We start from the raw sequence: 144,179 nt of genomic DNA, 5'->3' as shown, positions 1-144,179 counted from the left end.
ATTCTGTTGGAAAACTGTTAAACTCTGTGGCCGCTGACAGCAAAGCATCATATTGTGCTGTACAAGCAATAGGTTTTAATAACAACGAATTTCTTGGGAGATGTACCTAGCACTTTAGAGGTTAGACCTATCTATCTATCTATCTGTCTATCTGTCTATCTATCTGTCTGTCTGTCTGTCTGTCTGTCTGTCTGTCTGTCTGTCTGTCTGTCTGTCTGTCTGTCTGTCTGTCTGTCTGAACATAATCCGTAAGTGTATATTTTTCAATTATTTGTCAGAGTAGAATGTCTGCTACATTGTATTGATTTTGTTTTGATTAGGCTGCGATCTTGTTCAGATTGATGTTTTTATGGATAACGCTGCACCTGCAGGTCCAGGAGCTGAGATTCTGGCCTTAGGACTGCGCTATTTTTTTATTTTTAATTTCAGCTAGGGTCTGTGTTTTTCACTTATTTGTGGTTGTTCTGATAGTTGTTGCTTGTAAACATTAAAGTGAAGTCACTCAGAAACTTAGAAAATGTTGGAGTTAGAAACACAGATCAATAATCACCTGTCTGTGTAGCTGTAAATATATTCATTGTGATGGAACGATAGAGCAGTATTTGTAGCAAATATTCGTATCCAACGTCGAGCGGACTGCTCATCGCAACATGTTCAATTTATTAACATTAAATGATCATCACTCTGTCATATTGCCAATTGGAATTCCAAGCACAATACAGAGCTGTATTACCAATTAGGTAAAGTAACTTTGTACAGCAGTTTGTTATTGATATTTTTTGCTTTTTTTGACCACATGATTTTGCTTTAATAATATTTTTTGTTCTTTTTGTGCTATATCTATATAGTTATTGTTAATGCTATGCATGTGGATGTATTACACGTATACTAATTTTTAATTGACAAACTCTGCTAATATTGGTTTATATATATTTATTTTGTTTGTTCTTATATTTATTATATATCTTATAAACTTTATGGTTATTTATTTTGTGTATTGCTGTGACTATATCACTTAATGGGGTGGTTAGATACCTTTAGCACCCTTTCTTGATATACATGTTGTACAATTTTGGTTATATTTTTCTAGGAACATTGATTATTTTTGAGAAACTTTCAATTTTATCTGCTTGAGCAGCCATGTTGGTCCCATAACAGTAGAGTCTGACTCAACATGGCTGCCCAGGCTGATAATAAAAAAGTAGAATTTTATTCAAAAAATCAGTAAATTATTTAAAAAAAATATCATTAAGTTTCCTTAAATATAATAAACTTTAAAAAGAAAATGAGAAGTGAAAAGCTGATGACAGATGCCCTTTACATATTTATATATAGATCTAAAGGATATAATGGTTACCTCTACATGCATTAACTTTAATTTACCAATTAAAACAGAGACGTGGAGAAAGTTTCTCGTCCAGTTTGACTTAAAATTGAATCTTTGAATTCTCTGCCCAACAGTTTATACTTTATTGAATTACACTGCTGGTGTTCATTGTGTTCATAGCTATTGATTGACCGCTCTCCACAAAATAAGAATCCAAATGATAAAATGAAAGCAGACAACGTTGTGTGGGAAACATTGTCAGAGTTATTTACTAACGTGATAATTTAAAGTGAATATCAGATTTACTGTCAATATAGCTAAACTGGAAAAATCTTCAAAGTCAGCTGTGATCACAGTTCAGATACTCTCTGGCCTTAAATTTGAAATTCACTTTTAAACTCCCTTTAAATTCTCATTTTAGTAAGTGTACATGTACATGTGATATTATTATATTATATTATTATTACATTTTATATAGCATTATAATACAATGTATCTAAGGCTCCAACCAGCACACTGTTGAATCTATAGGAACAAGATGGCCGACTTGAGGAGAAAGGGTCTCTTGCTATAGGAGCAGCATGGAGCCAATACAGTAGCCCATTAGTCATTTGCCCTATCTGCCTGATCTGCTATCTAGACATTAAGAAAAATGAATAGGGTTTGAAACTATCCTAATAAAGTTCTCACTCCAACTAAATGTCATTCACAGGTTACACACTTATAGTGTTATTTGCTGAAGTGAGTATTGTCGGGAATTTCAAGTAAAGTCAAAGTGAAGTTCAAATGTAAGACCCAGGTAGCAGAAACTGAAGCATAGCTGACTTAGAGACTTTATCCAGTTTGGCTACTTTGGCCCTAACTCTGAAATTCATTTTAAATTATCTTTGGATTTCCAACAATTGTCAATTTAGTAAATTTAGTAGATGTCCTCTAGTAATGCTCTTCAATGGAGATAAAGGTAAGCAGAGCTTACCGGGCTAAATTTAGCACATGTATACACAGAGTTGGGAGGGTAGAGGTTATCCTTGTTATCTGTTTGAGAGGAGAAATTGGAGACACCTTTACAGGGGCTTTGACATGAGTCCTTGCTGGTTGAGAGGTAGATCTTTCCTGTTTTTTTAGCCTTGTTAGCATGAAGATCTGAGCTTGCTAAAACAGGAATCTGCTCACTGCTGTGTTTCATAGAAAAAGACCGTAGACGAAGGTGTAAGAGATATCAATCACTCGAATCAGCTACGCAGACTGAAAGGGAAGAGATACCCATCAGTCAATGCCGTCAGAGTTAATTTAAATGGAATAAATGAGCAAAGGAATATTGGTAACATGCGGCTTGACACAACTTATCAATAAGTTACATGTATTGAGGAAACGATTCAGCAAGGATTCATTTTATTACAACTGGGGACATTTTTAAATGCTTTCAGTATATTTTGTATATTGTTTTTATCTGTCTTAAACACATTTTTTGTTTTTTATTTTATTTTTATTCATGTTTACATTTGGTTGAAATTATTTTCCTCAATAACAATCAATTTTAGACCAGAATATCCAATTGTGATATTTTCTCTGTTCCATCAATTTAAATATTGATCGTTGTTTCAAGTTGCTGTATAGCGGATGAAGACTCTGGTGATTTTATATTCTGTTCTTACACGTGTCAATGTATCATGATGTATTATAGGTCTACAAAGGATCATACTGTACTAGCAACAAAGAAAAGTCGAAATACTTATACACACAGGTGTGGAATAAAAATAGATTTGGTTTACTATGTTATTTGGCTTGATTTATGATGTCTTAAAATGATACATTACTTTATTAAGTGCTTAATTAACAAAATACGAGTGCAAGGTGGTTTTATAAAGAGATCTGCATTTGTCTGCAGTTTTAAAGTAAACATTTAGACTGCGAAAAGTACATCAGAACATGGAAAATATGCAAAAACTGCATTGTCTAAAAAGCCAACATATTTATTAGTTATGTGCGATACAATGAATCTCGTCCCGGGAAAACAGGTGCAGAACGGGACATAACGAACATCAATTTTCTTTTTTAAGTTTAAAGAAGGCCTGTCCTCAGAGCAATAAATATAATATTCATTAATCAAAAGATCTTGCAAAACTTGCTGTAAAGTAGATTAAAATTGTAAAACTGGTTCAAAAGTTAGCACAACCTGTGAATAAGTACAAAATAAAGAACCAATGAGAATTAGTTTGGATGCCTTCTGATAAAATATATTTGAATGCCAGACCATTGCCCCTGTGTAGTTATTGCATACCCCCAAGTGTCCCTATTTAGGAGGGACAGTCCCTATTTTGGGCCATAATCCCTTGGTCCCTCTTGTCTATTCTAATGTTCCTCTTTTCTAGGAGCTCCATATTGTTGGTGTGTCTGGGTGTACAACAATAATACTCCCACTAATGTGTCTAAAATTTCTCACAACAGCCCCACCCCTGGCCACACCCTAGCTCACACCCCTAAAATGAAAGTGTACGTACATGTACCCTAGGCTCACTGACCATACAAGGGTCTATTCCTTCCCAACTCTCATGGTGTCAACCAACACACAGGATTCAGGACAGCAAGGAACAAAACAAGAAAATAACGTCTAACCGGGCCTTAGATTGGCCGGACTAAACTAGACAGAGAAATAGCCTAGTCAGTAATGAGCCGAGGTCAGAATAACAGAGAGACAGCAAACATGAGAACTAGCCAGAGTCGGTTACACAGTTATCAGTCAGACAGGCAAACAACACAGGAAAGGGTTAAAGATAAACGCAGTCAGGACAAAGCCCAGGTCAATACCAGAATAATATTCAATAGTTTAAGGAACGCACTGAGGGGTACTGGGACAGAAACCACAATAGGGCACAGTATACAGGACTAGGGATGTTTAAATATCTTATCAGTTACTTGTGATTGGTCCACGTCATACCTGCGCTCCAAAAACGTCCATCCCTTGGGGTGCAGGAATGACGTGGACCAATGGGAGCCTGAAACTACCTGGGTCTCTCATTGCCCCTTTTTTTAGCATGTTTGCGCTGATAGCAGCTCTCTTAATTACACCTCCGCTCGACCGTTTGTTACAGTCGACACTTGTGGCCTGCTCAGGATGTGTAGAGCTCGAGCCTCGTATGGTTTGAGCGGAAGACCCCAAGTGGCTTGTGGTTCGAATAAGTACCGCTACACATGGTCCTTCTACATCCAATGACCAATAGGATGAATTCCTGGAGTTCCATGCCCTATAAGTCGGGCAATAAGCACTTGTACCACATGCTCAGCCAGTAGATTTCTCGAGGGCTCAGTCTGCTCATTAAGATTTATATTTTATGCTTTAAATGACCAGTTTATAAGTGGTCAGACACAAGCTATAGATACAAGACACCTGAAACGCAAAGTCAAATTTCATAAACAGGAGCACCGTAAATTTAAACTCCAGATATTTGTATTGAGGGTATGTAATCACATCAATAATGATAATCGCTTGGGAAACAGAATGTGTGTATCTAAGTATGTATAAATGATAATAGACAGTTTAATGGAAAAAGTGTGGTCTTGTGTTAGACGAACTGAATTAATTATTGCTAGAACTGCTGAGAGGGCAGCACTAATTAGGTAATTCTGGTGAGTTCAGATAAGACCTAATTAGAGCATTAATCTGTCTTTTCATGCTGACCTTTTATGGAATGAAGAAAGTGTGTTTTCTGGAATGTCAATTTTCTGCTTATTTCCTTGTGGTTTATTTTTTGTTAATAAACATAATTCCTGATTGTGTTTTCACCTCATTATTATTTCCAAAGTAAAAGTAGAACATATCAAAATCGAAGAGGGTCAAGAACCCTCAGAGATTTCAACAACTGGGGACATTATAAAGTGACCTTTGATATGGGGTTCACTTGGTCCAATGTGGAGAACAGGCAATCAGCATCTCCCCGCTCTGCATGAAGTCTCTGAACATCCCCATAGATGTGCACTGGTTCAACGCATCTCTATAAGACAATGTAGCAAAAGGATGGTGTAGAATGTTTAAAACACCATAAAGTGCGCAAATATATAATGCACTCACAGGATGGGATAAAAATGCAGACAGAAAAAGGTTTCTTTAAAATTCAATGAAGGTCAAAATCTTCTTTTTAAACCTTAAATATAAAGGAGAGACACAAGGACATAGTGCACCAGTCTGAAAGATGACACAATAATTTATTCAAGTTTCCACTTACAAGATACGAGGTAAAATGCCAGCATATCACAAAACTCCTGGAAGTTCAGCTCCAAAGGCGACCTCCTGGATGAGCAGATTGGATGCAGCAGTAAAAATTAATTAAATGAGAAGTAATAAAATGATAAGAATAAAAGAACATACAAATAAAACAAAAATAGAAAAATATAATTAAAAGTTAAAGTCTTGATCTCTCCACCTGACGCGTTTCGTCCTAAATAAGGACTTCCTCAGGGGCAAAATAAAGTGTACTGTATCCTCTCCTCCGTCAGCTTTTTAAATGGTGAAGAAGAAAATGATTCCCGTCATAAACGGACGCCAATCTTGTCGGATCTCCGACATCTGTGTTCATTCGTTGATTACTTCCGGGTTCCAAGCCTCGTTTTCGGATTTGCGTTCCGGCGGTAAAAGAGTTCCGGTATTGTGTGGAACGCACATTTGCGTTCCACAGGTATAAATGATCAAAATCCCAGTCCATATGAAAATAAAAGAGCAAAAAAACATATAATTAAGAGAAAAACTGGTCACAATAATTATAAAGGCTGTTGTAAAACAACACTATTAGCACAATATATAAAATGAAAATAAAAGAACCCATAGGACTCTTGTGGCAAATCTTAAAACACCTTCGTGAAAAAACAGTAAAAAGACAACCATAGATGAGCCCCAAAAGACAAAAAATTGACATGGATATGGGGTATGAAAATGTATATATATACAAATAGTTTATAAAAAGGTAAAAAAGGTAAAAAAATTATTATATAAATCTCCTTCAAAAAACACACCATATCAAAATCAATGTTAAGTCCAGATGGGCTAAAAGTTTTTAAATTAAAAATCCATAATCCTTCTCTTTGTCTAAGTTTCTTGATCGCATCACCACCTCTATCATCTAGAGTAACTTTCTCTAGACCTGTACATAAAAAAGTTTCTAGACTAAAGTGTGGGTAGTTGTTACAATGAATCGGCACAGAATGGGTGGTTAACTTTTTCTTAATGTTATTGCAATGTTCCATAAATCTAGTTTTTAGTGCTCTGCTAGTCCTCCCCACATACTGAATTCCACAGCCACAGGTTAAAAGGTAGACTACATTGGTTGTATCACAACCAATGTAATCTTTAATTGTAAATGATTTGCCTGTTTTATAGCTGGTAAAATGCTGTGTTCTTTTTGGTAAAAATCTACAACCTTTACATCTCCCACATTTATAAAAACCTTTTAAATTGTCATTTTTTCTTTTTTAGTCCTAAAGGTACTTGGGGCTAGATGATTTTTTTAATTTTTGTTTTTTTTTTAAAAATCATTTTAGGTATTGGTGGGATTTGTTTTTTTAGGAATTCATCTGCAAGTAAAAGAGGCCAATGTTTCTTTAAAATGTTTTGGATCTTAAAAGCATGAGCATTATATTGTGTTACAAAGGAAAGAGTAAAAACATTGTTTGTATTATTTTTATTTTTATTGATAAGAAGATCATTTCTATTAACATTCCGACACCTAGAAATTTCCTGATCTAAAAGTTCGGATGAATACCCCTTTTCCATAAATTTCTTTTTAAAAATTTTCGATTGATCTAAAAATTTTTTATCTTCAGTGCAATTTCTTCTTATTCTTGTAAATTGGCTTCTGGGTACCCCCCGAAGCCAATTTGGATGATGTGCACTGTTGGTATTAATAAAAGAATTGGAATCAGTGGGCTTAAAAAAAGTCTTTGTCTTTATTACTGAATTTTCAATATAAATTGTTAAATCTAAAAAGGTAATACTTGAAGAATCAAACTGGGGAGTAAAAACTAATGATTGGTTATTCCTATTTACAAAATTAAAAAATTCTTGTAATGAGCTCAAAGAGCCTTTCCAAATTATTAAAATGTCATCTATGTATCTCCGCCATAGTACCAAGTTCGCGCCGAAAGGATTGTTGTTCCAAATATTAGAGGTTTCCCAACTATCCATGAAAATATTCGCATAACTCGGCGCAAACTTGGTCCCCATGGCAGTGCCTTTAACTTGCAAATAAAAATCACCATTAAAACTAAAGAAATTGTGAGTTAAAATAAACTGAATGCTTTCCAAGATAAATTGTCTATATGGGGAGGATACTTCAATGTCCTTGCCCAAAGCACAGTTCACAGCCTCTAGGCCAAGAGAGTGGTCAATAACCGTGTACAAAGAAGTGACATCCAAGGTTGCCCACATGTAGTCCCCACTCCATTCGATGCAATCCAATTCCTGGATAAGATGTTTCATATCCTTAAGATAGGATCTAGTGCCTTGAGCATATTTTTGGAGGGCGCAGTCCACATATTCGGACAACCTGGAAGTCAATGAATCTACCCCACTAATAATGGGGCGTCCCGGAGGTTGCGAAATGGACTTGTGTACCTTGGGCAGGAAATAAAAAGTAGGAATCCTAGGAAATTCTAAATACAAAAATAAAAACAATTTATCATCTAGGAAATTAATACTCTTATAATGAGAAAGAAATTCCTTTAATTTCCTATTAAAATTTATATTGGGATTAGCATTTAGCTTAACATACGTTTCTTCATCTCCCAATATACGGAAAGATTATTTTAAATAATAGTTAGTGGACATAACCACTGTACCCCCACCCCCCCCCCCCCCCCTTATCAGCACTTTTAATCACAATATCCTCTCTTTTTTTTTTAAACATTATTTTCCTCAATAGTCATATTATACTCTCTCATTTTTGGGTTCATTTTTCTAAATCATTGGTTACCATTTTGGCAAATGCTTCAATTTGACTCCCTTTTTCAGTGGGGCAAAAAGTTGATTTAGGTTTGTCCCAATTCTTTTTTGTTGGGAAGTGTTAAAGGTCTATCATTCTCTTTTTTGGCGAAAAACCTTTTAAGTGATAGTTTACGGATAAATCTATTCACATCTATAAAGAGATTAAAAGGTTTAGCAGGAGCACTTGGGGCAAATTTTAAACCTTTATCGAGGATTTTTATTTCATCTACAGTAAAATTTGCATTGTCGATGATAAAAATGCCTCTGCTTGAAGCTAGTTCTTTCAGTCCCCCTCTGAACGTTCCACTCTCCCAAAGGCGCAAATCGGTTGGTAAGATTTTTTTGCGGTAATTTTGGGGAGAAGAATTTGGTTAATCCTTTCTTTTTTCTTAGGCTCTGATCTTGCTCTAAAAAAATCATTTGAAGATTCTTGATTTAAATTATGTTTAGGGACATACTCCCTAGGTTTATATTGTTCTTTATTTGCCTCTTGGGTGCGGTTATATGTTCTCTTTTGATAACTCTTGGTAGATGAGTGAGGTTTTGAAGATACAAACCCTCATTTTCTACGTTCAAATGTTTTATTTGGGGAAAAATGGGTTGAGGACCTCCTAGGGTTCATATTATATGAACTTTTGGATCTAAAATGTACTTTGTATGTAATTTTAGTAATAGAGTGTATATCGTTCTCTCTATCCTTTTTATCTCTTAAATATTTTTTGTTTTTGGTTTCTGCTATTTTTTCATCAATTTTATTCACTCTCTCTAACACAATACTTTCTTTCTTTTTATATTCTTCATTATTTTTATCAACACAGAAGACCGAGGGGATCTTCTTACAATCTTATTTGGGTAAATTTTATTTTAGATTTGTTTACCCACTGGGGCGCACGTGTGTTATATATATATATCTTTTCTTGTATTGCATCTCTATAAGAAGATGCTAATTGGCACAGCACATCATTTTGCTGCGCATGCGCAATAGCCTCATGATGCTTTTCTTTGAAAAGGACTGGATTAGGTGAGGAGATCAGCCATACAGGTGGCACCAGCCACTGTGAGACCGGCGCAGCGTGGGTGAAAATATTATTAAATTCATCTTTTCAAGGAAATCGGAGCAGGGCCACACCATCTGTGCTAAACAGCCTCACCAGCCAACACCAGCACCAGTGCTCCCTTAAGTTACAAACTCCCATGTATTCTGTGATCCATGTGGCGTGCTGAGTATTGACCCTTGCAGGAATGTAGGTATAATGCCAGGAAAGGCAACGAGCAGAGAAAGTCACAGTAAAGAGCACTTTAGTGACACTGTTAACAGACATTAAAATAATTTGGTTTGGCTATGTAATCTCTGTCGAGACAGAAAAACCTAGAAAAGTAAGTGCGACCAAACCCAAGTTGAGAAACTTGAAGTACTCTAAATCAATTCACTAGCCAAGTCAGAAAAACACGGTCAAGGTAGTCATACAAGCCAAGGCAAAAATCAGAAAGGAACATGGGAGAATTTATTTTATAAAGCTGCACATTAGCTGAGAGAGACACGAGGAGAAACCAGGACCAACGCAGATAATTCTCATTAGCATAGCAGATGGAATTTCCTTAAAGTCATGGTAAACAAATAAGATAGCAGTACACAGAAAAAAAAAGAAGAAGAAAAAAATAGCCACACTCATGGGATGTTCCGTATATTTTCTTCGGGGATTTTCAATAAAAATTCTCTTTGTTGATTTGTTTGTTCACACGGTAAAACAGACCACGTAAATACAGAACAATCTATTAACACACAGTTAAAATAAAACAGGTCTACAAACTGAAATAATATAGGGGTAACAGAAAAATAAACAAAAGAAAAACGATATAAATACTGGATGCATTATGCAGTCTTCCTCTGCAATTTGACAGCGACCATTTAAATACAGCCATTTACGGTAACTAATTGGTCTTATACAACAGAAAATATTCTATTATATTAATCAAAGGCACTCTCTACAAAATATAACTGTTCAAATGACAGAGATAAAAAGTATTTTTCTAAATTTAAAAAAACAAGCAAGCAAGTTTGCAGCTTTTGCAATCTGTTTTTAGATGTACCCCCGGACGAAAAAGGCCTTATTAAATAAATACATGTTTGTATTGGGGCATATCTATTAAACAGTGTTTTGTTTCTTATTTTTTTTTTTTTTTTTTATTTCAGCAGTGGTGTGTTCCTTTAATGTTGCTACATATTGTATGTAATGTAGTAGATAACTCTAATTTATCACAGTTTATATGGGTAGACGTCCTGCACATCCGCTATTAACTTTAGCTACTTTATAACCATCAGATTATTACAAATTCACAGTCTCTCTATGGTTAACCCCTTAAGGACACATGACGTGTGTGACACGTCATGATTCCCTTTTATTCCAGAAGTTTGGTCCTTAAGGGGTTAATGAACTAACAATCCAATAAAGGCTTTTATACCGCTTAAAGGCATTCCCACCATATGCTAGTATTAATAACATACCCACTCTGTGATTTGGAACAGCAGCCTTAATATTAATTACATATAAAGGTTTATAACTGGTGCTAATCTATCACTGCGTGATTCAACATATGCTCCTTTTTTATCTCTTTCGATGCTCAGAATTTATATTTACCATTTATTACACGGTGTGGGAATTATGGGGCTGGATGAATTATGGCAACTATTTACATTTTCTTTATGACAATATTTATCAGATTTATCTTTCCCAAAGCTGTAAATGAGAATCTTATCTCTCGTGGCAATCAGCACACCGCGACCAGCGTAAAATTTTATATATGAACGTTTAAAGCTGCAATTTGAAAATTATTTTCTGGTTAAATTAAAGGAGATTTGAAAGAGTTGTGAAGTTTCATTTACAAATATTGTAAATAATTATTTTGTCATTGATTTATAATTTCTGTTCAGATGATGAACTTTGTTCTGGTGTATTGTAGTTATTTTTGTTACATTATTTATGAGAAATGCACGGGGTGACCTTTAATCGACCAACTCTCCTTGAAACAACGTAGGTAAACTTTTTTTTCTAGTTTTTATCCACTAACCTGCTCGGTCTGTAATTTCCATTATTTGATAGCGTTTCTATTGACATTGCTCTATGTGCATTAAAGTGTGGAGTCTATATTCCTATTATCTTAATTCATGGTGATCTAATTTTCGAAATTTCCGTTTGTGTATAACATTGATTGGAGTTCTTTATTAAAGAATGATAACCATTTCCCGTTAATTTGAACCGCTTCTAGATGCATTACATATTAGACTTGGAGATTCGTTTCAGGCTGAACTGCAATTCGGCGGAATTTCGGCCAATCAGGTGATTGGTTGAAATCCCAAATTCCGAGCTGAAATATACCGAAAGGCTCAATGGATGAACATGTTTGGGTCAGTTTGGGATCAGGATCTCTGCCTGTGGTACCAAAAAAACATGATTGACGATAAAAAGGATGCTTGAGGGCTAGTAGATGTTAGGATATTTATGGATAGGCTGTGACCATATGACATAACTAAATATAATTATATATAAATAAATTCCCTGTTCCAAAATGTATTCTCACATAGTAAGCCATGTTGAACATAAGAAGAAAATGGAACAAATACATAGAGAATGGAATTTGTTGTGGAAAACACTCTCTCTCTCTCTCTCTCTCTCTCTCTCTCTCCATATTTACTAGCATTGTGGAAAAAAAACTGAGGATAAACATTACATGCCCCCTTTTACTTAAAGTACCAACCATGACATCAGCTTTCTCCCAAGTATGTATCTCTTGAAACAGCATTAGAACCGGCCAGATGGAACCATTTACATAGAACCTTTGAATAAAAAGACAATGAAAATCCAGCATTCCCTCATATCAGCAAAGATTTATTAGTAAATGTCCATGATGATATAATGTTTGGTTTGTTCCATGCAAATTCTATAAGAGAATGAAAATGCATTTGATTAATGTGATTGAAGAAAATAGTAATCTGTAATATGTCTAGATGGTAATTAAGGAAGGGCATTCCTAAACTAAAAATGGTTAATTGTTTAATGTTAATTTATGAGATTTTTATATGAATGATCATTGTTTTGACCCAAGGAGAAATAATCATGATAAATAATAGAACTTTATTAAGCATTATATCATTACGAGTCCTTACAACCATGAGAGGTATGGAGATAATGTCTAGATATAAATCAGATAATAACCAATAAACTAAGGTTGAACTGACGAGTATAAATTGGTCAAGGCACATTAGGGTATTAATATATCCAAAGATTCCTTTAGAAATATTACAATATGAAATATAACTGAAAACTCCCGACTGGGAATCCCTGGAGACCGAGAGTCATCTGCCGGACAGGTACCAACAATACATAAAGAAAACTGGGATAATGTGTAAAAAGGTCTACCAATCAAATGTGGGTAAACAACTTTAAAATACACTTTATTTTAACCAGCCCTTAGATAAAGAAAGAAGGGATAAAAGGCTGGAGGAATCTCTGTCTCAGGTCGGCTCAGTGTTCATTTGTACCATCCTATGGGCAGAGATCATTAACCCCTTAAGGACACATGACATGTGTGACATGTCATGATTCCCTTTTATTCCAGAAGTTTGGTCCTTAAGGGGTTAAAGAACCAATACCCCAGCCCTAACTCTAGCAACCATTTATGGAATCTCACCAGACGCGGTCTTCACACATAGCACATATTGGTGGTAACACATGAATCTAGATTATTAACTCCTGAGATATAACAAGAGACTTGTAAAATTTTATTCCAAAATAATAAAAACAAATGCCCCTTTTCCTTAATTTAAACATACATGGCTTATTTCGGCTTAAACATTGCAACGTTGTACACTTTCCAAATCTTTTGACGTGCACTGTGCAATCTCAATTCTGCCTTCAACAGCTTGAATAACAGTAAAAAAAAAAAAAAAAAAAAAAAACTAAAAACAAACAAATAAAAAAACCTGCTAAAACCAACAAACTGGAACAAACGCTCAATTTCTACCTGCACTGAAGCATCCCTTTCGGAATGCCTGAACCAACCAAATATACTACTGGCTCAGAGACGATAACTACTGAAGCTGTAAAAATGTAATTGTAGTTCTGGTTTTGATTTGTTCTTCATACAAAATTGCTTGTATGGCTTTTACATACAGAGCGACTGGCTGATGGAGAATGGAATTTAACCTACGGATTTTTGCACACACTCTCTGCTTTTACATGGCATTTCAGTGTGAGCAACATTGACATTTTACAACTTTTGGCCGTTTGGGAGGCGATCTAAACCTTTTCTGTACATTTACGGCAGAAAACGTTTCCTTGTCAATATAAGCACAAACTGAGAATCATTTATTTTTTTACTGCAATAAAAATGTCCTTGTAAAACAATAGTACAATTTTATTTTTTATCATCTCCCAATAAGCTTTGAATTAATATTATTTTCGTGGAAAAATCTACTGTGACCAACGACTACTGAAGATTCTATAAGTAACAGAACACATTTAGGTTATCTAATAAATATGCAGAACAATAGAGGTTGATTCATCACATCATTCTTATAAGATAGCACTATTATTTGGCCAGTTATTTACCAAGAAAACATTTTTCAGTCATATTCCAACCAATCTAATCTGTAAAATAAACAGAAAAATGTTTTCTTATCATTCAACAGTCAAGGGTTTTATTTATTATACAGAATAATATGCCTTACAGCAACAATTTTATTAATTCATCAAACAAGAGAACTATTCACCAGACAGTAGTATATCATTCATTCACAAGGCAGAAGAATATCAGAATATCATTCATTCAAAAGACAGAAGGAAATCATAAAATAATTATTTCAAAAGAAAGAAGAATATCTGAATATCACCAGACAGTAGAATATCCTTCAACTACCAGACAGCACAATATAATTCATTCACCAGGCTATACCTCATTCACTAAACAATATAATGTATCGCTTTCATCACACATTGTAACATTGTAATTCGCACACAGGATTATTTTGTTTGTTTAATAGGAAGGGGTGTGCTATTTATTTAGGAGACAGTGAAATGTAAGTGGCTAAAATAGATATGAGGCTAAAAATTCAACAGACATAATAATAATAATAATAATTATTATTCACTGGACTACTAACTGTCATTTATCACCAGGAAGGAAAATTATTCTTATCAAACAGAAAAATATAATTCATTTACTTGATCGAAGAATATTAAGCAGAATATCCATAATTTACTTTTTGGGTGCTACCAAACAGAAACATATAATCCATTCAGTCAGATATCACCATTCCATTAATTTAGGAATTGTATGGAAGTTGTACTCATTCACCTTTTTGTTTCACCAGATAGCAGTATATCATTCAATCACCAAATAAGAGACTATTTCTCATTTACCAGACAGCTGAACATTTCTTATTCATTAGACAGTACAATATCATTCACTCACAAGACAGCCAGACATTATTCTTCCACCGGACAGGAAGCTATCACGCAGTTGCTATATTGGAAAATGTAATTTAATTTACCAGACAGGAAATGTCGCATTCACCAGACAACAGAATATCATTCATTCATTAGACTTGACACTGTACTTCATTCACCAAAAATATATAAACAAAATTCACTAAACAGACAAGAAAATATAATTTGCTGAGCTGTTATAAAAACAAATATAAAGAAACTAGTCCTGCGCTCAAACTCCCATTACTCCTGGGCGGCAGCAATGACTATAGTACACATCAGCCAAAATACATATAGTAAAAACCAAAGAAAAAAGTTACCTGCGCTCTTTCCACATCCCTATGTATTTTTAAACAAATGGAGGTTTTTAGTTACCTCCAATGGCCATGAGAGGGTATGCCCACCTGCCACGTCAAGGCAGACCTCTTAGGTGGGGATGTATATAAAAAATACCCCTTTCTGTCTCATTAGAGATATTTTTGCCAGAAGCTCAAGGAAGCAAGGCGAATGGTTAGCGTTAGGACCCACCTAAGAGGTCTGACGTGGCAGGTGGGCATACCCTCTCATGGCCATTGGAGGTAACTAAAGACCTCCATTTGTTTAAAAATACATAGGGATGTGGAACGAGCGCAGGTAACTTTTTTCTTTGGTTTTCAATTATAAAAACTCCCAATAGTTACTAAGAATATTACTAATTTATTTCTGATATTTCTCTCTTTGGCTCTGTATAATTAATGTTTTGACATTCTTTCTTGATATAGTTTATTTAATGCACACACTGTTTTGTCTTTTGAGATAAAGCCATAAATGCACAGTTTGTTAACTAGAAATTACCAAATAGTCTAATCTCATAATGTTATTGTAACTATATTTCACAGCTATATATATCAGGCCTCATCGCACACTCATACTCAGTGGAGCTCTGCATTTAACACCCAGCAGCAAATCCAACAACCCTCAGGTATTGACTGAAGCTTGGAAGATGCTCCACCTAATTTATTCTTGCATTGCTACCAGGCCCGGACTGGCCATCGGGCACACCGGGCAAATGCCCGGTTGGCCGCGATGGCCGTGGGGCCGAGGCCGGCAGGGGAGATCACAGGATCTCCCCTGCCAGTCTCTGCAGGGCCAGCGCTACCCGAGCGCCGGCCCTGCTGTGTGTCTCCATGGGCCGGTGGGGAGATCAAAGATCTCCCTCACCGGCCCACAGGCACTTCTAGCGGCCGCCGGCAGGAGAGGGAGGGAGGGAGGCAGGAGAGAGTACCGGCGGAGCCCTAGCCAGCAGCTCCGCCGGGTCCTCTCGCGAGGTCTGAGCGTTGCCGCGGTTACCGCGGCAACGCTCAGATCTCGCGAGAGTGAACTCTAGCCTGCAGGGGCTAGAGTTCACTCTCACCACTGGACCACCAGGGATGGCAGCACGGAACCCCTCCTCCCCCCAGGCAACACGGATCCCCCCAGGCAGAACGGAACCCCCCCTCCTCCCAGGCTAAAGGTAAGAGGGAGGGGGGATATATACATTTTTATTAATTAATAAGAAAAAATATTTAAATTTAAATAAAATATACATTCACACTCACATACACAGCACCCCCAGACACACACAGCACCCCCAAACACACACAGCACCCAGACACACATAGCACACCCAAACACACACAGCACCCCCAAACACACACAGCACCCCCAAGCACACACAGCACCCTCAGACACACACAGCACCCTCAGACACACACAGCACCCAAACACACACACAGCACCCCCAAACACACACACAGCACCCAGACACACACAGCACCCAGACACACACAGCACCCAGACACACACAGCACCCAGACACACATAGCACCCCCAAACACACACAGCACCCATACACACACAGCACCCCCAGACACACAGCACCCCCAAACACACAGCACCCCCAAACACACACAGCACCCAAACACACACACAGCACCCAAACACACACACAGCACCCCAAACACACACAGCACCCCCAAACACACACAGCACCCCCAAACACACACACAGCACCCAGACACACAACACCCAAACACACACAGCACCCCCAAACACACACAGCACCCAGACACACACAGCACCCAGACACACAAAGCACCCAGACACACACAGCACCCAGACACACACAGCACCCCCAAACACACACAGCACCCCCAAACACACACACAGCACCCTCAGACACACACAGCACCCAAACACACACACAGCACACCCAAACACACACAGCACCCAGACACACAGCACCCAAACACACACAGCACCCAAACACACACATCACCCTCAGACACACACAGCACCCCCAAACACACACAGCACCCCCAAACACACACAGCACCCATACACACACAGCACCCTCAGACACACACAGCACCCTCAGACACACACAGCACCCAAACACACACACAGCACCCAAACACACACAGCACCCAAACACACACAGCACCCTCAGACACACACACAGCACCCTCAGACACACACACAGCACCCTCAGACACACACACAGCACCCTCGCTCACACATATACAGCACACTCCCACACATACATATATATATATATATATATATATATAATATATAAAATAACCCACAGTGAGTTAACAGACAAAGAAAATTAGAAACCTAGAATGTGACGGCACATAAAAACACCCTCACACACAGCACCCCTCTTACATACACACACACTGCGCCCCTCACACATACAATACGTCAATATATATATATATATATATACATACACACACACACACACACTACAGCACCCCTCACACTGCACCACTACACACATTACGCTCCAGATACACGCTAGATCCCTTACCCTATTTGCACTCTTAATCCTCTACACACACACACACACACACACACAATCTCCTATACACACTCTGGGTCCTTTACACTGTAGATCTCCTACACACACACACACACTGCACCACCTACACACACACACTACATTCCTTGTCAGCAAACACATACAACATTCTCTAAACACACTCTCTCTACAACCCCTACACACACTACATCACCTATACACACACACTACAGCCTGTATGCACACACTCGCTACATCCTCTGTAACACTATGCCCCCTATACACACACTCTCTACAGCCCCTAGCCACACATAATACACCACAAACTCAAATGAAATTGACCTATTTACACAATACCACACCACACTCTACACACACGCAATCCCACAAGCAGGCTCCAAACACATGCACCATACACTTTCCTGGCCTTTTGTCCTCTGGTATCCCACTTGTGGAGACACCAGAGACAATTTAAAAGCAAACTCAGCGCAAGCATGTTATTAAATTTGCTTGCGCTGCACAGAACGAATTCAGGGCCTTTTTCTAATGCCAGAGCTCTTCAGCGGGGCTCTGCGCATTGAACTAACATGCTCACTTTGAGAGGGGGCGTGCTTGTCATTAGTGATGACAAAACACACCCTCTCTGGCCCCGCCCCCTTCTTAGGGGGCCGCTCTGATTGAAAAATGCCCGGGCCTAATTTTTTTCCCAGTCCGACCCTGATTGCTACCATATTATCACATGTTACTGTAGATTTGTTACCATTTATACCTGTAGTTTGCCACTGTAATTTTCTGTGCATGTAGTTTGCCTTATTGTCATTTAATATTTCTGACCAATATTTCATGTACACAGTTATTAATATTTTGGGTGATAGAATTTGGTTTCTCAACTTTTCAATAGTATATAACACATGGCTACTCCACCTCCCCCCCCCTCCAGGCCCTCCCCCTCCCCCCGCCTTTCCTATTCTCCTCCCAAGTGTAAATACCTTCATATAACTGTTCCATCTCTGTCCATCAGGTCTCATCTCACACTCATACTCAGTGGAGCTCTGCATTTAACATCCTGCAGCAAATCCAACAATCTTCACCACTTCCCACCCATGTCCTCCCTAAATATATAGCATGCTCCTCCAGCTGTTTGAGATTTTACCTCAATTACCTCTCTCTGTTCCCTTTATATTTTACCAATAGCTGCTTCTCTCTATTAACTCTTTTAGCCATCACCTCTAAATTTCCCAGGCTACCTCTTGTCTCAATCCCCCTTTGTATCCTTTAGATTGTAAGCTCATGGGTTATCTTGCTAAGCACTTTGTATAAAAGAGCTCCAGTGGCTAGTTATCAGCTTACGGGCAGGGCTCTCTCGACCTCTTGTATTTGTCTGAGTATATTGTACGTTCTGCACTAATTGTACAGCGCTGAGGAATCTGTTGGCTCTTTATAAATACCAGTAATAAATAAATTATAACAATGTCTTTATCTTGTTTTTATCTTGGCGTAATCAAGTGCAATTTTGGAGCAATCACTAAATATTAAATAATAACCTATAGAATACCACTAAGGATTTGGAACTTTACCCCAGAATAACACTAGTTTTGATTGATGCATATAACCCTTTGGACTTATGATTGAATGACCTTTTTTTTGCTCACAGGAGTCAAGTGAACTAGTCACAAATCTAAAGTTGTGTTCTTCTCCCAGGTCATTGGCTGACACCTAATACCAAGTCTAATAGTATTTGTCCTTTTGAGTTTGTTGTGTGTGTTGCAGGACGGCTGTATATCCCAGGGCATACAATAGCCTTTTTCATTTCCTAAAGGAATTTGACAACTTATCCACAATGTGTACGAGTGTTGAACATAATCAGAAGACACTGGGATTTAACCTTTACAATGTATGCCGTGATAAAATATATATAAAAGAAAATAACAATCTTTAAAGGGGCACGTTTTATTCATTTGCATTAAATGTAAATTATGTCAAATTCCATTATATTTGTCATGTCTATTTTTGGTTTTGGTTTTGGTTCTGCATGTTTTAAATATTTTTAGATGACTGGACTTTATGGGGAATGTAGTTTACAAGTCACAGGGTGTACCATGATATTAGACTTGTGCATGGTGGAAATTATCGGTTTGAGTAAATTCAAACAAAAATAAATTTTGTTTTGTCCAAATGAATTTCGCTGATTGGTAGATCTGTTTTGTATTGATCCCATATTTTAATTTCAGATTTTTCAATCGGATGAGTGGAATGCTGCAATCTTCCAAGGGTTTAGAAATAGAGCCTTATCTGGGATTGCCATATTTAACCCCTTAAGGACTGAGCCAAATGTACACAAAACATAAACAAAAACCTGGCATTTGCGCTATATGTCTGTTCAGGCGTAATTCGCCTCTTTCATATTATGTGCACCCACACTTATTATATATCATTTTATTCAGGGGAAACAGGGCTTTCATTTAACATCAAATATTTAGGTATGAAACACAATTTAATATGAAAAAAATATAAAAAAACGTGAGAAAATTATTTTTCAAACATTTTTAGTTCTGCATGACATTTTAACTGTGAATGTCATAATACTGCTTGCTTTTACTGCAATAAAATACACATATTTGTATTCAGCAATGTCTCCCGTGTAAAACAGTACCCCCTATGTACAGGTTTTATGGTGTGTTGAGAAGTTACAGAGTCAAATACAGCACGTTACATTTTCAGTTTTTTCACATTGAAATTCGTCAGATTGGTTACGTTGCCTTTGAGACCGTATGGTAGCCCAGGAATGAGAATTGCCCCCATGATGGCATACCATTTGCATAAGTAGACAACCCAAGGTATTGCAAATGGGGTATGTCCAGTCTTTTTCCGTAGCCACTTGGTCACAAACGCTGGCCAAAGTTAGTGTTAATATTTGTTTGTGTGTGAAAAATGCCACAAACTAATTTGAATGCCAATTTTGGGCAGTTTCGTCCTATGTTGTAGACTAACTCCAGGTTCCTTTTTGGAAATTCCTGACAAAGGATACCTGCACAGTCTGTTCTCACACACCTGGTAATGAAAAGGTTATTTTCTATTGATTCCAACTGATTTGTCATATGGCTGCACTAAAACACAGTCTACATCTTGTGTTTTGGTAATTCTAGAAAAAAGTTTTAGTAACACATTTACTGAGAATTCTGTCCTATTCTCTAAAGACATCTTCCCAGTTCAAAAGAGTCATGGAACGATCGAGTATTCCATTAGGTTTTAAAGCCCGTCTTTAAAACCTAAGCAAATGTTAATTGTTTTATTATTATTATTATTATTATTATTATTATTGCAATTTATATAGCGCCAACAGATTCCGTAGCGCTTTACAATATTATGAGAGGGGATTTAACTATAAATAGGACAATTACAAAGAACTTACAGGAAAAATAGGTTGAAGAGGACCCTGCAGGATCGAGCTTACATTCTATAGGAGGTGGGGTGTAAAACACATTAGGACAGGAATTTGCAATCAAATAAGGTGGACTGCCCTTTAGGAGAGGGCAAGAGACAGGTATGTGAGGTATTGGTTAGTCTTGGAGGCCATAAGCTTTCCTAAAGAGATGGGTTTTAAGGCACTTCTTAAAAGATGCAAGACTAGGGGAGAGTCTGATGGCGGTAGGCAGGCTATTCCATAGGAAGGGAGCCGCCCGCGAGAAGTCCTGCAAGCGCGAGTTGGCCGTACGAGTGCGGCCAATGGACAGGAGGTGGTCACGGGCAGAACGGAGAGACCGAGAAGGGACATACCTATGGATCTGTGAGGAGATATAAGAGGGGCTAGAGTTGTTCAGTGCTTTATAGGTGTGAGTTAGTACCTTGAATTGACTCCTATAGCATATAGGAAGCCAATGTAAGGACTGGCAGAGGGGTGAGGTGTGAGAGAAACGACTAGAGAGGAAAATCAGTCTAGCAGCAGCGTTCATTACGGACTGTAGGGGTGCAGTACGGCTTTTGGGAAGACCAATCAGGAGAGGGTTACAGTAATCCATGCGGGAAATTACTAGAGCATGGACAAGCTCCTTGGTAGTATCTGGTGCAAGAAAGGGGCGGATGCGGGCTATGTTTTTAAGATGGAGTCTACAGGATTTGGCAACATGCTGGATGTGAGGCTCAAAGGTGAGACCAGAGTCAAGTATGACGCTAAGACAGCGCGCTTGCAAGGATGGACTGATGTTGGTACCACAAACTTGAAGGGAGAGCGAAAGAGGAGGATCAGTTTTAGGAGGAGGAAAGACAAGGAGCTCAGTTTTTGAGAGATTGAGTTACAGAAAGCGGGAGGACATCCAGTCAGAGATGGAAGAAAGGCAAGCAGGACACGTTGCAGGACGGCAGGGGAGAGGTCCGGGGAGGAGAGATATAGCTGGGTGTCATCAAAATACAGGTGTTAGTGGAATCCAAAAGAGGTAATACGTTTGCCAAGAGAGGCAGTATAAAGAGAAAATAGAAGGGGACCAAGGACGGAGCCTTGGGGGACTCCAACCGAGACAGGGCGAGGGGAGGAGGTATCATTAGAAAAGGAGACACTGAATGAGCGTTGGGAGAGATAAGAGGAAAAGCACGAGAGGACAGAGTCACAGAGACCAAGCGATTGAAGAGTTTGAAGAAGGAGAGCATGATCAACGGTGTCAAAGGCCGCTGAGAGGTCAAGAAGAATTAGTATGGAGTAGTGGCCTTTGGATTTAGCTGCGATTAGGTCGTTAGTGACTTTGATAAGGGCAGTCTCTGTAGAGTGGAGAGGGCGGAAGCCAGATTGAAGGGGGTCAAGGAGAGAGTTGGAATTGAGGAAATGAGACACACGGGTAAAGACAAGTCTTTCCAGAAGCTTTGAGGAAAAAGGGAGCAGGGATATGGAACGGTAGTTAGAGAGGGTGGATGGGTCGAGGGATGTTTTTTTTAGTATAGGTACTACAGTGGCATGTTTAAGGTCAGCAGGGACGATGCCAGAAGAGAGAGAGCAGTTGAAGATGTGTGTTAGAGAAGGCACGAGACAAGTGGAGAGAGATCTGATAAGGTGGGATGGGACAGGATCGAGCGGGCAAGTGGTGGGGCGAGAGGAGCAAAGAAGAGCAGCCACCTCTTGGTCAGTAGCTGGGGAGAATGTCTGAAGGGTAGGAAAGGCATGATCTATGGGTGATTGAGAAACAGAAAGGCAAGGAGGGGAGAATTATTTCCTTAGCTGTTCAATCTTGTCAGTGAAGTAACATGCAAAGTTATCAGAAGTAAGGTTAGTTTTGGGGGTGGCCACAGCAGGGCGAAGAAGAGAATTAAAGGTGTCAAAGAGACGCCTGGGGTTGCTGGAACATGAACTAATGAGAGAGGAAAAATAGGACTGTTTGGCAAGGACAAGGGCTGCACTGTATGAACACAATATGAATCTATAATGGAGAAAGTCTGATTGGGTACGAGACTTCCTCCAGGAGCGTTCAGCACAACGGGAGCATCTTTGCAGGTAGCGCGTTGATTTAGTATGTTTTAGTCTTATGCTCTCAACGTTTTTGCTCATTCCAGTTTATGGGTCTAATTATTAAACTAAAAAATTTGTACCAATAAAAAAAAAAAAAAAGTTCACCTTGCCCAAATATTGTCCATGCAAATATATTTAAGACAATGATTCGGATGAACCAGAAAAGACGCAAAGATTGGCCAAGTTGTTTTGGTGACTATAGTGTCCCTATAAATTATATTATTAATGGTTTTCACATAGACTGCAGGGAAAAAGATGCAGAGTCTAATTGTTCGGAATTATCTTTGCCAAGTCATAAGGGAAGAGTTAATTCTCAGGTCCAATGTTTCCATTCTGGTGTTTCAGGAAATGAAAAGAGACAAGATAAAATGTTACATTTCTCATTTTTTTCCCATTATGTTCAAGAATTGTGTGTATAATGGAATGAGCTAGCAATTTGCTCTCTTTTTATCTAAAATACCCAAAATAATGCTCCTGAAAGTAATTTAGCACAGAAATGGTGTTATTCTATGACTTTGTATAGTTTTTTCCCCCCCTGAAGTTTAAAGAAATGTTAAAGAAACGAAGAAACAAATACCAGCTTTGATATAGTTAAATTGAGCTTAAGCCACAGATTACCCGAGAGCTGGGCTGCTGAACTAACTAGAAATGAATAGCAGCCCAACAAAGTCCCTGATATGTTAGTGCAGGGCAGTTTATCAAAGACATGCAGGGCTGCCATCAGAAATTCTGGGGCCCCTGACAAAGCACAACGTCTGGGCCCCCTCCCCCTGGCCCGCCCACACCTTACCTAGTCCGCTGACAATGATGCAGGACTGAATGTGGTGTGTATAGTGGAAGTGAATTAGAATGTGTGTAATGGATGTAGTGTTTGTGTGTATTAGATACTGTTTGTGCAGTGAATGCAGAGTGTGTGTTTGTGTAGCGGATGCAGTGTGTATAGTGAACGCAGAGTGTGTTTGAGTAGTGGATGTAGTGTGTGTACAGTGATGTAGTGTTTGTGTGTACTTGATGCAATGTGTTTAGTGGATGCAGTGTGTGTATTAGACGCAGTATCTCTGTATTGTGAATGCAGAGTGTTTCAATGTGTGGTGGATGTAGTGTGTGTACTGTGAATACATGAGGTTTGTGTAGTGGATGCTGTGTGTATAGTTAATGCAGAGTGTATGTTAGTGTAGTGAATGCAAAATGTGTGTCAGTGTAGTTAATGCAGAGTGTGTTAATGTAGTGAATGCAGAGTGTGTGTTAGTGTGTAGTGAATGCAGAGTGTGTATCAGTGTAATGAATGTAGTGTGTGTGTTAGTGCAGTGAATGCAGTGTGTTAATGTGTAGTGAATGCAGAATGTGTGTTAGTGTAGTGAATGCAGAGAGTGTGTTAGTGTGTAGTGAATGCAGAGTGTGTGTTGTATTAGTGTATGCAGTGTGTGTTGTATTAGTGTATGCAGTGTGTGTGTTGTATTAGTGTATGCAGTGTGTGTTGTATTAGTGTATGCAGTGTGTGTGTTGTATTAGTGTATGCAGTGTGTGTGTGTGTAAATGTTATTCCATTCCCTGGTGGTCCGGTGGCATGGGGGGCCCCCGGCTCCCTGTAACTGCAGAGGGGGCCCAGCACACTGCGTCTACACATTCAGCTCCTCTCTTCCAAAAACTCTCGCGAGCGTGTGCCACGCGGAGCGTTGCCATGGTAACACGTGGCAATGCTCAGAAGGCCCGGGTCTCGCGAGAGTTATTAGAAGAGAAGAGTAGATGCAGTGTGCTGGGCCCCCTCCGCAGTTACAGGGAGCCGGGGGCCCGCAGCTGCACATATAGATAGCGATATTCGCAATCTATGTGTGCAGAGAGGGAATGTGGGGCCCCGGACAGCTAGAGCAGTCCAGGCCCCCCAGGACCGCTGGGCCTATGACAACCATCATGGTTGTCACCCCCTGATGGCGGCCCTGAAGACATGCCAACCCTAAATTACACATATAATGCTACATAAAATGAAAGCAAGAGAAGAAGATAAATGTAAAAGTAATGCAAAATAAAACTATACATTCTGTATGTAGCTGAGGGAGTTTGAGCAGACCCACAGGAGTTACAGTCCCATTTCAGCTGATGCCTTTTTGGGGTAGATCATATGCTTGCTTCGGCAATGTGGTCAGCTGGCACAAGGTCCCAGGTGGAGGCCACAGGAACATCAAGCTGGAGCATGGAGATAGGACTAGCTGTGGCATCAATGGCTCCACCGTCCATTTAGCCTCTCTGGGTGGACCTGGGCGATGATGGCTTTGAGATGGACCCATTGGTAAGTCGTGTCTGGTTTTCCTGATTTTCCAGTGGCCCGGGCATCTCCGCCTTAGTAGTGTGCACCTTATATCTGGGGCCGCTTTCCTCCACCTCAGGTGCAGCAGGTGGTTCCAATGTGATTGGGCTTGTAGCCGCTGTGAATCCTGGCGTTGTAGCTGCCTGCTGATCTTGCTCCAGATATCTGCGAAGAGCTTTTCAAGCTGGGAGATGGAGTCAGCGCCGAGCTGACATGTGGCGACCGCCATCTTGTTTGACATTCCGTGCTGGCTTGCTTCCTGTGGTACGCCCTGCAGTTTGCAGGAACACTGGGACCTCAAGGGTGTGGTTCGGGATCACCCCCACCGGTCCAGGGGTGAGGAAGTGGGACACCAAATGTGTTGTGCGTGGGTTAAAGGTGCTTCAGGCCCAGAGATTGGCCGCCTCTCCCGCCTGTTACACCTCCTAGGCCACACTGCATGTGCATCTAAAACAGTCAGGAATTCCACCTGCAGCTTCGTTATGGTGGATCAGCCTGATGAGAGTTGTGGTAGACTGAAAAATTTGGTTCAACTGAACCAATTTGTAAAAAAAAAAATTCTCCTCGCCCAAATATTGTCAATGCAAAATATTCAGGAAAATGATTTGGATAAACCATAAAGGGCGCAAAGATGGGCCAAGTTGTTTTGGTGACTATACTGTCCCGAAAAATTCTATTATTAATGGTTTTCACATAGACGGCAGGGAAAAAGATGCAGAGTATAATTGTTCGGAATTATCTTTGCCAGTTCATAAGGGAAGAGTTAATTCTCAGGTCCAATGTTGGAATTCTGGTGTTTCAGGAAATGAAAAGAGCAAGATAAAATGTTACATTTCTAATTTTGTTCCCATTATGTTCAAGAATTGTGTGTAGAATGGAATGAGTTAGCAATTTGCTCTCTTTTTATATAAAATACCCCCAAATAATGCTCCTGAAAGTAATTTAGCACAGAAATGGTATTATTCCATGACTTTGTATAGTTTTTTTTATCTGATGTTGAAGGTCGATAGTTTGTGTCAATATACAGAGCTAAGTTCCATTGAATAATTGATATCTATTCAGAGAATCATAGCCAATTCATTATTATTAAGCTGTGTGTATTATTTAAAATCTTTTTCATAACACGAACCCGGATTGATCTTTTGACAAATGTATTCATATATTCTCTTTCAGTGTAGGATGATGAAAATAGTTCAATAAATTGCATTATGAAAATGTGTCCAAATGGATGTTGTGTAAAATATTCACATCTTAATTTTTATCTCCACTTTTGAGAACCTGCCCTGATTACAAGTAGTTGTAACTTCAGTGACTGTCAGTCCGGGATAGGGACCCATTGCATTTCCATCAGCAGTGCTTTGTGTTTTTTGGCACATGAAGACGGCGACATGCATGCAAGGATGGAATTATAAAGTTAGTGTGGCTGAGAGATATATTGCTAACTGTAGTTTACGTTTAGCTACATGGTCAAATGCGGCAAAGGCAGTTCAAAGTAAGAGTGGAAATTCAGAGACTGCGGAATTCAGCGCTGCGGAATCTGTTGGCGCTTTATAAATATGAGTAATAATAAATAAATAGAGACACAAGCTTAATAAAAAAAAAAAACAGGACAATCATTAGGGATGTGCATGGGTAAAAAAATTGGTTAGGTTCAGCACTTCTGAAATTCGAGACTTCGGCAATTTGGCACTTTGGCACTTTGGTTCGGTTCAGACATCCGACATTCGGGACCTCTGCAATTCAGCACTTCGGTTCGGGACTTCGGCAATTCGGCACTTCTGGAATTCGAGACTGTGGAAATTCACGAACCCTGCCCCTAACCCTACCCCTTACCCTACCCCTAGCCCTACCCCTATTCCTAACCCTACTAGGGTTAGGGTTAGGGGTAGGCTTAGAGGTAGAGTTAGGGGTAGTGTTAGAGGAAGTCATCATTCCCTTAATTTTCCCTCCCTTTCCTGTTTTGCCACTTTTCAGAAATCCGAAGCACTTCGGCACTTGCGAAATTTGGCACTTAGGCAATTTGGAACTTTGGCAATTTGTGACTTCGGCAATTCGGTTCAGCACTTCCGAAATTAGGCAATTCGGCACTTCAGCAATTCGGACATCGGAAGCATTTGAATGTCCGAATGGCCAAAATTCATCCAAATTTAAATTCGGAATGAAACAATTATGCCTCTGGATGTTCTAAAGGTTACTGAGGATGTTCTTACTCTTTCTGCTCTGTCTCATTATGGACCACATCCATGGACTCAGTGTCAAACTCCAGACTCTATCTTGAGCATGTTCTATTCAGTATAGGTTGTATGTAGCAATGGAAGGGAAAGATTGAAGGGAAAGATTAGATGCACTGTTTAGTGGGTCCTCTCCTAATCAGGAATAAACCTCCAATGAGAAGCCTGTTTTTGGTCCATGGAATATACTCTTATACCAAACATTTCTAATGGTAGACATTTTATCTCTAAGAGCAGTTTTACCCATCACATAAAATGAATGAAACTATACTGTAAACTGAGAGTAAACATACTTTGTCTGCTATCTGTTTATCAATAGCTTGTTTAATCCTTAGTGAAACACGCTGTGTGCACTGATCAACAGAGTCACAAACTGTGCATGCATAAGCTTCAACTCCACTCTACTTACTGGGCACACATACAGACACACTGTAATGCTTACATATATTGACATGGACAGGGGAGGGCTGGCAGCGTTAGGCCTGGGGGGCAAATCCAGTCAAGTGGCCCATCGCAACAAGAGGAGAGTAAAAACACGTTTCCCATGTGATTGAAAGGGGGGGCAGTCACCTAAACAGACACACTCACTGACAGGCACACACACTTGCTGATTTGACACACACTAACAAACTCACTGACAGGCACACGCACACTCACTGACAGAAACACAGTTACAGGCATACTAACTCACACAGACACAGACAAACTGGCACACACAGAGACATACATGCACACACACACAGACCTACTGACACACACACACACACAGACAGACCTACTGACACACACACACAGACCTACTGACACACACACACAGACCTACTGACACACACACACAGACACAGACATACTGACACACACACACACTTTACACTTTTAAAGACAGTTTCCTACCTTTGCTGGTACCTTTCCTGAGGTCCAGTGTGCTGGCTAGGGTGCTTGGGAGTTGGGGTCTAGCTCTTCTTGCTGTGTATGGGTCACCCAGGGGTCCCCCTTAGTGTGTGGGCCCCAGTTCAACCACAGTACCAGTACCGCGGGCCCATGGGGGGCAACGAGGGGCATAACTGGGGACCGCGGGCCCATGGGGGGCAACGAGGGGCATAACTGGGGACCACTGGGCCCCTGTGCAAGAATTAAAGTAGGGCCCCCTTGTCACTCTACCTGGTGCATATTTTCACTCCTCGTCACTCCCCACTAAGCAATACACATGGTTGACATGTGTATGGTTTCTTTGTGTGATTGTACTGTTGCTGGGTGAGTGTTACATGTATGTGTGTAGTTGGATGAGTGTGATTGTGTGGGTGTGAGAGCTGGCTGAGTGTGATTGTATTTGTGGCTGTTTGAGAGAGAGAGACAAAGAAACAGAGAGGGAGATAGAGTGCAGAGAAGACAGATAGGGAGGGAGAGACCGAGACAGAGAGCCAAAGGGAGACAGAGCTACACATGTAAAGAGATGGAGAGACAGAGAGTGACACAAGGAAAGGAGAGCCAGAGACAGCTAGAGAGAGACAAAGAGTGACACAAGGAAAGGAGAGACTGAGACAGCTAGAAAACCATAGAGAGACAGAGAGTGACACAAGGAAAGGAGAGACTGAGACAGCTATAAAACCATAGAGAGACAGAGAGTGACACAAGGAAAGGAGAGCCAGAGACAGCTAGAAAACCATAGAGAGACAGAGAGTGACACAAGGAAAGGAGAGCCAGAGACAGCTAGAAAACCATAGAGAGACAGAGAGTGACACAAGGAAAGGAGAGCCAGAGACAGCTAGAGAGAGACAGAGTAACACAAGGAAAGGAGAGACTGAGACAGCTAGAAAACTAGAGAGACAGAGAGTGACACAAGGAAAGGAGATCTAGAGACAGCTAGAAAGCTATAGAGAGACAGAGAGTGATACAAGGAAAGGAGAGCCAGAGACAGTTAAAAAACTTGAGAGACAGAAAGGAAGTGAGACACACAGAAAGAAGTAGAGCCAGGAAGAGACAGCCTCGGATGTGTGCAGGGAGAGGTGAGGTAGAGTATTTCACTCACCTTGATCCTGTGTGCCACTGCTGCAAGCTGGGACAGGGAATCCTGGGGGCCTGAGGTCTGCTGGGCTTGCTCTGTGCTCCCCTGTGCTGTCTAAGTGCTGGCATCCTGGGAACTGAGGGAGGGGCCCTGCAGGCAGGATATGGAGGCAGCTCTGCCAGAACTCCGCCCAGGAAGAGGTGAGGGTAGGCATTGAGTTCCGGTGTGCCTCCGCGGGACACCCAAACAATGAATGCAGCGGGACCTCCATCTGCACCTCACTCTGCCCCTTACTGAGGTTACTGGCCGATCGGCCAATCAGTGAGGTAGGATAATTGCTATTTAGTATATTGCCGAATTAGCAATATACTAAATAGCAGTTTTGCAAGGGGAGGCAGTCCTGCCAGCAGGGGTCTACAGAGCAGCCAGGCCTCCTGGTGTGATGGGCCTGGACGCAGCTCCGACCCGGTAGTTCAGCCACTGGGGGGAACTTTTTTTTTTTTTTTTGGATGTGGGCAGCCCTGGATTTAGGGCGGCCTGGGGGGCAATTGCCACCCTGCCCCCCGGCCCAGCCCGCCCCTGGACATGGAGCACAACTGCAGATTTCTTATGACTTAGAGTTTTGATTGGAATAATTAGAGAATAGAATGTGAACTGTGTATTCAATTATGGGAATACGGGTACTGTATCTTTAATTACTTCGCTGTTTGTTTAAATGGAGTAAGTAGTTTCCGACATACATGCAATCTAGAACATTGGTGGTTGCAAATTTCAAGGAAATGGAGGAAATCAGAAATGGAGTTGAAACAGGAGTGATTCGTTTTGGAGTTATAGATAGCAGGCCTGCGAGCAGCTGTAACATGAATGCTTAGCGGACTTGAGAGCAGACTGTAGCAGGAATGCTTAGCGGGCTTGAGGGCAGATAAGCTTCTATTATAAATATAGCAATTGACTTAGCTTCCAAAGGTTGTAAAATCAGGTTCCCGGAGTACCCCTCCGGGGAGGGAAGTTTCTCAAACAGGATGAGGAAAGTCCAAATACTAGCCGTGGTCGAGGAGAGGAGAAGGAGGGTAAGTAGGTTTCCAGTCTGGTTCGGTACACAAGTAGAGGTTTGCAGAGAATCTTTAGCCGGTTTGAAATTACGATAATGCTGTTCAATAATCCAGCGTCTTGTATCTGGCGCGGTCGCATTATGTAGCGTGGAGAGACCGCGTCAGAAAAGGGGTGTGGCCAAACTCCGTCAACCCGGAAGAGACAAGGAATTACCGGTAGTTAAGGCATGACACACACAGATACACATACAGAGGAGAATAATAAGATTGTACCGGCTATTTTTAACTTTAGTTCCCATAGTAAAAAGTTACAAAAAATTATGAAGGCAAACTGGCACATCTTAGAACAAGATGAAAGTCTACAACAATATCTAGGGACACAACCCAAAATGATATTTAGAGGAGCGAAAAATATCAAACAAACTTTGACTTCAAGCTTTTTAGATAAGGAAAAAAACCCTCAAAGTGTATCCATGTTTAAAAGGGAAAAAGGTTTCTACTATTGTGGAAGATGTAGAGGTTGCACCTTAAGAAAAAATAAAAATAAAAAAGTCACCCATTTTACTTCCTTCCAGAACAAAAAAACACATGAGATTAAATCATTCATTACATGTAACTCAAAAAATGTGATATACATGATAATATGTCCCTGCGGCATACAATATATTGGGAAGACATCGAGATTATTGAAGATAAGAATTAGGGAACATGTGTATAACATAAATAGAAAATTTACTTTGCACAATGTCTCTAAGCATTTTTTAGAAGTACATGGAGGAAACACCAGTGGTTTTGAATTTATAGGAATAGAGGCCGTAAAAACCCATTGGAGAGGGGGAGACATAGATAGTCTCCTCAGCAGAAACGAGATGAAATGGATTTTTAATTTGGAATCACTATCTCCTCATGGCCTCAATATCGATTTCGAGATTAACTCATGTATATAATTTTATTTATTTCACATGTCTCTTAGTATTTTAAATGTTTTTTTAAAAAGGTTTTTTGATGAGCTATAAAAGCCCCTTTTAGCATATATAATTTTAAAAAAGAATTTAACATTCTTTTTCTTCCTTTCTTAATAGGTATATAGTACCCCTCTGTAAAAGTATTGTTCTATGTGGAAAACGAGTATTTATTTGATTTTTTTTTCTCTTTAACTAATATATATTATTGTCTTGTAATGGAAAACATAAAAAACTGGCAAATTTATATGTTTTTGGACTTTTAAATATGGCGCTAACATTACTTCCGGGTTCGGCGCCCAAAAGACGTCATGACGTAAGCAAACGTCTGGACGAGGACTGATGACGTAGGCGCCAGACGTCATGACGCAACGTAATTAACAGACGCTCAGAGATGACGAAAGCGGAAGACACAGGGGACGCCGACGAAAGGGCGCCAAATTCCAACATATTTAAAGAAGATTTCGGAGATGAGAAGATTAGACCACTTGAGAAAGGCTGTGAGTGCCGAAACGCGTCGTGGTACACTGATTTCAAGGACTTTTTTTACCTGTATTGGATTAAGAATTATTTTAACCAAGTTATTTTATAATAAAGAAAATTTTATATTGGATCTTGCCTTCTGGAGTAATTTGAAGAAGTATTTCCCAGCGCAGCCCCAATATTATCAATACAGGACGTCCAAAGCTGAAGATTTTTCATCTCCATACAAGCCTTAAGTCTGAGTCAGCTTGTTAAAGTGACTCAGAAATATGTGAGTTTTACCAGTCACATGCAATAATTTTACACTTTCTATAACAATATTACTCTATGTTTTTGTGTTTCATGTTTTACTGTTTTAGATACTCCCATCAGAACCAAGTCTGGTAAAATACTGTTTCTGCATGTTTTGAGTGCTCTCACCACAATTTTATCTTTCACATACAGATACACAGATTCATATACAGACACATAGAAACACACAGATACATATACAGACACACAGATACACATACAGACACACAGATAGATACACAGACACATGGATACACAGACACATGGATAAACAGACACAAAAATACACTCACTGACACATACATACACATACAGACACACAGCTACACAGATGCAAAATGTAAATATTTTAGCCACCCTACCTTGTCCTCCATGCCTTATATTTTCTACCTTATGATGTAGGAGGGTAGCTTCCCTGGGATCCATTGTACTGGCTAAGGCTGTTGGGAGTCAGAATCTCTCCCAGTCTGCTCTCCCCTCCTCTGTCTCTTCTGCACAATCTCTGTGATAGCTGGGAGAAAGTGACCGTCTGTTACTTCATCCCAGCGCTGACATCATGAAGGGGGCCCAGTCCTGCTGTTAAAGGGCCGTAGCACTAACCATGGCCCTGAGCACATTGCCATGGGCTGGCCTTAAGTGCATGGGACACCCGATGGGCCCCCTCAGCGTTTAACAAGAAGTTTAACAAGAACTATCTGCTATATTTTTTGTTTATCATTAAATTATTATTTATGAATAAAACTATCAATTATTTAATTTGAGAGTTTTAAAGCTAACACATAATGTCATATTTGGGGGATTGTGTTGGAATAAATGTTATATATGATTCAACAAATAGCAATAACAGTTTATCAACTAAAATAACCCTGACTCAGTGCTACATCCTTTAGACACGTTCATTTCACTAGCATACGCAATCTCTCCAGCTTGCAGAATAGTTAGAAAAATTACTTTTAAAAACTGAAGTGTGATTACAATTACAAAAAGTACATGCCTAAGGTAGGTGTGATTACTCTTTAATCATATTAATCTGCTGAAAGAAAGACCTCAGTTTAACCCAATGGTAAGATAATTTGCATATAGGATGCAGGCAGTTGGAATGAAAAAATTAAAATCAGTTCTGAGGACACTATGAGTTGTACAGGCACCTTTAACTGTAACTTTTCTTTTAAATTAAGTTTTATATTCTTGCCATGTTAACATGATTTTATATAGAAAAAGGGCAATTTATGAATAAATCAGTGGAGGAAAGATACACTTATACGTTATCTAAAATCTGTCTTTTCACCTCTCACATTTGTAATCTCGAATCATGAATGTTAAAGGGACATGCGTAACGTGAACATTTTCTTAAATTGGCAAGCAAACACTTTAAAACAAATATACATCCTAAACTAAAACAAGAAAACCTTTAAAAAGTCAGTGATAAATGTTAATAAACGTACTAAAAACTTGGTCAGATTGCTTTACTGGGCACGCCTCTCAGCTAGAGGAGTTTCTTCAACCTCCCTCCCTAATATTACCCACCCCTCTCAGTTTAATACCAGTCCATAATGACAGTAACAGGGTATTATAGTGCAGCAGGAGGAGAGAGAAACCCGACACCATACCCTAAACTGCATGACTCACACTGACCAGTCTCCATCTCTTCTCCCATCTGTCAGGGTGTTGCAAGATGTTCCAATAGCACATGTGTAAATCTTTCAGACTTGCCCAATGCACTCTGCCAGCATTCCTAGGGATAGGACACTGATTGGTTAGATCAGTGCCCGCACTAGAGTGGACGTGGAACGCATAAGAAAGAAGAAGCAGGCAAATATGAAATAAATATCATATTTACGTGCAGTTTCCACCTTGCAAAGTGAGGCAACTGTCTGAATAAACTAATTAAAAGCTAAGCTCATGCATGTCCCTTTATGTTCAACCACCACTATGAGGATCTCTAATATCGTTCTCTCCTTTATTATTTCCCTCTGTCTTCACTTTACTTATTTTAGGTTTATTTGTATTCTGACAGCTAATTAGCTATTGCCTAGTAACTATTTCTAACTATTCATTATAATATAATACGGGAGGGAAGGTTGCGTTTGATTCAACCCATCGGCAAAGCTTTAATACTTACACACCCTATCTGCAAAATGCTCCTCAAAGACTTCCACGATGCTGTTACATGTCTTCCAGAATTGGAAGAGAGCCCCTGACCCCAGAGATAACAGCACCAGGCAGGGCCGGCCTTAGGCATTTAGACGCCCTGTGCGAAAAATCTTCACAGCGCCCCCTCCCCCCCCCCCGTCATCCATGTATGCTGTAATGTTTGTGTTGTCTGTTTATGTGATAGTAGGTGTGATGACTGTGTGTGATATGTATGCTATGTGTGATATTTGTAATGGGTGTATTAACAGTGTGTGATATGCGTGTATTGGTTGTATGTGACACACACAGAGTCAGACGGCCATACACACACAGGCAGACAGTCATACACACACACACACACAGACACACAAAGGCAGACAGTCTCACACACACACACACAGGCAGACAGTCAGTCATACACACAGACACAGACAGTAATACACACAGACACACACAGAGGCAGTCAGTCATACAGACAGTAATACACACAGACACACACAGAGGCAGACAGTAATACACACAGAAACACACAGTCATACACACAGACACACACAGAGGCAGACAGTCATACACACACGCAGACAGTCATACACACAGACACACACAGGCAGACATAGGCGTGCGCAGCCTATTGCATTAGGGTGTGCACCCTAAAGCACAAACACACGCCGCGTGTATATGTATGTGTGTATATATATATATATATATATATATATATATATATATATATTTATTTATACACACACACACACTGCTGTGTGTGTGTGTGTGTGTGTGTGTGCGTGTAAGGGCGCTATGTGTGTGGGTGCTGTATGTGGGTGTGGGTGCTGTGTGTGTGCTGTATGTGTGCTGTGTGTGTGGGGGAGCTATATGTGTGTGTAGGTGCTGTGTGTGTGTGTGCTGTATGTGTGTAGGTGCTGTATGTGTGTGTGTGCGCTGTATGTGTGTAGGTGCTGTGTGTGTGGGTGCTGTATGTGTGTGTTTGCGCTGTGTGAGGGTGCTGTATGTGTGTAGGTCCTGTGTGTGTGTGTGTGCTGTGTATGTGTGTGCTGTATGTGTGAAGGTGCTGTATGTATGTGTGAAGGTGCTGTATGTGTGTGTGTGCTGTGTGAGGGTGCTGTATGTGTGTAGGTGCTGTGTGTGTGGGTGTGTGTGCTGTATGTGTGTGGGTGATTGTGGGGGGTGGAGGTGGGGGTACATGACTCAATATCCCCCCTCCCTTCTTACCTTATGTAGGGAGGGGGGATTCTTGTTCCTGCTGCCTTCCCTGGTGGTCCAGTGGAGGTGAGGTGAGGTGCCGTTTAGTTAATATCCCCCCTCCCTTGTTACCTTATGTAGGGAGGGGGGACCATGCTACCGCCATCCCTGGTGGTCCAGTGGAGAGTGAACTCTACCCTGCGGGGCTAGAGTTCACTCTCGCGAGATTTGAGCGTTGCTGAGGCAATGCTCAAATCTCGCGAGAGGAACCCGGCGGAGCTGCTGGCAAGAGCTCCGCCGGTCCTCTCCTGCCTCCCTCCCTGCCTGTGGGTCGGTGGGGAGGAAGGCTGAGAGCAGAGCCGGCGCTCGGATAGCGCCGGCTCTGCATGAGCCGACAGCGGAGATCCTGAGATCTCCCCTGCCGGTCTCAATACATAGGCGTGCTGCGTACCCCGTGCGCACGCCTATGCAGGCAGACAGTCATACACACAGACACACACAGGCAGACAGTCATACACAGACACACAGAGGCAGACAGTCATACACACACACACACAGAGGCAGACAGTCATACACACACACACACAGACAGTAATACACACACAGAGGCAGACAGACAGTCATACACACACACACACACACACAGACAGTAATACACACAGGCAGAGAGTCACACTCACCTGACAATCACAGTTACCTGTGGAGGCAGTGCAGCTCCTGGTGACTGTTTGGTGGGGAAGCAGGGACTCCTTCCTGCTTCCCCTGCAGCAGTTTTCCGGCGCTTTTAGCTCCGCCCCCGCCGCACGGTAAGCTCCGCCCCCGCTGCAAATTTAAAAAAAAAAAAATAATTTTTTTTTTTTTTTTTTAAACCCGGCCGGCTGTGCGGCCGCACGGCGCCCCCTGCTCCATGGCGCCCTGTGCGGCCGCACAGCTCGCACACCCCTAAGGCCGGCCCTGGCACCAGGAACCAATAAATACCAACGAGAACCAGCATTTAAGTTTTTACTAAATCGTTAAGCAATTGGTTCCTAGCTCACTTATCCCGCAGTACGCACAAGGTTTCTGCTTTTGCATAACGATGATCTGATGGCTGATCTGATTTCATATTAAAAAGCAATTATTTTTGTTTTCAATTATGCATATAAATGTTATTGTTATGGTAAGTCACGTTTACATTTTTCAAATGATTTTTTTTTTTTAAATACCAAGGAATAAATCACATACAAATCTATTCTGATACAGTGAAAGAAGTTTAACCTAATTGTTGACATTTATCGGATTTTCTAATCAATGCTGAATTTATGTCTCGTGAATTCCTGTTACAGAGGTTTTTTTTGGTAAGAATTAATATAAATATAATAAAAAAATAAAACAACATTAAAGAAAAGGTCACGTAATAGTCCCTGTATTGTGATTCTAGTAATGGTGTCTCTGCAGATAATTTAAATATTTTTTACTTATTCCAGGTAGTGAAAAAAATTACTATTTCATTTTACATTCATTTTTTTTTTTTTTTAAACAATCAATTGCCTCCTAACTCTAAGATGGCTAATTTTAAGTGTATCCGAGTTTCTAGTGGGTCATACAATTTCCAAAGATTGTCTCTTAGAACCTCCAATACATTGAGATTAATGAGATTAATGAGATGAACCTCCTGTTAGTCTGGACGAAGACCCCCGGGTTAAGCTTTTGGGTTCATGAAATGATGTTAAACCAAAGAATATTTACCCAATTCAATTTGACTCATGTTGCTCCTTAGATCTCTATCATTAATGTCCCCATTTATAATTAGCTTTCTTGAAAATAAATGTATATTTTCAGAAGCCAGTAAGAGAGTAAGTTATAACAATGGAGCAGTCTCTGAAACATAGCAGCTTGCCCTATTTCTAATTGTTTGTCTGGAGGTGTTATGCCTCCTGTGTCATTACAGATATATTCGACCCCATCTGCATATAAGACTGATCACATTGAAGAAGTACAAAAACGAAATGCCAAGCAGGTCTTAATCAAATCAGACCATCCCTCTGGCATTCTACTTAGAAGAATATAGTGTAATTTGCATTACTAATGGAAGTGGCCATCCATCCGACTTTCTAATCATTTGGGGTTGAAGGAATAAATAGTGAGGAGCCACTGACTAATAATTAACTGTTTCGTATAGGATGGTCCGGTTTTAATTAGACACCAATTTAATTTCTACATGGAAGTCTAACTTTGCAACCAGTTATTATAGCAAAGTAAGTGTAAAATTCAAATCTCGGAGGACAAACTTTTAAAAGCAGCTTTTACCTTGAGGTTGCAAAACCTAGACTATCTCTTTTCTTCTGTCGGTACAATTAAATTGTCATATGTTTTACTTTCTTTACTGGGCTCTGCGACGTATGCTACATTATATTTTTAAATAAACAATTGAGGTTTGGTGAGTTGACAAATAGACTGCAATATTTTCAGTTGAAATAGCCGAGTTTGAAAAATGTGAAAAAAAAATTTCCAGCTGGAATATGTGGGCTAAAATATTGCTACTTGCTTGTTTTCACAGTGCATTTTTGAAATGAATTCCCCTCTGACTTAACTAACGTAAAGTGCCGGTTTGGACATAGTGTTCCCTATTTAGACATTGGATTTCATGTCATTCTTTTGAATATGTCACTCAAAGCTATATACTGATATATAAATTTCACCAGCTAAATATTAAATGGACACTAGAGGCAATATAAACATTTCATCTCATTGAATTGGTAATAGTACCTGTAGTCCCTTGGCACTGTCCCTCCATTCGATGTTAAACCATTATTGAGCAGTTTGAATGATGGTCCCTGGCCATCCACGACCCGGTCCCTACTGAAGGTATGGCTAGTGCAGAGATTACACACATCCTGCATACCAAAATATACCAGCAATATGTGCTGTGATTGGCTGAATTCAGTCAAATGACACTCTCAGCCAATCACAGCTGCACATTGCTGCTCATGCAAATTCTTCCTCCTTAGAGTAAGTAGCCCAACAAGATGGACTTATGGGAAATCTTGTTTAGCATTAACACATTAAAAATGGTTTAATGCTGAATAGAAGAATAGTGCCAGGGACTCCAGACACTATAACCACTTCAGTGAGATTAAGCAGTTATAGTGACCTTTTAAATGATGTTTAACATTAATAACTTGTTTTGTTAAACAAATCATACAAGAGGAGGTAGCATGTGTAGTTGAATACAAGTTGAAATCAATGGTGACTCCTCCATAGGGACACTTAAGGCCCTATCATTATTGTTATCATAAAAAAAACTTAATTCTACTGACACTGGTAAAAGAGTGAACTACTGACATTGTTTCTCTTTTGAGAAAGGTTTAACTTGAAAATTTCCATTATAAATGGTTAAACAAAGAGAGCAGCTGGGCATGTATAGGCCATTTCTGAAATTGTCCAGTCTGAGAGCACTTTGGGCATGCTCAGTATACCTCTATTTAATCTCCATTAGGGCATCGGAACTGAATATCCAGTGTATAGTTTGAAAGTCTTACAATCTCCATAAATTACTACTTAGAAACTATTTTAAAGGTAGATAACTGTTTAGGTTTCAAGATCAATTCCCACATGGCGAGTGTGACAAAAGCCCTATTTTTCCTTCCTTGTGCTGTGCTCATCCCCAGTCCAGGAACCTCTTATAAACTTTGTGTTTTACTTGCCTCCCATTCGGTATTAAAAACTACCGAACTAGACCGACCGTTAGCCCTGATTTAATGGAACTGTTGGGCTAAGGACCATATGCACGGTCAGTCAAAAATGTGGCTTCCATGAACATCTCGAACCCCTGAACCGATGTGGGTGATTTTTTTGGATATGTTGGTCACCCAGATCAGGGCTATCAGGAGATGTGATGTTTTCACAGATGGTTTCTGAGGTTTTCATGTGTTTTGGGATTATTTTGGGGGTTTTGTTATATTGTATGTTTTTGTACCTGAGAGATAATTGAATTATATGTTTGTGTGCTCAGGTAATTATCTCTCCAGCACAGGAGAGGAGTGTGTGGAATGTTTGCTTGTAACTAGTCTCCTCTCAGGTCCAGCTCGGAATGCCCCTGGAATATGTTCAAGTATACCCCTTGCATGGGGAGTTAAATAAAAGGCTGTGTGTGGCTCCCATTAAACACATTCGTTTTACCCCTTCATGAAGTCTAGGCTCATGTTTGGAGGATTGGAGAGCTTTAGAGTGAGCACCGTCCTTTTTGTATTCTATGGCTTCGCATTAATGATCTTACATGGCTGTTTCTCAGGTTTGCCTACCTGTTCTTGATTAAAACATTCTTTATTTTTCCCCAAGTTTATTTTTGTCGATCACTTTTTTTTTATTTGAGGCAATGCTGAAAACATTACAGATTTATTTAAATCTACAGATAATAAGGAGCTATAACAGGCATATAGAAATTGAAAAACAGGGAATATGGTGATTGCGCACACAGTAGATGATATCCCTAGGTTCTGTGGGTATAAAAAAACATCATAGGGTAATACATCTCAATACAAATACAATAATATAAAACTTGGAAAAACTCACAATATTTAGAGCCTTTCTGAGTTGGCTCTAAACTTTAGAGGCAGATACATCAATCAGATGTGGGTTTGAGCATTTTAGGTCCCTTGGAAGATATCTGGAGTCTTCTTTCTTATGAAAATCAGGAACCAGGTTGCCAAATGGATAAAAGGTAAGTACTTTTATTGAAACAAAATAAAATAAAACAAAGCACAACGCATTTCGACCTAATGCAATAGGTCTTCCTCAGGTGCAAATCACAACTAGTGCCACAACCTTCTTATATAGTATACATAATAAATATAATTACATTACAAACATTAACAGCTGTGGATTGATGGTCCGTCCTTTTCGCCATATATGGAGTGTTTTTGGCAATCTTCTGAGTATATCCGCCTCCTCCAAAATGTCCACCGTGCTATTATCCTCTATGAAGGTATATCTGACCTTCCAAAGATGGCCGCGTGTCTTTGCCGTCTCGCTAGTCATTTCCGCTTTCGTCCGGCTCCGATCATGTGGTCCGGCTCCGATCACGTGATTAGAGAGGGCGTAGACAGGTAGCTTACTACATGTCAATCATAAAGCCGTGTCATAGAATGGACAAAGTCATAACGTTCCACATAGGAACAGAGTCCGTTTCGTATCCAAACCACACAATGCTGCAGCTAGACTGATTTTCCTATCCAGTCGGTCCTCTCACACCTCGCCCCTCTGCCAGTCCTTACATTGGCTCCCTGTATCCTATAGGAGTCAATTCAAAGTGCTAACCCATACATTTAAAGCACTGAACAATTCCAGCCCCTCTTATATCTCTTCACTGATCCAGAGGTATGCCCCTCCTCGTACCCTCCGCTCTGCCCGCGACCACCTCCTGACCGCTGCTCGCACCCGTACAGCCAACTCACGCTTGCAGGACTTCTCACGGGCGGCTCCTCTCCTATGGAATAACTTGCCTACTGCCATCAGACTCTCTCCTAGTCTTCAATCATTTAAGAAGGGCCTTAAAACCCATCTCTTCAGGAAAGCGTATGGCCTCCCAGAGTAATCTCTCCCTTACATACCTGTCGCTTGCTCTCCTATGGGATAGTGCTTTGCTCTCTCCTCCAGCTCTGCTTCACTCCTACTTGATATTTCCTATCCTAATGTTTCTAATACCCCACCTCCTATAGACTGTAAGCTCATTTGAGCAGGGTCCTCTTCAACCTATCATTCCTGTAAGTTTTCTTGTAATTGTCTTATTTATTGTTACATCCCCCCCTCTCAAAAATATTGTAAAGCGCTACGGAATCTGTTGGCGCTATATAAATGGCAATAATAATAATAATAATAATAAGAAGAAGAAAAAAAAGAAATATAAATGATAACAATATGCAGAAAATAAACTATCAATACTCCATTTGGCAATATAGAAGCATATAGATGCTTCACTTAGATCAAAACATGAGTACTGCAAGATTAATGTACTGATATAATCTCCCAACTAATCATGCCCCTTTTTTAAAATAAAAAATGGAAAAAAACAGGCTATCAAATCTGTGAGTAGGTAGTTGTCAACAAAAAGCATCCTAAAGGCTTATAATCATGACCAGAAGTCCAAGAAATAACATGCTAGTAAGACAGGTTGCATGCAAAATAGCTGTACCACTGGGCACCCCAAGACAGAAAGGTGTTGAATGAGAAAAACAACATAAAGTAGTACACTAGTCACACAAGGTCTGTAGGTAGATTGTTATGCACAATATGTACTGCGCCTTCATGTGTAGTCAACCTCTGTCATTGGTAGGCTTCTACAGAGTGGCCATCTCCATGTCAGGCTCATTTTCACCCTCCTTCCCCCTTGGAAATTTCTGAGACTGACGGCTGCTAGTGAGATCCGCTCTGGAAGCACTCTGCCTCTCACAGTTTCGAACCCAGGCCTTAGCAGGAGCCAGAGCCCCTTGTCCGAGGTCCCCCTACTCCTTGCGGCAGGATTGCAGATCTGTGGGAGTTCTGTAAATTGGAAACCCCTCTGGATGTTAGGATAGTAGACCAGATGTGACTCCTGGTTGAACCCTGGACCGGAGGAACATTAAGGAGTCACTGCAACTGCCTGGTTCCCGGGAGCAGTAGAAAAGGTACGGTGACATGTGCAGCTATGTAAGTGGTGCCAGAATGCTTGGCAGATCTTCTCAAATATTTCTTTGAAGACCTCCTGCCATGTCAAGTTCACCAGACTTGTATCTGGCTGTCCAGTGCGGCAACAATCTTATGAACACCACTCGGTCTTTGGTCATGTAGGGTGTGAATTGACCACTGCAGGAATGCAGGAGTGCCCAGTACGGACTGGGATATCCCCCACCAGTCCAAGGGTGGGGAACAGGGCTCCATTGGCAGAATGAAGCTCCGTGCCAGAAGATCGGCCACCTCTGCCAAATACCAAACCTCAGTCTCAGTAGGCTGCAAGATTAGGTATGGCATATATTCACCAGGGTACCCATGATCATGCTGAATATGTGTGTTAGCTTAAGGTAAGGGTGGTCCCTGGTTAGAGCAGTATCCTGCCAAAATGTGCTGTGGTATTTTCACGATTTTAGTTCAAATAAGCTGGAGCCAGGGAGGAATACGTAGGGCCATCTTGGCTGTCAGGCCATGCTGCATATTATTTGAAATATTTTATTGCTAAAAGTGATTTATTTATTTATTTCTCCACCCTAAAATATCACTAACAGTTTGAAAACTCCCACTGCTTACCCAATTTTGGCAGCTTTTCACCTAATGATTGCTATTATAAATTGAACCCAATCTATGGGATATCAATCATCTTAGACTCTTTGTTCATAACATACAGAACAAAAAATAAGTCATACATACAACAAAACAATGTCACTGGCACTAATCAATATAATCTGCAACATACATTATAAACTAGCTTTAAAATGGATACATTTATAAAATAAAATCTTTAGTTACCAAATATGATCATGTATTGCACAAGACATTTTTTTTAGCAGGTCCTCATATAATGACTGTTTTTTGTTTTAGATCCAAACTACGCGATGATCAATGTTTTGGGATTATTTCAGTACAGCCAGACCCCAGAACCACGTGATCTTCAACTTCAAAATGTAAAAAATCCTTTACTAATGTATAAAGATATTGTAATTGTATATTTGTCTTGTTGAATAAAAATGAGTGCTAAACTGATGTATATAAATATATTTTCCATTATCCCGTCATTTTCGTACATGCATTCATATTACTGTGCATTGCACGTCTGCAGTAAAGTCTGGTCTTGCATTACACATGAGGTTAAAGAAAGGATTGTTTTGATTTGGTTTGCATAGGGATTAAAATAACATAATGTCAAATGCATTATTAGGAGGCAAATTGTGAAATTAAGTGCAGCTCCCATGGTTTAAGCTGCCAGCACATTATTATTAATCAGAATGTAATGTGCTGAGCAAAGACAGTTTCAGAAAAAACTCGTTTTTGTTACTGGAGTGCAACTGTCACGCATTCTATTAATTGTCGCCTTAGTAGCTTGTAAATGTTTTGATACCAGCGGTAAACTAGTTTATTACTGCAATAAAGAAAGGGCAAAAAAGGAACGGCTCGCTTTATGGAAAATGATCTGCTAAAATAAAACATTGCTCGCTTTATCCATTACAGAGGGAACCGCTTCGTTCAGTACATAAGACTGATATCACCTATATGGGAAGTGGGGAACTCAAAAGCCAGGCATGTCCCATATGTATCATCGATATTAAAATCCTACTATAGAACTCTCATCGCACTTCTCATTGAGGTACAGCTGACATATCCATCTCCCTAGGTACAATGTATCAACACAGTTTTATTTTAAATTTGTTGTGCCATTGGCACAGGTGTTCAAACTTCCAAGTATGGCAGCTTCCTTGAGCTGTGCACATGTGCTCCCACTTAGAAATCTGTGAGTTAGGTCAAGCAGACTCTGATTCACTACCTCCTCTGCTCAAACACCAGTGACTGAAACTGACAGTGCCACAACTCGTTATCAGACCTCATCTATTGATTAGGGCTGGCTGAGAAGGAAAATCAATGTCAGACCTCCCCTCCTTAGATATAAAAGCAGGATGGAGGAGCCATAATTACTTTTTATTCTTTGATAACTTAAAGGGTGTATGTATCTGTGCATGTGCAAGTGTGTAGATCAGTTAGTGTAGACATGGATTCTGCTTTGTCACTAAAACATATGAAGTCACATCAAATTATGGTATTGCATGCCATTTCTTACTGTTTTTGTACTAAACATTACATATACTTTTGTTTCAGGTATTGTACCGGAGGATTGGAGGAAGGCAGATGTTGTTCCTATATTTAAAAAGGGTTCAAAATCCTTGCCTGGAAATTATAGACCTGTGAGCTAACTTCTGTGACTGGGAAATTATTTGAACGGCTATTAAGGGATAATATTCAGGAATTCATTGGGAAGAACTGTGTTATTAGCAATAATCAGCATGGTTTTATGAAACATAGGTCATGTCAAACTAACCTAATTGCATTCTACGAAGAAGTAAGTAGAAATATAGGTCAGGGTGTTGCAGTGGATGTGATCTACTTGGATTTTGCCAAGGCATTTGATATGGTTCCTCACAATAGGTTAGTCTTCAAACTAAAAGAAATTGGTCTAGATGAATATTCTTGTTCTTGGGTAGAACATTGGCTTAAGGATAGAGTACAGCGAGTTGTCATAAATGGTAAATTTTCAAGCTGGACAAAAGTGGTAAGTGGTGTCCCTCAGGGTTCTGTTTTGGGACCGCTATTTAACATATTTATAAATGATCTTGAAATGGGCATTGAAAGCCATGTATCAGTGTTTGCAGATGACACAAAACTTTGTAAAGTAATAAAATGTGAGCAGGATATTGCCTTGCTGCAGAGGGATTTGGATAGATTGGGGGACTGGGAACTAAAATGGCAGATGAAATTTAACGTAGAAAAATGCAAAGTTATGCACTTCGGGGTCAATAATGCACATGCAATTTACACCCTAAATGGTAGTGAACTAGGGATAACCACACACGAGAAGGATTTGGGAATTGTTATAGACAACAAATTAGGTAGCAATATGCAATGTCAATCTGCCGTTGCTAAGGCCAGTAAGGTTTTGTCATGTATAAATAGGGGCATAAATTCTCGAGATGAAAATATAATTTTGCCTCTTTATAAATCGCTGGTAAGACCACACCTTGAATATGCTGTGCAATTTTGGGCACCTGTTCTAAAGAAGGATATCATGGCACTAGAAAAAGTGCAGAGACGAGCTACAAAATTGATAAAAGGAATGGAGCATTTTAGTTATGAAGAAAGGTTAAAAAATTTAAATCTCTTCAGTTTGGAAAAACGGCGCCTTAGAGGGGATATGATAACATTATACAAATATATTCGGGGCCAGTACAAACCATTATCTGGAAATCTATTCATAAACAGGGCTATACATAGGACACGAGGTCACACATTTAGGCTTGAAGAAAGGAGATTTCATCTAAGGCAAAGAAAAGGTTTTTTTTACAGTAAGAGCAATAAGGATATGGAATTCATTGCCGGAAGAGGTGGTTTTGTCAGAGTCTATACAGATGTTTAAATTGCAATTGGATAAATACTTGCAAAAACATAACATACAGGGATATAATTTCTAATTAGTGGGGTAATAGCTGCTTGATCCAAGGAGACATCTGACTGCTATTTTGGGGTCAAGAAGGATTTTTTTCCTAGTTTGTTGCAAAATTGGAAGCGCTTCAGACTGTTTTTTTTGCCTTCTTTTGGATCAACAGCAAAAGCATATGTGAGGAAGGCTGAACTTGAATCTTTTCAGCTATGTAACTATGTAACTATGTAATATATAATTAAGAAAGGAAGTGAGGCGTAACAAGGAGCTGATGTGGTCTCAGATTGGCTATTGGCCAAAAGTTACCCACCCTCCCCTGCCTATCACACGAGTGATATGCACGGTGAGAATTAGATATTCTGAAGAATATGTGCCATATGTGTCACCAGATCCTACAGAACAGTTTAATCATTCAGGGAGGAAATAGCTTTAACTATAAATCTCTGTTCTTTATAAGTTGGCAAATCTCTTTATTATACTCTCAGGGCCGGTATTGAAAGACATGGTTTTAGAAATAGCAAATTTTACAGATATTATAAAAAATTTGTAATATACATTTTAATATTTGTGATGATGGGACCTTTCTTAGTTAACTCTCACATATCCATATGAACCTGGTGCTCAGCGGCCAGAAGCTTGCACTCCTGACTGTCTCAGCATACAGTCTGGCGCCGGCCGCTGCACATCCACGGGCAGAAATAACCCCCCGCGCGCAGGTAACCGCGCGTGCACCACACACGCACATTTTGGAGCCAAAATGCCGGTCTGACTAATTGGAAAGGGAGGATGGGCATAAAAACCTAGTCTGACCTCCACTCAGTGCCCTGTCGTGGTTTCCCATGCAGTTGTCCGAGAGCGCGTTCCTGTTTATAGTTTTCTACCTGGTTTTTGACTTTGGCTTTGTTTATTGACTTCTCTATATTCTGGTATCCTGACTCCTGGCTTTCCTCATGGCTGCGTCCCTTTCTGTGTTCCCTGACCTCGGCTAGTATTTTGACTATTCTATGTACGTTAAATCCGGCCATTCTAAGCACCGGTAATACGTTACTTATTTGTCATCCGTGCTATACAGTTCTACGTGCTGGATCATACAGTAATCCTGACACATCCCCAGTAAAGTCCCCCTGTGTATACCTGAGTACTGAGCAGATTTCTAATTTCAAAACTTCTGCAATACTATTAAATATGAAAGCATAATAAAAACATGAAAAATAGGATGGAAAAGCCAACACTGTCCCTTTATTTGTCAAACAGGTATAGCTTATAAATGATGAAAATTATAAATGCCCTCACATATGCTATTACTAAATTTTCTTTATGCTTTCACTAGCGAGAAAAATGCAATTTTCAGCTGAGCAGGTGGGACTGCACATTTATCATTGGCATAACTACTACAAAACTTTCACAATAACACAGAAAGACGCAAAGGGAAAAAAATGATGATGATGTAATTACCGGGAGATAGAAATAGGTCCAATGTCAAAAGAAGATGAGAGGCAACAATAAAATAGCTGATGGTATATCCGTAAGTGCATATATATGCAAATCTCTGGTGACCCTGGAAAGAGCTGGCACAGCAGTTTGAGCAGGGTAAGAAGTTGTTGAAAAATTCCCTCTGAACATCGTTACATTGTAATGATCTCACAGTAATCAATTTATCAATCATTGAAAGATACAAACATAGATTGCAAAGTGGCCAACAATTCTGTTGTGAATTCAGAGGGAATCACGGTATAGGTTTAAACTATATTTATCAATTTACTTTGATCCGAAAGCATTTATACCCAATTAGTGTTAGACTGGAATACTGATACAGAGTGACGTTTGACAACCAACTTCATTATGTAGTTTGTAAACATACAGCGCACAATGCGACTGAATGCAAGCCTGTATTATCCATTACTTATTAAGTAACTGAACCCACATTTTATACTGTGACTAAACAGCAGATTGTACTTTATAAGGTACATATCTCTTAATTTCACATATTATTATTAACAAATTCTGCAGCTCTGTACAATAGTTGAACTAACTAACAAACAAGTAGTAGTAGCAAGACAAACTGGACACAAAGGAACAAAAAGTTCAAACCAGCTTACAGTCTAGGGGGTGTGGGGGTAAAGAGACGCACAGAGGGGCTAAGGGGGAGGGGTAAAAAGGCAAACAGATGGGCTGGGGGAACAAAGACACACAATACAATTTGTATTTCCGTCATGAATGTCATAATACTGTTTTACTGCAAAAAAATGCCCATATTTGTAATCAGCGATGTCTCACGAGTACAACAGTACCTCCCATCAACAGGTTTTATGTTTTGGAAAGTTACAGGGTCAAATATAGAACGTTCCATTTTCAAATTGAAATTTGCCAGATTAGTAATGTTACATTTGAGACGGTGTGGTAGCCCAGGAATGAGAATTACCCCCATAATGGCATACCATTTGAAAAAGTAGACAACCCAAGGTATTGAAAGTGGGGTATGTTTAGTCTTTTTTAGTAGCCACTTAGTCACAAACACTGGCCAAAGTTAGTGTTCATATTTGTTTTTGTGTGAAAAAAGCAAAAATATAATATTTGGCCAGTGTTTGTGACTAAGTGGCTACTAAGAAAGACTGGACATACCCCACTTGCAATACCTCGGGTTGTCTACTTTTGCAAATGGTATGCCATCATGGGGGTAATTCTCATTCCTGGGCTACCATACACTCTCAAAGGCAACATAACCAATCTGGCAAATTTCAATGTCAAAATAATGAAATGCAAGCCTTATATGTGACTCTCTAACTTTCCAAAACACCATAAAACCTGTACATGGGGGGTACTGTTATTCTCGGGAGACTTCACTAAACACAAATATTAGTGTTTTAAAACAGTAAAACATATTACAACAATAATATAGTCCATAAAAGTGCCGTTCATTTGTAAAAAATGCAAAAAACATCACTTTTACTTAAAATATCATCGTTGTAATACAATTTACCAGTTTGAAACACTAATATTTAAGTTCAGCGAAGTCTCCTGAGTAAAACAGTACCCCCTATGTACAGGTTTTATGGTGTCTTGGAGAGTTACAAGGTCAAATATAGTGCTTGCAAATTAAATTCTCTGCACTTACTCCCTGTGTTGTCAGGCATGGCAATCAAATTTTAATTAATCAAATCACATAATTATGTTAAAAGATTACTTAAATATACATGTAGAATTTTAAGATATATGCATTTATAGGTATTTAAATTCTACTTGTATACTAATGTAATCTTTTATGTAATTATATGTATTTATCTATATATATATATATATATATATATATATATATATATATATATATATATATATATATATATATATATATATATATATATATATATATATATTTGCGGTTATTTGTATTTTATATATAGATAGATAGATAGAGAATGTTATTCTAAGTGTATATATTAATAACAAAATACAGTTAGAATGAAATTACATATGAAAATATAATTTATATTAAATTTTTTTCAATATTTTATTTATTTATTTTATTTTATTTACTTATTATTGTAATTATACGTATATATATATAATATATGTGTAACGTCATTCTATATAAAATATATATCTATATAATATATATGTAACGTCATTCCAAGTGTATTTTAATACTAAAATATGTACTTATATTAATATTAAAATACACTTTGTATGACGTTACATATATTATAATATATATATACATATATTATATATATATAAATACATTTCTATTTTATTTTAAAACATGTCTAATCATTTTTTTTATACTTCCCACCAGCAGGGGGACTGTCTGACATTTCAGACAGTCCCCCTGCTGGCAGATCCACAGCCAGCTATAGGGGACCATTTGATCGCTCTTTGAGAGCGATCACATGGCCCCCGGGGGCCTCATTTGCCGAGGAGGGCTGCCTGGGCCGTGAGGCAGCCCTCCAGAAGAGGATCGCGGCAGAGGTGAGTACCGCGGACCTCCAGGGGCTCAAAACCGTTACAGCATTCTATGCCGCCGCAACGGCTTTAAAGCACACTTAATGCGGGACGGCATAGAACGCCGTAACGGCGTTAACGGATTAAGCGATGATCGAAACCAACTGAAGGATTAAACCATGAAGACCTATGAGGAGAGCTTGTTACCCTCACAACCAATTAAATAAATTATTCAATCAACCTCTCTGGAACAGCAGTATTTAAATGGAACTTGGGAAGGGATGGGATTATGCATGTTTCGTTTTTATTCATTGCTATTCACTGATATCTCTGAAGAAGTCCATTTGCATTGGACGAAACGTGTTAGATATTTTTTTAATTACCAGTTTATTATACTTTGTTTTTAGTATATTTTTATATCAGGCGATTTGTGCCTAATAAAAGATATTCAATTTTCAACTGATTCCTGACTCCGTCCAAGTTCCTGTGACTGCTGAGTATCCATTTCAATCCAGTGTGAGGAGTGGACCACTGTACCCCTTGTTTGGGCTTCAAGGCGTTTCTTGAATTCACATCTTGTGAGTGTAACCAATAACTGCCATGTGCCATGTGATTATAACTGTACATCACTTTGTATTGTTTGTTTTTTGTTCTCTAGAATGTAGCTGTAACCCGGTTTTTGTATACATTACCAAAAAGAATCTGGTCTAGATTCCATGTATACTCAGAAAAAAGAGGGATTGCGGGTACACCCAGAAAACACATTTCTTAGTAGTGGTGCTGCTGTAAACACCAAAATGTATACACAATGCAGATTAATGAACAATCCATTTAAAATGTTTTTTGTATACGTGACTGATTTTATGTTGTAGGTTCTACATATAAGGACTGAACATTGTAAAGTGCAGAGAAGAAGGGCACTGTGTACAAATTGTTAAATAAACAAAGGTAGTTTGAGGCTTCGGCTTTTGTAAGCATAGACAGTTACGTGTTAATAAGATATCCCGAACATTCTGCCTTCATTAGATGCTGTCATTGAATAATGAATCTGATAAACGCTTACCTTTGAGTTAACGTTTTGGTTCTGAGCTGCTGAGCTGCAAAAACCGAGACAAACTGAAGGACACATTTTATCTCTTATTATTTTTATAGGAAACATAAATGTTTGATATGATTTGTCAATGCACTGGAGAAAGCTTCTTGTACATTACATGGAAATTGGCGATTTATATAGTAAACTGTAAATTGTGGATAATTGACAAAGGAATTGCTAAACTAGACAAACTCTGAAAATAGCTGAAAAGAGCTGTGATAGAATTTATCTTGATTCCAAGGCTCAAGCTTATAGGTGTCATATAATGATATCCTATATTAAAATTGGCTAACTTGGACCCAGGAAATGCTTGATGCTTAACATGACACTTAAGACCATATATGTCAAGTTCCGGGAGCAGAGAGCCCCCACCTAAGATGTCTCTACTCTAATCATTTTGTTCTCTCTTACCTTGAAACTTATTTGTTATGTGTACATGGCGCTCAACCCTATGTCTTATCTGTACTCCCTTGCTATTACTGTTCTATGAGTATTTGCACGTAAGCACTTACTTTTTAATGTATAAAACCCAGCTGATGAATAAAACATTAGAGGCTTATTTTGAATACCAACAGGTGTCTGGTGTCTAATTCTCGCTTCTCCAAGTGCACTTGTAACAACAATTTGGGTTTCCTCTGAATATAACAAAGATCAACATTCTGATCCACAACAGAGCTGAATTGGAGAATTATTCTGATTTGGCCTTAAATGTCCAAATCCCTAGTTATTTCTGCACAATTCTCGGTATGTAGAATATACCTAAGGAACCATACATGATTAAGAGTGACTAATTGGCCGTTCTAGTTTTTTAATTTTTTGATATCACTGACTGATTTTTGCTTCTTTATTTAAGTGTGCCTCCAAGCTAGACTTGCAGCCTGGGCTCCTAGGGGGCACTGTCTGCCAATTAAATATGGAAACAAAAATGTATTTTAGAATCACAAAGGTTCCTTGGTAGCACACTTGGCTAAGCACTTATCTACTAATTATAATTATAGATAAGATTAAAAATGATTAATTAGACAATATTAGATACTAATTAGATAGGTGCCTATTTGACACGTTAGCACTAAGTGCACTGTATTTTAATTTAAGTAAATTACAGTTTAAAGTAAAGGTATTATATGCATATCGTGTGCATGACAAGTTCACCTTTGGGTAGGTATGTACTTAATCTATACCTAATGCTAGTGAAATCACCAGCAAATATTTTGATAAAAACACAGAGTTTCCATATGGTCTGTTTCTCCAACAGCACATCCTAAAGCATGGCAAAATCCCATAACATCTATTAAGAAAATTGGGCAGACTAGATGGGCCGAATGGCTCTTATCAGCCGTCGCATTTTATGTTTCTAAAGTGCAGCTATACAACTGCAATCATTTATATAGCGCCAATTTATTCAGGAGTGCTGTACAATAGTAAACAAGAAAAACAACTAATTCTAAGAAAACATGTAAAACATATGGGATCTTTAGGTGAACAAGCTCACAATCTATTTGAATGAGTGAGCATAACACAAAGAGAATCAAAAGATCTGTATGTACTTGAGGATAGGAGGGATGTTTGAAAGGAGGGAGCACTGTAGATGGGAGACAGCAGAGAAAGGTTGTTAGGGAAGAGGAATTAAGAGGAAAGCTGGTAGGCTTCTTAAAGGACGTGTTTTTTGTTGAAAGACTCAGTTACTGCGAGAGTCGATTGCGCCATGGGTGTGCATTCCATAAGAAGGATGCATTCCTGGAGAAGTACAAATACATAAAGGGAATCAACACAGTAAAGGAGGAGACTATATTTAAAAGAAGAAAAACTACCACAACAAGAGGACATAGTCTTAAATTAGAGGGACAAAGGTTTAAAAATAATATCAGGAAGTATTACTTTACTGAGAGGGTAGTGGATGCATGGAATAGCCTTCCGTCGTAGAGTTTAAAACAGTAAAGGAGTTTAAGCATGCGTGGGATAGGCATAAAGCTATCCTAACTATAAGATAAGGCCAGGGACTAATGAAAGTATTTAGAAAACTGGGCAGACTAGATGGGCCGAATGGTTCTTATCTGCCGTCACATTCTATGTTTCTAAGTACTGCAGGCAAAGGTCTTGGGTGGGGGTGCGAGATCGGGACAGCAACAGGTCAGCGTGGATCGAAGAGTCTGAGCTAGAGCATATCTGCTAATGAATGAGGAGATGTAAGTTGGGTCACAATTATTGAAAACTTTCCAAGTAAGCATGAGAACTTTGTAGAACAAAGGTTAGGTTGCGCCATAAATAAAAAATATATTAAAATAATGCTAAAAACCGTAAAAGACAATCAGAAACAATTGGAGTCTAATATATGATATGATAAAAATAATAAAAAGTCCAAAATATGAGGTACATAAATGATTAAAACAGGACCTTTTTATAGTTGATTTTCTTGTGGGAATCCTTCTCTTAAGTCGGTTTGGCCATAGGAAAAAAGAAGCAATTGGAATAGTGTAATATGTCACAGACAGATGATGTGAAATATACAATACGTAATAATCCTACTCACATATTGTAGAGCTAGTACAAGTGTAATTCGCATTCAGTGGCGTTGACCCCCCACTTGTAGGGTGTAGGTGGCAGTATTTTCAACAGATTCTTCAGAGTTGGGGTTGTCCCGAAAAGAAAAAGACAAGCAAAAATAGTGCTTTTTGTATGAGTACTTTGAACTGAATACTGGTTACCTTGTTACCTTGTTATGTAGCTTATAAACCTGGCACACATGGTTTCTGGGACAGCTTGTCTCCTTTAGTTCAGCATGTATCATCAAAAATAACTTTACCCAAAAAGCAAAACCAAAAGCCATCAATTCCACTTTCTTATCCCAGTTTCATATGCCAATGGTTGCAAGTTGGATAAATATAATATTACTTAAAAATACCTAATATGTGTAACCATATCACTTTACCCCTGCAAGTCACGATTTTCTAAAACCACTAATTACTCATGTAATGGTCAATAAAATATTTTGAAAGGAAAAAATATAATTCAGGAAACAAATGTGGATAGTGGTTTGAAAGAAAAGATGACTTCCAAGCAATGTGCAAAAAGCAATCTGCAAAAAAGTAATAATAACCATGATATTTCTCAAATTTGTTTTACAGACATTGATAATGAAGTTTCATCAGGATATGTAGACAGAGTCTAGTTTGATAATTCGTGAATATAGAGTCAATAACTGGATATGAATACTGAGTGAGAAGGGTATTCTAAGGACACATGAATGTAATCATCTGAATTTAATTATAGACGTAAGCATTTTTTTGAATTCACATAGCATAAAACTGTTAAAAAAAATGATTGTATGGAACAAACCAAGCTGTTGATACACAATTCATTCTTTTTTTTTTTAATAACTATCACACTAATTTTTAACAACTGGGGATGAAATAACTGTGATCTGGATTTTATTTATAAAGTGAGATAATATCATCAAATGATGAATAATACACTGAAGGAGGTCATCTGCATCTCTTCCGGTCCATCTATTTATTAAAAAGACGTACAAACAGCATGCTAATAATTGATTATCATGGCACATCCTTCTGTATATAGGTATATTATAATGAATGTTATGTACATAACTTGTCACTAAAGTTAAAACTACAAAATCAAGTTAAATATAAGATTTTACTTAAGCGTTAGAATCCTAGTTTTAGGACAGGCATAGGCAACCTTCGGCACTGCAGATGTTTTGGACTACACCTCCCATGATGCTTTGCCAGCATTATGGGTGTAAGAGCATTATGGGGGATGTAGTCCACAACATCTGGAGTGCCAAAGCTTACCTATCCCTGTTGTAGGAGTTGGCTAAAAGCAAACTTCTAAAAGGCTCCTAATATTTCACTGAAATTTTGCGGGAAGGCACCTTGCGGACCTTAGACTCCCTGCTGGATGATATGCCCCGATCTCCACTGATAGTGTTGCTGTCACGATTCGGGGAACCTAACACGCTAACAGGTCACAGAGAGGAAAAGGTGCAGTACCGGTCCTTAGAATGGCCGGGTTAAGCACACCAAGAATAGTCAGGAGACAAGCCGAGTAAGGGAAGCCAGAAAACAGGAGAACGTGAAACAAGCCGAGGTCAAAGGGATGGAGAATACAGGAGAGTCGGAGAAACAAGCCAAATAATCGGTAACCAGAGAGGAATACAAGCAAACAGCAATACAGGTAACCAAAGACCACAACAGGGCACTGAGGGACAGGAAAGGTAAGAATTTAAACCCTGTGGTTAATTCTGATTGGATAACTTCCAATCAGAATTAACAATTACACGTGGGAGATATCTATACCTCCCACTGTGATTGTCATACTGTGACTTTAACGCCGGGTCACGTGGGTGACCCCGGCGTTTGCATAAATGCGCGGTCTCCCAGCGTGCAGCGTTATACACGCTGCCGCCGGGAGACGAGAAGGAGGATGCGAGCGGCGTCCGAGGCTGTGAGGACGCCGCTCGCCAACAGGCATAGAAAGGGGAGACCCCCTTGCAGCCTCCCCTCACAGCTGCCCGCGGGACCCTGACATTGCCCCCCCTCGAGGACCGCCCGGAGGGCGGGAAGCTGAAGGCTTCAAAGGAAACAGCGCATGAAAGGAGCGGACCAAAGTTGGTGCGTGCAAATCAGAGACAGAAACCCAAGACCGCTCCTCAGGACCGTAACCCTTCCAATCCACAAGATACTGCAACCGACCCCGAGAAAAGCGAGAATCGAGGACTAGAGACCGCGTCACTAGAGACCGCGCGGAGGGAATCGGGTCGCTGAGAGGACCAGAGAACCGATTACAGAGCAAAGGCTTCAAAAGGGAGGTGTGAAACGTGTTAGGTATACGCATGGAAGGAGGCAAGGCCAGGGAGTAGGACACGGGATTCACCCTACGCAATACCCTATAGGGGCCAAGGAACCTGGACGCAAATTTCATCAAGGGAACCCTAAGGCGGAGATTCCTAGAAGACAACCAAACCCTATCACCCGGAGCATAAGAATGAGCCGCACACCTACGGCGATCAGCGAATCTCTTCTGAGCAACCACTGCACGAGAGAGAGCAACATGGACCTGATCCCACATCTTCCGTAAGGAGGCGAGGTGCTCGTCCAAAGCGGGCATTCCTTTGTCGGGGAATACACCGTGAAGGACAGAGGGTTGGAACCCATAAGCAACCATAAAAGGACTTAAGCCAGTAGACGAATGAGTCACAGTATTCCTGGCGAATTCAGCCCAGGGAAGAAGATGAGAACAGTTGTCTTGCTGTGCATTCGTGAAGCAGCGTAAATACAACTCCACAGACTGATTAGCCCGTTCAGCAGCTCCATTAGATTGTGGATGATAGGAGGACGTAAACGACAAGCACAAAAGCCCTTCCAAAACCGAGAGATAAATTGAGAACCCCTGTCGGATACGATATCCAGTGGTATACCATGCAACCGGAACACCTCTTTGGTAAACACCTGAGCCAACTGAACCGCATGTAATGCTCAATTGTTGATAAGATGGAAACAACTGCAGATTTCTGAGTTTGATAATGTTTATTACTTTAAATAAAAAAAGATAATCAAATTGAACTGTCTCTTTAATTCCTGGCAGGTTATAAACAGCAGCGGTGTTGAAGTTGTTTTAAGATAAGGTAAATTTAACACAACCAGCGAGAAGTTCCAAATTAGGATGCAGATAATTAATAAGTAGGTGTTGAAAACAAGGTTAGGAGTTGATGTGGAGCAGATAGCGAACCACTTAGAATTAGGATGGTTATATATTAAGCTTGAGCCAATCTGGTTTACTTAACTTATGAAGGAGCGATAATCCAAATTGGTGATAGAGATTCCACAGAGAATCGAGGTTGCAGCAGGCAAGAGAATATCCAAAAACAGTCCGAGGTCGTAGGAGAGGAGAAGGAGGGTAAACGATTAAACAGTCCGGGTCCGATACACAGTAGAAGTAAATATTCAGTTTGAAGTTCGCGGGAGCTTTCGAGTTGATCCAGCACTGTGGTGTTGACGCGGTCTCTCTATGAACCCTGGGAACGACCACGTCATAGGAGGGGGAGTGGCCGCGCTCCGAGAACCCGGAAGTCCACGGTTAGCGAATGCCGGAAGGTCTGACAGAACCCCCCTCATAAGAAGCAGCCACCGGATGCTGTCAACGAGGTCTGGATGGGTAGCGAGCATGGTAAGCATTGATAAGTCGACGAGCATGCACCGCGGAGGACGACACCCATGAGTCTTCGTCAACTCCGTAGCCCTTCCACCGGACAAGATATTGTAAGGAACCACGATGGATTCGTGAGTCGAGAATCCTCTGGACCTCGTATTCCTCTTCACCTTGTACCAGAATGGGATCAGGAGTGGTAAGAACATCCCTCATGAAAGGGTCGGAGTGGTGTGGTTTAAGCAATGACACATGGAAGACTGGATGAAGTTTCATGGTAGGTGGAAGTTTCAATCTAACCACGTTTTCGTTGATGAGCGACAATATACGAAAAGGGCCAAGGAAGAGTGAACTCAGTTTCTTTGAGGGACGGTTGGTGACAATGTTTTTTGAAGAGAGCCATACTAGATCACCAACCTTGTAAGTAGGGGAAGGTCTGGGACCACATGTTCTTGCGAAGCACAGTACATGCAGAGGTTCAGTTGTCTTCTTCTGGTTCTCTCTTCTGGAGTAAGAGGACTTCTCACAACCCCTATTTCCATAGGTTCAGCGGGAGTTATAGGTTTCTCCGGTGCCTTTGAAGAGGTGAAGGGTTTTTTCCATAGAGAGCTAGTGAGTGATTTCTCAGCTTTTCTTTCCCTAAGTCTTCTGTCGATACTGATTGACAGTTGAATAAGTGTATTTAGTGTAGTAGGTAGTTCAGTTCTGGAGAGCTCATCTTTGACAGCTTCAGATAACCCAATACGGAACTGGTTACGTAGAGTTATGTCATTCCACTGAGTTTCTGGTGCCCATCGTTTGAATTCAGCAATGTAATCTTCAACAGGCCGGTTTCTTTGCTGCAGTGTTCTAATGGTTAAATCTGCAGTCGCTTGTTTGTTTGGGTCTTCGTAAAGGAGAGACATGGCTTCAAAGAATTCATCCAGAGAATCCAATATGGGATCATCATTCTCAAGAAAGGAATGAGCCCAGGCCATGGGTTCACCTCTCAAAAATGAAATAACAGAACAAACTTTAGATCTTTCAGTGGGATATGATCGGGGTTTTAATGCAATCAACAACTTGCAAGAATTGATGAACTCTCGGTATTGGGACCTGTCTCCAGAGAATTTTTCGGGGTTGGAGACAGCAGGGTCACTAGCCGAGTGTGTAACTGTGTGAGGAGTATGGGTTTGCAAGTCCCTTACATAAGTAAGGATTCTTTCATTGGTGATCTGTAGATCTTGCATGCCTTGAGTAAGAGTATCCACTCTTTGGTTTAATCTGGTGATTTCAGAAGTGAGATCTGCTGTATCCATTAATTAGGCTGGATCAATCTGTAATGCTCAATTGTTGATAAGATGGAAACAACTGCAGATTTCTGAGTTTGATAATGTTTATTACTTTAAATAAAAAAAGATAATCAAATTGAACTGTCTCTTTAATTCCTGGCAGGTTATAAACAGCAGCGGTGTTGAAGTTGTTTTAAGATAAGGTAAATTTAACACAACCAGCGAGAAGTTCCAAATTAGGATGCAGATAATTAATAAGTAGGTGTTGAAAACAAGGTTAGGAGTTGATGTGGAGCAGATAGCGAACCACTTAGAATTAGGATGGTTATATATTAAGCTTGAGCCAATCTGGTTTACTTAACTTATGAAGGAGCGATAATCCAAATTGGTGATAGAGATTCCACAGAGAATCGAGGTTGCAGCAGGCAAGAGAATATCCAAAAACAGTCCGAGGTCGTAGGAGAGGAGAAGGAGGGTAAACGATTAAACAGTCCGGGTCCGATACACAGTAGAAGTAAATATTCAGTTTGAAGTTCGCGGGAGCTTTCGAGTTGATCCAGCACTGTGGTGTTGACGCGGTCTCTCTATGAACCCTGGGAACGACCACGTCATAGGAGGGGGAGTGGCCGCGCTCCGAGAACCCGGAAGTCCACGGTTAGCGAATGCCGGAAGGTCTGACACCGCAGAAGGAAGTTTCTTAAGCGGAATAAAGTGCGCCATTTTAGAGAACCTAAATCTGTCACAGTCAAAATTACTGTCTGTCCATCAGAGGAAGGAAGATCCACAATAAAATCCATGGATAAGTGGGTCCAGGGTTTCTTGGGTACAGATAGGGGCATCAGGAGTCCCCGGGGTTTAACATTAGGTGACTTACACTGTGTACAGACACAACAAGCCTGCACATAATCCACCACGTCTTGTTTAAGTGAAGGCCAAAACTGTTGAAGGAGACCCTTGTACGTCTTAGTAATCCCCGGATGACCCTGCTGGGTCATTTTGTGAAATAAAGCTAACAACTTTTTTCTGTCTTTTACTTTCACGTATAGTCTACCAACAGGTGTCTCAGAGGGTGCTTGGGTTTGGTATGTCTTGATACTATCAAGGAAAGGAGACGAAATAACCAAACGAGTAGCAGCTATTATCTGAGACGCAGGTACAATGGGTTCGGGAGCGAGGGCAATAGACTCCAAAGGTTCGTACTGTTGGGAGATAGCATCAGCTTTGACATTACGGCAACCAGGCCTATATGTAATAACGTACGGAAAGCGTGAAAGAAATAAAGACCATCTAGCCTGCCGAGAAGACAATCTTTTAGCATCTGCTATATAGGAGAGATTCTTGTGATCAGTTATAACCAAAGTTTTGTGTCTAGATCCCTCTAATAAGTACCTCCATTCTTTAAAAGCCATCACAATAGCCAATAGTTCCCTGTTCCCGACGTCGTAATTCTTTTCTGAATCAGACAGCCTTTTAGAAAACTAACAACAGGGATGGAGGGGTTCGTCATACGATAATCTTTGGGACAACACTGCTCCTACACCTGATTCAGAAGCGTCCACTTCCATAACAAAGGGAAGGGAAGGATCAGGATGGTGTAGCACAGTGGCAGTGGCAAATGCCTTTTTGAGCCTTCAGGAGTCCAAACCCTGGGGTGCAAACCTTTTTTAGTTAGTTTCGTAATAGGGGAAATAAGTGGTGAAAAGTTTTTAATAAACTTCCGATAATAATTGGCAAACCCTATAAAGCGCTGTATTGCTTTAAGTCTTTGGGGAAGAGGCCAGGACAGTATGGCTTCCAATTTAGAAGGATCCATGCTCAGTGGCGTCTATAGGATTCATTTTTAGGGGGGCCACATGGTGGGCCAGGGACAAAGGTAGGGGGGCACATTTAACCCCGCCCTCGCCTCAGTTTGACCCTGCCCCTGCCGCATGTTAAGCCCCGCTCCCGGCACAATGTGTTTTTTTTTTTTTTTATAATCCCTGGTGGAGGATTCATTATTTTCCACCAGGGATTATTAAAAAAACAAACATTTCCCTTGATATAGTGCCATAGTTGCCAACATTTGAGACATTGGGACTTTCAGCGCTCCCTGTACAGTGCTGCTCTCTGTATAATACATGGCTGTGTGTATAATATCCTGGGACAGTCAGTGCTCCCTGTATAGTGTTGCTCTCTGTATAATACATGGCTGTGTGTATAATATCCTGGGACAGTCAGTGCTCCCTGTATAGTGCTGCTCTCTGTATAATACATGGCTGTGTGTATAATATTCTGGGACAGTCAGTGCTCCCTGTATAGTGTTGCTCTCTGTATAATACATGGCTGTGTGTATAATATCCTGGGACAGTCAGTGCTCCCTGTATAGTGTTGCTCTCTGTATAATACATGGCTGTGTGTATAATATCCTGGGACAGTCAGTGCTCCCTGTACAGTGCTGCTCTCTGTATAATACATGGCTGTGTGTATAATATCCTGGGACAGTCAGTGCTCCCTGTATAGTGCTGCTCTCTGTATAATACATGGCTGTGTGTATAATATCCTGGGACAGTCAGTGCTCCCTGTATAGTGCTGCTCTCTGTATAATACATGGCTGTGTGTATAATATCCTGGGACAGTCAGTGCTCCCTGTATAGTGCTGCTCTCTGTATAATACATGGCTGTGTGTATAATATTCTGGGACAGTCAGTGCTCCCTGTATAGTGTTGCTCTCTGTATAATACATGGCTGTGTGTATAATATCCTGGGACAGTCAGTGCTCCCTGTATAGTGTTGCTCTCTGTATAATACATGGCTGTGTGTATAATATCCTGGGACAGTCAGTGCTCCCTGTACAGTGCTGCTCTCTGTATAATACATGGCTGTGTGTATAATATCCTGGGACAGTCAGTGCTCCCTGTATAGTGCTGCTCTCTGGATAATACATGGCTGTGTGTATAATATCCTGGGACAGTCAGTGCTCCCTGTATAGTGCTGCTCTCTGGATAATACATGGCTGTGTGTATAATATCCTGGGACAGTCAGTGCTCCCTGTATAGTGCTGCTCTCTGTAAATACAGATCTGTTTGTGTATAATATCCCAAGACAGAGAGCAGCACTATACAGGGAACACTAATTGTCCCAGGATATTATACAAACACAGACCTGTATTATACAGAGAACAGCACTATAGTATTATACAGATAGCTGAGCATATACCCCATGTCCCAATCTCTAGACTACAAGTACCTGTCAACAGCAGCTCCCAGATGCGTGTAACAGGGCTAAAGTGTGCGGCAGCTCACACAGATGATTCAGCGGTAAAGCGCACTCGCTGGCAGAGCCAAACTGGAAAGCAGCCCTGGAAAAAAATGTATGCCATTCCTACAGGTCAATATATATATATATAGTACAGTGAGCACACAGGCTCACTGACATGCGCAAATAGGCTCACTGACAGACAAAAAACTCTCTGACTCGCACACAGGCTTACTACAGACAAACTCACTTGTATAAACACAAGGCTCACTACAAAGAAGTTCAGGGACACACACATGCTCAATAAATAGAAGCTCACTGACACACACAAGCAGTACCATCTTAACAGTGTTAAGTGCCCCCGGGCAAAGCAGTGCACTGGGGCCCTTCCTACACAACAACTCACAGGAATAACAATTTTAATTATTGATAGACTGCTGAGTACATACACACAGTACACAAATACGAACACCGAAAGACTTCTGAATACACACACACAGATTTCTGAATGCACACAGACGTTGCTGAATGCACACAGGCTGATTTATACACTTGCACACAGACTGCTGAGTCCAACACACACACACACACAGACTGCTGAGTCCATACACACACACACACACACACTCACACACATATACACACAGACTGCCGAGTCCATACACACACAATCACACAGACTGCTGAGTCCATACACACACACAGTGGGCTGACTCCATACACACACAGACTGCTGAGTCCATATATACACACACACACACATAGTGCTGAGTCCATACACATACACACAAACACAGACTGCTGAATCCATACACACACACACACACACAGACTGCTGAGTCCATACACACATACAGACTGCTGAGTCCATACACACAGACACACACACAGACTGCTGAGTCCATACACACACACATACTGCTGAGTCCATACACACACACACAGACACAAAGACATAACACACACACAGACTGCTCAGTCCATACACACCCACCCACAGACTGCTGAGTCCATACACCCACCGCCCCCCACACACACACGCAGAGTGCTGAGTCCATACACACACACACACACACACACACAGACTGCTGAATCCATACACACACACACACACACACAGACTGCTGAGTCCATACACACATACAGACTGCTGAGTCCATACACACAGACACACACACAGACTGCTGATTCCATACACACACACACATACTGCTGAGTCCATACACACACAGACACACAGACTGCTGAGTCCATACACACACACATACACAGACTGCTAAGTCCATACACACACAGACACACAGACTGCTGAGTCTATACACACACACAGACTGCTGAGCAGGGCTGCCATCAGAAATTTTAGGGCCCCTGACACAGCTCAAGATCTGGGACCCATGGGCCAGCCCCGAGTCTGCCCACAAGGATGAAGTGTGTGTGTGTGTATAGTGGATGTAGAATGTGTGTCATGGATGCAGTGTGTATAGTGGATGTAGAATGTGTGTAGTGGATGCGGTATGTGTGTCATGGATGCAGCGTGTATAGTGGATGCAGTATGTGTGTCATGGATGCATTGTGTATAGTGGATGCAGATTGTACGTTTTGTGTAATGTATGTAATGTTTGTATGCATGCATTAGATGCAGAGTGTGTGTGTAGTGAATGTAGGTGTATAGTGAATGCAGAGTGTGTGTTTTTGTAGTAAATGTAGTGTGTATAGAGCATGTAGTGTGTTTGTAGTGAATGTAGTGTGTTTGTAGTGAGTGCAAAGTGTGTTTAGTAAATGTAGTGTGTTTGTAGTGAGTACAATGTGTGTAAAGTGAATGCAGTGTGTGTGTGTGTGTGGTGCAAAGTGTGTTTAGTGAATGTAGTGTGTGTGTGTGTGTAGTGCAGAGCGTGTTTAGTAAATGTAGTGTGTAGTGAGTGCAACATGTGTATAGTGAATGTAGTGTGTGTGTGTGTGTGTAGTGCAAAGTGTGTTTAGTGAATGTAGTGTGTGTGTGTAGTGCAGAGTGTGTTTAGTAAATGTAGTGTTTGTAGTGATTGCAGAGAGTGTATAGTGATTGTAGTGTGAGTATGTGTAGTGCAGAGTGTGTTTAGTGAATGTAGTGTGTGTGTGTTTGTGTATGTGTAGTGCAACGTGTGTATAGTGAATGTAGTGTTTGTAGTGAGTGCAGAGTGTGTTTAGTGAATGTAGTGTGAGTATGTGTAGTGCAGAGTGTGTTTAGTGAATGTAGTGTGTGTAGTGCAGAGTGTGTGCTTTTAAGGATGCAGTGTGTGTGTAAAATAGGGGGAGGGGAGTATTGTTTTTTATTATTTGTGTATATTTCAATTCCCCTCCCCCCCTCCCTGGTTCTTACCGTGCCAGGGAGGGGGGAGATCGCTTCCCTGGTGGTCCGGTGGCATGGTGGAGCGAGCCAGCCACGTTAAATTGAAGAGGGGGCCCAGCAGCACACACTGTCTTCCTTTCCAGCTCCTCTCTGACTAACTCTCGCGAGACAGGTCTGCGTGCTGTGCGGAGCGTTGCCATGGACGGGCTGGCGGCCGCAGGTCGTAAGGAAGTTAGACAGAGAGCAGCTGGAAAGGAGGACAGAGTGTGCTGCTGGGCCCCCCTCTGCAATGTACAGGTAGCAGAGGGCCCTCTGTGCACATATATATAGCAAAAATCGCTATATATATATATATATATATAAAAGTGCACATAAGGAATGTGGGGCTCGGACTGCCAGAGTAGTTCGGGCCCCCCAGGACCGCCGGGCCCATGACAACCGTTATGGTTGTCATGCCCTGATGGCGGTCCTGCTGCTGAGTCCATACACACACATATAGACTGCTGAGTCCATAAACACACACATAGACTGCTGAGTCCATACACACACAGACACACAGACTGCTGAGTCCATACACACACACACAGACACACAGACTGCTGAGTCCATACACACACACAGACACAGACACAGACTGCTGAGTCCATACACACACACAGACACAGACTGCTGAGTCCATACACACACACAGACACACACACAGACTTCTGAGTCCACACACACACACACAGACTGCTGAGTCCATACACAGACACACAGACAGACTGCTGAGTCCATACACAGACTGCTGAGTCCATACACAGACACACACACAGACTGCTGAGTCCATACACAGACACACACACACAGACACACACACAGACAGGCTGCTGAGTCCATACACACACACACACACACAAGCTTCCTCACTAGCAGACAGACAGACAGACACACACACACACACAGACACAAGCACATTAAGCCTACCTGTCACTGGAGGCTGTTGCTGGTGGTCAGGCAGTCATCTTTCATGCTTTCCAGCAGCAGCAAGGGCTGCTGCTTAACGGCGGGGGTGGGGCTTGTGTGCGGGAGGTGGGGCTTTGTTTGGGGGCGGGGCCTATGCCGGGGAGTCTGTCAGTGCTCCCTCCGGCCACAGACAGCACCCAGAGCTCCAGCTGCACTGTCCTGCATTCCACAGCAGGAGCATTACACAGTCCAAAAGGCATGACTAGATACTCATAATGTCCACTACGTGTATTGAACGCTGTTTTCCACTCATCATTCTCCTTTATACGAACAAGGTTATAAGCCCCCCTGAGGTCTAGTTTAGTAAAATATCTAGAACCTTTGACACGATCAAACAACTCAGTGATGAGAGGGATAGGATAGGCGTTCTTGATCGTTATATTGTTCAGACCCCTGTAATCTATGCATGGCCTTAAGTCACCCTCTTTCTTGGCAACGAAAAAGAAACCAGCACCAGCAGGAGAGGAGGACCTTCTGATAAAACCTTTCCTCAAGGATTCCAGTATATACTCCTCCATAACCTGATTTTCTTTTTCAGAAAGAGGGTAGACCTTACCCCTAGGTGGCATAGTACCCGGTAAAAGGTTTATGGCACAGTCATAGTCACGGTGTGGAGGTAGCTTATCTGCCTCCCTTTTTTCAAAAAACAATGCAAGGTCTGCATACACAGAAGGGACAGAAACAGAAAGTGGTTTAGCCATGGGCACATTGAGTAAACAAACAGGACGTACATGGACCATACAGTCTCGTTGACAAGATTCCCCCCATGAGAGTATATCTAAACAACCCCAATCAAGTACTGGGTTGTGTTTAACTAACCAGGAAAATCCCAGAACGATGGAAGCAGTAGGGGAGTCAATTATTTGGAAGGTTAACCTTTCCTTGTGCAAAGCACCCACAGACATAACCATTTCTTGGGTTTCATGGGTCACCAGAGGTTTCTCAAGTGGTCTACCATCTATGGCGTCAACGGCCAAGGGTGTGGCCTTTTGGATCAAAGTCAAGGCTGCGGTTTTAGCAAAGTTCTCATCCATAAGGTTGTCTGCCGCAATCGATCAAGGCTTTGGTAGTTATAATGGTTTTATTGACCAAAAGAGAAACCGTAATAAACGGTCTAGAGATGGACACATGAGGGGACAAAGTCATAACACCCGAGGCCGACCCCTCTATAGGCCTTAGGTGCTGAAGTTTTCCTGCAATTTAGGGCAGGTCCTACAGAGGTGCCCCCTCTTTCCACAATAAAGGCATAACCCCTCTCTTCTACAATACGCTCTTTCAGCCTCGGTCAACCCTGTAACACCCAATTGCATGGGTTCGGGGGATGGTTGACTAGGAGGGGGTAGAGCTACTAATGCAGTACTGGGTAAAGCAGGTAACACCGGAGTATTCATCCATCTTTGACTACGCCTCTCTCTAATACGGTTGTCAATAAGAATTATATAGTCTATAACATCATCCAGAAGAACAGGCAATTCCCTGGATGCTATTTCATCCAGTATGTAAGCGGCCAAACCCTCCTGAAAGGCTGTTACGAGGGCATCGTTATTCCAAACCACTTCAGCTGCTAGAGTGCGGAATTCTATAGTATAATCCGCTACAAATCTGTTACCCTGTCGAACTCTAAGCAGAGCTTTGCAAGCAGAGGCAACCCTACCGGGTTGATCAAACGTGCGTTTGAAAGCTGTCAAAAAATCTGCAAAGGACATAGGAGACGTATTCTCCCACATGGGGTTGGCCCATGCTAAAGCTTTCCCGGACAAGTGGTTTATTAAAAAAGCTATTTTGGTTCTGTCAGTGGGGTAGGAACGTGGATTTATCACCAAATGGATATCAATTTGGTTGAGGAAACCACGACACAACGCTGGATCACCGCTATAGCGCTGTGGTGGCGTCATATGAACTACGTGAGCAGGAACGGGTACTAGATCGGGAATGGGTTCGGGCACAGCAGCAGCAGCCTCCTGAACGGCAGGTTGCAAGTGTGCAGTACGAGCCAGTATGGTTTGCAAAGCTTGAGCAAACTGATCCATACGGTGGTCTTAACCGTCCATTCTAGCCTCCTGATTAACTAATAGCTGTGGAATGTCAGCAGGTTCCATTATGGCCCTGTTGTAATGTCACGATTCGGGGAACCTAACACGCTAACAGGTCACAGAGAGGAAAAGGTGCAGTACCGGTCGGGTTAAGCACACCAAGAATAGTCAGGAGACAAGCCGAGTAAGGGGAGCCAGAAAACAGGAGAACGTGAAACAAGCCGAGGTCAAAGGGATGGAGAATACAGGAGAGTCGGAGAAACAAGCCAAATAATCGGTAACCAGAGAGAAACACAAACAAACAGCAATACAGGTAACCAAAGACCACAACAGGGCACTGAGGGACAGGAAAGGTAAGAATTTAAACCCTGTGGTTAATTCTGATTGGATAACTTCCAATCAGAATTAACAATCACACGTGGGAGATATCTATACCTCCCACTGTGATTGTCATACTGTGACTTTAACGCCGGGTCACGTGGCTGACCACGGCGATTGCATAAATGCGCGGTCTCCCAGCATGCAGCGTTATACACGCTGCCGCCGGGAGATGAGAAGGAGGATGCAAACGGCGGCCGAGGCTGTGAGGACGCCGCTCGCCAACAGGCATAGGAAGGGGAGACCCTGACAGTTGCGTTACAAACAGGTGAAGCATTACTACGAAACAACACGCAATAAACACCACCTACATAGGGACCTCACTTGGTTTGAAGCGACCTGTGAAAAGGGCTTGCCAATGGAGAAAGCGATATCCACTCTCTACCAACACCTCCTGGTGGGACACCTGACGGAGAACAACACCTTTCACAGGCAATGGGAGACGTTGCTGAATACTCCCTTCACGTCCCAAGAATGGGATAAGGCGTTGCTCTGGCAACACAAAAACTCCACTAGCTCACAATACCAAGAAACAAACTATAAACTGATTGCGCTATGGTATAGGACCCCGACGTTGTTACACAGGATCTTCCCGACAATACCCCCAACATGTTGGAGGTGTGAAGGGGAGAGAGGCACGACATTACACATATGGTGGGAGTGTAGCGCGATTGTCCCATACTGGGAGATCATTCGGCAGAAAATATCCAAAATCCTGGGGGAGACACCCGAAGGGTCGGCGGCCTTGTCGCTCCTACATATCTCAGAGATGTCGATAGCGACATACAAAAAATCGATTTTGCGTCATCTGCTCAACGCGGCAAAAGCCCTGATCCCAGTATACTGGGAAAAAAAGAGACACCTCGAGTAAAAGAGTGGATCCACAGGGTAGAGGACATTCAGGGGGCGGAGGCGATGCAGGCCTCCTTGCTCGGTAAGGGAGACAAACACACAGAGAGATGGCGACCATGGTTTGTATTTGTGTCCCGTAGCCGTTAGGACGGGAGGCGAGCTGTGGGGTGGGCATGCAGTAGGGGGCCTGGCCCGCGGGGAGTGACCGGACCTGTGTACCCTATCTTAACCTATCCACCCCTGACGGGGACCCTAGGGCCATCATGTCCCACCAAAATACATGTGGAACTAGAGTCTTAGTGCTTTTGCTCTTTCTCTCTTTGCAACCTCACTTGAGACTATCGCTCTTTAACGTTACACATACATGTACATTAAGATTACAAACACGCATATCAAGGAGCTGAGCCCACACCCTGATGGGGACCATTATAGGTGTACATAAAAGGAATACACGAAAGCCTCTCACTTATGACAGCCACAAACCCTACTCATGCCCAAGGGACACTCACAAACACCCGGAGGACTGAACAACTGGGCGGTGGTGGTCGACGGACCCATAAGCTATAATGCAACCCTCACCCTTATATCTGGGACCGCTTATGCTGGTGGCGAGCGGACCTACCGTGGCCGCAAGGGGTTCGCTGTTGAGCTGGTGCACCCGATCTGGCCAAGACCCTGCAATCACATACCGCCAGCCTGGCGACATATCCCAATGGGTTCGCAGGGATGGATCACACTAGAATGGTGTGAGCTTCTTTAGAGAGGTCCAATGCTCTATACGTAGGCACCAGTGGGGGGTGGGGAAAGCTATCTTCAACCATATCAAGCTTGTTGATATATGATTGTTTGCAATGCATGTACCTAGGACACTCAAAATTGCTCTGAACACCGGATAGTGCACTTAACATGAATCGGATCTTAATACCTTATATACAAATGGGGCCTGCGTGCCCGTAACACGGTTTTTGTTTGTATTGACTTTTTATGTTCTTCATCTTCTATAACCAATAAAACAGATTTACAAAAAAAAATAAAAATATTTCACTGCAGAGAATACAGGAGGGAGAGCACGCTTAGTAAGTACAACCGAGGGGAGATACAATTATTGATACCTGTCAAAATATTCTAAGTAAAAGAGCATTATGGCTAGTATAAAAATGTTGCCATACTTTTTTGTTTGTATTTTAGACATGACGTCCCTTCATCAGGGAATATTTGGGACTTCTAGCACCTTTCTTTTTTTTTTTTTCGTCAATCTTTCTTTTATTGAGGCATGCGATTATGGTGGTACAGAATAAAGAGAGGGAGACTTGCAGGGGTTATACAGGTTAAGGACATCATAACAAATTGCAATATCTCTTTAGGATTAACAGCCTCATTTTATATTATATAAACAAGTTTAACTTAGAGGGTACAAAATAAAGTAAAGAAGTCAAGGTGATGGACATTATGGATGATATACATGGCTTAATAGCGCAGATTCTTAGCAGTAACAGGCGAATAATTGTTATAGTAAAACATGGGTAAAAACATGCTGGGAATTTGCGCCAGGCTTAATGACAGGAATATCTCGAGGATCATCATGAGGGTAGTTGTCCGAGCCCAAGAGTGTTACAGAGTAAGAGATAGCAGAGTGGCATGTATAGTGGTAACGTTAATGGTAATACAATGAGCACTTATTATAGAGTAGCAAGCTCAGTTAGTCTAGTTTGTATAGTATAAAGAACGGGTAAAACATTGTGCTGTGTGAGTTCCTTGCAGACTATAATTAAAGAAGATGCCAATAGGCTAAACTAGCTTGTCTACATCAGTATCGGCTGAGTAGAGATATGACAATATGCGATTAGCTGATAATTTGCTCTCTGAGCTGCCACTAAGTAGGAGCTGTACATGCTAGATAGCAGGAGACAGGGTAAAATTAAAGCGATAAGGTTACATTTGAGTTATAGACATGCAAATATATATATAATAACTGTAGCATAACCTTACTGTTGTGCATTTGGTATGGGTCTCGTTAGTTCCGCAGCAGATTTGATCACACTTTAAAACGAATAAAGCTCACGTTTGCTCTATGCTATGTTGTATAGCCACTATGTTTGCTAAGACATATCTAGGTTACATGCTATATCATGCTAATTTGTGTTAGTAGATGCTTTAGAGTCCATAGTTCGGTTGGTCAAACTGTAGTTTCTGCGTCGCGGGCTGGATTGTTGGCTGTGGGCCGCGGCCTGCTGGATTCTGGGTTACCTCACCCGATGCCCGTTCTGGCGGCTCTGCATGCGTGACCGGGTAAGCGTGAGTCGCACCAGCTCCCTCTGGGTAGGATTGCCGGCAGCGTCTGTAGGTGGGTCAGCGAGGAGTGGAGGTGGGTGCTGCAGGGGGCTTCTCCCTTCTTCCGGGCATAGTGTGGGGTTGGCACCTTGTGTCCACAGTCTTTCCCATGGTGGGCGCTGTGGAGGGTCCTGGTGGTCATCCGCCGCCTGCGGCGGGCGGCTCTCCGGCGATGTGGTCGGTGTATAGGAGGGAATCTCCTAACGTTCCCCTGCCCGGGTGGGTGTACCGCCCGTCGGTGCGTGGCGGTTGTTCCTAGGGTCTGCCCCCTCTGCCTCGCAGTTTGGGGCTGCCTCACCTCTTCCATGCGTTTAGAGGTTTGGTGTGCCATCCGCTCATCCAGGGCCGGCCTTAGGTGTTCAGGCGCCCTGTGCGAAACAATCTTGTGGCGCCCCCCCCACCCTCACCCATCTCTGTTTCGACCCCTTCAAACTATTTTAGGAGCATTCACAATCTGTCGCCTCCACCCCCTTCTACAAAACCCCTGCACCTCTTAACCAAAACCCCTGGCCAGATCTTCACCAAGCCCCTGGCCACCACTTCATCAAACTCCTGGCCACCCCTTGCCCTTCATCAATGCCCTGGCAATCCCTTCATCAAACTCCTAGCCACCCCTTGCCTTTCATCAATCCCCTCCCACCCTAGCAATTCCTGCCACCCCTTCATCAGTCCCCTGCCCCTCTCATCAATTCCCTCCCACCCCTTTCTCAGCCCTCTGCCCCTATTCATCAGCCCCCTGACCCCCTCATAAATCCCCTCCCACCCCTTTAACAGCCATCTGCCCCATTCATCAGTCCCCTGACTCCCCCCTTTTATCAGCCCTCTGCCCCCATTCATCAGCCCCCTGACTCCCCCCTTTTATCAGCCCTCTGCCCCCATTCATCAGCCCCCTGACCCCCTCATAAATCCCCTCCCACCCCTTTAACAGCCCTCTGCCCCATTCATCAGTCCCCTGACTCCTCCCTTTTATCAGCCCTCTGCCCCCATTCATCAGCCCCCTGACCCCCTCATCAATCCCCTACCACCCATTTATCACCCACCTGCCCCCCTTTAATCAGTCCCATGCCCCCTTTTCCATCCCCTGCTCCCCTTCATAAGCCCCCTTAATACATCCCCTGCCAATTAATCCAACCCCTGGCTGCCCCTCTCATCAATTCCCTCCCACCCTTTTCTCAGCCCTCTGCCCCTATTCATCAGCCCCCTGACCCCCTCATAAATCCCCTCCCACCCCTTTAACAGCCCTCTGCCCCATTCATCAGTCCCCTGACTCCCCCCTTTAATCAGCCCTCTGCCCCCATTCATCAGCCCCCTGACCCCCTCATAAATCCCCTCCCACCCCTTTAACAGCCCTCTGCCCCATTCATCAGGCCTTGACTCCCCCCTTTTATCAGCCCTCTGCCCCATTCATCAGCCCCCTGACACCCTCATAAATCCCCTCCCACCCCTTTAACAGCCCTCTGCCCCATTCATCAGTCCCCTGACCCCCCCTTTTATCAGCCCTCTGCCCCCATTCATCAGCCCCCTGACCCCCTCATTAATCCCCTCCCACCCATTTATCACCCACTTGCCCCCCTTTAATCAGCCCCATGCCCCCCTTTTCAATTTCCTGACGCCCTTTATAAATCCCCTGCCAATTAATCCAATCCATGCCACCCCTTCATCAATCCCCTGCCCCCCTTAATTAAATTCCTGCACGCCTTCAACAAAACCTATTTAATACAAAAAAAAAAAAGAACAGTCACTCACAGTAAAGGCTGCTGCTCCCTGGACTGAGCTGTCTCCGCCGATTGAAGAGCACCGGGCGCCGCCTTCACTCACTGAATTGGATCCTTCCGCGGCTCCCTCTGATGACAGAGCACGTCGATGTCACGCAAGTATGCGGCATCACGCCCCCACGCTCCTCCTCCACACTCCACACAGAAGTGGATTCCCGGCCGCGGCTCTCTGCTCATAATTTGCAAGTCAAGTGCAAAGCAGCATTTTGCACTTGACTTGCTCTTCACTTGAAATACATAACTCGGCCGGCCTGCGAGCTGTGTTGGCCGCCCGGCGCCCCTGTTGCCATGGCGCCCTGTGCGACCGCACAGCTCGCACACCCCTAAGGCCGGCCCTGCGCTCATCCAACATCTTCCAGAACCGGTTGAGCAGTGTGTCTAGCCGCTCGTGTAGAGGCTGGGTGGAGGCTTGCTCCATAGTTGGGCCTGATGTCGCCATTTTAGGTGCGGTCGCTTGGTTTCGCGTTTCGCGCTCTCGGCTGTTCTCACCCATTGCACTTAATTTAGGCTTCGGGTACACGCTTGTGTGGGTCAGGATAACCCCCTCTGGTCCTGGGGGGGGTGGTTGGAAGGCCCGATGCTGCGGGTGCCGCTTGTTTTGGCGGGTCGGAAGAGCGGCCGTCTCTCCCATCCACCATGCGTTGTAGGCCCCAAGTTCCCGGCCCAGATTCTCAGCGTGTTTACCGGCTTGTAAGGTGTCATTCTGTACCCCAGCTTGCATAGTGCCGTTTGCTGTGTTGGAAGGACCGATTCGGGTAAGGTTTCCTCCGTTTGTCGCCGAAAATCGGGCCCAGGCTCGGAAGCTCGCAGAAAGCGTGTCTGCTCAGCTCCCCGGTCCGGCCCCGCCCCCTCTAGCACCTTTCTTAATTTAGTAATACAAAAAATGTAACTGAGGGGGGCGGGGCCTGCGCTTCATGATGGCTGGATGCTTATTGTGTGAGCTAGAGGCCTTTTCCCTTAAATCAGTTAAATACTCAATGTCCAGCTTGCCTAAACACTACAATTCGTGCATTACCTGTGTTGGGTGCCGATTAGGAAGCCTCAGACTCAGGATTATTTGCCTGGAATTTTCTTGACCCCAGGAGGTTCCAGAAAGGCCCAGCGGACCTGCCGGACAGGTGAGATGGCGGCTCTCCCGATCACTGCAGTTTTGCGCCATCACATGGAAATCTTGCGGTCCCGTGCCACCCACAAGAGGTCGGGCATTGGAACATAACGCAGCACGTTAACACTACCGGAAACATGAACACCTTAACACTAAGGGAATACCTCCGAGAATAGCAACCTCAACGTTAGACTTCTGTTGTAATCTCCCACACACACGATTTGACGCTGGGGACGCGTGGTTCGAGCGAGCCACGCCATCTCTCATTGGGCCCTGGAGTTTGCTTGCCGTGGGGGCTGCGCCGCAGGGACACGGAGAGGGACACTGACACGAACACTACTCCACTCTACCTTCCATATCGCTTACCAACACTCTGATCCTCCTCACTAACTAACAAAGACATCTAACATAGATATTATCACGTACATTCTATCCGGAGGAAAATAGGTACTCAAATACGAGATGATGTACCCTAACCATGGGAGCACGGTATCTATGTTTACCCACACACACTACAACAGAACAATGTCTCGGCATAATTCCACTATACACTCACAGAAATGAATATTACATCTTATGCATACCGATGGTATAAACATGAACAATATGTTGAAATATTGGTGATTTATAGGCGGAGAAATATAAAATGTGGACATGTATTGAAGCTACGAATGTTTATATTGAAGGCCTGCGAGCCTACATTTCCTGTTATCTTCTCCATACATATGTTTTTCTATACTTTAAAAAAAAAAAAAAGAGCTATAACGCAATAAGGAACTTAAGCAACATTACATGGACTGTTATGTTATGATAAATTGTTTGTTACCGAATCTGAACTGTACCTCCCCAAATGACTTCCTTATCGGCCTGTGAGCCTAATGCTTATGTCGCTGTACCCTAAACAAATAAAAAGATTTACAAAAAAAAAAAAACAGAGATAGAAAGACAGGGGATTTGCAACAAATGCAGGTAATTTAAAGGCAAGCACATTTTATTATAGAAACATAGAAACATAGAATGTGACGGCAGATAAGAACCATTCGGCCCATCTAGTCTGCCCAGTTTTCTAAATACTTTCATTAGTCCCTGGCATTATCTTATAGTTAGGATAGCCTTATGCCTATCCCACGCATGCTTAAACTCCTTTACTGTGTTAACCTCTACCACTTCAGCTGGAAGGCTATTCCATGCATCCACTACCCTCTCAGTAAAGTAATACTTCCTGATATTATTTTTAAACCTTTGTCCCTCTAATTTAAGACTATGTCCTCTGGTTGTGGTAGTTTTTCTTCTTTTAAATATAGTCTCCTCCTTTACTGTGTTGATTCCCTTTATGTATTTAAATGTTTCTATCATATCCCCCCTGTCTCGTCTTTCCTCCAAGCTATACATGTTAAGATCCTTTAACCTTTCCTGGTAAGTTTTATCCTGCAATCCATGAACCAGCTTAGTAGCCCTTCTTTGAACTCTCTCTAAGGTATCAATATCCTTCTGAAGATATGGTCTCCAGTACTGTGTACAGTACTCCAAGTGAGGTCTCACCAGTGTTCTGTACAATGGCATGAGCACTTCCCTCTTTCTACTGCTAATACCTCCCCCTATACAACCAAGCATTCTGCTAGCATTTCCTGCTGCTCTATTACATTGTCTGCCTACCTTTAAGTCCTCAGAAATAATCACCCCTAAATCCCTTTCCTCAGATGTTGAGGTTAGGACTCTATCAAATATTCTGTACTCTGCCCTTGGGTTTTTACGTCCAAGATGCATTATCTTGCACTTATCCACATTAAATGTCAGTTGCCACAACTCTGACCATTTTTATAGTTTACCTAAATCATTTGCCATTTGGCTTATCCCTCCTGGAACATCAACCCTGTTACATATCTTAGTATCATCCGCAAAAAGACACACCTTACCATCAAGACCTTCTGCAATATCACTAATAAAAATATTAAAGAGAATGGGTCCAAGTACAGATCCCTGAGGTACCCCACTGGTGACAAGCCCAAGCTTCGAATATACTCCATTGACTACAACCCTCTGTTGCCTGTCACTCAGCCAGTGCCTTACCCATTCAACAATATTGGAATCCAAACTCAAAGATTGCAGTTTATTGATAAGCCTTCTATGTGCAACAGTGTCAAAAGCCTTACTGAAATCTAGGTAAGCAATGTCTACTGCACCACCCTGATCTATAATTTTAGTTACCCAATCAAAAAAATCAATAAGATTAGTTTGGCATGATCTCCCTGAAGTAAACCCATGTTGTCTCTGATCTTGAAATCCATGTGTTTTTAGATGTTCAACAATCCTATCCTTTAACATGGTTTCGATCACTTTCCCCACTACTGAAGTAAGGCTTATTACCTTTCTTGTGAATGGGCACAACATTCGCTAACTTCCAATCTTCTGGGACTACTCCTGTTAACAATGATTGGTTAAATAAATCTGTTAATGGTTTTGCTAGTACACCACTAAGCTCTTTCAATAGCTTTGGGTGTATTCCGTCAGGTCCCATTGACTTATTTGTCTTAACTTTGGATCAGTTGAAATAGAACCTCTTCCTCTGTAAAATCACATGTAATAAATGACTCATTTATCCTTTTTTTTAACAAAGGTCCCTTTCCTTCATTTTCAGCTGTAAATACCGAACAAAAATATTCATTGAGGCAGTCAGCTAGACCTTTATCCTCATCTACATACCTTCCTTCTTTTGTTTTTAATCTAACTAATCCTTGTTTTACTTTTCTTTTCTCATTTATGTATCTAAAAAAAGTTTTGTCCCCCTTTTTTACTGACTGTGCTATTTTCTCTTCTGTGTGTGATTTGGAAGCTCTTATAACTTGCTTAGCCTCTTTCTGCCTAATCTTATAGGTCATTCTTCCTCACTCTGGGGTTTTTTATAATTACTAAATGCTAACTTTTAGTTTTTTACTATTTTGGCCACATCTGCGGAGTACCACAGTGGTTTCTTGAATTTTTTGCTTTTACTGACAAGCCTAATGCAATTTTCTGTTGCCTTCAGTAGTGCAGCTTTTAAATAATCCCATTTCTTTTGGACTCCATTTAAATTGCTCCAGTCTGATAATGGCTCCTTTACACATATTCTAATTTTAGAAAAGTCTGTTTTTCTAAAGTCTAAAACTTTTGTTTTTGTGTGGTGTGACTCAGTCACTGTTCTTATATTAAACCACACTGACTGATGATCACTGGATCCTAAACTTTCACCTACAGTAATATCTGATACCAAATCTCCATTTGTTAACACTAAATCTAGTATGGCCTCTTTACGAGTTGGCTCCTCAACGACTTGTTTTAGAGACAATCCCAGTAGGGAGTTTAGAATATGTGTGCTTCTGGCACAAGTAGCTATTTTTGTTTTCCAATTCACATCAGGAAGATTAAAGTCACCCATGGTGATAACTTCCCCCTTCATTGTCATTTTAGCTATTTCTTCAACTAGTAGATTATCTAACTCTTCAATTTGTCCTGGGGGCCTATAAATCACACCTACACGAACTACTGTGTGATTACCAAATTCTAACGTAACCCAAATGGACTCTATGTTCGTCTCACTAACCTTTATTAGGCTAGATTTTATGCTATCCTTCACATACAGGGCCACCCCTCCCCCTTTCTTGCCTTCCCTGTCTTTTCTATATAAAGAGTACCCTGGTATTGCTATGTCCCAGTCATTTTTTTCATTATACCATGTCTCAGTAACAGCGACTAAATCTACACTATCAGTTGCCATTATTGCCACAAGTTCAGGGGTGGACTGAGAACCCCCAGGGCCCCCGGGCAAAATAAATCAAGGGCCCCCTTACAGGCCCCACCCATACTCCGTAGCAAGCGCCACCCATGTCCCGCCTCCATGCACCGCCTCCAGCCACACCCTACACAATCTTTAGACACAAGGAACAAAAGTGCAATAATCCCTTCAAGGCCCCAGTAGAGACTACAATTGAGGGCTAATGGGCCATGGAGGGGGGTCTTTCTAGCAGAGGCTATCTCAGTGTCCTTTAGAGAGTGTGTTAGAAAGAATCCCCTCCAGGCCCTATTAGAGACTACAATGAAGTCTAATAGGCTTGGAAGGGGGTCTTTCTAACAGAGGCCATCTCAGTGTCCCTGCTGGAAACAGTCGCCTCCAGGCCCCAGTAGAGACTACAATTGAGGGCTAATGGGCCATGGAGGGGGGGGGGGGGTATTCTAGCAGACGTTATCTCAGTGTCCTTTAGAGAGTGTGTTAGAAAGAATTTCCTCCAGGTCCCATTAGAGACTACAATGGAGTCTAATGGGGCCTGGAGGGGGGTCTCTCCAACACTATTCACAATATAGCAACACAACATAGCTCGCTGATACCTAGGCCAAGTTGGCTCCCCTTACCTTAATTACTGTTGTTGGCTGGCAGTCTGTGGGCTTGCTGGAAGGCTGTGGGCTTACTGGCTGCGGCTGGCAGGCTGTGGGCTTGCTGGCAGGCTGTGGGCTTGCTGGCTACTGCCGGCAGGCCGTGGGCTTGCTGGCTGCGGCTAGCAGGCTGTTGGCTTGCTGGCTGTGGCTTGCTGGCTGCGGTTGGCAGGCTGTAAGCCTAACTGGTGGCCTGTGGGCTGGCTGGCTGGCTACTGGCCAGCGGCCAGCCACAGGCTGGCTGGCTGGCCTGTGGGCTGGCTGGCTTGCTGGCTACTGGGTCACTTGGAGATTATTTAAAGAAATAATCCATGCACAATAACCACTACTGCTCTGTGTAGTCGTTATGGTGCAAGGAGGGCCGGGCCCCCCTCCCAGAGTAAGTAGTCAAACCGTTTAAGAACAGTTTGACAACTTACCTGGGGTCTGCTGGGATATGAGGCTGTTGTAGGGTATAGGAGCAGTGGTGCAATGTGTAAGGGGTGCAGTGTGTGTGAAAGGTTCCGTGTGTGTGAGGGGGTGTAGTGTGTGTGAGGGGGTGTAGTGTGTGAATGTGTAGGGTGTGTGGGGCAATGTGTGTATGAGGGGGCTGTGTATGTGTGTGGCAATGTTAGTATGGGGGGCTGTTTGTGTATGGGTGGGCAGTGTATGTGTGTGGCAATGTGTGTAAATGTGTATGGTGTGTGTGGGGGCAGTGTGTGTGTATGGGGGCAGTGTGTGAATGTGTATGGTGTGTGGGGGTAGTGTGTTTATGGGGCTAGAGTTCACTCTCACCACTGCAACCACCAGGAATCCCTGGTGGTTACAGTGTTGAGAGTGAACTCTAGCCCGTAGCTCCAGGGCTAGAGTTTACTTTCCTCAGAGCCGTAACGTTGCCGTGGTAACTGCGGCAACGATCTGTGCTCGCGCAAGAAGGACCCAGAGGAGCTGCAGGCTGAGCTCCCGGGTCCTCTCTTCCTCCCTTCCTCCCTCCCTCCCCTGCCGGCTGCCCGCACGGTGCCTGCGGACAGGGGAGGGGGCAATTGCCCTCCTCTTACTCCCCCCTCCCCCTCTTCTTACCCCCCCTCCCCCTCTTCTTACTCCCACCTCTTCTTACTCCTCCCTCTTCTTACTCCTCCCTCTTCTTACTCCCCCCTCTTCTTACTCCCCCTCCCCCTCTTCTTACCCCCTTCTTACACCCGCCCCCCCTCTTCTTACCCCCTCCCCCCTCTTCTTACCCCCCTCCCCTCTTCTTACCCCCCTCCCCTCTTCTTACTCTTCCCTCCCCTTCTTACTCTTCCCTCCCCCCTTCTTGCTCTTCCCTCCCCCCTCTTCTTACCCCCTTCTTACTCCCCCCTCTCCCCTTTTTACTCTCCCCTCCCCCTCTTCTTACTCCCCCCTCCTCTCTTCTTACCCCCTCTCTTCTTACCCCCCCTTTCTTTTTACCCCCTCCCTTCCCTTTCTCTTTTTGCCTCCCCTCCCCTCCCTTCCCTTTCTCTTATTGCCCCCCCTCCCCTCCCCTTTTCTTTTTGCCCCCCCCTCCCCTCCCTTTCTCCTTTTGCTCCCCCTCCCTTTCTCGTTTTGCCCCCCTCCCCTCCCTTCCCTTTCTCTTATTGCCCCCCCCTCCCCTCCCTTTCTCATTTTGCCCCCCCTCCCCTCCCGTTCTCATTTTGAACCCCCCTCCCCTCCCGTTCTCATTTTGAACCCCCTCCCCTCCCTTTCTCTTTTCGCCCCCCTCCCCTCCTCTTTTTGTCCACCTCCCCTCCTCTTTTTGCCCACCCCTCCCCTCTCCTCCTCTTTTTTGCCCCCCACCACCCCCACCTGTAGCGTGGCCGAGCTGCTGTGCGGTCCGCGCGCCCGGCCGGAGTGATAGGAAGGTGCACACTGAGTGTGCACCTTCCTGTCAGTCCGGCCGGGTACAGGAAACAGAAACTCCTGTTCCGCGCGGAACAGAAGTTTCTGTTTCCTGTACCCGGCCGGACTGACAGGAAGGTGCACACTGAGCACCTTCCTATCACTCCGGCCGGGCACCGCGGACCGCACAATTACAGGGGAGGGGAGGTGAGAAGTTGCAGCCGCCTGAGGCTCTTAAGAGAGCGCTCAGGCGGCTGCAGCATTTAAAGGGGCGGCCGGGCCCCCTGATGGCGGGCCCCCCTCCCGGCCGGGCCCTCGGACCATGTCCGAAGTGCCCGACCGGTCAGTCCGCCCCTGCACAAGTTCATGGATCTTATTCCCTAAACTGCGAGCATTTGTAGACATGACTCTAAGCTTATCATTTTTTAACACACTTGCTACAGGCACCTTCTGTCCTTGTTTTGGGGGACAATTGGATTGATGTTTTATCACCCTTTTGCCCCCCCCTCCTAGTTTAAATACATCTTAGCAAAACCTCTGAACTGCTCACTGAGAACATTTGTTCCCTTTTGAGAAAGATGCAAACCATCTTTTTTGTACAGTTTATTTCCATTCCAAACAGAGCTACCATGAGCAATAAAGCCAAATCCTTGCTCCCGACACCATTCACCAAGCCACAAGTTAAAGTCCCTAATACGCATCCGCCTGTCATTCTGAGTGTTATGCACAGGCAGAACTTCAGAGAATGACAGTGTGGAAGCAACCTGCCGTATATCATTGGCAAAAACACTAAAAACGTCCTTAACCTCTGAAACCTCATTGCAAGCCATGTCATTTGTCCCTAAATGGACAAGTACATCCAATTCCCCTTCCTGCTTTGCTTGCTTAACAATATTACAGATACGTCTCCTGTCTCTGTGAGCAGTAGCTGCGGGAAGACACCTCACAAGACCACCATTGTCCATCTCCACACCTCTTATGATGGAATCCCCCAACAACAACTGCTTTCTATTAGGCCTCATCATAGTCTTCAAGCCTCTCTGCACAACACCACTGGCCTCAATGCCTCTCTCCACAACAGCACTAGCCTCAGTGCCTCTCTGCACAACACCACTAGCCTCAGTGCCTCTCTGCACAACACCACTAGCCTCAGGGCCTCTCTGCACAACACCACTAGCCTCAGTGCCTCTCTGCACAACACCACTAGCCTCAGTGCCTCTCTGCACAACACCACTAGCCTCAGTGCCTCTCTGCACAACACCACTAGCCTCACTGCCTCTCTGCACAACACCACTAGCCTCAGTGCCTCTCTGCACAACACCACCATATTTGTTTATTTATTTGACATATTTGGCAGTTTTCTTTTAAAATCCATTATCTATATACTGTATTTAAAATATGAAAAGCATTCACCTCTTGGATTCAAAGTTCCCTTAATATGAATTTAATATCACACAAAAAACAACAACTATATAACAAGTCTGATCTAACTGAAAAGAAGATTATATATAAACTCTTCTATAATAATATATGTATAACTGTGAATCACTAAGCGCCATCTAACCAATTCTTACATTTTACATCTTACACAATAAGCAAATAATTCTATTCTCATTATATATTGAAAGTTTTCATAACACTTTGAGTGAATAAATACAAGTGTTATTCAAATGGGTCTTTATTTCAGTGATCAAAATTGGGATATGTTTTAAAGTAACAAATTATATATAATTTGCATTATGCTAGAGATGTGTGCCGCCATCGTGACTCCTTTGAGTCAGTGTTATAAGCTCCGCCCTTTGCAGCTGTCAGTCATCATACAGAGAGCATAGACAGATGGAGAACGAGTTCAGAGAACGGCTCCTAAACTGGTTCATGGATTGCAGGATAAAACTTACAAGAAAAGGTTAAAGAAACTTAACATGTATAGCTTGGAGGAAAGACAAAACACGGGGGATATGATAGAAACATTTAAATACATAAAGGGAATCAACACAGTAAAGGAGGAGACTATATTTAAAAGAAGAAAAACTACCACAACAAGAGGACATAGTCTTAAATTAGAGGGGCAAGGTTTAAAAATTAAATCAGGAAGTATTACTTTACTGAGAGTATAGTGGATGCATGGAATAGCTTTCCAGCTGAAGTGGTAGAGGTTAACACAGTGAAGGAGTTTAAATATGTATCGGATAGGCATAAGGCTATCCTAGCTATAAGATAAGGCCAGGGACTAACGAATGTATTTAGAAAATTGGGAAGATTAGATGGGCTGAATTGTTCTTATCTGACTTCACATTCTATGTGTCTATGTTTCTATGACGAAAAAATTTAAGAAACTCAGTTTTAGAGAGATTGAGTTTCAGAAAGCAGGAGGACATCAATCAGAGATAGAAGAAAGGAAATTGGTAAAACGTTGTAGGACAGCAGGGAAGAAGTCAGGGGAGGAGAGGTATGTTGTAAGCATACAGGTGGTAGTGGAATCCAAATTAATTAATTAATTTGCCAAGAGAGGCAGTGTAAAGAGAGAACAAAAGGGGACCAAGAACTGAACCTTGAGGGACTTCGACTGAGCAGGACGAGAAGAGGAGGTGTCGTTGGAAAAAGAGACACTGAAGAAGCGTTGGGAGAGATAGGTGGAGAACCATGAGAGGACTGTGTCAAAGAGACCAAGAGATTGAAGAGTTAGGAGAAGGAGGCCATGATCAACAGTGTCAAAGGCAGCAGAGAAGTCAAGAAGAATTACTATGGAGTAGTGGCTTTTGGATTTAGCTGCAATTAGATCATTTGTAACTCTAGTCAGAGCAGTCTCTGTGGAGTGGAGGGGGCAAAAGCCAGACTGGAGAGGATCAAGGAGAGAGTTGGAAATGAGGAAGCAAGTCAGACGGGTAAAGACAAGTCTTTCCAAAAGCTTTGAGGAGAAAGGGAGCAGGGATATGGGACAATAGTTGTAAGGCGAGGTAGGGTCAAGAGATGGCTTTTTGAGGACAGGTACAACAGTAGCATATTTAAGGGAAGCTGGGACAGCACCAGAAGAAAGAGAGCAGCTGAAGATATGCGTTAATGACTGAACCAAACAAGGGGCGAGAGATCTGATGAGGTGGGAAGGGTTGAGATCAAGCGGACACGTGGTGGGACAAGAGATAAGGAGAAGCGCAGCCACCTCCTGTTCAGTAGTTGGAGAGAAGTCTTGGAGGGTAGGGATGGTATAGTCCAAGTGAGGTTGAGATAGAGAGATCGAGATAGAATTGAGTGAATTTCAAAGGAGGAGAAAGAGAGGGAAGGGGGTGGGTAGAGGCTTTGAAGGAGCAGTGGGGTGCTTTACTGTCAGACTGTCTTGGGTTGTGCATAAACTGTAGACCACCATAGGATAATGAGGCAAGGGTAGCTATGTCAGAAGGAGAGACACAAGTTTCTGTTAAAGCAAGTAAGTTAAGGGAGTGTGAGATGAATAAGTCATGGATGGAAGTAGATTTTTTTTATGTTGCACACAGGGTGGGCATTCCAGAAGGCAGAATGGAAGGAGGGCATAAAGGGAGAGTTACATTGGATGGATATAAGATTGGAGAGGTTTCTAGGGTGGACACAAGGTAGGTAGGTAGAGGTGGGACCTGGGTTTGGAGAGATATCGCCAGCTGCCAGGAGCAGAAGTATAGAAAGTAAGAGAAGGTCGGAGTAAGATTTAAATGTTTTGATTGGATGTTTGTATTTTGAGGATTTACAAGGAGTTGGAGGAGAAAGGGTGGATAGGTATGAGTATAGTGTATGGGATGAACAGAGAGAGGGGGGAAGTAAACCAAGAGCAATAAAGATGGTGTCAGTAGGGACAGGTAAGCAGAAAGATAGAGAGATATTGTTAATGAGAAAAGTGAGGGCGAAACAAAAAAATTGTAGGGGAACATTGTTAGGTAGTGTTTTGTTATAGATGATGAAATTATAAGGGCAGCAAGGACCACAGGAGAGCGTGGAGGGGTGAAGGGTTTACTGGTCTGTGGTGTGGGAATGGAGGTATTACAGGTGAGGAGAAGATGATAGACATGATTGGTGTGTTTGAAAAAGTTACTTTTTTATACTACGTTGCCTATTTGCACTACAATTATATTTTTCTTTTGAGTGGATGACTTCTCATTATTTCTGAACACCTATGGTGATCTGATAAAAAAAAAACTAGCCCTTTGATGGGAGATTTGTTACAAGACATCATTTCAACATTTCAATTGTGAGTGGCCAATTGGAATTGCACACTTTGGCGTATTTTCAATACAGCTATACGCTACATTGTTTTGGGGGGTAGATATTCCCCTACGTTTCTCTATATCTATTTTGGAAGACAAGAGGAAGTCTTAGGGGTAGTGATGTCACGAACATAAAATTTTTAGTTTGCGAACGGCGAATGCGAACTTCTGCAAATGTTCGCGAACGGGCGAACCGCCATAGACTTCAATAGGCAGGTGAATTTTAAAACCCACAGGGACTCTTTCTGGCCACAATAGTGATGGAAAAGTTGTTTCAAGGGGACTAACACCTGGACTGTGGCATGCCGGAGGGGGATCCATGGCAAAACTCCCATGGAAAATTACATAGTTGATGCAGAGTCTGATTTTAATCCATAAAGGGCATAACTCACCTAACATTCCTAAATTGTTTGGAATAACCTGCTTTAAAACATCAGGTATGATGTTGTATTAATCAGGTAGTGTAAGGGTTACGCCCGCTTCACAGTGACAGACCAAACTTCCCGTTTAACGCACCGCAAACAACCACAAACAGTACATTAGCACAAACGCAAACTTCCCATTTGCACAAGGTTGGATACCAATCTAGCCATGTCCCGTTCCTTGTCCTCACTGATGTCATTGAAGGTCTCTTCCTTCACCCAGCCACGTACAACACCAAGGGTCCCCGAAAGGTGACAACAAGCCCCCTGGGACGCCTGCTGTGTTTGGTCTTCCACCTCCTCAAAGCCACCTTCCTCCTCTGACTCCTCTTCTTCAGACTCTTCTCTCTTTGTGTTGCCTCTCTCTGCGTTATTATAAGGTGTGTTAAGTAGTACTATTCCTATCAGTTTAATCCCTGTTATTTCCCCTATCAGAAGACAACCTTGGAGAAGGTCCCAGCGGGACTTCACCAACTAATGATAAAGAAGAAGCTACAGGTTCCAGCCCTGACAGAGACTGGCGGGCAGCGCCAGAAACACAGTTGGTCCCTTCTACCTCTGCTCCTTCTCCTTCCTCCCCCTCATCTGGATTGAATCCTGAAAGTCCCAGCTTTGTCCCTCATTCACCAGTTAGGGACTCTAACTCTATACGAGCATATGGACCTCTGTCTACCAGATCCCTTCCCAATGGTGTGGGCGAAAGACCCTGTAATAAAGAAATTAGTGGACAACCACCGAGCAACCTAGGTAGAGGCAGAAGAAATCGGAGGGCCCCGAGATTCTTGACCTATGACAACATTGGGGAACCCACATATTCTCAGAACCCCCACACGTGCACTAAGTTAATCAATGTATTGCATACTTTGACTGAAATATTGAGTGATAGAATTTCCCTGTATTAGATTGTATTGTACCATCTTGTTAAACGGTTATAAACCAGATGGACTGCTCTTGCCAGTGGAAGGCAAGGATTCTACAGAGGGGAGGATGTAACAGACTGCCATATTTTACTGTTTTTACCAAAGAAAAGAAAATGTTACTTGCGCTTTCTCCTTAATCCCTATGTATATTTAGACAAATGGAGGTCATTTAGTTGCTCCAATGGCCATTGGAGGGAATGCCCGCCTGCCAACGTCAAGGCAGACCCCCCTAAGCGGGTCCTAACACTGACCCTTCAGCTTGCTTCCTTGAGCTTCTGGCAAAGATATCTCTAATGAGACAGAAAGGGGTATTTTTTATATACACCCCTATACTTATTAACCCTTAATAGGGAACACATGGGATGGGTAGCAGCATTGTAACCAGGCTGTGTGATGCAAAGTAAATACAAATACAAAAAGAGAAGTCCTGCGCTTAAGCAGCAAGGACTACAATACACATCAGCCCCAATATATAGTAAAAACCAAAGAAAAGAAAAATGTTACCTGCGCTTTCTCCTTAATCCCTATGTATATTTAGATAAATGGAGGTCATTTAGTTGCTCCAATGGCCATTGGAGGGAATGCCCGCCTGCCAACGTCAAGGCAGACCCCCCTAAGCGGGTCCTAACACTGACCCTTCAGCTTGCTTCCTTGAGCTTCTGGCAAAGATATCTCTAATGAGACAGAAAGGGGTATTTTTTATATACACCCCTTTACTTATTAACCCTTAATAGGGAACACATGGGATGGGTAGCAGCATTGTAACCAGGCTGTGTGATGCAAAGTAAATACAAATACAAAAAGAGAAGTCCTGCGCTTAAGCAGCAAGGACTACAATACACATCAGCCCCAATATATAGTAAAAACCAAAGAAAAGAAAAATGTTACCTGCGCTTTCTCCTTAATCCCTATGTATATTTAGATAAATGGAGGTCATTTAGTTGCTCCAATGGCCATTGGAGGGAATGCCCGCCTGCCAACGTCAAGGCAGACCCCCCTAAGCGGGTCCTAACACTGACCCTTCAGCTTGCTTCCTTGAGCTTCTGGCAAAGATATCTCTAATGAGACAGAAAGGGGTATTTTTTATATACACCCCTATACTTATTAACCCTTAATAGGGAACACATGGGATGGGTAGCAGCATTGTAACCAGGCTGTGTGATGCAAAGTAAATACAAATACAAAAAGAGAAGTCCTGCGCTTAAGCAGCAAGGACTACAATACACATCAGCCCCAATATATAGTAAAAACCAAAGAAAAGAAAAATGTTACCTGCGCTTTCTCCTTAATCCCTATGTATATTTAGATAAATGGAGGTCATTTAGTTGCTCCAATGGCCATTGGAGGGAATGCCCGCCTGCCAACGTCAAGGCAGACCCCCCTAAGCGGGTCCTAACACTGACCCTTCAGCTTGCTTCCTTGAGCTTCTGGCAAAGATATCTCTAATGAGACAGAAAGGGGTATTTTTATATACACCCCTATACTTATTAACCCTTAATAGGGAACACATGGGATGGGTAGCAGCATTGTAACCAGGCTGTGTGATACAAAGTAAATACAAATACAAAAAGAGAAGTTCTGTGCTTAAGCAGCAAGGACTACAACACACATCAGCCCCAATATATAGTAAAAACCAAAGAAAAGAAAATGTTACCCGCTTCACAGTGACAGACCAAACTCCCCGTTTAACGGCAAGGATTCTACAGAGGGGAGGATGTAACAGACTGCCATATTTTACTGTTTTTACTTTAAGTTTTGAGATATTGAACTTTGCCCTTTGCCCTGTCTTGTGAGGAGGAGGGGCTAGGATGGCAGGAAGAAGAGGACAGGGGAGAAGCCATGTTCTCTGAGTCTGCCATAAAGAAAGTGTGTTCCTACCTGTTTATATGGTCTATTACTGCTGGGACAGTGAGATAATAACAGGGGAAGGCTAATGCACTGCAACTACAAGAAGTTGGAGACTCTCTACTGCTCTGCTAGGAGAATTAGAAGACTGTCATTTTATGTTCAACTCCCTGCAGATTCTGGAACTTTCTGCAGGAGTGTGAATGAGCTCTTGCATCCTGCCAGCAGAAGGAAGAGAAAGGATTGCCATTGCTGTTCTGCTGCTGTCCTACATTCTGCTGGATCTCTCTGGAAATATCTGCAGTTACAGAAGTCACTCAAAGGTACTGTCTCCAGAGATTGCTTCAGGATTCTCCCTTATACCTGTACCTGGGTAGCGTACCTACACCTAAGGGCCCCAACGTTGTGCACATAATTTACCTGCAGGTACCTAGAAGTTTAACTGTTCAGATGTAGTTATTAATGTTAACCCCTTAAGGACGGTTAGGACGGTTCAGGACCGTCATCTGCATTTTTGCGTTGCCGACCGGTGACGGTCCTGAACCGTCCTAACCGTCCAATGTACTTACCGGATCGCCGTCGTTCCCCCGGCGGCGATCGGCGGTGCTCCCGGTGTGGGGAGACTGCCTGCAGCCCAGACAGTCTCCCCATGGCGGTTTAGGACCCCTGTGGCCATGTGATCGCCCAACAGGGCGACCACATGGTCACAATAGGTGTCCATGTGTCTGCCTGCAGGGGGACTGTCTGTGCTGACAGGCAGTCTCCCTGCAACTGTAAAATCAAAAAAAAAATTAAAGTGAAAGTAAATAAAAAATAATAATATTATTATATATGTGTATATATATGATATATAGACATATATTATACCTATATAATATATGTCTATATATCATATATATATAATGTCATGCTAAGTGTATTTTTATATTAATATGTACATATATTAATATAAAAATACACTTATAATTAAATTACACACGTATATATATAATATATATAATAACTATATATATTGTATATATATATATTATTATAAAATACAAATAATAAATAATTTAAATTAAATTAAAAAAATTAAAAATAATAATAAAAATTAAAAAAAATTATATATCTATACGAAATTTTATTCTAACTGTATTTTGATATTAATATATATATATTTATATCAAAATACACTTAGAATGAAATTGTATATATATCTATGATATATAAATAAATAAAAAGAATGCGAACTATTCATATGTCCATATACAAAATTACATAAATAATTATATAAATATACACGTAGACTTCAAATATATTAATATGCATATATATTTAAATTCTACGTGCGTATTTATGTAATATTTTTACATAATTAAGTTATTTTATTGATTGCAATTTAAGGGACCTGCCTGCCAACCCAGGCCGAAAGTCCAGAGAATTGAATTTGCTATCACTGTATTTTACCCTGTAACGTTCTACGACACCCTAAAACCTGTACATGGGGGGTACTGTTTTACTCGGGAGACTTCGCTGAACACAAATATTAGTGATTCAAAACAGTAAAACATATCACAGCGATGATATTGTCAGTGAAAGTGACTTTTTTTGCATTTTTCACACACAAATATCACTTTTACTGATGATATAGTAGAACAGGACCCCCATGTACAGGTTTTATAGCATTTTTGAAAGTTACAGGGTCAAATATATGGGTCAAATATTTTTACATTGAAAATGGCCAGGTTGGTTAGGTTGCCTTTGAGAGCGTATGGTAGCCCAGGAATGAGAATTACCCCCATGATGGCATACCATTTGCAAAAGAAGACAACCCAAGGTATTGCAAATGGGGTATGTCCAGTCTTTTTTAGTAACCACTTAGTCACAAACACTGGCCAAAATTAGCGTTCAATTGAGTTTTTTTATTTTTTTCACACACAAACAAATATGAACGCTAACTTTGACCAGTGTTTGCGACTAAGTGGCTACTAAAAAAGTCTGGACATACCCCATATTGAATACCCTGGGTTGTCTACTTTTAAAAAAATATGTACATGTGGGGTGTTATTTAGCAATTTATGACAGATAATAGTGTTACAATGTCACTATTGATACATTTTAAAAATGTATGTTTTGGAGGGGGGCGTGGCCTGCGACCGCATGGAGTAGTCGCACAGTAAGGGAGCTCCGCAACCACCGAGCCTAAAGCTACTATAAACGAGCCGCAAGCACTTTAAAAACTCACCCCCCTGGAAGCCCCGACACCCTGTCACACCATGGCACCGTCTAGGCAGCTGAAGTTGACGGACCCGATCCGGACCGCCAAGAAAGATCGCCCGCGGCAAAAACAAGATGGCGACGGCGGCACCTCAGAAGCCTCAGACACCATAGAAGCCACTGCACAAATAAACGAGGACACAGACCTGACTCCTCACGGAGACTCTCCGGTCACTAATCACAGCCTCCACATCATGTTGCAGGACCTAAAAGAATCTCTCAGGTCAGACTTTACACAAATTACCAAAGACCTGCGCAAAGATATTCAAGGACTAGGGGACCGCACTGACCGCCTGGAAACCAGAGCGGAAGACATGTGCGTAGTCCACAATGAGGTAGTGGATCAACTACAGCGGTTGGAGGAAGAGCAAACAGCCCTTAAACTTAAAGTGGCGGACATGGAGGATAGGGCCCGAAGAAATAATTTGCGTTTCAGGGGCATAGCTGACACAATCTCTGCAGAGGCCCTCCCACAATACCTACAAGCCCTTTGTGCATCTCTAGTACCACAGCTTGGGGATGAGGCCTGGACATTGGACAGAGCACACAGACTGCCGAGACCGGCCAGGCTAGCGGCAGATACGCCGAAAGATGTCATTGCACGCTTTCATTATTACAGTTCAAAAGAAGCTATCCTGACCGCGACGAGGAAGATGGAAAAGCTCCCAGAACCATACCAAGGAATAAGTATTTATGCCGACTTATCAGCAGCTACTATGGCGCGAAGACGCGAATTTATTAACATCACGAAAACTCTACGCAACCGACAGATCCCGTATAGATGGGGATACCCCACTAAATTATTAATTTGGTATAAAGGCAAAACGGAAGTAATATTGGAACCGGAGGTCGGAATGGCGAAACTTAAAGAATGGGGCCTACATCATAACATGGGCCAGAATTCTCCCTCGCACACGCAGCCGAGAAAGCTGAAAGCTGACTGGATGATGGCGGGAGCGACATCGAAATCTCCAGCACGAAAAGGACTATGACGCAGAATCCCCAAAGGCTCAGGCCATAACCGCTTATTCACTTAAGTATCAATAGTTAACATGCATGTTTGGTTTATTACATGTCCTATATGTACATCTACAGGTGTTTTCCTACGTGCCAGAATAAGTTGGCATAACTGGTTCGAACCTCGCTTAGCTTTTCTATGTTAATTTTTGCATAAACATAGTCTATTTACGAATTGTTCATATCAGCATATCTGTTAGCATGTATGCTAGGCACCCTGTACTAAAACTAATTTCGTCAACTGCATGTCTCACTTGCACCCCCACGGGGACATATGTCTAATGGGCACAACTCGCAGGTGATATTGATCCACGAGTCAGCCCACGAGCTATATTCCCGTCTTAAGTAATTACTTCAGCACCATGTATTTTACTCTCATAATGCTTAGAATAATTGGTTATTAATGATTTAAGTCGCTGCAATAGTATGTAACACCGGTTTTAGCATTACCCAGGGGTATGACCCCTGAACCGAACAACTAACGCATCTGAACTTGATTTAGGTCTCAGGCATCCCAGTGTGCAGCTCAAACCTCTTTTACTTAAACTGGCTCTTCAAGTCGAAAATTAAAATAGGCTTGTCTTCGGTGGAGCCGTCATCCCACCCCCCCTTTGCCCAATTTTGAGAGATGACAAGCTCTCACCTGTGGCGATTTACATCCCTGTGCAGGTCACGGGATTCCCTAAGTTTTCCCCCTTTTATTTTACTTCAAAGTTTGAATGTGTTTGTACAATATGTGCTATCATGTATAATACTGTTTCTAGATACTATGCGATGTATAAGGTTTCCCAGACTTATTTTATGTGCCATATGGGATAACATTGACTCCCCCCACAGTACACGCCCGTCTACACATTCACATGTACTTGACTCTACACAATACTACCTAGGTCAACATTTCATACCCTGCTGGCTCAAGGCGCTAAAACGCTGTACACCTGAATACCATCATGTCGCTGGTAACGTTTAAAATTCACTCCCTAAATGTAAAAGGCCTGAATAGCCCACACAAGAGACGCCTTCTCGTACAAGAGATGCAGAAATCTAAGGCGGCGGTTATATGCCTCCAGGAGACACATCTTTGTGTCCGCAAACCCCCCCGCATTTACTCCACCCACTACCCTCAGGCGTATCATGCGCTCTCACCCCACAAATCGAAAGGGGTTGCCATTTTTTTTCACAAAGACTGGGTCTTCCAAGAATCTAATAGATATATAGATAAGGAAGGGCGTTTGTTAATTTTGGTCGGGAACTTAAATGGTATGTTGGTGACTTTAGCGTCATTATACGCCCCAAATGAAGCCCAAACTGCGTTCATACGCAAGTCCCTGATACATCTTAATAAAATTAAACAAGGCCACACAATAATATGCGGTGACCTCAACTGCACTCTGAACCCTGAACTTGACATTCAACGAGAATGTCACAGGCCCCCTACCACACAAGCAAAATCAATAAGCACTGAACTACGCAAACTGCTGCTCCATAATGAGCTTTATGACACATGGCGGTCTCTGTACCCTAACAAAAGAGACTATACGTTTTTCTCACAGGTACACAGAACGTATTCAAGAATTGATTTCTGTTTGGTAGACAAGATAACACTGAATAATATAGAAGACATACAAATAGGGCAGAGGACGTGGTCTGACCATGCCCCTCTGTCAATCATCTTCAGATCTCTTCACCTAGCGAGAGGCAGGGGAAAGTGGCGACTCAATGAGAGCTTATTAGATAACCCACATATACTTGACACAGTTGCCAAGGATGCAACTGAATACTTCAATCTCAACTCCTCGGAGGACACCCCAATTCCAACCATATGGGTCGCTCACAAGGCGGTCCTACGTGGCATACTCATAAGGGAAGGGTCCAAATTTAAACAAAACACTAAAGACAAACGTGACCTCCTACAGCAAAAATTAATATCCCTTGAAACACAAAACAAATCTAAACCATCAAAATCACTGACGACACAAATCACCGACATACAGAGGGAACTACATGTTCTAGAACTCTTGACCACCGAAAGGTGGATGAGATCTCTCAAGCTCAAATTTTATACACAAGGGAAGAAAGCAGGCAAGATATTGGCCAACAAACTGAAATCCAAGCAACTACAATCCAAAATTCCCTTCATAGATTCCCCCACGAGAGGCAGATTGTATAACCCCCTAGACATTGTAAACGAATTGGCGTACTACTACAACACACTATACAATCTGAAGAACGACCCGGCAACACCCCAACCTACCCCTGATTGCATAGAGGCCTTCCTGAGCAACATTTCCCTGCCGAAGCTCTCACCAACAGCCTGTAAACATTTAGACGAACCGTTTACAGAGGAAGAAATATTTAAAACTATTAAGTCCCTGCCCAAACACAAGGCACCAGGCCCTGACGGGCTCTCCAATTATTATTACCATAAGCTGGCGGAGATCTTGACACCTCACCTCACAGATCTATTCAATGACATAAAACGTACAGGAACACTCCCGTCAGAGATGCTTGAAGCACACGTAGTCACCTTACCCAAACCGGGCAAGTCGCCCACCCAGTGCGAAAATCTTAGGCCAATTTCCCTATTAAACGCTGATATAAAATTATACGCAAAACTATGGGCATCAAGGTTGAAACAACATCTCCCCAGCCTAGTTTCTGCCGAACAGGCGGGATTTGTCCCAGGCAGGCAAGCGGGTGATAACACTAGACACTTCATTAATCTGATCAACTGGGCAAACATGAACAGGCAATCGGGCGTAGTTTTAGCGCTGGACGCTGAAAAAGCGTTTGATCGCCTGAACTGGCCGTACATGGAAGCTACTTTACTCAAAATGGGATTCACCAGCCAATCCCTGCGAGGAATTAAGGCGCTTTACCACTTGCCCTCAGCCAAGGTTTTCAACTCTGGCTTTCTGTCGGACACATTTCATATAAGCAATGGCACACGTCAGGGCTGCCCATTGTCCCCATTACTGTTCATCCTATGTCTTGAACCACTTATACAACACATCAAACATGACCCACAGATCACGGGCCTGAGCACCCCAGTAGGGACCCAAAAATTAGCCCTATTTGCAGATGATGTGCTAGTATATGTCTCTAACCCAACGCAGTCCATCCCGAACCTGATGTCCCTCCTCCAAAAGTATGGACAAGTCTCATACTACAGGAACAACCTCAAAAAGATGCAAGCCTTGCCCATAAACCTTCCCCAGAGCACTGTGCAGTCACTCGCGGACTCACACCCCTTTGATTGGAGGAAGGTCTCCATTAAGTACTTAGGTATCAATCTGACCAAATCATCCCAGCATTTACCCAAGGAAAATCACACCAAAGTGGCCCACAAATTACAGACGCAACTAGACAATTGGCAGGATTAGGAAATCTCTTGGTTGGGAAGGGTGAATACCATAAAGATGATGGCCCTACCCCATGTCCTATACTTATTCCTATACCCATAGCACTCAATGATAAACTATTACACAAATTCCAAAGTATCTTCAACGCCTACATTTGGAAAAAAAAAACACAGAGACTAGCTAGACGCCTAACATGGCTATCCCCGCATAAAGGTGGACTGGGCATCCCAAACATTAGAGCGTACTATAGAGCTGCAATCTTAGCACAAGGCTTAGAACTACTAGTCCGTCCTAATACACCTATCTGGGCATCCCTAGAAGATGCATGCATTCACCCACTCACGGTACAATCAACACTACGAGCGTGCACGCTCTGGGACAAGTCCACAAACCACCCCTTACAGAGCACAAAATTCCTGATCAAGAGTTGGAAGAAATGGGCAAGCACACTCATCGGTGCGAACAATATTCTATATTTTGCCCCTATACAAACAATTTCAGAATTATCTGAAAATATTACCATGACAGCCTGGACTCTGAAAGGCATACATTCGATAGCCCAATTATACACGGAAGAAGGTCTAAAATCATTCACATCGATTCAACTGGAGTTCGCACTTCCCCCCAGAGATGTGTTCACCTACATTAGGGTAAAGCACATCCTACACAATTTACACACACACTACTGTGAGGAAACACAACTAACAAACTTCGGCCGACACTGCATAAGACAACACTCACAAACGAAATCCCTATCCCTGTGCTACTCAGCTCTCAATGACAAGGACCCGCTCCTCAAGCACACCTATATGCGCCTGTGGGAACGCAAACTTTACTTAACCATTCCATTGCCACTATGGCTACAGGCAATGTAAACAACCAAAAAGTTGTTCCACAGCTTAGCACATTGGGAAGCCTACTGTAAAATGATAATGCGGTGGTATCTGGTGCCGGCCAGGCTGGCTACGATGTACACGTCAGCATCGCATTTCTGTTGGAGATGCGATACCTCCAAGGGAGATATGCTACACATATTCTGGTCTTGTCCTACGCTAAAAGGGTTTTGGACGTTAATAGGAGAGGCTATTAAACTGCTCACAAATCCCAAAATCCCAATTACGCCAGAATGCTTCCTGCTACACCTGTCTCCAGAACTGATAACAGACAAAGCTAAACATGTACTCCTACACATCTTAACTGCAGCTAAAACTAGCATAGCCAGTCACTGGAAGAAGAGGAGTGCTCCAACACCGCTAGAGGTGTGGGACAGGATCGATAATATTGCAATTTATGAACGCATGGCTTACAAGCTACAAGGTCAAATGGAAGCCTACTCCACACATTGGGCAAGTTGGCATATGGCACGCACAACAATAATAAAGCTTCATATCACTAGCAAGTAATACCCTATACACTGAACGCAAACACAGTCTACACCTCAGATCTAATTTGTTTTCCAGCGCTAGAACAGGTTACACAGGGTACAAGTCACATGGTACATGCCACTAGTTACATGTAATGTATTGTATAAACACTTGGTTAATAAGTTACTCCCCTGTTTATTTCCTCTACCTTGCTACCTCTACAACCCGACCTATGAATATGCGTGCAGTAAAACATACACACACAGTCCACAGGTCAGAAACTAGCCATCACACTTAACTATATGCTAGCCCCAGGACCGACATTGAAGCAGTCACTTGGAGATGGTCTTTAATGAATATTGTGTAATCTAGTTGTTATAAAATGCGCTACTAGATCTCCAATTATTTTGTCAGAAATGACCAATGTCTACTGTGCATAATGTACCGTTATAATATGGCTATGTATATTCATTTACGCTCCCCCTTTTCTTTTTTCTGTATCCCCACTGTTCTTATTATATGCAAAAAAATCTCAATAAAAACGAGACATTGAAAAAAAAAATGTATGTTTTGAAACCGCAATATCCTACTTGTACTTATAGCCCTATAACATGCAAAAAAATAGCAAAAAGCATGTAAACACTGGGTATTTTTGAACTCAGGACAACATTTTGAATCTATTTAGCAGTTTTTTTCATTCGCTTTTGTAGATGAGTAAAAGATTTTTCACCTAAAATTCAAAAAACGTGTATTTTTTTCAATTTTTCATCATATTTTTTCATTTTTTTTTAAATTAAATTACATGAGATTATATAAATAATGGTATGTAAAGAAAGCCCCTTTTGTCCTGAAAAAAACAATATATAATTTGTATGGGAACAGTAAATGAGAGAGCGGAAAATTACAGCTAAACACAAACACCACAAAAGTGTCAAAAAGATGCCTGGTCGCAAATGTACAACATCGCAAAAAAAGTCCGGTCCTTAAGGGGTTAATAAGAGAAGTCTGTTGTCTGCAGTCCTGCTGCTAAAGACTCTTGTGACTGTGTTTAACATTAGCCAGGAACTGCATTGTTATATGTTGACCACAATACAGTGTTTATTCCCATGTCTGTATTTATTTCATGTCTCTGAGGTATTAAGTGGAGGGTACTCATCTACTCAGTGGGGTGGGTTCCCCATAAATAGAAGTTGCACTGAGTGGAGGCACTGCGTCAGAACAAGATGTCCCGATCTCCCAACTATAGCGGAGGCTCAGGATCCCTGTCAGCCACAGAAGAAGGTGTAACTGCTGCTAGCTACGGCTTGTTGCCAGGAGCAGGGCAAAAAAGGGCAAAAAAGGGTTACAGGGTTACAATGGCATAGATTTTAGGAACCAGGAGATGGAAAAAGATGCTTGGTCGGTCCTCCTACTTCAAATTTGGGGCACTGCGCATGCAATCTAATGCACCACCAGATAGGAGTGGTGTGTTAAGTAGTACTATTCTTATCAGTTTAATCCCTGTTACGTCCCCTATCAGGGGACGTGTATATAAGGCATCGATTTTAGGAACCGGGAGATGGAAAAAGATGCTTGGTTGGTCCTCCTACTTCAAATTTGGGGCACTGCGCGTGCAATCTAATGTGCCACCAGATAGGAGTGGTGTGTTAAGTAGTACTATTCTTATCAGTTTAATCCCAATGTCACGACTACTAGTGTGGTCCAGCACGCAGAAACTATGTAAACATATACATAAGCAAGAAAAGGAAAATAAAAGGACAAAGCGTAAACCGGACCTCAGAATGGCCAGACTAATATGCTAGAGACAGAGAATGGTCAAAGGGAAAGCCGAGGTCAAGGAAGCCAGAAAATACACAATACCGTTTACACAAGCCAAGTCAGGGAAACCAGAATTCAGAATAACCAGGAAAAAGCCAAGATCAGGATACCAGGAAATCAGATTCACAATGATAAAGCACTCTCAGGAAACCAGGAACAGGAAACCACGACAGGTACTGGGGTGAGCTAGGGATTTAAATATCACGCGGCGGGCCGGCAGCCGCGACATCCTGTTACGTCCCCCTCATCAGGCCTTTTTTAGTCGAATGTATCGCCCACTGTCAGTCCCTTCGGGATCCATCCCTCATTCATCTTAATAAAGGTGAGGTAATCTAGTGACAATACCTCCTGCTGCACTGAAGGTCCTTTCTGACAGGACACTTGAAGCGGGGCAGGCCAGAAGTTCTATCGCAAATTGGGATAGCTCAGGCCACAGGTCAAGCCTGCACACCCAGTAGTCAAGGGGTTCATCGCTCCTCAGAGTGTCGATATCTGCAGTTAAGGCGAGGTAGTCTGCTACCTGTCGGCCGAGTCGTTCTCTGAGGGTGGACCCCGAAGGGCTGTGGCGATGCGTAGGACTTAAAAAGCCCCGCATGTCCTCCATCAACAACACGTCTGTAAAGCGTCCTGTCCTTGCCGGCGTGGTCGTGGGAGGAGGAGGATTACTTTCACCTCTTCCCCTTTTAGATTCCCGTTGTGCTGTGACATCACCCTTATACGCTGTGTAAAGCATACTTTTTAATTGATTTTGGAACTGCTGCATCCTTTCCGACTTGCCATAATTCGGTAACATTTCAGGCACTTTCTGCTTATACCGGGGGTCTAGTAGTGTGGACACCCAGTACAGGTCGTTCTCCTTCAGCCTTTTTATACGAGGGTCCCTCAACAGGCACGACAGCATGAAAGACCCCATTTGCACAAGGTTGGATGCCGAGCTACTCATGTCCTGTTCCTCGTCCTCAGTGATCTCACTGAAGGTATGTTCTTCCCCCCAGCCACATACAACACCACGGGTACCAGATAGGTGACAACGAGCACCCCTGGGATGCCTGTTGTGGTTGGTCTTCCTCCTCCTCCTCAAAGCCACATTCCTCCTCTGACTCCTCTTCCTCACAATCCTCTTCCAACGTTGCCGCAGGTCCAGCAAGCCATGCTGATAAGGCTGTTTCTGGTGGTTATGGTGACCACAACTCTTCCTCTTCACGCTCATCTACGACCTGATCCAGCACTCTTCGCAGGGCACGCACCAGGAAGAAAACAAATGGTATGATGTCGCTGATGGTGCCTTCGGTGCGACTGACTAGGTTTGTCACCTCCTCAAAAGTACGCATGGCAAAAAAATTCCCAGCTCCGCAGAGGCTGTCCTAGCACCCCGGTCATACAAATAGTTGTTAACGGCTTTTTCTTGTTGGAGCAGGCGGTCGAACATTAGGAGTGTTGAATTCCAACGTGTCGGGCTGTCGCAAACCAAGCGCCTCACTGGCATGTTTTTTCGCCGCTGGATATCGGAAAAGTGCTCCATGGCCGTGTAGGAACGCCTGAAATGGCCACACACCTTCCTGGCCTGCTTAAGGACGTCCTGTAAGCCTGGGTACTTATGCACAAAGCGTTGTACGATCAGATTACACACATGTGCCATGCACGGCACATGTGTCAACTTGCCCAAATGCAATGCCGCCAACAAATTTTTTCCGTTGTCACAAACCACTTTGCCGATCTCCAGTTGGTGCGGAGTCAGCCACTGATCCACCTGTGCGTTCAGTGTGGACAGGAGGGCTGGTCCGGTGTGACTCTCTGCTTTCAGGCAAGTCAATCCCAAGACTGCGTGACACTGCCGTATCCGGGATGTGGAACAGTACCTGGGGAGCTGGGGGGGTGCCGTTGATGTGGAGCAAGACGCAACAGCAGAAGAGGACTCAGCCGAGGAGGTTATGGAAGAGGATGGAGTAGGAGGAGAAGAGGAGGTGGCAGCAGGCCTGCCTGCAAGTCGTGGCGGTGTCACCAACTCCTCTGCAGAGCCACGCATTCCATGCTTGTCAGCCGTCAGCAGGTTTACCCAATGCGCAGTGTAGGTGATATACCTGCCCTGACCATGCTTTGCAGACCAGGTATCAGTGGTCAGATGGACCCTTGCCCCAACACTGTGTGCCAGACATGCCATTACTTCCTTTTGCACAATCGAGTACAGTTTGGGGATTGCCTTTTGTGCAAAGAAATTTCGTCCGGGTACCTTCCACTGCTGTGTCCCAATAGCTACAAATTTTTTGAACGCCTCAGACTCCACCAGCTTGTATGGTAAAAGCTGGCGGGATAAGAGTTCAGTCAAGCCAGCTGTCAGACGCCGGGCAAGGGGGTGACTTTGTGACATTGGCTTCTTACGCTCAAACATGTCCTTGACAGACACCTGACTGTGGGCAGATGAGCAGGAACTGCCCAAGGCGAGAGACGGAGGGGCGGATGGTTGAGAGGGGGCAGGGGGACAGCAGTGGTTAACGTGGCTGAAGATGCTGGACCAGGAGGAGGATGGCGGCTTTGAGTTTGTGTGCTGCTTGTACTCATGTGTTGATCCCATAGGCGTTTGTGATGTGCGATCATGTGCCTTCGCAAAGCAGTTGTACCTAGGTGGGTGTTGGACTTCCCACGACTCAGTTTCTTTTGGCACAGGTTGCAAATGGCATCGCTGTTGTCAGAGGCAGACACACAAAAAAATGCCACACTGCTGAGCTCTGCAATGACGGCATTCTGGTGGTGGCAACAGCATGCGTTGATTGGCGTGCTGTCTGGCTGACCCCGGGTGCCGATGCATGCTGTCTGACTGTGCCACTTGCTCCTTGCGACGACCTCCCCCTGCTTCCAACTCGTCTCATCCTCCTCCTCTCTGTCTCCCCATCTGAACTTTCCCCCTGTTCTTCTTCTCTTCTAGCGGGCACCCACGTGACATCCACGGACGCATCGTCATCATCAACCGCTTCACTTGTATCTGACAACTCAGGAAAGGAAGCAGGTACAACATCATCATCACACCGTACGTGTGTAATGCTGCCTGACTGAGACATATCCCTGTTATCTACATCCTCCGGCAATAATGGTTGCGCATCACTCATTTCTTCCAACTGATGTGTAAATAACTCCTCTGACATACCAAGTGAAGTGAAGCGGCTGTGGTGCTAGTGTTGGTGGTGGCGGCAGGCGGGCGAGTGGTAACTTGAGAGGTGCCCAAAGCTAAGCTGGAGGAGGATGGTGCGTCAAGGTTCCGAGCGGAAGCTGTAGAAGATTGGGTGTCCTGTGTTAGCCAGTCAACTATGTCCTCAGAACTTTTCAAGTTCAGGGTACGTGGCCTCTGAACACTGGGCATTATTCTAGGGCCAAAGGGAATCACAGCACCACGACCACGACGGCCCCTGCGGGGTGGCCTGCCTCTGCCTGTCATTTTTTTCCGATTAGTGGTACTATGCGTGCAAGCTACTGTGACAACACATATGAGTGGCACTGTGCAGTGGCAGAAGTTGGCAGAGTAGACGCTGTAGGCCTGACACACACGCTTGCAGACAACTAACTGCTATTCAATCTATTACAGTCAAAATTTTATTTTTCTTTTAAAATGTACACTACTGTTACACCAGATATGAGTTGCACTGGTGTGACACTGTGCCCTGGCAGGCCCTGAAACGCACACGTGTGAAGGAAACTGACTGCTGTTATATCACAGTCCAAAAAGTTTTTTTTTTTTTTTAATGCAAGCTATTGTGACACCAGTGAGTGAGTGGTGGCACTGGGCAGGCCCTGAAACGCACACTCATGAAGGAAACTGACTGCTATTATATTACAGTCCAAAAAGTTTAGTTTTTTTAAATGCAAGCTATTGTGACACCAGATATGAGATATGACACACACGCTGGCAGACAACTAACTGCTATTCAATCTATTACAGTCAAAATTGTATTTTTTTAAAAAAAATTTACACTACTGTTACACCAGATATGAGTTGCACTGGTGTGACACTGTGCCCTGGCAGGCCCTGAAACGCACACGCGTGAAGGAAACTGACTGCTATTATTTCACAGTCAAAAAAGTTTTTTTTTTTTTTTAAATGCAAGCTATTGTGACACCACTCTTCACAATGAATGTAAAATGGATGCTGTACAGGAGGTGGGAGGGTCTGGGAGGGAGGGTCTGCTGCTGATTGACTGGAATGTGTCTGCTGACTGTGAGGTACAGGGTCAAAGTTTACTCAATGATGACGAATAGGGGGCGGACCTAACAGCGCATATGTTCGCCGTCCGCAATGTTCGCTGGGAACTATTCGCCAGCGAACCGTTTGGGACATTACTTCTTAGGGGTATTTTTTAGCTTTTTTTGATACAGGGAAGTTATTTTCAATTTTGTTGGTACTCACTGTTGGCACTTTGGTTTGTGAACACATTAATCTCTTGTGTTGCGCTTTTGAAAGTAAAGAGAAAAGCTGCTCTGTTCTAAAATGAAAGGTTTAAATATGTTACTAACTGATGATATAAGCTAATTCATCAACTTTATAAATTCACAATTCGAAAATTAGAACATTTCCTAATTACGTTAATGTATTCAATAGAAGTATTATTCTTTATGGTGTGCTTTTTTGTGTTATTTTTAACATTTGCATTAATATGTTCCCTCTATTTTGGTGGTTAAAAGGCAAAAAAAAAAGATAAGATAGAATAATTATTATTTCAACTTTTCTCCACATGCAATTCATTTTCACAATTATTTCTATAAATTGATGCGGATTAGCAACCACCTCCTATGGTTTCCTGGCTCATACGCTTGTTGTACCCTGGCGTATAGGTCTGTTTTTATATTTAAATCAACTCTATTTTGTTTCGCAAATGTATCTCTTGTAAATTATAAAAAGTAATTTTTTTTTGAGCTGAAATAAAAATTCCAACCCTTTTCTCGGAATCCTTATACATTTATTCCCTTGCTTTTCATTCAAGTCGAATTTTTCCAGACTCATAAAAAAAGAGACATAAAATATCAAGCCTTTTTGCATCAGAATATTCCTTAGCCTCTCGTTAGGTTTGGCATTTACTCTTGAATGTAAATGGATATATGTCTTACGTCCCATGGGCAAAATAATGGGTGCAGGACAGATTTTATGAGCCATGTAAATATGTATGTGGATGTAATGCATTCACTCAACCGCTAATCATAAAAAAGGGTTATAAAAGGGATCTTTGTTTAATGTGACCAGTGGACCAAATGGTAAATTATTTAACCCTTTAGACACCGAACACAACAAATATTGTCCCTGGGAAATGTAGGGTAAATTGGAAACATAAAGATAATCTAAAAATGAGACAAACAAATAGATACTTGTATATGGGAAGTACTAAAAATAGTCTTCTCTATTCCCTCCGACGCAGCAGTTAAAATGTGGCGCAAGAACAGTGTGTGTTATATTTTGGCAAGACTCATTAATTTTTATTTTCTCTGCAGTATCATTTACTAGTTCAACAAATAAGATAATGCACAGGGAGTTTAATTATCTGTTTTCGTTGCCAGCAAAGCATTCTTACGTTTGCTTTTTTTTTTCACAAAGAAGAAACAATTTGTCCGAACAATTGTATTATTTATATTATCATCCACGGTCGGATCATTTCTTATACTCCAGAGTATTTTATGGGCACTGCAGACACAATCGCTTACTAGTGCACAATAAGTAAGGCAGAGGGCGATGATTAGGACAGACAGTACTCCGGATGACGGAGACAGATATTGTTTTTAATTACTTATATTTTATTAAGCGTATTTACTAACATACAATATCCTCTCACTTTGGAATATAGTTAAAACAGTATAATTCTATGTGTTTTGGAATTTTAATTATTTTAATATAACAAAGCTCTGTACCATTTAAAAAATAATGCAACGTACATAGGATGAAATCTAATATTTTACAATTTCTCAGTGGAGACACAACCAGAGCCGACAGCCACAGGCTGCCTCCTTAGAGAGCACTAGCCGGGGGCACAATATCTGGGCTCCAGGTGACTGGCAGGAGGGGCGTGCACAATGCTCCCTCTCCTGCCAGTTACTTTGTGTAGCCTGGCTGGGCGGACTGCAGGAGAGAATCTTCTGTATCCTCTACCTGGTCTGACAAGAACTGCTCACTAAGAGCAACGAACAGCTTCCTGTCAGTCCAGGTAGAGGATATAGATGATCCTCTACTGTGGTCCACACAGCCATACTACAAGGAGGGAGGTCAACAAGGACAGTAGGGGAGAAGGGGAAGAGACCATGTGGGGGAAGAGACACACAGAAATACAGTATCACTAATAATTCTATGAAATGTACATGAAAAAGTGTCAGTGATCAGTCTTACTCATTATATCTATTTTTTTGTTTTTTACGGGAATCAGTCTTTTAACATTTTAGATTTTCTCGTATATACTATAAAAGAGAATATTTTTAGTGGTGTGGGCAATACTGTATAAATACTGTATATTGTTTTATATTTTGGTTGATTATAATTTTTTTATATTCCCATGTTTCCTGCTTCAGAGTAGTTTGCTTTATTAGGTACATTAAATTAAATAAAATTTATTTAATGACTAAATGTTCATATAGTAACTGTATAATTGTCTGAATGTTTGTGTGCTTCCATTGTTTTGTATCTGATTGTAGAACAAAGTATATTTTGAGTATTTTTCTTGAATTATTGAGGAGAAAATCATAGTAAGTCAACTAGATTACTTTGCAAAAACGTATAGGCTAATATCATTGATCATGCGTTGTTATCTCTGGCTACCATTGAGATAGCAAGCTAAACATTACTTTTTATAGTTATTAAACTGTCAAGGGCAACTTGTTTAGATATTTACATGTCAGTGGTTTATGCACTAAGTGAACCCTTTATTGTGTCCTGGTGGAATTATTATGGCAATTAACTGCAAAATGTTTTTTTTTTCAAATTTACAAAATGGTAAGTGCTGGGTGGTGGTCAGTATCATTGGAGGTATGTATAATATATAGATGTTAAAGACAGGGGTTGACCATAGAAACCTGACAGTAATTCCTCTTAGCCACAATGATTTTATGTAAAGAAATGTGTAAAAACTGCTTTTTGTTGGAGAGCAGGTAATGCTTTCCCATACATGGTCAATTTATTCCGCCAAATATACACATGAAATCACTTGTACAGGAGTCATTTGAGACTGCAATGGCTCTTGAAAACATAGTCACGCTGACTCCAATATATTAGAGAAGTGGAGTACCTCAGGGTTCTGACCTGGATCCTCTCTTCATTATTATGTTTATAAAAGACTTTGAAGTGGACATCAAAACTCATGTGTCTGTATTTGCAGATAACACAACACTAGGTATCAATCACTCAGTCTCTGTGACACTGTCCTCTCGTGTTTTTCCTTCTATCTCTTCCAACGCTCATTCAGTGTCTCCTTTTCTAATACCGCCTCCCTTCGTCCTTTCTCCGTTGGAGTCCCTTCTATTTTCTCTTTATACTGCCTCTCTTGGCAAATGTAAAACCTCATTTGGATTGCACTAACACCTTTACGCAGATGACACCCAGATATATCTCTCCTCCTGGATCTCTCCCCTACTGGCCTGCAACGTGTCACTGCTTGCCTTTCTTCCATCTCTGATTGGATGTCCTCCCATCCAGTCAATTGCCAAATCCTGTCGATTCCACCTAAAAACATTGCCCGCGTTGGCTCCTTTCTTACCCAAGATACTACCAAGGAGCTTATCCATGCACTAGTAATCTCTCGCATTGACTATTGTAATTCTCTCCTAACTGGTCTTCCCAGAAGCCATACTGCCCCACTACAATCTGTAATGAATGCTGCCGCCAGACTGATCTTCCTCTCCAGTTGCTCCTCTAACCCCTCTGTCAGTCCTTACATTGGCTTCCTGTATCCTATAGGAGTCATTTCAAAATACTAATTCATACCTCTAAAGCACTGAACAACTCTAGCCCCTATTATAGCTCTTCACTAATTTGTAGGTATCCCCCTTCTCGGTCTATCCGCTCTTCCCATGACCTTCTCCTGTCCGCTGCTCACACCTATACGGCTAACTCACACTTGCAGGACTTCTCACAGGTGGCTCATTTCCTTTGGAATAGCCTGCCTACCCCCATCAGACTCTCTCCTAGTCTCCAATCATTTAAAAAGTGCCTCAAACCCCATCTCTCCAGGAAAGTTTATGGCCTCCCAGAGCAACCTCCACCTTAAATACCTGTCCCTTGCTCTCTACTAAAGGGCAGCACTCTACTCTGTCCTCCAACTCTGCCTCACTCCTGCCTTGTTTGATTGCTATCACTTGTCCTATTGTGTTTTATACCCCACCTCCTATAGACTGTAAGCTCATCTTAACAGGTTCCTCTTCAACCTATTGTTCCTGTAACATTTTGAAATTGTCTAATTTATTGTTAAACCACCCCCTCTTATAATATTGTGAATGCTACTGAATATGTTGGCGCTGTAGAAATACCAATAATAATAATAATAACAATAGGTAAAATAATACAGTCTATATATTATGCCTCTACAGAGGGATTTGGATAAATTGGGGAACTTGGCAGTCAAGTGGCGGTTAGATTCAACAGAAATAAATGCAAAATCATGCAAATTGGAATAAGGAATCCGTAAGCTGTTTAAACACTAAATGGGTGTAAGGGTTAGCATTAATCTAATTGCCATATGGAGTCAATTGGGATTTTTTCCCTCTTTTGTGGCACAATTGTCCATCACTTCAAAATGTTGTTGTTTTTTGTTTCGATTTTTTTTTTTTACCTTCTTTTGGATCAACTCCAAAAGAGATGTGTTTAATGGTTAAACTCGATGCACTTGAGTTTTTTTTTTTTTCATCCTAGATTACTATGTAACACTCACGGGGCTTGTAATTTGGCTAATAAAAGAGTTTACTGGATTAGTACATAAAATGTTTAATGAACTGGATTAGAAGTCCCATGAGTGCGTTTTATAGGTAAATACATTACCACTGAAACAAGTGGACAGACAATTACAATACAACACTGTACATAATCCAAGACAACACAGCACAATACAATATAACGCAGTACCATAGAATGCAGTCAAATATAATATAATATTACAATACAATACCTAATGCTCAATACTACATTAAAATACAAGACAATACAGTACAATATATTGTGAGATATTTTTCAGACTGCCAATTTTTTACTAGTTATAAAAAGGACTCCATAAAATATTACTTTAAAAAAAAAAAAAAATCATTATTGCTAAATATTCCCTCTGGACCAAAATTATTCTTGCTTGAAATCATTGTATATTGGGAGGTGATATTATTTCTTACACTATGGATGTGCGTAGATACTGCAATTTGTTTTATCAATTTCACGTTGTATTTCAAATGATCATATCTGTTTTTCCATTCTACAGTGATTTGCAAGCTGTTTTGATACACTATTTTACAATTTTAAAAAACTGTTTTAAAAATTGAAAGCTCTGGGAATATATTCAGCTAAGACTAGCTCTTAGTTTTTGGTTTTTTTTTTGTGAATTAAGTTTTATTCAGATTTTCAAGAATAAATTTGCAAACAACAATAAAAGTAAACGTCTCAAATGTGGTTCGGTGAAACACGCAGGTTTCCAACTAATGGCAGATACAGGTTATGGAGCACATTGTTAGCGAATCTGAGGTGTCGGTATAATAAAGCAGGGAAACGCGCAGGTTTCCAGGTCGAAACATGTGTAGTTAAGCTTTCAATGGCATACCTGTAGTCTGCTGTATCCTGGTCCGGCTGCGTGGCCCGCAGGTCCACCCGGGAAGGGGGGTGGGGGGGGGGGGGGGGGGAGGGATGGGAGAAAAAATTAAGGGGGGGGATTCCTCAGCGTTTGAGAGAGCGTCCTCCCTGCCCTATAGGTTTGTGTGGTCCTTCGTCTCTGTCAGGGCTAGAATTGTCGTGTGAACTTCTGTCAGTGGTAGCTTCATGTGTGACGTGCGCTGTCTTTTCGGTCATTCCTTGTCACCCCTATCCATTGTCTCGGGTCATGTTCCCATTGGTGTCTACTCAGTCTGTGATAAGTGTCTGGAAGTCGGGTTTCGTCGTGGTCAGTATCCAGTGTGTCCAGGTCGTCATATACGACTGTTCCCTCCCCTCTGCGTGTGAGGTGAGTTCCTCTAGCGCCCTGAGCTCTTCCATGCGCTTAAACCAGGCCGACACAGGTGGTGGGGTCTTTTGTTTCCAGTATAGGGGAATGAGGCTCTTGGCTGTGTTTAAAATCCTGATCGTTAGGGATTTTTTGTAAGCTGAGCTACGGGTGGGGGTGTGGTGTAGGAGGAAGGCTGCTGGGTCTAAGTGGGGGGGAGTATCGGAAAATTTGGTGGTGATCGTGTGGATCGCTGCCCAGTAAGGTCTTATCAAGGGGCATGTCCACCAGATATGGAAGAGGGTGCCTAGGGCTTTCTCACATCTCCAACAGTTATTGGTGGCGGTTGGATCGTAGGAGTGGGTGACCAATGGCGTGCGGTACCAGCGAGACAGTACTTTATAGGCCGTTTCTTGTGTGCTACTGGATGTTGAACAGTGAAGGGACAGGGTACAGATCTTTTCCCATTGGGCTGGCGAGAGTGTAATTCCCAGGTCGGTTTCCCATTTACTCATGAAGCTCGGTGGGGGAAGTCTCCTTGCATCCATGAGGAGGCTGTAAAGAGTGGACAGTCCCCTGGCCAGTGGGCTTGGGTCATGGCAGAGCCTTTCAAAGTCCGTGAGCGTCCTGTGAGCATGGATGTCTTTGGTGATTGTTAGTAGGTAGGCGGATAGTTGTTTGTACCTGAACTGTACCATGAACGTCGGTCTCTCTACGGGCATCAGGGACTCAAGAGTCCGTATCGTGCCATTGGTGGTAGCGTGGCAGAGTCTAGGTAGCGAGTTTCCTAACATTTGTTGGAACGGGCCTGCGTCCAGTCCAGGTGGGAAGGCGTCATTATGTGTCAGGGGTAAGAGTGGTGAAGTGGGCGTGGTGAGGGAGGAGGGTATCCCCACTTTATGCCAAACCATTAAGGTCGCTCTAATTAGCGGGTGTGGGTTAGCCAGCTGTCTGCCCTGGTGGTGGTCTAGCCACGGTAGGAGCCCTATTGGTCTGGATATTTGGTCTGACTCTATTTCTTTCCATAACTTGTGGACCTCCGATTTGGACCATTCCATCACCCTCTGGAGATGGGTTGCTTTGTAATAGACCTGGAAGTCTGGGAGGGCCAGGCCGCCCTTCCGTTTTGGTAAAGTGAGAGTGTCGTGCTTGACCCGTGCCTGTAGGTTGTGCCATGTGAATCTGAGTGCCATGGAGCGCAGTGTTGAGAAGTATGCCTCAGGTATGTGGATTGGTAGTGTCTGGAACAAGTAGAGCAGCCTGGGTAGAATGTTCATTTTTAACACTCCAATGCGTCCAAACCAGGAGAGACGGACTTTGGTCCATTCCTCTAGGTCTCTGCGCATTGTGGTTAGGAGGGGTTGAAAGTTAGCGGTGTATATTTGTGACAGGTCTCTTGGTATGGAGGTGCCTAAGTATCTTATAGTAGTGTCAGACCATTGGAATGGGAGCGTGTGTTTCAGGGCTTCAACTCTATTGGGTGGGATCGAGACATTCAGAACCGAAGATTTGGCGAGGTTAACCTTGAAATTCGATAGTTGGCCGTAGAGCTGGAACTCTGCCATGATTGCTGGCATTGATGTTTCAGGCCGGGTGACATAAAACAGCAGGTCATCTGCAAAGGCAGCCACTACGTGTCTCGTCCGTCCTATTTGTATCCCACTTATGGCTTGGTTGTCCCGGACAGAGTTAAGAAAGGGCTCCAGTGCCAGTACAAACAGCAATGGGGACAAGGGGCATCCCTGTCTTGTGCCGTTCCGGATGGGGAACGGGTTTGTGAACAACCCGTTCACGCATACCCTTGCTGTGGGTTTAGAGTACAGTGCTCGTATCCAGCTCATCATGTGCGGGCCCAGACCTATCGCTTCCAATACCGCCAGCATGTAGCCCCAATCTATGCGGTCGAAGGCCTTCTCCGCGTCTGTGGAGAGCAAGAGGAGGCCTTCCCGACCGTCTTGTGCCCTGTGGATGAGATCTAGTGTCCTGATAGTGTTGTCTCTTGCTTCTCTTTGGGGCGTGAACCCTGCCTGGTCCCTATGTATGAGATCAGGGAGGTAGTTTTGTAGCCTGCGGGCCAGTATTTTTGTGAAGAGTTTAAGGTCACAATTTAGTAGGGAGATAGGTCTGTAGCTTGCACAGAGTTCCGGGTTTTTACCGTCCTTTGGGATTAGGGAGATGTTGGCCTCTAGAGTCTGCGTAGGTAGGCTGGCTCCGTCACGTAAGGTGTTAAGGGCAGTCAGGAGATGTGGGGATAATACATCGGCAAATTTTTTATAGTATCTAGAGGGGAGACCGTCAGGGCCCGGGCATTTGCCCAATTTCGACTCTTTTATGGCCCAGGCTAGCTCGCGAGGTGTGATCGGTTCGTCAAGGGCATTCGTAGCTTCCCTGGGAAGTCGGTTATGTATGCGTGTGTGTAGGTAATGTCTAGTCTCTGATGAGGCGTCACCTTGGCGCGGTGGTTCCCTGTCGGGGTGTATGGCATAAAGCTCCGCATAGTATTCCCGTATAGCCTCCGCCATGTCTCCCGGGAGTTGTTTCAGTCGTCCGTCTTTGTCTCGAATTTTAGGTATGTAGGATTCTGCTCTCTTTTTGGCAATCATACGGGCTAGCAAGGTCCCGCATTTGTTGGCATGTGTGTGAAAGAAGGCTTTGGTGCGCAGGTGTGCCCTTTGGTGGTAGGCATTCAGGATGGATGCTAGTTCCCTGCGTAGTGTCAGTAGCTTGGCACCATCGCTCTGGAGCCGTGTAAGTTTGTGTCTTGCTTCCACCACCTGTATTTCCGTGATTATGGTCGCCAGTCTGGCAGCCTTTGCTTTTTTCATGGCTGCGCTTTTAGCTATGAAGTAGCCTCGTATAACGCATTTGTGGGCCTCCCACACGCAGAGGGGTGTCACATCTGGGGTAACATTGTCAGTGAAGTATTGAGTAAGTGTGGTTCGGGATTCCGTGGTTACTGTTAGGTCGTTAAGTAGGGCTTCGTTCAGTCTCCAGTTGCTGCACGTCGGCTTATAGAGGGGAGACGTCAGCGTCATGGTGAGTGGTGCGTGGTCTGACCATGTCGCGGTTCCGATCGTCACAGACTTAACATCTGTCAGGTAGTAGTGTTGTAGGAAAAAGTAGTCCAGTCTGGAGTACGTCTTGTTCGGATTAGAGTAAAAGGTGAAGTCTCTGTCGTCAGGGTGTGTCGCTCTCCAACAGTCGGTCAGGCGTTGGTCTCTAAGGGTTTTGTTGATAGTAGTCAACACATGTCTGGGTATCGTCGAGGTGCCCGTAGAGGTGTCTAGGCTCGGTTGTAGGGCCACATTAAGGTCTCCTCCCATGATCAGACAACCCTCCGTAAAGGCCATGATGGCTTTCAGTGATTTAGTTATAAAGCGGTGTTGCGCAGTGTTAGGAGCATACAGGTTTGCTAGCGTGTACGTACGGTCAGCTATCGTTCCCTTAATGCATATATACCTTCCCCAGTCATCTTTCAGGGTTGCTGTGGGAGTGAAATGTAGGGATTTATGAAGGAGGATGGCCGTGCCTTTGGATTTCCCTAAGGGGTTGTTGCTGAGGTAGCATTGGGCGAACCTTTTGTCAGTCATTCTAGGTGTCAGACCTTCCTTGAAGTGCGTCTCCTGTATGAATACTATGTGGGCTCTTTGGCTGTGAAAGTGGTGGAGCGCCTGTGATCGTTTCTCGGGTTGGTTAAGGCCCTTGGCGTTAATAGAGATAATGTTGATGTCTGCTCTGGCTAGCGGTTTCGGGGTCTGCATGACGGAGTTCCTGTGGACCACTCCGGGAGGGGTGGTGTGGGCAGATAAGTGGTGGGCCTACGGGTTGCAGTACTACTCCGGTGTTGGGTGGGTACAGGGGAGGAGCGTGTCGGAGGTACAGGGAAAGGGTGTTACCTGGACGGGTGGTCCTCAATAAGGCCCCTTCTCGAGTCCCCACGCGGGCACCGCAGCCGGACTTTGAGTGCCTAGGAGTAGGTACAGAGACAAAATAAAATAAACACTATGTAAACAATAAGTAAACAATAAACAATTAACAACAATATACAAAGTAATGGCTCGGGTGTAGGCCGAGGTGGAGTCGTCCCGTCCGTACTAGCGGTGCGGTCGAGTCCCCTTGCCTTTCTTCCAGACACCCCGGCCAGGTGGGAACGTGGCCTACTGGTTACTAAATGCCTCTCGGATATACCCGGTCCCTCTCTGGGGTCCCGGTTCAGAGAGGTGAGAGGAAAGGGTAAAAACGAGAAAGGAAACGAGGTGTTTCCCCGTGGGGTCACCTATAGCGGTGACAACGAAAAAAGAAAGACTCCCACGTGGAAGGCCTCTCTGACTACCCCCTACCCGCCCCGCCCAAAAAATATACTCTAGCCCCTAGGTTATCCGTGATCTTGTGAGTGGGGTATCTTAAAGATTATGTGTGTCGTATGGGCCAGGCTTCGAGCCTTGTGAGTTGTGAGAGTGTGTGTGTGTGCATCATGGCGTGTCAGGTTGTGTGGCGTGTCGTGGTGTGGCCTTGAGCTCTAGCGGCAGGCGTGTGTGTGGTGGCTGTGACCCCTTCCTGCCTACCCTTCCTCATGGTATATACCCATCTTCTTCAATAAAGGGGGAGGTTGGACCCTCCGAAAAAGACCCTATATCTCCGTTACTGGTAGTCACAAAATGTTGGTGGCACCGAGTCTCCTCGTCTCTGCGGCTCATGGTTGGTGGTGTAGCAATGTCAATCTCTCCATGGCAGCGCAGCTGGTGAAAAGAATGTTCCCCATCCGAGTGGTAGTCGGGGCATAGCGTGAGCCGCAGAGTCGTCAAATCCCCCGTTTCAGCCCCCCACCCAAAAGTGAAACAAGAGCGGGAGTCCGGCAGTTCAGTGTGGTGTGTGGGATACCTTATGGGAAGCTCCCCAGCGGGTCATAGTTCATAGGCAGGTACTTCAAACTGTGGGACTCAGAGTCTCTCGGGGGCCGCGGAACTCAACGAGTGTTGCCGGCTGGTCGCGCCGTCTCCATTCTGGATCTGGTTCTTCTTTGTGGCAGCGGGTCGTCTCGTGCCGGCCTCGGTGGGCCAACGTAGAAGTCTAGCGGGTCCGGCCAAGGCATGTTGAAGGGTGATAGCTGGAGCTCGATAGTGAGATCTTGCAGGTCCTGTTGGTTGCGGACCGGCATGGGACCGTTAGGAGTGTGAGCAATTAGGCCGGTCGGGAAAGTCCATCGGTATCTCACCTTCTGAGCCGTCAGGGCTCGAGTGAGGGGTTTCAGGGCCCTGCGGTAGCCCAAAGTGGCCGGGCAAAGATCAGGAAATATCTGGATAGGGCGATCCTCATGGGTGATGGATCCCGCATTGCGAGCCGCCTGTAGTATTTCTTCTTTGAGGGAGAAGATAGTTAAGCAGCATATCACATCTCTTGGCGGCGCTCCTTCAGGGCCTCTGGGTCTTAGTGCCCTGTGTGCACGGACAAAGTCAATCGGCGTGTCCGTAGGACGGCCTAGAAGGTCGTTAAATAAGATGGTAAGTGTGTCAGTGAGCCGGGTTGAGGGTTCTTCGCCTTCAGGTAGGCCTCGGATCCGCAGGTTATTTCTGCGGCCCCTGTTATCGAGATCTTCTACATGGCGCGCCATGGCTTGCAAGTGGGTAGTGTGGCTGTGAAGCGTGGACTCTGTGGTGGTGTGGGCCACAGTGAGGTTGTCCTGTTCCTCTTCCAGCCGCGCCATGCGGTCCGCCATACCCTGCATGTCTGCCCTCATCAGTTGAAGGTCGGCCCGGATCGAGGCATGGAGGGCTGATGTGGCTTGGGTCAGGTCAGCTCTGGTAGGCAGTGCTCTCAGCAGGGCCATCCAGTCTGTCGGCGGGTGTTCTGTGGGTTCTCCACTCGCGTCACCGGCCTGGGAGTTCGGGCTCATGGATGAGGCCTCCGAGTACAGGAAGGCCTCAGCGGAGACCTGGGATGATGGGTCCGGCTGTGTGGTCATATATTGCCTGACCGATGCCTGGATTGCAGGTGGGCGGGTGGCCGCTGGTTTGGGGGTACCCCCAGCCTTAGTGTGTTTCCCCATATTTGCGTTTGGGGCAGCTTTCTAACGATTTGCAGGGCGAGTACGGAGGAGCTCAGAGATCAGGCAGCCATTCCGCTCCGCTGCTAGGCCACGCCCCCCCTTAGTTTTTAATAAACATTGTACAGCGCTATGGAATTTGTTGGCGCTATATAAATAATATAATAATAATAATAATAATGATAGAGGCTCTCTAAACACAGCCCTTCTTTTTAATAAACATATGATAGAGGCTCTCTAAACACAGCCCTTCTTTTTAATAAACATATGATAGAGGCTCTCTAAACCCAGCCCTTCTTTTCAATAAACATATGATAGAGGCTCGTGTCAGCTCAGCCATTTTTCCTTCTGTGTGACTGAGCTAAGTAAAAGTAACAATTTATCAATTTATCAGCTGCTGTCAAAATCACAAAAATAGCTGTGCTTTCGGCGCCAGTGAGGAAAATACATTGTAGAACAGGCAAGATCATATCCTTTTCCTCCACTGCAAATTGTCTATTGTAGGACGTTAAATGTCACTGCTATTGTATAGAGCAGGGTGATAAAATTATATTGTAGATATAAACCACTTTCGGGGGGATATAATATGTATATATATATATAATATTTTTTTTTACTAACTTTTAGAGCCTCTACTGGTTTATTCTTGGTCCATGAGGGGGGACCATCTTTAAATAATTTTCAAGTCACTGACTAGAGTTTGTTCGTTTTCACAAATATTGACGGCATGGCTTCAGGTATCTCAAAAACTAACTCTGAGCCGAGCTGGTTCAAGGGTGAGCAAGGATGTCCTTTAAAAACAGGTATTAACTTATATAAATGCATTACCTTAATGAACATCCTGGCTAAAATACATATAAAGGGGTATGTACCGTATATACTCGAGTATAAGCCGACCCGAATATAAGCCGAGGCCCCTAATTTTACCCAAAAAAACTGGGAAAACTTATTGACTCGAGTATAAGACTAGGGTGGGAAATGCAGCAGCTACTGGTAAATTTCTAAATAAAATTAGATCCTAAAAAAATTATATTAATTGAATATTTATTTACAGTGTGTGTATATAATGAATGCAGTGTGTGCGTATGAATGCAGTGTGTGCGTATGAATGCAGTGTGTGCGTATGAATGCAGTGTGCGGATGAGTGCAGTGCGTGTATGAGTGCAGTGCGTGTATGAGTGCAGTGCGTGTATGAGTGCAGTGTGTGTATGAGTGCAGTGTGTGTGTGTGTGTATGAGTGCAGTGTGTGTGCGTATATATTAATTGAATATTTATTTCCAGTGTGTGTATATAATGAGTGCAGTGTGTGTATATAATGAGTGCAGTGTGTGTGTATGAGTGCAGTGTGTGTGTATGAGTGCAGTGTGTGTGTGTATGAGTGCAGTGTGTGTGTGTGAGTGCAGTGTGTGTGTGTGAGTGCAGTGTGTGTGTATGAGTGCAGTGTGTGTTTATGAGTGCAGTGTGTGTGTGAGTGCAGTGTGTGTGTGAGTGCAGTGTGTGTGTGAGTGCAGTGTGTGTATATGAATGAAGTGTGAGTGTGTGATGCAGTGTGTGTTTATGTATGTGTTGGTGGGGGTGGGCATTTGATATATTATTAATTATTATTATTTTTTTTATATTATTATTTTTTTTTTATTATTATTATTTATTTAATTATTATTATTTTTTTTATTATCTTTTTTTTTTCGTCCCCCCTCCCTGCTTGCTAGCTGGCCAGGGAGGGGGGCTCCTTCCCTGGTGGTCCAGTGTCATTGGTAGTTCAGTGGGGGGGAGAGAGGAGCTGGCAGAGCTGTACTTACCTTTCCTGCAGCTCCTGTCAGCTCTCTCCTCCTCCGCGCGGTCTGTGCAGCTCCCTCTGTCAGCTCCCAGTGTAAGTCTCGCGAGAGCCTCGGCTCTCGCGAGACTTACACTGGGAGCTGACCGAGGTGCTGAACGGACGGTGCGGAGGAGGAGAGAGCTGACAGGAGCTGCAGGAAAGGTAAGTACAGCTCTGCCAGCCCCCCTCTCCCCCCAGTCTGTATTATGGCAATGCAAATTGCCATAATACAGACTCTTACTCGAGTATAAGCCGAGTTGGGGTTTTTCAGCACAAAAAATGTGCTGAAAAACTCGGCTTATACTCGAGTATATACGGTATATATCAGGTAATAGTGAAAAATAATCATAAGATTAATGATGCTTGAAAAAAAAAAATTCACATTAATGAACCCATTGTCGAATTTTATTTATTTGTACCTTAAAGCATTACTCTAACCAAAAATCAGTGTTTTCATTTAAAAAAAAATTGAAAGTCATTAGTTACGCAGGATCTTGCAAACATTTTTACGCTACTCTGCTAAAGTAATAAGAAAAAAATCTATAATATTTGAGCCTTTTATCTCTCAAATAATTTAAGGCAGGTAGGTTCAGAAATACATTTAAAAATGCTAAAGGTTCTGTAGGTGAAAGTGCTCCGGTAAATATCACACTTTGAGGGCACTTTTCTCAGAGACTAAAAGCAGATTCTCTAAATAGATTCGTTCCCAACGGAAATTTCTGTAGATATTCATGATTTTACTGTAAGTCCATCATGCTTCCATTTTTAAAGAGACTGATTCAATAGTTAAGAGAAATAAGCAGACACAGGAATATGGATTGTGAGTGCAATTTGTTCAAACTTGACACATTTTATATGACATAATTCCTGAATAGAATTCTCTCTACCTGATATCTCATGAAAGTGTCGTTCTGATCCCAAAGGATTGTGGTGTGCCTCACCGCAAGTTAGATCACAGAGAAGTACACTTGCCTGGTGATTGAAAATGCGCTTCTCTTTTATTAACTTAGACAATTTTCATAATTGCTGTATTATTGACAACGTGAATACTGGCGGGAGAATCTGGTTATAGTAGATGTCGTAGAAAATGAACAAATTAATTAAAAATGTCTGCAATGGATCTGTCTATCATCCTGGCTGACTATGCATGAGAAATAGGATTGCAGAGAGAATTGTCACGTTGAAAGGTTGACGGGAGGGATAGAGACACGATAGACTGCTCTAGGTACTACAAAGACTGTGAGGAGGAGAAAAAGGACCTAAGTCCCTATTTGGAGAGTTATGAAATGAGGTGGTCCCTACCTTTAATAAACCTAAGATGATAAGTAAAAAAGACAGGAGGGGACCAAACAGGGATAGATGGAACCAGTCTGAACCATTATTACATGGTGAGAAAAATAGGTAGATTGGTAATAAGAAGGGGGGGGGGGAGGGGGAAACCAGAGGAATAGGGGAAACAAATCTCCTTGGAATAACCAATACCCCAATGGCTCACCTTGAGTCCCAAATCCCCACTCCTAAAGGGGGCACAATACTTGCCCTGTATACCTCAGCACTGTAGAAAAACCATAAGTGCCTACCTATAACTCAATATCCTATCTGGCTACACAGCAGAGTACTCCTGACGACGGCGTGTTAGAACGCCGAAACGCACGTCGAGATAGAATTTTCTTTTTCCACTTTAGGTAGCACTATTGATTTAGGTAGCACTATGGAGTGATTTCACTAATTGTGTGTTCGTTGCTACTAAGACAGGAAGGGCATCAGGGTTGAAGGTAGGCACTTTTGGTTTATCCAGAGTGCTGAGGTATACAGGGCAAGCTTTAGTGCGCTCTTTAGGTGTGGACAATTGGGATATTTTGGATTCTGGGCGAATTACTGGGGATCCTTTTACCCCTCCAAGGAGGGTTATTTCTCCTATTCCTCTGGTTTCCTTCCCTCCCCCCACCCCTGTCTAAACCTCCCCCCCCCTTCATATGGGACCAGGTCACAATATCCTGATCCTCTGCTGTGTAGCCAGATAGGATATTGAGTTATAGGTAGGCACTTATGGTTTTTCTACAGTGCTGAGGTATACAGGGCAAGTATTGTGGCCCCTTTAGGAGTGGGGATTTGGGACTCAAGGTGAGCCATTGGGGTATTGGTTATTCCAAGGAGATTTGTTTCCCCTATTCCTCTGGTTTCCCCCTTCCCCCCCCTTCTTATTACCAATCTACCTATTTTTCTCACCATATAATAATGGTTCAGACTGGTTCCATCTATCCCTGTTTGGTCCCCTCCTGTCTTTTTTACTTATCATCTTAGGTTTATTAAAGGTAGGGACCCCCTCATTTCATAACTCTCCAAATAGGGACTTAGGTCCTTTTTCTCCTCCTCACCGTTTATTATCTGTGGGTTATTCCCCGCCTTGGAGAGTTTTTTTAGGGCATATCAACACCAATCCACGGGCAACCTCCCCATTAGCCCCTGGTTAGGTGTTCTTCTAATTATTTTTCTTTTACAAAGACTGTGACCCTTATATATATATATATATATATATATATTATTTTTTTTTTCAAAAAGTATTTTTTTTTCAATAGCAATTTGTGTACATTCGCAAGAAGGAATGCGAAAATATGACATGACATGCAAGAACAAAAGAACATGTCTGCATTAAACGAGCGTAGTTAACTGCAAAGTGATAGTATTATTCAATCTAATGTTGAATATGGCTAAGTATGGAAATATCCACTTGGGAATCCTGCGTCAGGGGTTTGTTCTTGAGTAGCTGGAAACTAAAAAGGTGTAATCCGATGTTTAGTGGTGTATATGTGGTATGTGGTGTATGTTTGGTTTTTGGGTGCAGGTCAAAGTAGGAGTATAGAACCAGATGGGGACGATTGGTACAAAGAGATCGGGGGGACGGGGGGAAATCACACGCACATCGCCACGCATATGCCAAGGTAGTAGGGAAATTGAAGGAACAGCATATACCATCCTTCCCATCCCGCCCCCCCCCCCTTCACCCAGGCAACACAGAGTTTTTAAGTGCTGTATCCCAGTCTCCCTTGCCATACCGCCCCATCCCCGTACTGATGTGGCCACTTTCTGCTCTATGAGGGGTTGTTGAGCTTACCTAAAATCAGTGTGTATGGCATGTCGGTAGTTCGATCGTAGTTTATTATTCGTGCTTCCCCTGAAGAGGGTAATTTGTCCTCCAGTCTTACTGTTCTTCCTAGTTTGAAGGCTTTGCTCCTCAAGCCAGGTGACACCTCTGTCTCTAGGGTGTATTTGCAATCTCATTGAGAGCCATTGGAGCCAGTGGAACCATGTCTCTTGGTATGCTTGGCACTTGCCTCCCGCTGTGAGCATTAGTTCTTTGATACCTCTAATGTCTTCGACTCTGTTTATTCAGTCCCTTAACGAAGGGGCCACTGTTTGTTTCCAGGAGCTCGGGATTATGCTCTGTGCTGCGTTTACCAGATGTGGAAGTATCGATTTTTTGTATTTAGTAGGTGGAAGTTGGTTGAGATGCAACAGATAGGTATCTGGTGTAAAGTCTATGGAGGCATCTGTCAGTGTAGATATGCTATGGTGTATCTTTTTCAGGAAAGGTTGGATCCGAGGGCATGTCCACCATATGTGGAACAAAGTGCCTAGTTCCTTTTCACACATTCAGCATTCTGGGGTGCAGACGTCGCTTATGGTAGCAAATTTCTCTGGTGTTTTGTACCAGTGAGATATCCTTTTATAGCCCAATTCTTGGTATTTTGTACACATGGTTGATTTGTGTGTAAGCATGAAGGCGTTGGTCTATTGTTCATGCGTCAAGGTGTGTCCCAGGTCTCTCTCCCAACACTTGGTGTAAAAGGGGAGCTGTTGGTCTTGTCGTGGGGAGATTAGTAGATTGTATAGCATTAATGGTGTAAAGCGAGAGTTCAGGGTGAGCCATTGTTACCTGATAAGGAGGACGGGGGCGGTAAGAGGCAACACCATAGTGAGAAAGGAGGAAAAAGAGAGGAGAAAGAAGAGAGAGAGAGAAAGAAAGAAAGAAAAAAAAGGGGGGGAAGAGAGGGAGAGTAAAGTAGGAGTTGTCGTATCATTCGTACACTCCTTCTCACAGCAGTTTGTCAAAGGTAAGATAAAGTGGGGGAGGTGAGACAGTAGAAGGGGAAGGGGCAGGAATTGTAAGTAAGGGAGAGCAGTGAGGGGAGGAGCGTAAGGAGTCTAGTATGTGTGTTTGGCATGTAGGACTTATGGGACGTGTCGCTGCGCGACTTAAAAAAAGGGGTACTTTCCCTCTGGAGACAAGGGACAGAAGGGCAAAAAAACTCCCTCTGCACAGCTCCAGCAGCGCGGCAATAAACCTGTGGGGGCGTGGGGTGCAATTGGGAAACTAGTGAACAAATCGAGAGAAAGAAAATAAAAAAGTTTTTCAAGTAATTGTAAGTAGAAATGTGGAGTCTATCCGGACACTGCTGCCCAAGTGCAATCATTGGTGGTTCTTGACGTATGAACAATGGACCTACGCCTTCATGCTCACACACAAATCAACCATATGTACAAAATACCAAGAATCAGGCTATAAAAGGATATCCCACTGGTACAAAACACCAGAGAAATTTGCTACCATGAGCGACATCTGCACTTCAGAATGCTGGATGTGTGAAAAGGAATTAGGAACTTTGTTTCACATATGGTGGACATGCCCTCAGATCCAACCTTTCCTGAAAGAGATACACCATATCATATCTACACTGACATGGGTAGAGTAATAAGGTATATAGGAAATACATTATGCAAGCATCATATTTGTAGACAACTCAGAACATGTAACATCTCATAAGATTAAGCTAACTATTTAACCGGTATGCTTTCTTAGGCCCCCCTGTGGGTCCCCACTGTTCGTAGCGTTATATGGAATATGAAAAGGTTTATATCAATTACAGTTATGCATTGGTAAAAAATATAAAAAAAAACCCCAAAAAACGAAATTATAGAATTCATAATTTCACCGGAATGTTCCATCCTCAATAACAGTACAAGCCTAATGTTCTCCCCTGTCATTCAAATGTAAGATATGATCAATGTGACCGGGGACAAAGAGAACAACAACAAAAAAATGATATTAGGCTAAAAAATACCAACAAGGCAATATCCGTGCGTAAGAGTGTGAGTCTGAAAAAGCATTGAAGGTGTGGATATCACACCATCGGGCCCACATAAATCGGCCCTTTTTTCCTCCAGTCTTGCCATTTGTGGTGGAGCGGAGTCTGAGTGCAGGTCCTCCTCATTGCACAGTGTGCAGTTCACGGGTCAGCCTGAGAACCTCTCATTCAGGGGGCGCTCTGACCAATCATGTATCTGGATCTCAGGCAACCCCAATGTGTCCAAAAAGACTGGGACATCAGGTGGTGTCCGAATGGTGGCTTCCACATTGCCCCTTCTAGCCGTAAGTGCAAATGGGAACTGGCACCAGTATCTAATTTGGTGTGATTGCAGGGCAGAGGTAACAGGCCTCAGTGCCTGCCTTGTTTGCAAAGTGATGTGGGACAGGTCATTAAAGAGTTCAACTTCTTGGCCTTCAAACTGCCAGGATCTCTCAGTCCTTGCTCTTCTCATTATGTCATCTTTGGTTTGAAAGTCCTGCACACAGCAGATTATATCTCGTGGTGGGGCGTTTGGCATAGTTCTGGGGTGCACGGCATAGGTGCACGGTGCACTCTGTTAATGCGGAGTCGGGCGTCAGATGGTCGGCCCAGTATGAGATTAAATAGTAGTGTCAACACAACCCTGTAGATCCTCCTGGTTCTGTGCGTCGCGCAGGCCTCTCACCCTGATATTATGCCTGCGGCTTCTGTTGTCCAAGTCTTCAAGATGTAGCCTTAAGTCTGTGAGTTGCCTTGTATGTTAGGCAATTATAGGTAGTGCTGGGCATGAGGCTTCAGGGCCTGCAGACTCCAAGGCAGTCACTCTGTTCTCCAGTGCTTATAGGGAGGTACGTAGAGGTGCCATCTCTGTCCAAAGGGTTAGTTTCACTTCTTTCCTCCTTCTTCTGGAGTGAAGCGAACAGGGAGTACCAGTTTGGTCCAGCAGGGTCTAGGGTGTTGGTATTTGCCGAGGATCCCTCTCCAGAAAGTGAGGAGCTCAGAGAGGAAGGCACCATTTGCGATGCCTCATGCTGCGAGGTAAGAATTCCCAGGGTTTGGAGGTAGCTGCAGATAGAGGCAGACTGTCTGAGTGTCAAAGGGGTCATTTGGGTGCATTTGGTTCGACCCAATACCATAAATGGATACCATGAATGTGCTGATGGTAACTATATTAGACAGCGGGGGCACAGAGCTATCTGTTTATGAGGCCATCTTCGTCCAGCGCCAGGACACTCCCCCCTGACCTTTATATTTTCATCAACATGAGGGGAATTCTATATATTGCATATGGCAAGAAGATCTGCAAAAATGCAAATGTGACACTTAGGCCTCAATTTAATATTTTTGGATAAGCTTTTGAAATGATCACAATCTGTTAGAAAAACCTTTCAAATGATGCATCTACCAAAATTTCCATACAAATTAATGATCATTTTTGCAGATAAATCCGATCGGAATCATTTGAAAAGTTTATTGAAAAAAATTACATCGAAGCCTTGCTCTCTGTGCTTTCTCTTAACCCCTTAAGGACCAAACTTCTGGAATAAAAGGGAATCATGACGTGTCACACACGTCATGTGTCCTTAAGGGGTTAAACATGCGCGTTTGTTGCATTCGTCTTTAAACAATTCGTTGGCCAATTAACCAATTTTCAGAAACAAATACCTTTTAGTTTTTTTTTAATAGATAACAAATAATGTTTTTGTTTGTTTTGATGGTTTTGAGCTAGAATACTCAACTTTTTTTGGTCATTTAAAGACAGATACAAAGGTTTACTTTACATCATATAAGTCATAAGTTAAATAAATAGAGCAGCCAGTACAGGTTTAAAAGTTGAAAGCATGTTCTCAACCATGGTTTGTGTATATGGCGACTGACTTATGATGCTCGAATGAAATATACGGGATACAGGGGGCACATTGGGGGGGCTCGGCCTATCGAGCAAGGGAACTCTCTTTGCTTATTCTTTATCTGTCCTCTTATTCAGCTTTAGTGAATTGGAGACACTTGCAGGGTTATTTACTAAAATGAGAATTCAAAGTGAATTTTACATCTAAGGTCAGAGTATGCGACTTGAAAGCATAGCGTTTTTCCAGTTTGACTACTGTGACCTTAAATTTGAAATTCACTTTGATCTCTCTTAATGAATAACCAGGCAATCCTAATAGCACGTTCCTTGTACACATTGTGTATCCAAGTCCAACCTGGACTTTCTGAATGCTTGGGAAGGTAAAATTAAACTTTCGTACACGCTATCAGAAAGGTTTGGTTGTGCTTATACCTCTATACCTCAAACTACATTTCCCGGTAGCTTCTATTTTCCATATGGAAATATAGACTATATAGGGTCTTCTTTCAAGAACCATCAAAAAACAGGTTGGCAAAAGGTAAACATTTTGCAGCTAGCTCCATCATGAAGGCTTTTAATGACTGATGTCTGTAATAACAGGGGAAAGATCATTAGCTATGAATAAATAATTATTAAGAAGCAAACATTAAAAGTTATTTAGCATGTAAGACACATGTTTTTTGTGGCACTAATTTTACCCAAATGATATTCCGTCTTATATTTGAGATGACATACTACCTTGCCATTTAGCTGCCTATAAAATTGGGCCTGAAACATGGCACGGCATATATCAGATTTCTAGAATGTCAACTCAAATTATATCATGTTCGGCCAATCTATCCCATCCCGTAGAATAAAGTCAGTGAACCGTGCAGTATAATGAGAAATGACAGGATGCAATATAGACTGTATTATTGGTGATAGTTTTAAATAAGCAAAATATGAGATTGAGGTCTGCTTGCGTTATAGGTAGCTATACTGGTTAACATTTGAAATGCACATGTACATACCAAATGAAAATTAATATACAATGTAGTTCATGCTGACAAATCATTTGTCACTTCCTGAGATTTTGAAGGAGTAGCTTATTTGATGACAGTTACAGTATATAGCTCAGTTGGTTGAAAGACTGATTCTAGTGTTTGTTCAAATCTCACAGGTTTCACGTTAAGGGAGCAGTTAGAATAACATCAAACATTGCATCCCTTAATAGTAGTTATGGTGCTTGTAGGCTTTTGGTATCATTCCCCTGTTTTAGGAGTTTTACCAAAACCGAGTGTTCCCAAGAAATCTATACTTTACCTACTCTGCCTTTAATCAAACCATAAATCAGTGTCATTGTGAAACAAAAGTGCTTGATAACCTAAAGTGGCCCTGTGACCCTAAATTGCCCATGCTTCAATCTGTTCCTCTTCTTTTCCTCACTCCTAATTTAAAGGCAAGTTTTGTCAAGTTTTGTAACTCCTGCTGCCATTGCTAGAGACGGTGATGGGAATAAGGCATTGTCTTGCTCATCGCAGTATCTACTGAGACTCCTGTGGTCTTGTGGGATCCTCCATAGACATGAGTGCTGTACTCTCGTGCATGTGTCATAATACAGCACTAAAATTGGATCCTGGTGCATGAAGCATCGGGAACTAAAGAAATAAGGTGGTGGTGCCAATAGAGGACAGCGGCAGGTAAGTATATCTACCCTTCCCTGCACCCTAGGACACCAAGCAGCAATGTTACCATCTTTGGTCTTTGAAAAATATGGAAAGACCCTAGTAGGTGACAGAGCTGCTTTAACAGTGATAACACCTTTGTGACATAATGTGCCAAAAATTCAAGGATTGAGATTAATCCATGAATTATAATATACATTTGGCTATAATTTAGGCACACTGTTACTAGCAATGTTTAACAGAACTAATGAAAGTATAAAAATACATATATACACACACGCAAAACCAGACATTTTGGCAGTACGTAATACTCTGGGATGTCTTGTTTCTACAAATATGTTCTTAGATCCCTCCATTAAACTTTCTGTCCAAGCTCACTACATTGTATCACTACTCACTACTCACTACTATCTTTATTTTTCTGTAATCCTTGGCATATGACAAACCTAGGACAAATCTATTTGAGGTATATTTATAAATTGTAAATTTGTAATGATAATATCTGACAATATCTGGATAACATTTGCAAAGATTAAAACAGCATTGTGGGATTTGTAGTTGAACAATAGCTGAAGCATACGAATCCTTTTTCCAGATGACTCAGTTCATTTAATAGTGGTACTGCACCTTTACCCAGGTCCCTTGCTTAGGAGAAAGTTTTACAATGTGGCTGTAATCAAACACGAACCAAGAAAAAAATTATATTATGAGAAGCTGTGAAATAAAATGTATATTTTAAAATATTATTCAGCGTTCTACGGACACTATGCATATTGCAATCAAATACTGCAATTTCATATTTCACAATCTGTGCCGTGAAGTCATTAGACTCTGTACACAGCACATTATCTAACCACAAAAATATATTTTTACCTCTAAACGTTTAATATTCAGAGGGGTCTAAATGATATCCATGACCTCCTAGCTAGTATATAATACTTCGAAAACAGGAAACGCACATCAGCTGCCTCCTCGAGCTCCAAAATCAGGTTACGGTTTCACATAACTGCACTTTTAAACTCTTTAATATTTTAAAATCATTAAGGCTTTATAAATATATCCAATATAATTCTGGGGAAAAAAAATTGAAAAGAAAATTAAACTACTCGTTAATTTCATTTTTTTTTTTTTACTTATTGTTTCATACACATTTATCCTGTAATTTAGGGTAGATTTATCAAAGTGATATATATATATATATATATATATATATATATATATTTTTTTTTTTTTCTGAGTGATTCAAAACCTGTTTTAATTTTTTTGTGTGAAAAAAAAGGTCTTAATGTTAATATATGGAAAGGCGGAGCCTGTAGTTGTGGGAGGGGTTTATCCGGCCTATAAATTCACAGGCTTCCCCTTCCTCTGGGCTGAGACTTCCTGGTTCAGTACAGAACCATCTACTTCAAATTCAAATGTCATCAACACAAACTACCTGAACTCCAAACAAACAAGTGGTCTTGGCCTAGTGAGGCCAATGCAAGTACAGGGGTACCTCGGGTTTACGAATTTATTGGGTTCTCTCTGACTTTTCTTATTGCGAAAAATTCATAAACCGAAACGTTTATTCCATAGGAATGCATTGAAAACCAATTAATCCATGCCATAGGTCAGAAAAAAGTCAAAATGAGCTGGCATGGAAACCAACCCACAATGCAGAACACACAATAAAAGGCATGCAAACAACGAAGCTCAGCTCCCTACCTTTCCACCGCTTGAGAAATGCACCAAAAAAAAACTGAACCTGCTGAATTTTTTTTCCAGAATGGCTCCAAAACTCGATGCAAAAGCTGCTCCAACACCTCCACACTCGACGACACGTGCTACCCACAGACTCCAGCATGCAGGGGACGGTGCTGTAAACCTCCCAGGCGCAAAGCATCCTGGGGAAACTTGCTTCGCATTGCAAAAATAATTTGTAAACTGAGGCATTTTTTCAATGGATTTTCATTTGTAAACCGAAATTATGTTAAACGAGTTGTTTGTAAACCGAGGTACCAATGTATTAATTTTACCTCATTTGAGTAAAACAAACAAACAAAAAAACAGCCCTCACTCGAAGCTCATGGGGCACTGACACATCCGGCCCAGCTGTGGCTTTTCCTGTGGCTGTTCGTGTGTTTTTTATTTCAACAAAACCGTACGTTTGTTCGCTTTGGTCCGCGTTGGGCCACGCTATCACTTACATTCCACATTTAAGCCCACATTTGGCCTTTCACTAACTAGGGTGGCATTAGCATTTCAATCTGTATTCCTTCCTCACTTGGATATGGCGAATTTCACTATTAACACAAATTCGGCTTATTTCAATCACAGCATCACAGTGATACCTCAATTTGGTTCATGCATTATGCTTACTGTATATCGTATTTTATAATATGCAATTTTTCAGTCACCCTACGTTCTTTTGTATAATAAATGCTATGCCATATTCCGTTTTCATATTTGTAGCTTATTATTGTCAGCCCACATGGCCTCGGTTATACTTGTCAGCATTTGTTATTTATGGTTCATTAGGCCTCAGTATTTATATGTATTTTTCATGGTTGCCCTCTTAGTATTCAGGCACTCATGGGGCCTACACTGTTTAGTAATTATGTGGCAAAGAGTTGCTACTGACTGTCTAAATTTATGTCAGGCCCAAACTTGGTACAGCCTGTTAATAATCTGTCTTATTTCACTATCTGTCAATACTTACATTGTTTTAGCCCTTTCTGGGCTCAGCACGGGCTTAGTCAATCGTAATTTAAAATTATGTTGGTCATAACATGTCAAACACTCTGGTCCAGCAGTATCTATTAGTCGGGATCATGATCACCTACATAGGACACAGCCTAAATATACTCATATGTTGCAAAGATTGAGTGTCATCAATAATATCCAGATCTTGATTCATGGAATACCTTTTAACACGGTCCTTACTTGACCTTGAAATAAGTATACATTCCTGCTTCACAAGGGTTATATATGTCTAATCTTACTTCATTCAATTATACGCTAGGCCTACAGCAACCCAACCTATATGGCCCTCCTCATCCGATAAGTTTTATCTTTACTCCACATATTAAGCCACCTCGGTCTAGCACGGTATTGACAACGCTACATATGACGCCTACATCTTGACACTTAATAATCTATCATGTTGGTTATTTATATCATTATCCTTTGATCACAGCTTCCGATGGCCCTCCATTACGTACAACATTGCCACCCTGGTATTCATCACAATTCTCCCTACCACTACATATGGACCAGTTGAAACAACAAAAGCATTATTCTTGGCCTCTACACAACTCTTACAACTTTGACATGTTTATTACACATTTGTTCGTTCTATACATCCGTACCCCTCATACAGTCCTATTTTTTCCATCCTGCAGCTCAGGACTTACATTAGGCATGTGGCCCCCACTAGGCCTTCACTCCATATGGTTACAAACAGCCCTCTTCGGGCAAACACGTACGATCCAATTTCGGTCCCCCATTTTAGCATTTACATATCACATTTTCCTGCTTATGAGGGAAAATTACATCTCTTTTATATCACATTCTACTATTCGACACTGCCTCACTAGACCCACACAAGAATTCCTCATTATGCAATTATATTGATTCAGACCTCTTCGATCTGTGTATTTTACTTAAATTAGTATAACCCACACCTTCAACTAAGGTGCTTACTAGATCTCATAATTCGCTACACGCTAGTGATGTAGATTAATTTAGAAATAAACAAATATGTTTAAATGTCTATCTGTTCCTGTCCAAATCTGAGATGATTAAATTGCGTATACGCAGAAGTAAGCTCACACTGACACATGGAGTTCAGGTTAAAAGCACTTCAGAAAATTTAATGCCATCTGGTTGGAAAACAGTTATGCAGACCTTTTTAAAGGCAAAATGACATCATCATTGAATATCAGATAATAACAAATAAACATCATTAATTGGATTAAATGTTATGTGACTATATCAGTGTCCACCCATCAATATTATTAATTGGCTCAGGGGTTTGAGTGACTAGCTGGGTGTCCTCCCACCGGGAGGTGGTATTGTTCTGGACAAGGGTGTGGACAGAAGGCTCAGGCGCCATCTTTCCCAGCATGAGGTTTACTCGGTGAAAAGGGGGGCTTGAGCGTCATTTTACACAGTCAGTGATGTCAGGTCTTGTGGTCAGGTGCAAGGTTCTTTTATGAATAGAACATTTCATTAGTACAGTGTTCTCATGGCCTTGGCTCTGGCCTTGGTTATACTTTGTTGCATGTTACAGGAGATTCAATAATTCCGGAGTCAGCTATGTCTTTATAGAAAATACAGTCTCTGTTCATTGTATTAAATGTACTGGGAAATTCTGTCATGTAATGTAGTTTAAGATGGAGAATCTGTCAGGTAATAAGGACAAAATGGAGGGTTTGTCACAGTGTGAGGTTAAAATGGAGTTAGTACAATAATTCAGTACAAGTTCAATAAAGATTTTTAATAATTCTACATCAGTCCCCCCTATGAAATGTTAAATTCTAAAAGATAAACTTTATTGGTTAGTTTCAGAAGACAGGTTAGCCCAAAGGCACAAAACCCTATGAAGTAACGGTCCTTAAAGTCTTCTTAGTTCTTCAGAGGGACATCATAAATAGACAAGCTTACATTACCATATGGACCTGTGTTATCTGGAATATAGGCACAACAAGTCATGGTGACAGGTAAACGTTGTTGGTTGCAATAGATATAATAAATGCAAATCAAAATATTATTATTATTATTAGCAGTGACGGTTGGGAAAATGGACTCAAACTTTCCTTTTACTGCAAAATCATCTGGTACCCCCCTTGGCACACCTATGGCATCAATATATATATATATATATATATGTGTCAAACTTTCCCTTTAGAGGGGTGCTCCTCTTTATGTTCTGAAGCATGAATGTGGTGTGTCAAGAGTACCTTGTCATGTATTATGTGTATGGACATAATAACCTTGGCTAGGGCGCATTTGCTTATGCATTGTAGTATTAAACCTGTCCCACGCTACATCAGCGTAGGTGGACTCGGATCATTTAGTCAATATTAATATCACCACAAACTCAGGATGGGCAAATAATCCTGAGGAAGCTTGGCGTTTGGAACTCTTTAGCTTCACGAGGTCTCCTTTTGGGGTCCTCGGCTTTCCATCGATGGCAGGTGGTCAGGCATTATTATGGCCATCAAACACCTACTTGTTGGTATCTTTTTATTTAACAAGTCATTTTTTTCTTTAGAGTCAAAAGTGTGTCAAAATCAACAAATGTTACTTCTCATGTTGCAGAGAGAGAGAGAGTCTTGAATCTGGAACAATGAATCCACTGAGTGATCTCTGTAACTTTCACAATGCACTATTGGGTATATGGTCTTGGTTGTCACATTGATGACCGGCTAGGCTTCTGGCCATCCTGACAAAATGTCTATTATAACTAGTGCATATTTGACTCAGTAGCTCTTTGTCACCTGGATTCTTGAAAGGGATATTGAGAGTTAGCTAGGTGCTTAGGAGTATTTAGAGATCAAAGAGTTCATGAGGGTCTTGGATAGGTATAAAGTTCCATGGGCTCACTGCCCAGTACATGTTTTTGGGTAAACAGAGCTTGAGAGTGTTGGAGTACAGCCCGTCTTCAAGGGTTGCCCCTTTCTGTTTTTCCAGCTTTGTATTTCTTCAGGGTCAGCAGCTGCTTGTCATTCTTTCAGAAGCTTGAGATCTGTAGGTAGGATCTACATGGTGAGTATAGAAGTTTCTTTAGCGGACACCATTCTGTCCACTTCCCTTGGTGCACTTGTGGCTTGGTTGGCAGCTTTTAGTCAGCTGAGTGGTGCTTCTTATCTTCCAGATTGATCCAAAATAATGTGTTGCACCCAGGGCATACCTTGAGTCAGTGTAGGTATTGGCATGTCTTCCTTCAGGCATTTTGTATGCCACTGAGAAGGCTGTCAATTCAGCGTCTTGAGCAGATGTGAGTGAGGAAAGTGAAGATGCTTGACGTACCTGATCTTCTGTAGCAACAGCAAATCCAGTATGGTACCTTTCCTCTTTATCCGCAAACAGAGTGGAGTCAGGATCTGGTAAAGCTACTGCATGCTCTGTTGAAAGGTGTCTTGTTTCTTCTTTCATCTGTTCAAAGCAACCATGAGGAGCAGTAGAAGAGGTTTCCTCACCTATTTCTGTGTGAGATTGGGGGGTATTTGTCTTTCTATTTACAGTTCTCTTGCTGACCCCCCTCTGTAGAGAGTTGTGAATTGATTGTTCATGTTTTGTTCTAATGAGTCAGGTTCCTTTCATGAGATTTCTGGGGACTTAGTGAAGAAAAAACATGAGGGACAGCCACCTCCCTTACAGGTGTCTTACTTCCATGGGAATCTGGGTCAGGACCGCACTATTTCCTTGAGAGTGCCCAAAACAGTTCTTTCATGTCTGAATAATTTTTCATAGTGTGGTATTCCCCCCTGGGAAGTGGCGGAAGAGTGGCCAGAGCAACTTTTCTTCAAAATATAATGTTGTCAGGTAGAGGCAGAGTTGTCTATGAGCGGAGGAAATTGGTAAGGAATAAGAAGGGAGGAAGCATATAAAGGATATAGATATGGTGGTGGGGAGATGGAAGAATGAGTAGTGGATAGAGTGAGAAGGAAGAAGGTGGAGTAGGAGGAGGAGAAGGTGGAGTAGAGGGAGGAGTAGGAGGAGGAGAAGGAGGAATAGAGGAGAAGTAGGAGGAGAGAGGAGAAGGTGGAGTAGAAGGAGAAAGTGGAATAGAGGGAGGAGTAGGAAGAGGAGGGAGGAGTAAGAGCAGGAGGAAGGAGTAGAGGAGAAGTAGGAGGAAAGAGGAGAAGGTGGAGTAGAGGGAGGAGTAGGAGGAGGAGTAGAGGAGAAGTAGGAGGAGAGAGGAGAAGGTGGAGTAGAGGGAGGAGTAGGAGGAGAAAGTGGAGTAGAGGGAGGAGTAGGAAGAGGAAGGAGGAGTAAGAGCAGGAAGAAGGAGTAGGAGAAGGAGAAGGTGGAGTAGAGGGAGGAGTAGGAGGAGGAGAAGAGGAGAAGTAGGAGGAGAGAGGAGAAGGTGGAGTAGAGGGAGAGGTAGTAGGAGAAAGTGGGGGACTGTAGATGAAGGGGAGGGATCGGTGGGAGGAGTAAGCGGGGGTGGGCAGGTAAGGGAGCAGACAGGTGATGTAGCAATGGAGGATACATCAGAAATCAAGACTAGGTAGAAATGCAATGGAGGCTGCAAATAGCCCATGTACAACAACTATTAACTGGCCCTATGCTTTCCCTAGAGAAAAATAATAAAAGGCTAACATGCTCATCTTGTCTCCACAAGCCTCGAACGTTTCACTCCGTGGGTGTCCCGCAGCGGCTAGCCCACCACATCTCCCACACCAGACTTGTGCCGGTGGAGACAGACGCTATCCCTGACTCTCGTTCTTAATTTAATAATTTATATCTAACATCTCAAAATGTAATTCCTACTTATATCACAAATATACATTATCACAATTTTTATGTCTCGCAAATGGGATAAAATGTATTCTATTCTTCACTGATAATGTATTTTTAAAACAAACAAAATAGACAAATAACATTGTCTTCTGCAAAATAAATGGAAAAGATAATGGAGATTTTGTTAAGCTTATAAATGGCTATACATTAATTCACATTTCTTGTTCTCCAGTTTCTGGCTGTTAATGTCAATGTACAATGTAATAGAGCAGCAGGGAATGCTATCAGAATGCTTGGTTGCATAGGGAGAGGTATTAGCAGTAGGAAGAGGGGAATGCTCATGCCATTGTACAGAACACTGGTGGGACCTCACTTAGAGTACTGGATACAGTACTGGAGACCATATCTTCAGAAGGATATGGATACCTTAGAGAGAGTTCAAAGAAGGGCTACTAAACTGGTTCATGGATTGCAGGGTAAAATTCACCAGGAAAGGTTAAAGGATCTTGACAGGTATAGCTTGGTGAAAAGACGAGACAGGGGAAATATGATAAAAGCATTTTAAATACATACAGGGAAACAATACAGTAAAAGTGGAGACTACATTTAAAAGAAGGAAAACTACCATAACAAGAGGACATAGTCTCAAAAATAGAGGGACAAAGGTTTAAAAATAATATCAGGCAGTATTACATTATTGAGAGGGTAGTGGATGCATGGAATAGCCTTCCAACTGTAGTGGTAGAGGTTAACTCAGTAGAAGTGTTTAAGCATGCGTGGGATAGGCACTTGCTGCTAGTAACAGATCTAGAATTAATACACTATAATGCCCAAAGTCTCAATTCCTATGCATATGCAATAATAAAATATCTGGGCTTACAACAAAAATTATGTTAGTCAGTCTTTAAACTTGGCTTATTCATTTGTTAATAGTTATGCTTATAATGTTAACTGGTTCCTTTTCAATTCGATCAAAACATTTTGAAACCAATCCCTAATTGTATTACCATTTGTTCAAGAAATCTTTGTTTATTAGAACTTTCTTTTAGTAAATGTTCTTTAAGATAACCCTTCTTTCAGCATGTTATCAATCTTTGTACACAAAGTTAAAACACACTTGTTACTTATACGTGAAACGATAGACATATATATTCTATCTACATATTAACCATTACTTCTCACAGACACTTTCCTGATATAGGGAAACTAATAGTAGGATTCACGATATATGGGCGGATATGACCTCACTAAGGGCAGAGTGAGGGCAGGAGACAGGACTGACGTGTCTCTTTAAGGACAACCTTCTTTTGTTCTAGGGGCCATTTTCTTTTAGGGCACTTCAGCTGACAAATGAAAGCATTATACATGTAACAGCCCATGAAGCTTTGAAATAACATGGTGCAAAAAAAAATAAACTCACGGGATTCAAACAATTTACCTACAGCCATTAATCACTTTTCCTCTTCACAATCTCACTTAACAACTTTGCATATTCCCTCTATCCATATTGCATAGTATTGCAACAAATCACACTTGCCTTTACATTTTTAACTCGTCCAAATAATTCCCTATTCCTGCATCAGATTCACTTTCCTAACCTTCGTAATCAACACTGAGCTACATCCCCGACTCCCTATCTTATACACCAGTCTTGGAGAAAATACTTTGCACCGCGAAAGGAAATACAGCCTCAGAAAGGTGGAATGTAATCTTGTGAGCTAGTCTCCCACACGATCCTATCAACTTCAATTGAAATAACAAAATACACAATTAGAATATTTTCTAGCAAAAATTCCATTGCTAAGTTCTGAATAACTCTACGGAACACAAATCTGAATCGCAACCACGCCCCCCCCCCCCTCCTCCTCCCTCCCTTGTCTCACAGAAGGCAAAAAGGGAGGGGGAGAAACAAGAGGGACTGTAAGAATGACATTTTAACCATGTCAGTGCTGGAAAGACAGTTACGTTACAATTATTGCAAAAGCAAAGAGACACAAAAACACAACATTTAATAATACTCTCAGTGAAACTCTGTAAATCTTTATTTTTGCAGTGCTTATGGTAGTTACATGCTTACATATGGTACCCCAACGGCATTCCATACGTAGGTTTCAAAACATTTGTTACATTGGGTAATAGAGAAACAGAGCACATTTTTTTTGATTAGGTAATACAAAAGGATATCGATCGATTAAGAATATTACTTTAACATTTACGTTGAGTGTCCTCGCTTTAAAGTGTAAACGATTCTTTGTTTGTTTGGTAGGCAGGATAAGTATCAAGATGGTTGCAAAATATTGAACAAGCTAATTCAAGCTAACTTGGAGTGTGTCTGCTGTTCCAACATATATAATAGTGATTAAACATTGGTTGACAATTACTGCGATGTAGTTAATATGTGGGTGAAATACAGCAGACATGTCAGGTGTTAATTAAGTAGATTAGGCAGATAAGTGAACAGTCAGCAAGACTGAATAGGCAGTATACTGAACCCCCTAGGCTTTCAAAACATAAAGGGCATGCCAAACTGAGTGTGCATACAGATTAGTGTGTCATGCATAGAGAAGTAGACAACATGCATATACTATTAACTGACGCTAATGAGTGCTAGGTATCCCCCCCTTGTCCCCCAATTACTCGTACAGTCCAGGGTTATAGACTAACTTTGTGTGGCAATGAGACTTGCTTTCAAAGTGTTCTCTCGTGTATCTCAATAGTCTCTGCTTGGTTTGGACTCAGCGTGTTCCCGCCGCAGGTCAGCTGCCTGTGTGTGGCGTGTCTCCGTCAGGGTCGCTCGGCAGGGTACCTCTGGATCGCGTTATCAGAGTAGTGACCATTTGCAGTTCAGGGTCCTGCTGTCTGTTCTGTGTGGCCGATGTTTGTCTGTTTAGCCTCCTTCCCCGCTGCCAGTCGCGGTCTTCTCCCTCATCCCTGTTCATATCTCAGTTTCGAGGTCTGTGTGGCTCGTTTAAACACAGGGGTGTCCATGGGTGGCTGCAGTAGTGGACTGTGTTGCAGGTGCCTTCAATCCCTCCTGGTTGTTGCCGCTCCGGGAAAGCAGGTGGATGTTAGTTTCAGTACCCGCACACGTGGCCTCCGCCATCTTAGTTTCAGAGTTTCCATTGCGGGTCGGGGGCGCCTTTGCCGCGGCACCTTGGGTGCTGTGTGTTGGTCAGGGCTCAAGGGTGAGGACCGGGATCACCCCCCCGGTCCAAAGGGGGGGGAACGGAGCCGGTTCCTCACGGGTCTGGCTCTTGGCGGAGCACCGATAGGCGGGATAGCTGGGCAGCGGCCGTCTGCCTCACTCACCGCCGGAGTAGGCCTCTGTGTGCCAGTGAGGTTTCTTCCTCCAGGGGACTAAAACCCTTCGGGTCAGCCTCGCCCTGGTTCTGGTGCTCTCCACCCGGTAAGGGCCGCCGTCGCTGAACGTTTTTCACGCTGGAAATCTTAATTTTGTAGCTTAATTAGGCTGCAGTTGCTGGAGCTGGTCTTGCGTGCGACCATCCAGGTCGGCGGTCCGGCCCCGCCCCTCTCTCAGTGAAACTCAATACAAAACCCCCACCCTCTACCAGGGTAATGGCTAACACAAAATACAAAAACAATTTCATTATAATATACATATATTCTTAACCCTTTGTGATCTAGTTTCTTTTACTCATGTGCTTACTCCAAAGTCACCTCCCTCAACCTCGTAGTGTCCCCGCTCGGAGAACGACTTTCGTAAGTCTCACTACCAGCGGCCACAGGAAACAGCAATCATCTCCGACCCGAATCCTGTCTAGCCTCCCTCGTTACAGCAGTCCACTAATAGTGGCCGCGCAATCCTCACTCCCGTAGTGCCCCTATAAAACCCACTTTATAAGTCTCACTACCACGTGATGCGGAAAACAAGCAATGCCTACTTGAATCCCCCCAGGAAACTGAGTCCCCTACCACAATTAAATAATCAGGGAGCCCCCCAACTCAACTAGAGCCGGAGGGTCCGGGTCAGGAAGCCCCCAACTCAACTAGAGCCGGAGGGTCCGGGTCAGGAAGCCCCCAACTCAACTAGAGCTGGAGGGTCCGAAAGCGCACAGTGAAGCTAGCTAGGCTATCAAAGTGACACAAAGAAGGATCACAGGAAATTATGAGTCTACACAAATTCCACAGTTCCAACACTCCTCTTTTTCCTTACAGCCACAGCCACGAGGCTCCTAAAAGAGGTAAACAGGCAAAGAAGACCCCCAGGAAACTTCCACAGGTCAACCCCCCTTTTTCCCTACAGCCACAGACACGTGGCACCTAAAAGGAGTAAAACAGGCAACAGGACTCCAGGCAAATCCCCCGGGTCCACCCCCCTTTATCCCAAAAGGGGCAACAGACAAACACAGGACCCCCAGGCAAACTACCACAGGTCCACCCCCCTTTTATCCCAAAAAGGGGAAACAAATAAACACTCAACCCGGGCACTTAACTAAAACAGGCCAATTCAAACACACCCAGGCAACAGATAGACTAAATGCAGGTAAACAAGTGAGTAACGAGACACCGGGCAAGATATTACCTGTCTTTGATGTCCTCCCGGGAAGCAGTCACAGACACGTGGACGGGTCAATCAAAGGGGCCGGAACATACCGGTGGCTCTGCAGAAGTCTCTACCGTGTACCTGGAGGTGATCAGTCTCCTTTCCTACCCCCAGGATTCCCCCGTCCAACAGCATCTTCCTTAGGACGGCTCACCGGCCAGACATAGCCCGATGCCCCACGTTTCTGGGCGCCAAATTGATGTAGATTAATTTAGAAATAAACAAATATGTTTAAATGTCTATCTGTTCCTGTCCAAATCTGAGATGATTAAATTGCGTATACGCAGAAGTAAGCTCACACTGACACATGGAGTTCAGGTTAAAAGCACTTCAGAAAATTTAATGCCATCTGGTTGGAAAACAGTTATGCAGACCTTTTTAAAGGCAAAATGACATCATCATTGAATATCAGATAATAACAAATAAACATCATTAATTGGATTAAATGTTATGTGACTATATCAGTGTCCACCCATCAATATTATTAATTGGCTCAGGGGTTTGAGTGACTAGCTGGGTGTCCTCCCACCGGGAGGTGGTATTGTTCTGGACAAGGGTGTGGACAGAAGGCTCAGGCGCCATCTTTCCCAGCATGAGGTTTACTCGGTGAAAAGGGGGGCTTGAGCGTCATTTTACACAGTCAGTGATGTCAGGTCTTGTGGTCAGGTGCAAGGTTATTTTATGAATAGAACATTTCATTAGTACAGTGTTCTCATGGCCTTGGCTCTGGCCTTGGTTATACTTTGTTGCATGTTACAGGAGATTCAATAATTCCGGAGTCAGCTATGTCTTTATAGAAAATACAGTCTCTGTTCATTGTATTAAATGTACTGGGAAATTCTGTCATGTAATGTAGTTTAAGATGGAGAATCTGTCAGGTAATGAGGACAAAATGGAGGGTTTGTCACAGTGTGAGGTTAAAATGGAGTTAGTACAATAATTCAGTACAAGTTCAATAAAGATTTTTAATAATTCTACATCACTAGTAAGCTAGAGAATACTTCAGGTCCTTCTAGTAGGACGCACAGTGGGAACTCATATCTAGATTCAGTTCAATCAGGTATCTATTTTCCTTACTCATTTTGTTTGGCCTAGGTATGTACTTATACTTATCAACCTGTTGTTGACGTATTAATCCTTAACCACAACACAGGTACGTTATCTTAATTAGCACTTGCATCATCCTGGACATATTCCCATTGTGTCTTTAGCTTCCTCTCTTTGATAGTCCTTTCTCAAGTTCAACCACACTAGTTTGGAAAGGTACATATGTTCAAACATACTTTCTATCAATCCATTACATTTATATTCCCCTACATTCCTTTGGGATTAGTGTTGTTGCGAACCCGGAATTTTCGGTTCGCGAACGGCGAACGCGAACTTCCGCAAATGTGCGCGAACCGGCGAACCGCGCGAACCGCCATTGACTTCAATGGGCAGGCGAATTTTAAAAACAACAGGGACTCTTTCTGGCCACAATAGTGATGGAAAAGTTGTTTCAAGGGGACTAACACCTGGACTGTGGCATGCCAGAGGGGGATCCATGGCAAAACTCCCATGGAAAATTGCACAGTTGATACAGAGTCTGCTTTTAATCCATAAAGGGCAGAAATCACCTAACATTGACACCTGTCCTCAAAGCCCAGCCCTGATACACACTGACACAGAGCAGAATAGAGACTGTTCCCCCTACATAGGGTCACTTGGCAGATATGGATTGACACCTGTCTTCAAAACCCCTGATACACACTGACACAGAGCAGAATAGGGACTGTTCCCCCTACATAGGGTCACTTGGCAGATATGGATTGACACCTGTCCTCAAAACCCCTGATACACACTGACACAGAGCAGAATAGAGACTGTTCCCCCTACATAGGGTCACTTGGCAGATATGGATTGACACCTGTCCTCAAAACCCCTGATACACACTGACACAGAGCAGAATAGGGACTGTTCCCCCTATATAGGGTCACTTGGCAGATATGGATTGACACCTATCCTAATGATCCCTGATACACACTGACACAGAGCAGAATAGAGACTGTTCCCCCTACATAGGGTCACTTGGCAGATATGGATTGACACCTGTCCTCAAAACCCCTGATACACACTGACACAGAGCAGAATAGAGACTGTTCCCTGTCCACAGAGACCATGATACACACTGACACAGAGCAGAATAGAGACTGTTCACCGTCCACAGAGACCATGATACACACTGACACAGAGCAGAATAGAGACTGTTCCCCCTACATAGGGTCACTTGGCAGATATGGATTGACACCTATCCTAATGATCCCTGATACACACTGACACAGAGCAGAATAGAGACTGTTCCCCCTACATAGGGTCACTTGGCAGTTATGGATTGACACCTGTCCTCAAAACCCCTGATACACACTGACACAGAGCAGAATAGAGACTGTTCCCCCTACATAGGGTCACTTGGCAGATATGGATTGACACCTGTCCTCAAAACCCCTGATACACACTGACACAGAGCAGAATAGGGACTGTTCCCCCTACATAGGGTCACTTGGCAGATATGGATTGACACCTATCCTAATGATCCCTGATACACAGTGACACAGAGCAGAATAGGGACTGTTCCTCCTACATAGGGTCACTTGGCAGATATGGATTGACACCTATCCTAATGATCCCTGATACACACTGACACAGAGCAGAATAGAGACTGTTCCCCCTACATAGGGTCACTTGGCAGATATGGATTGACACCTATCCTAATGATCCCTGATACACACTGACACAGAGCAGAATAGAGACTGTTCCCCCTACATAGGGTCACTTGGCAGATATGTATTGACACCTGTCCTCAAAACCCCTGATACACACTGACACAGAGCAGAATAGAGACTGTTCCCCCTACATAGGGTCACTTGGCAGATATGGATTGACACCTATCCTAATGATCCCTGATACACACTGACACAGAGCAGAATAGAGACTGTTCCCCCTACATAGGGTCACTTGGCAGATATGGATTGACAAATCCCTGACAAACAGCTACCACATGCAAGGAAGGCAGCAGGGGCGCAAATGACCCACTCCCGACGCGGGAAGGTAGTGACGACAAATAACAATACAGGACTCTTTAGATTTTCCAGACCCTGGGGTTGACATTAGTCCAGGTTTACATCTTGTGACCCATGAGGATGTTCCAGGCACTACTTGTGAAATAAAGACAGATAATAAAGTGAATGATCCTTCTCCTTGGGACTTGCACCCTGTCGTTGAAGGTGGAGTAGGCAATGGCAAGAGCATGCTGTGAGTAGTCAGTGCAAACACTCTCTTCCCGGTGAATAATGAGGAGACTAACTATGATGACGTTATTTGCGTTGAAAGTAATGATGCCAGAGATCTTTTGAAACCATATGGAAGGAACGAATTGGTTAAAAGAAAGGCAAGAGACCACCTGCATATAGACAAGAATACGCATAAGAGAAAGAAGAGAACAGGTGAAAAGAGAAGCTGCAGACTGCCTATCTGCAAATAGTTGAGTTATGTCCTGAAGATGTCCGTGTTACCACAGTGCAGACTCTGTTTAATACACTACTGAGGAGAGTCAGAGAAACCCCAGATCTTCACGTATTGGATGAGTCGGTGCGTGGAGTTGCAGAGAACGTAGAACAAGAAATATTTAAACTTTTCCTGTGTACTGACAGCAGATATACATAGGGTCACTTGGCAGATATGGATTGACACCTGTCCTCAAAACCCCTGATACACACTGACACAGAGCAGAATAGAGACTGTTCCCTGTCCACAGAGACCATGATACACACTGACACAGAGCAGAATAGGGACTGTTACCCCTACATAGGGTCACTTGGCAGATATGGATTGACAAATCCCTGACAAACAGCTACCACATGCAAGGAAGGCAGCAGGGGCGCAAATGACCCACTCCCGACGCGGGACGGTAGTGACGACAAATAACAATACAGGACTCTTTAGAGGCCCTGTAATTGTAATCAGTCCACTTGAAATCCTTTAACTTTGATCAATTGGAGGGAAGTCTGGTGCAGAGCCACTGACCCATGCGCAGGGCCAGCCTTAGGCCTTTGGGCGCCCTGTGCAAGAAATCTTCCCGACGCGGGAAGGTAGTGACGACAAATAACAATACAGGACTCTTTAGAGGCCCTGTAATTGTAATCAGTCCACTTGAAATCCTTTAACTTTGATCAATTGGAGGGAAGTCTGGTGCAGAGCCACTGACCCATGCGCAGGGCCAGCCTTAGGCCTTTGGGCGCCCTGTGCAAGAAATCTTCCCGACGCGGGAAGGTAGTGACGACAAATAACAATACAGGACTCTTTAGAGGCCCTGTAATTGTAATCAGTCCACTTGCACCAGTGGGGCTAAAAATTAGGCATGTACACATGCCTGAAAAATTTGTTATTGTTGCAGCCGCTGCTGTAGCAGCGGCCAGAAAAATTGATGTTTGTTTCACAGGCAGAAAGTGCCCTAAAACATGGCGGCTTGAACCCTAGTTGGTGGCGGATAAGTCACGCAAGTCAAACGTCATTCAGAGCTAAAATACAGCAGTGGACCATTTTTAGCCCAAAGCAGCTCATCTCATCAGGCCTTTTTTAAGCGAATGTATCGCCCAGTGTCAGTCCCTTCGGGATCCATCCCTCATTCATCTTAATAAAGGTGCGGTAATCTAGACTTTTTTGACCTAGGCGACTTCTCTTCTCAGTGACAATACCTCCTGCTGCACTGAAGGTCCTTTCTGACAGGACACTTGAAGCGGGGATAGCTCAGGCCACAGGTCAAGCCTGCACACCCAGTAGTCAAGGGGTTCATCGCTCCTCAGAGTGTCGATATCTGCAGTTAAGGCGAGGTAGTCTGCTACCTGTCGGTCGAGTCGCTCTCTGAGGGTGGATCCCGAAGGGCTGTGGCGATGCATAGGACTTAAAAAGGTCCGCATGTCCTCCATCAACAACACGTCTTTAAAGCGTCCTGTCCTTGCCGGCGTGGTCGTGGGAGGAGGAGGAGGATGACGACTTCCACCTCCGCCCCGGTTAGATTACCGTTGTGCTGTGACATCACCCTTATACGCTGTGTAAAGCATACTTTTTAATTTATTTTGCAAATGCTGCATCCTTTCCGACTTGTTGTAATTCGGTAACATTTCCGCCACTTTCTGCTTATACCGGGGGTCTAGTAGCGTGGACACCCAGTACAGGTCGTTCTCCTTCAGCCTTTTTATACGAGGGTCCCTCAACAGGCAGGACAGCATGAAAGACCCCATTTGCACAAGGTTGGATGCCGAGCTACTCATTTCCCGTTCCTCCTCCTCACTGATGTCATTGAAGGTATGTAATTCCCCCCAGCCACGTACAACACCACGGGTACCAGATAGGTGACAACGAGCACCCTGGGATGCCTGTTGTGTTTGGTCTTGCTCCTCCTCCTCCTCCTCAAAGCTACAATCCTCCTCTGACTCCTCTTCCTCACAATCCTCTTCCAGCGTTGCCGCAGGTCCAGCAAGCGATGCTGATAAGGCTGTTTCTGGTGGTGATGGTGACCACAACTCTTCCTCTTCACGCTCATCTACAGCCTGATCCAGCACTCTTCGCAGGGCACGCTCCATGAAGAAAACAAATGGTATGATGTCGCTGATGGTGCCTTCGTTGCGACTGACTAGGTTTGTCACCTCCTCAAAAGGACGCATGAGCCTACAGGCATTGCGCATGAGCGTCCAGTAACGTGGCAAAAAATTCCCAGCTCCCCAGAGGCTGTCCTCGCACTCCGGTCATACAAATATTCATTAACAGCTTTTTCTTGTTGGAGCAGGCGGTCGAACATTAGGAGTGTTGAATTCCAACGTGTAGGGCTGTCGCAAATCAAGCGCCTCACTGGCATGTTGTTTCGCCGCTGGATATCGGCAAAGTGAGCCATGGCCGTGTAGGAACGCCTGAAATGGCCACACACCTTCCTGGCCTGCTTCAGGACGTCCTGTAAGCCTGTGTACTTATGCACAAAGCGTTGTACGATCAGATTACACACATGTGCCATGCACGGCACATGTGTCAACTTGCCCAACTTCAATGCCGCTATCAAATTTTTTCCGTTGTCACACACCACTTTGCCGATATCCAGTTGCTGCGGAGTCAGCAACTTTTCCACCTGTGCGTTCAGGGCGGACAGGAGTGCTTGTCCGGTGTGACTCTCTGCTTTCAAGCAAGTCAAACCCAAGACGGCATGACACTGCTGTATCCGGGATGTGGAATAGTACCTGGGGAGCTGGGGGGGGTGCCGTTGATGTGGAGCAAGAAGCAGCGGCACAAGAGGACTCAGCCGAGGAGGTTATGGAAGAGGATGGAGTAGGAGGAGTAGAGGAGGTGGCAGCAGGACTGCCTGCAATTCGTGGCGGTGTCACCAACTCCTCTCTAATGCCACGCATTCCTTGCTTGTCAGCCGTCAGCAGGTTTACCCAATGCGCAGTGTAGGTGATATACCTGCCCTGACCATGCTTTGCAGACCAGGTATCAGTGGTCAGATGGACCCTTGCCCCAACACTGTGTGCCAGACATGCCATGACTTCCTTTTGCACAATCGAGTACAAGTTGGGGATTGCCTTTTGTGAAAAGAAATTCCGTCCGGGTACCTTCCACTGCGGTGTCCCAATAGTTACACATTTTTTGAACGCCTCAGACTCAACCAGATTGTATGGTAAAAGCTGGCGGGCTAATAGTTCGGACAAGCCAGCTGTCAGACGCTGGGCAAGGGGGTGACTTGGTGACATTGGCTTCTTACGCTCAAACATGTCCTTGACAGACACATGACTGTGGGCAGATGAGCGGGAACTGCTCAAGGCGGGAGACGGAGTGGTGGATGGTTGAGAGGGGGCAAGAAGGACAGCAGTGGTTGACGTGGCTGAAGATGCTGGACCAGGAGGAGGATGGCGGCTTAGAGTAGGCGTGCTGTTGTACTCATGTGTTGATCCCATAGGCGTTTGTGATGTGAGATCATGTGCCTACGCAAAGCAGTTGTACCTAGGTGGGTGTTGGACCTCCCACGACTCAGTTTCCTTTGGCACAGGTTGCAAATGGCATCGCTGTTGTCAGAGGCAGACACACAAAAAAAATGCCACACTGCTGAGCTCTGCAATGACGGCATTCTGGTGGTGGACATAGCATGCGTTGATTGGCGTGCTGTCGGGCTGACCCCGGGTGCCGATGCATGCTGTCTGACTGTGCCACTAGCTCCTTGTGACGACCCCCCCCCTGCTTCCAACTGGTCTCCTCCTCCTCCTCTCAGTCTCCCCATCTGAACTTTCGCCCTGTTCTTCTTCTCTTCTAGCAGGCACCCTAGTGACATCCATGGACGCATCGTCATCATCAACCGCTTCGCTTGTATCTGACAACTCAGAAAAGGAAGCAGCAGCGGGTACAACATCATCATCATCACACCGTACCTCCATGTGTTTAATGCTGCCTGCCTGAGACATATCCCTGTTATCTACATCCTCTAGCAATAATGGTTGCGCATTACTCATTTCTTCAAACGGGTGTGTGAATAACTCCTCTGACATACCAAGTAAAGCGGCTGTGGTTCTAGTTTTGGTGGTGGCGGCAGGCGGGTGAGTGCTATCTTGAGAGGTGCCTGAAGCTAAGCTGGAGGAGGATGGTGCGTCAAGGTTCCGAGCGGAGGCTGTACAAGATTGGGTGTCCTGTGTTAGCCAGTCAACTAAGTCCTCAGAACTTTTCAAGTTCAGGGTACGTGGCTTCTGAAAACTGGGCATTATTCTAGGGCAAAAGGGAATCACAGCACCACGACCACGACGGCCCCTGCGGGGTGGCCTGCCTCTGCCTGTCATTTTTTTGGGGATTTGTGGTACTATGCGTGCAAGACCAGATATGATTGGCAATGTGCACTGGAACAGTTCTGCAGAGCACACACTGTAGGCCTGAGACACCCGCTTGAAGACAAGACTGCTATTCAATCTATAACAGAGAAAAACAAATTTTGTTTTTAAAAGCACGCTATAGAGACACCAGATATGATTGGCAATGTGCACTGGAACAGTGCTGCAGAGCACACACTGTAGGCCTGAGACACCCGCTTGAAGACAAGTAACTGCTATTCAGTCTATAACAGTGAAAAACAAATTTTGGTTGTAAAAGCACGCTATAGAGACACAAGATATGAGTGCCAACTGTCAAAGCACGCTGGCACAGGTCTGCAGAGCACACGCTGAAGTAGGCCTGACACCAAGATGCTTGCAGACAACTAACTGATCTTCTATTACAGTGAAAAAAAATTATTTCTTTTAAATCTAAAGCTTAACCAATTGTTAAAACAGATATGAGTGGTGGCACTGGGCAAATAGGCACAGTATCCAATGTGAACCTCACACAGAAGCTGGCAGGCAGGCAACTGCTCTTCTATTACAGTGGAAACAAAATTTTGGTTGTAAAAGCACGCTATAGAGACACCAGATATGATTGGCAACTGTCAAAGCACGCTGGCACAGGTCTGCAGAGCACACGCTGAAGTAGGCCTGAAACACAGACGCTTGCAGACAACTAACTGCTCTTCTATTACAGTGAAAAAAAAATATTTATTTTAAATCGAAAGCTTAACCAATTGTTAAAACA

Source organism: Pelobates fuscus, chromosome 4 (assembly GCF_036172605.1).
Source record: "Pelobates fuscus isolate aPelFus1 chromosome 4, aPelFus1.pri, whole genome shotgun sequence".
Lineage (NCBI taxonomy): Eukaryota > Metazoa > Chordata > Amphibia > Anura > Pelobatidae > Pelobates > Pelobates fuscus.
Note: the sequence above shows the minus strand (reverse complement) of the source record.